Below are 144179 nucleotides of genomic sequence, written 5' to 3' on the forward strand. Positions count from 1 at the left end.
ACTATAAAGAAGCTGAGTGCCAAAGAATTGATGCTTTTGAACTGTGGTGTTGGAGAAGACTCTTGAGACTCCCCTGGACTGCAAGGAGGTCCGACCAGTCCATTCTAGAGGAGATCAGTCCTGGGTGTTCATTGGAAGGACTGATGTTAAAGCTGAACTCCAATATTTTGGCCACCTCATTCAAAGAGCTGACTCATTTGAAAAGATGCTGACACTGAGAAAGATTGAAGGCAGGTGGAGAAGGGGACGACAGAGGATGAGATGGTTGGATGGCGTCACCGACTCAATGGACATGAGTTTGGGTAGACTCTGGGAGTTGGTGATGGACAGGGAGGCCTGGCGTGCAGCAGTCTACAGGGTCGCAAAGAGCTGGACACGACTGAGCGACTAAACTGAACTGAATGACCAATGATATTGAGTACTTTTCCATGAACTTTTTGCCAATTATTAGCCCAATTCAAGGTCATAAAGATTTTTATCTAAAAGTTTTGGTGTTAGGTTTTATATTTAGGTCTGTTTTCTATTTTGAGTTAATTTTTATAAATGGTATGAGGTAGGGATTGAAGGACATTGTTTTGCACATGGATGTCCAATTTTTCTAGTAACATTTGTCAAAAACACTATCCTTTCTCCACCAAGTGAGCTTTGCAACTTTGTGGAAAAATCAGTTATCTGTACATGTATGTGTCTATTTCTGAATGTTCTTTCCTGTTTCATTGATCTGTTTGTTTCTCTTTAAGCCAATACAGACTCTTGATTATTTTGGCCATATACTAAGTCTTGAGATCTCCAACTTTGTTCTCCGTTTTCAAAGTTGTTTTGAACCTTCTGGTTTTTGCTGGGGTTTTTCCCCCCATATGAACTTTAGAATCACTTGTCAGTTTCTACCAAAAGAATGACTTGGATTTTGATTGGGGTTTCCTTGAATCTTTACATCAATTTAGGGAAAATTGACATCCTAACAATACTGAGACTTTTGACCTATGGCTGAATACATCTTTACTGAATAAAAGAAGAATTTTTGAAGTTCAGTTTTAGAATAAAGAATTTTCAGAACTCTAAGTAAATTAGAAATATCATTTTTATTAAAATTTTATGGCTGGAACTTTTGATTTGGCTTTCAAAAAAATTCTAATTGTATTTTTAAAATTATGGGGAAATACAGTTGACTTTGGGAAATGTATTGTGGTTGCTTCCTTCTTTGACATATAACATCTTGTAATTTCAAATCTAGTATGAGATCTGTGTACGAGATCTATGTATGAGATCTGTGTTTTCTAAAGACCTTTCCTTTTGGAAAAGAAAAATGAAAGATGATTCAGTGACAAGCTATTAAAATCTAGAGGGAGACTGATGCACATTCAATAAAGGAAAGTCTAAATCTAGCTTCCAGCATCCAGGAAAATTTTATCAAGTCCCTTAAAAACAAATGATACCTATCACATTTATTTGCTTTTGTAATTCTTTAACCATTCAAAACATTTTCAGTTTATGATTTTCTTTTATTCAGACAACTGTGAAGTAAGAACAAGTCACCGTCATTGGCAGTAGAGGAAGGTAAGGAACCCAATAGAGAACAGATCACCAAAAGTCACAGTGACGGCTAGTGAAAACTGCCTTCAGGTCAACTAATTCTCTTCTGAGATGTTTCCTCACTAGACATTTCTATACAAAAAACAGGGCTCACTCCAGCTGTTCAAATAGACAAGGCACTTCTTTAAGGATGTCAGTTGTCCCCTCAATCTCCAGAAGGACCAGTGAGGAAGACTTACAGACCACCCAGCCTGGATCTACACCTAAGTCAGACCCAGCAACTAATGTCCTAGGTCAGATCTCACTGTCAGCTACTAATGTGTTAGCTCTCACCTCACTGTTTTTTGGCTTAAAGAGCAAATGTTGGACAGTAGAAGATAGGACTTCGGTTGCTATTATCCTAGAAGACCCACACCAGCACAGTCTCCCTCAAGAAATAAAAAGTTTCCCTGTAGCTTCTGCTTCATTGTTCTGCTCTTTTCTGAACAGACAGCTCATTCCAGAGAATATGATTAGCAGAGTCTGGTCATTGCTTTAGGCCTGCATTCATAATAGTGGAAATTCCCCAGACATAAAAATGATGTTTAAAAGGCACTGAGTAGCCTCAACATGGCAAGGTACATCTCACAAAGCATTCTTAAAATCAATGTGAGTCATAGAATTACAGTGGTTTGGGGTTGAAAGAGATCTTTTCAATTGCCAGTGTTTTCTAAATTTTAAGCCATGACTCATTAAAACACCATAAAAATCAATGGAGTGTGCTCCAAAGTTTTTTTTTTTTTAAACTTTGGAGCAACTAAATAGACATTTCTCCAAAGAAGACATACAGATGGCTAACAAACACATGAAAAGATGCTCAACATCACTCATTATCAGAGAAATGCAAATCAAAACCACTATGAGGTACCATTTCATGCCAGTCAGAATGGCTGCGATCCAAAAGTCTACAAGCAATAAATGCTGGAGAGGGTGTGGAGAAAAGGGAACCCTCTTACACTGTTGGTGGGAATGCAAACTAGTACAGCCACTATGGAGAACAGTGTGGAGATTCCTTAAAAAACTGGAAGTAGAACTGCCTTATGATCCAGCAATCCCACTGCTGGACATACACACTGAGGAAACCAGAATTGAAAGAGACACGTGTACCCCAATGTTCATCACAGCACTGTCTATAATAGCCAGGACATGGAAGCAACCTAGATGCCCATCAGCAGATGAATGGATAAGAAAGCTGTGGTACATATACACAATGGAGTATTACTCAGCCATTAAAAAGAATACATTTGAATCAGTTCTAATGAGGTGGATGCAATTGGAACCTATTATACAGAGTGAAGTAAGCCAGAAAGAAAAACACCAATACAGTATACTAACACATATATATGGAATTTAGAAAGATGGTAACAATAACCCTGTGTACGAGACAGCAAAAGAGTCACTGATGTATAGATCAGTCTTATGGACTCTGTGGGAGAGGGAGAGGGAGAAGGTGGGGAGATTTGGGAGAATGGCATTGAAACATGTATAATATCATGTATGAAACGAGTCGCCAGTCCAGGTTCGATGCACGGTACTGGATGCTTGGGGCTGGTGCACTGGGACAACCCAGAGGGAGGGTATGGGGAGGGAGGAGGGAGGAGGGAGGAGGGTTCAGGATGGGGAGCACGGGTATACCTGTGGTGGATTCATTTTGATGTTTGGCAAAACTAATACAATATTGTAAAGTTTAAAAATAAAATAAAATTAAAAAAAGAAAAAAAAATAGAATTGTAAATATCACCATGGATTGCACTTAGGGAAGGTAAGTATTGTCTGGTGATAAAACATTTGTCCTAATTATATATGTGTGTCTCTATATATGTATATGTACAATATAGATATACATATGTGTAATATATATTTATATTTGTATATACAGTATATATTTATATATGCACATTTTACATCAGGACTTGGGATGTGTGTGTGTGTGTGTGTATATATATATGGGATATATGTACATACATATACATATATCCCAAGCCCCGATGTAAGATGCATTTTTTACTATGAGTCATGGTGAACACAAAAACTTGAAAAACACTAGTCTAATCCAACCTCTTCATTTACATTAAAAGGAGAAAAAATAAGGCTCAGAAAATCAAGCACCTTGCTCTGGTAGTTAACGTAAAGGCGGAATCAAGATTCAGAAAATCTCTCAGTCCTACTCTTATTATAAGGACAACATCCATCACCTGGAAGAATACTTCCCATTTCCTAGGTGAATCTCCTCCTACATTAGCCTTGCTGTGGTAATTAAATGAACTTTATAATTAGTATCTCACAAAAATATTGTAAACTTCATAGTTGCATTTGTGAGGCAATAGTTAATGGTTACCACTTGCTGTAATTCGGAGAAGGCAATGGCACCCCACTCCAGTACTCTTGCCTGGAAAATCCCATGGATGGAGGAGCCCGGTAGGCTGCAGTTCATGGGGTCGCTAAGAGTCGGACATGACTGAGCGACTTCACTTTCATTTTCACTTTCATGCGTTGGAGAAGGAAATGGCAACTCACTCCAGTGTTCTTGCCTGGAGAATCCCAGAGACGAGGGAGCCTGTTGGGCTGCCGTCTATGGGGTCGCAGAGAGTCGGACACGACTGAAGTGACTTAGCATGCATGCACTTGCTGTAATTAATTCTAGTCAACACATTCTACATATTAACTATGGAAAGACAGTTAATCTGTGTTATTTTAAAGATTTTTATGTTGGCAGATATGTTAATTATAGGGAAGACATTGTACCAGTAACTATAAACAAATATTTAAAGAAAATAATTTTATTTTCAATAAATAGAAAGAAATCTAAAGTAATGATCTGTCATGCTGAAGTGAAATACACCACTGAAATTTTTTTTCTTGCCAGTTCAGTTCTCAGCTATGTTTGTTTCTATCAAAAACATTAAATACATTTTCCAAAAAAAAAGTTTCTATAATTTGAAATGAAATATGAAAAGCAAAAGCTTTTCAACGGTTTCTCTAAATGTGCCAAATTAATGATACATCTACATTTTGAAAGCTTGAATTACTAGAAGAAAAGTACTTAAACTTCATGGATATTTTTATATTAATAGGTAAAAGCTATAAAAATAATATGTAAATATTTTTAATAATATAGCTTTTTATTTTTCTTGTCTTTATTTTAACTGAATTGCTAAAAATTCTATTTCTAAATAGCCATGAGCTGAATATTTGCCCAGCTTGGAATATCTCTTTCTTCAATAATAACAAGTCTTTTGCACTATTGTACACCATTGTGTATTTTGTAACTATAAATTTAATACTAATACTTCTATTATACATTAAAACCTAAATGCTTTTAAGATTTTAATGATAAAGAGGGTCAAAGAGGAATAAAAAATACCAATGATTAATGCTTTCGATAAAGAACCCTAATTTCTATTGTGCAACCTTCTCCCTCCTACAGGAAAACTCAATAAATGCAGCAATGAAAAGTACACTTTTGCAAAGTATGCCCAGAATCTTTCTATTTGCTAGCTCAGTGCCACCACCCAGATTTTGATGTGGTTTTTTCAAGTTTACTTTTCATCATCATTAATACGTTTTGAATTCATTCTGAAAATAGAATGCACTTTATTTTTACATGTTGATTCTTCTCATTGTCTATGGGAATTTAGTTTCCTTACAAAGAAGACATACTGTTCATGGGGTTCTCAAGGCAAGAGAACCCCCTTTATTTTGGGGGGCTCCAAAATCACTGCAGATGGTGACTGCAGCCATGAAATTAAAAGACGCTTACTCCTTGGAAGGAAAGTTATGACCAACCTAGATAGCATATTCAAAAGCAGAGACATTACTTTGCCAACAAAGGTCCGTCTAGTCAAGGCTATGGTTTTTCCAGTAGTCATGTATGGATGTGACAGTTGGATTGTAAAGAAAGCTGAGTGCCGAAGAATTCATGCTTTTGAACTGTGACGTTGGAGAAGACTCTTTAGAGTCCCTTGGACTGCAAGGAGATCCAACCAGTCCATCCTAAAGGAGATCAGTCCTGGGTGTTCATTGGAAGGGCTGACGTTTAAGCTGAACCTCCAATACTTTAGCCACCTAATGTGAAGAACTGACTCATTGGAAAAGACCCTGATGCTGGGAAAGATTGAAGGCAGGAGGAGAAGGGGATGACAGAGGATGAGATGGTTGAATGGCATCACCAATTCAATGTACATGAGTTTGAGTAAACTCCAGGAGTTAGTGATGGACAGGGAGGCCTGGCATGCCACAGTCCATGGGGTCACAAAGAGTCCAACATGACTGAGCAACTGAACTGAACTGAACAAAGAAAACAAGTTATTTTTCTTGCCAAGGATATTTTCCTATACTCAGTTCAATTCAGTCACTCAGTCGTGTCTGACTCTCTACAGTCCATGAGGTCGAAAAGAGTCAGACACAACTGAGTGCACATACACACACAAAAATTCATGTGCTAGTAGTAGCATGGAGGGAAAAATTCTTTTAACTACAATTCAGTACAAATGAAATTTAATACTCTCTTTATGACTGTGTGTGTGTTAGTCACTCACTCATGTCCGACTCTTGACAACCCCATGAATTGTAGCCCGCCAAGCTCCTCTGTCCATGGAATTTTCCAGGCAAGAATATTGGAGTGGGTTGCCATTCCCTTCTCCAGGGGAGAAGGGATTGAACCAACCCAGGGATTGAACCTGGGTCTCCTGCATTGCAGGAAGATTCTTTGTGGTCTGATCCACCAGGGAAGCCAATTCAGTACAAATGAAATTTGATGCTGTCTTTACTATGATTATAACTTTCCAATATTTGCACCTCTTTCTGCCTTCAATAAATATTAAAATATGGAAAGAGCGAAACGATGCTGTCTTCTCAAGTTCCTCTTTTTCCCAAATGAAATCTCCTCCCACTCCAAATAAGATCCCATGCTGCTGCTGCTAAGTCGCTTCAGTCGTGTCTGACTCTTAGCGATCCCATGGACTGCAGCCTACCAGGCTCCTCTGTCCATGGGATTTTCCAGGCAAGAGTACTGGAGTGGGTTGCCACTGCCTTCTCCATAAGATCCTATATTCTCATTTTATTTGGAGAAGGGCATGACAACCCACTTCACTATTCTTGCCTGGAGAATCCCATGGACAGAGAAGCCTGGTGGGCTATGGTCCCCAGGTTCTCAAATCAAAGACTCTGACACAACTGAATCAAGTTAGTACGCACGCATCCTCATTTTATTAGGCATGTCTGTGTAATTTCTCCTCATAACTACAATTAGTTCTTATGAAGTTTATCTGTGTTTGATCTGCTTCTTCACTGAGGGTAGGGACATATCTTTCATCTTAAATTTCACCAATCTTCTCCCTTCACTTCCACACTCTCCCTCCTCCTATGTTCTGGAGACTGTATAATGCTACCTTTTTCAAGATCTCATTATTCAGAAGGTGGCATACAAAATGGTTACACAATGCAGGCCTCATTTATATTTATAAAATTACTGATCAGATTGTTATTGCAACAATTTCCAAACATCATGTAACCAACTGCAGTGCGGTGGGTGGGGTGGGAACACTATAGCCTAACACAATTCATTAAGGGACCTCAGCTGGTTGAATCTCTGAAACTCCAGCAGCCTCAGTACCACTTGAAAGCTAATGTGCTCTCTCGCTCTCTCTCTCTCTCTCTCTCTCTCTCTCTCTCTCTCAAGCAGTGTTCCTCCTTTCTAGGACAGAACTCAATAACCATATTCCCCATAAGCTTCTCATGAGAAGAGAGAAGAGGAAGGAGGTAGAACAGGTTGCCAAATCCACTTTGGCACTCTGCCTAGATTAACCCAACCATTTAAAAGGCAGCAAGTTACCCATGCCAACATTAAAAGTGCTCAGAGTTCTGATGCGAATTCTGATGCGAATTAGACCAAGGCAGGCTTTCTCTGACACCCAGGCCACCACAGACGTTCTCAAGGGCATCTGTTATGGATTCTCTAGCTTTGCTTTCCCCTCTTTCATCTTATATTGCTTTTTATTGCCCCTCTCCTTTCCCCAGTTCCCATGTTTTTCTGCCCAACCCTAGCACTAGAGGCATCATTCACTGCTGGCTCTTGAATTAAACAGTGCTTGGGCTTCCCAGGTGGCACAGTGGTAAAGAATACGCCTGCCAATACCAAAGACTTAGGTTCGATCCCTGGGTCGGGAAGATCCCCTGAGGTAGGAAATGCAACCCACTTCAGCATTCTTGCCTGGAAAATTCCATGGACAGAGGAGCCTGACGGGCTACAGCCCATAGCGTTGCAAGGAGCCGGGCACAACTCAGGACGCACACACTTGGTAGCCAGACCTCTTTCTGTGCCTACCAAAGCATCCATGCCTGGGTTCCTTAAAATGTAAAATTCTCGTGCTCCCAAGTCATCTCCTAAGCGCTTCTCAGGGCCACGCAGATAAAGGGAACCTACAACTGACAAGGTGAGGCTGAGGCTCAGATACAGGACCCTGACTGCATCACACCAGAATGTAACTTTCAGGAGGGGAAATGGCTAGAAGACATGAGAAAGCTGGGCGGTAGAAAGATGCCCAACCTAAGCAAACTCAGTCGCGCAAGCGCATGGCTCGCAGCGCGTCTCCCGTGGCCTCATCACAGCGCCTGCGCACAGGATCCCTGGAGCGGCGGGGAAGGGAGAGAAGCTGTCGGGCCTAGAGCTCCCACTGCCTCAGCAACCTCAGCCTGCAAACCCCGCCTCCTTCAGCTGCTCGCCTTCCCAAACAAGCGGGTGTGGCCTAGCGCTCTCCGTCTATTGGCCTTTGGCCTTTTCCGTTTCCGCCCAGCCCTCCAGAGTCCACCAATCAGCTTGTGCATTTGAGTAAGTGGCCACCTCCTAGGCAGCCGCTCTGATTCCTCTGCCTCCTCCCGCTGCTGCCTCCGCTGCTGCCTCCTCCTTCCCCACCTCCTCCGTCAGGCGGGCGTCTGCGGGGGCCCGAGGGGCGGCGGCGGCGGCGGCGGCAGCAGCGATATGGAGCCGGGGCCCGGCGGCCGAAGCGCTGCTCGCGGGCACGGGGTCGGACCCGCGAGCACTCCGCCGCCTAGGGAGCAGGAGCGGAAGCTGGAGCAGGAGAAGCTCTCCGGGGTGGTAAAAAGCGTCCACCGGCGGCTCCGCAAGAAGTACCGGGAAGGTAAACAGCGAACGGAGCGGGGGGAAGGGGAGGCCTCGTCGCCCCCGGCCCCTTGTCAACCTCTCCCCTCCCCCAAGGGGCCACCATTACAACCTGAAGGAGCTGCACGTCAGCCCCTGCCAGGGCCGCTCTCTCAGGCCAGGACGCCCCCTTCTCGGTCGAGTCCTCGGTTCGGCTTCAGGCGCCCTCCTCCCGCCCCCTTTTCTTCGAGGGCCCTTCAGGAGAGTTCCAGGCCTGTGAAGGAGCCGAGTCCCCACCTCCCCCATTCCCTGTCCCCAGCCTGGGTGCTGAGATTGTTGTCACCACACACAAGCACCCAGACCCTCAACACAGGAGGTGGAGGTCGATCGTTACGAGAGACTAGAAGCTAAAACACGAAGTCAGGTAGAAATCCATTCGAGAAAGATGGACTGGAAGAAGCGCGAGTTGACCACCCTGCGCTTTGATCAGCCTGTTTGATTTGTTGCCGCGTTTGACCCCCTTCTTACTACCTCATTCCTGCGGGTTTAGCCCGGGCCGGAGCTTCCTCGCATTGGCTTCCAGGGCTGCGAAGTCAGCAGGCCTTTTAGCTGACTGGATTTCACCTAAGGGGGAGGGGCTCCATCCTTGCCACCCCCCGCCCCCCCCCATCCCGTTCTTTAAATGCTGGATCTTAGTGTTTATTTAGGCGGGAGAGAAAGAGATCTGGGGCAGATTCTTAAAATATTCTTTAGATATGAATAGTATGTAACGACTAAGCCTCCAAAGGGTACCCCGCGAAACAGGCCATCGCTGGGAACCCCTCTTACGGAAGATCTTGAGCAAAGGAGAAGCCATAGTAGCTTTTGCTTGGGCCTGAGAAGTGTTTATAGTTGGGATCTACAGTTATATTTGGTGTTTTAAAATACAAGCTTTTTTACAGAACTATTTTATAAGAAACTGACAGTGAAAATTCCCAGTTTTTTCATATGCTCAGGAGACATTTCTTCTAAAGATCAAAACGAGGGATAATTTTCTTGGTTTCTTCTGGCTTTAGCTTAATTGCACATTGAGAAGTCAGCAGTCTTCTAGTGGTTGTCTTATACTTGGTTAAGCTTGGATTAGAAGCAAACTTATGACAGTGGGAAGGAACAGATAGCTAAGATAATGTTACTTTTGAGTTACAAACACTTTTCAATTACTCTGGAAGAGTAAAACTAAGTATCTTTTGTTCTTTTGAATGTAGGTGATGTGTTTCATTTTTCAAACTTTAAAGTTTTTTTCCCCTTGACAACTCAAGGCTCGATTTTTTAATAGCTGCTTAAATAGTAATCCTAAAAAATAGCCTATAGTTATTGTTTAATAGTTAGCAATAGAGACTTATCAGGCATATTGAGACATTGAAATTTGTTTTTTTAAAGAATGCTTTAACCCCAACCCACAATTTATTCAATAATAAGTAGTTACTATAGCAACGATTGCATCATTCTTGATATTCAGAGAATGCACTTACATAATGGCATTCAATAGGTTCTTGTGTTGTTTGGAAAAATGAGGAAATAAATGGACACACTTTATTGTGTATTTTGTGCAAACTTAAGTACCTCTTTTTAAAGAAAAAAATGGATAGCATATAATTCCATTTCCATTTTTACCTTTTTAAAATAATTTGATTATTCGTTATTAATTCATTCAAAAACTAGGTGTCATCATGTCTTCAAGTGCTGTTTGTTCTCTCTTAGTTCCTGCATGTTGAAGCATGTGTTTAAGCCTGAATATTAACCAAGAGAACACTTTTTTATAACGAGAATTAGTATTTGGAAGTTACCAGAGCTAGGATAGATACATGTAGTTCATAAGTGAATGATACAGTTTGCTTTAGGGCAGGTAAAGTCCTGGCAGTCTGTAAGCATATGACTGAGACTGTTCTTTAGGTGTTTTTTTTTTTTTAATTTTATTTTATTTTTAAACTTTACATAATTGTATTAGTTTTGCCAAATATCAAAATGAATCCGCCACAGGTATACATGTGTTCCCCATCCTGAACCCTCCTCCCTCCTCCCTCCCCATACCATCCCTCTGGGTCGTCCCAGTGCACTAGCCCCAAGCATCCAGTATCCTGCATCGAACCTGGACCTGGACTGGTTCAATCTCGTTGAATTCCACCAATGATCTAGACTTTTCTGGGTTTTAATGATATACAAAGCCCCATCAGTGAACTAGCAAAGTAAAAGGTCCTAAAAAGCATGCCCTTTCTATCTTTATTTCTGACATGTAGGTCAAGACTTGTGATTTGATAAAAATCTGTGAAAATGCCACCTGAAAAAGTCTGATTTTTCACATAATAATACCAAAGAAGTAGTGCTTTATTAATTTAGTGCTTTACTTTGAGGTCTTACTATCATTATAGTGTCATTTGCAGGTCTTCTCTGGTTATAAAATAATAATACAAATGGTGCTGTGTCAGGTTACAAAGGCCTATTTAATCAGTAACATGCCTGTACTGTAATACCAATAATTATGGAAACTGTACTCCTTTTATAACAATATTCCTATCAGAAAATACAGTGAAAATTCCAGCATGGAATCTTTGAATGTTAAACTAGAAGGAACTTTAGTGATTCCCAAACATGAATAAACAGTAAACTCATATGGGTACCTTTTAGAAAATTACTCCATTCCACCTCAGATGTACAATTTCAGAACCCCTGTCAATGGTGCTTGGAAATTTGTCAGCCAGATTTTCAAGTGATAATCTAAATGACTTCCTTTGTTTTTACACATGAGTGAGCTGAGTCCTAAAAAATAGTAAAATAACTTGCTTGAAATTTGGATAGTTCATCATTAGCACCAAACATATTTTATGAGATTTTAACAGATTTTATGAGATTAATGCCCCCCCCCCCCCCCCGCCCAGTTCAAAGCCTAATGGTGTCTCCAAATGTTCTTGAAGTGGGAGGGAAAATGAGAAGCATGAAGTAGCCCTAAAATTTGTGTTGGGTAAAAGGATGTAAATTGATGAGAATGGGGCAGTCCCTGGAGTAATAGGTATGATTTGCTGAGTTAGAGCTATGTGAAGCGTGGGTTTCTTCTGGAGTGACGACATCAGAGAAGAAAATAAATTGGGGTAGAATGAAGGAAGAGGCAAAACATTCACTAGATAGTAAAAGACAGGAGTGAGACCTGGATAATGAGTGTAGTGTTGGATAATACAGTTTTCTCTTTCCTTATCTTTGATAGTGGAATTGAAAATCAAGCAGGAATAATACTGAAAATAAGGTTGGTAGAAAAAAGTTTCTCTCCACCTTTCCTAGTGCATTTCTGCAAACTGATGCTTGTTGTGGCAATGAGCAGGCTTGTGGTCGGGGGTCCTGGATAAGATTGTGAAGACTAGCACTCAAGTTTAACGCACTCTTTTCTTTTAACACTTTTCCTCTCTCTGCTCCATTTTACTGCCTGTCCTCTGTCAGCACTTAGAGATCCTTTGCCTATTTGTATAAGAGTAAAGTGAGAATTGGAGATAAAGGTCAGTGTTGCAGGCAGTGCTGATATCTGAAGTAGTTACCAAAAGGAAATGGTGAGGAAATGTTTAGCAATGGAGATGAGAAGGAGTGTTTCTAGTGTCAGTCATTTATAGATAAAGGATTGAGTTTATATAAATGGAAACCTTTATTTTTTTAACCTATTTTGTGAATGTCTTTAGCAGTTTTCATCAATTTAATTGTCTCTGAATTTACTTTTTCTGCATGCCAAAGCGGGTTAAAACAGTTTGTCACATAGATCCGGGCAGGTTATCAGTCAGAAAAATATTAAAATGCATGTTAACCTGTTAACAATGATCTTCTCAAGACAGGATAATGGGTGATCTTTATTATACTTTTCTACATTTAAAAAAATCAGTGTTACTAGTAGCAGTGATAATATTTTAAAAGTAGTTAGAATAAATTGGATAGGTTACTGATACTGAAACAGAAAAGAAGAACACAGAATAGGTTGATTTTGTAGACTAAGTCAGGAAAATGTGTTACAAAGGTTAACAGCTGTGAGCAGCATTTTAAGAGTCAGCTACTAAATAGCCTAGTATAGATGTTCAATTCTTATTGATTATTCAAATTATTCTCCTTAAGACAAAGGATACTGCAACAGCAGTTTAGGATAAGCTGCTCATTTGTGATTGATTTTTCCTTAGCATACAGCTAAAACAAGAGAATTGTAGGGGGAAGGGAAAAACCTTTGATTTAGAAATAATTTTAAACTAAAATCAAAAGGTCTAAAAGTGAAAGAATAAATGTATTATTAGCATTTTTTCATGAAACAAAGTTTTGAAATTACTTTTAAAATTAGAATAACAGACTGTGTTTTTAGTTGCACTTTCCTAATTTTTTTCTCCTTTGGGGGCTTTCAATACTGCTTTAAGTTACTGACCAACTCCCAACTCTTTGACCCCAAGACACTTTAACAGATTCCCTTTGTTTTACTTTTTTTTTTTTTTAATCAAGTGATGTTTAACTCTTTTTTTCTTTACATGTTCTTTTCTGATTCTGATACAGAATCTGAAAGCACTGTTTTTTATCGATGGAATCTTTGCTCAATCACCAAATGAGTAAGTTGAAAACTGTCCACAGAAAGGAGAGTCTCCTAGTTGTGTTAGGAGAGTTTGAACTGCATTTCTAGCAGGGAAAGAAAAATGAAAAAAATATAATAATCAGTCACTTCATGGGAAATAGATGGGGAGACAGTGAAAACAGTGTCAGACTTTATTTTTGGGGCTACAAAATCACTGCAGATGGTGATTGCAGCCATGAAATTAAAAGACGCTTACTCCTTGGAAGGAAAGTTATGACCAACCTAGATAGCATATTCAAAAGCAGAGACATTACTTTGCCAACAAAGGTCCGTCTAGTCAAGGCTATGGTTTTTCCCGTGGTCATGTATGGATGTGAGAGTTGGACTGGGAAGAAAGCTGAGCGCAGAAGAATTGATGCTTTTGAACTGTGGTGTTGGAGAAGACTCTTGAGAGTCCCTTGGACTGTAAGGAGATCCAACCAGTCCATCCTAAAGGAGATCAGCCCTGGGATTTCTTTGGAAGGAATGATGCTAAAGCTGAAACTCCAGTACTTTGGCCACCTCATGTGAAGAGTTGACTCATTGGAAAAGACTCTGATGCTGGGAGGGATTGGGGGCAGGAGGAGAAGGGGATGACAGAGGATGAGATGGCTGGATGGCATCACTGACTCGATGGATGTTAGTCTCAGTGAACTCCGGGAGTGGTGATGGACAGTGAGGCCTGGAGTGCTGCGCTTCATGAGGTCGAAAAGATTCGGACACGACTGAGCGACTGAACTGAATTGAACTGAACAAGGAAGATAAAGGGAACTTAGATAAACTCAGTGAGGGACACATAGTAACTATTGATTTTGTTATTTTTAGTCACCTTGTAGTAAGGTATCTTTTTAGGAAATTTTTACATTTTAAAATGTAAAAATCAACAGTATTGGTATAGATCCTTTGATTTTGGGGGAAAAAAATGTAACAACAAATCACTGCAGATGGTGATTGCAGCCATGAAATTAAAAGACGCTTACTCCTTGGAAGGAAAGTTATGACCAACCTAGATAGCATATTCAAAAGCATATGGGTATCAACCTTGATTCCACATTAGTATTGCCTGTGGAACTTTATGGAGCACAGGCATCTGTATTATTTTAAAACTCTGTAGATTATACAGTGGGCAAAGGAGTTGAACACCTAGCTAAAGTACAATAGATTGAAGTAGGAAGGAATCTAGAGGAAAGTAAATCAGCTAGGAGACTTACACCAATCTATTTTTTAAAGGTTAATAATAGTATAAGTAAAAGTAGTGTTCATGAGAATAGAGAAGGATAAGTCAAATACTTTTTGAAAGTCAGAGTGAACAGTTTTAGTGAAAGTAAAGAGTCGATGATGCCAAGATTTCTTGCCTGGAAAGATATAAGTAGCCATTTCCAGCCAGTTTGTTGAGATGGGGGCATGGAGGAAAGAGTAGTTAGGCACGTTGGCTTGTCATATGGTAATGGTAATGATTTAATTCAGATGTATCTCTTGGTAGTAAAGGATTGGAAGCCCTCTTTTAAAGTTTTGAGGGCAGATGAACAGCCCAATGGAGTGATGATAATGTATAACGGAGGATAGACTCTTGGAAGATACCAGTAGTATCTTACTGGTTTTACATAAGTAAGTAAGTATGCTCCTTTATGCTCCCAAGATACCATTACCTTTCCTTTATTGTAGGTATCACTTGTGTGCGTGCTCAGTTGTGTCCAACTCTTTTGCGACCCCATGGACTGTAGCCTACCAGGCTCCTCTGTCCATGGGATTTCCTGGGCAAGAATACTGGAGCAGGTTGCCATTTCCTCCTCCAGGGGAATCTTCCCGACCCAGGGATCAAACCCACGTCTCCTGCATCTCCTTGCATTGGCAGGTGGATTGTTTACCACTGAACCACTTGGGAAGCCGGTAGTTATCACTTACCAGGTCAGTTATCTGTCTTTCCCACTAAATTTAGTTCCTTGAGTAGGAGTCTGCCTTTTTATCTTTATGTCCCTAGTATCTAGCACCTTGCCTTGTAGATAAGGCACACACACAAAAGAAGGACGCTGATATAGAATATGTCCATGTGGTTTGAATCTAATCTTTTTATATTCATAATTTTTAAATTTTAATTTTCAGTACAAATTTTTTGTAATGAATTTATGGTCATATCTTAAGTGAGTATATTAGATTAATTTAGCCTTTTGAAATGGTCCATATTATCATTATTAACATCAGTCCACTTTTTAAATTAAAATTGTCAGTAGGGAGTATAGGTAAAAAAATTTTTTTCTCAAAAAATGTGAACTAATAAGGACATTGTGTGTGGTGTAAGTGTCTCGGTGTGTGTTGGTATGATAATAATTTTGTATATGTCTTTGTATTTATTTATATACTCTAACTTCACACACAAAATTTTTCAACCCCAATACTCATTTCCTAAATTTTTGAGGTGAAGTTTGTGCTGGTTTTAAAATCTAAACATCTGAGAACCACTGATGCCAACTGTACTAATTTATTGTGCTTTATGTGTAGAATCACTGATGCTCATTGCACAGGTTATTTTAGAACCCCATGCCTTTACAGGGACATCTGAGTATTACTTATTCTCATTTATACAGAAATTTCTCTATTTATATGGAAGTTCCTATTCCCAGTTACATAAAAATTAAGTCCCAGAAGATTCTCCATAAGTCCTTTGTTTACACTAAATGGGATCTGTGTGGTGATATGCATTTAGGTAAAGTTGTTTCACAAGGGAATAACAGATACTGATTCTAACTTTTCTTGATTCTTTCCATCTCTTGTATAGGGTGTATTCAGTGTTTACAGTTTGAATTAACTTTTCATCATAAATATGTTTGTAATAAGAAACAGAAAATGCACCATGGTTCAAATTATATTTATAAATGTGAATTTTTATCCATGCAGTTTTTTGTTTTTGAATTAAATTTGGCTCTTCAGTTTGCCCCAAGCCTCAGTTGCTCTATATATTATTTCACCAGGCTTTTGAGTTTACAGTCTTTCCATAAACCCTTGGTTTTAAGCCATGACTGCACAGTGGATTCATCTGGGGAGCAGTAAAATAAATGACCAGTTCCCACTTCAGACCAATTAAATGAAACGTCTAGGTGAAACCATTGTGTAGCCAGAGTTGAAATCGCTGCCAGGAATCTAACAAATAATGCAGTTGCAGAGGCTAAATCACTACCACCCAGAGACTAAGTAATTGCATTTGACTGACAAAAGACCATTTGTTTGTGGCTAGTAGAGTCAGTGTACTTTGCTTTAGTGCAAAGCTTTGTTCATATCCATGAAATTTCATAAATTAGAAACTCATTATGAGAAGCAAGGTGGTACAGTGGTGAGGAGCATGGACTTTGGCACTTGACTGCCAGGTTTGATGTGTACCTTTGAGAGGGTTACTTAATCTTTCTGTACTTCAGTTTCCTTGTCTGTAAAGTAAAATACCTGTCAAAATGGGTTGGTATTAGAATTAAATGAGCTAATATTTGTAAGGTACTTAAACAGTATCTAGCATATAGAAAGCATTATTTGTGTTAAATACATACTTTTAAAGATAAAAGGTATAATTGTAACTACCACCTGGATGCATTTAAGGGTACTGAAGATTGAATGGTTCCTGGAATTTCTATCTAGACTGTTCTATAGTGTCTTTCTTCTTCAGTAATAGGATTACTGAAGCTTTCGTTCTTTATCTTTTTTTTAATTTTTGCCCCCTTTGCTTCCTATATTTCTGTTAATAACATTGTATATGAAAGATCCAACCTTTTGAGCACATTAGAATATTGGATTTTTTCCCTCATCAGAGAAATGACTAGTAGCAGCACGTTAAGTGTAATATGCAAGTTTTTCAGGTGGTTCCTTTGTTTGATTCTCAGGAACGCGTCAACATCAAACATCTTAGATGTTTTTGTGCCATCTTTAGGTTTGATCCAACATCCGCTGGATCATAGAAAAAGCAAGAGAGTTCCAGAAAAACATCTATTTCTGCTTTATTGACTATGCCAAAGCCTTTGACTGTGTGGATCACAATAAACTGTGGAAAATTCTTCAAGAGATGGGAATACCAGACCACCTGATGTGCCTCTTGAGAAATTTGTATGCAGGTCAGGAAGCAACAGTTAGAACTGGACATGGAACAACAGACTGGTTCCAAATAGGAAAAGGAGTTCGTCAAGGCTGTATATTGTCACCCTGTTTATTTAACTTCTATGCAGAGTACATCATGAGAAACGCTGGACTGGAAGAAACACAAACTGGAATCAAGATTTCTGGGAGAAATATCAATAACCTCAGATATGCGGATGACACCACCCTTATGGCAGAAAGTGAAGAGGAACTCAAAAGCCTCTTGATGAAAGTGAAAGTGGAGAGTGAAAAAGTTGGCTTAAAGCTCAACATTCAGAAAACGAAGATCCTGGCATCTGGTCCCACCACTTCATGGGAAATAGATGGGGAAACAGTGGAAACAGTGCCAGACTTTATTTTTCTGGGCTCCAAAATCACTACAGATGGTGACTACAGCCATGAAATTAAAAGACGCTTACACCTTGGAAGGAAAGTTATGACCAACCTAGATAGCATATTCAAAAGCAGACATTACTTTGCCAACAAAGGTTCATCTAGTCAAGGCTATGGTTTTTCCTGTGGTCATGTATGGATGTGAGAGTTGGACTGTGAAGAAGGCTGAGCGCCGAAGAATTGATGCTTTTGAACTGTGGTGTTGGAGAAGACTCTTGAGAATCCCTTGGACTGCAAGGAGATCCAACCAGTCCATTCTGAAGGAGATCAGCCCTGGGATTACTTTGGAAGGAATGATGCTAAAGCTGAAACTCCAGTACTTTGGCCACCTCATGGGAAGAGTTGACTCATTGGAAAAGACTCTGATGCTTGGAGGGATTGGGGACAAGAGGAGAAGGAGACGACAGAGGATGAGATGGCTGGATGGCATCACTGACTCGATGGACGTGAGTCAGAGTGAACTCCGGGAGTTGGTGATGGACAGGGAGGCCTGGCGTGCTGCGATTCATGGGGTTGCAAAGAGTCGGACATGACTGAGCGACTGAACTAACTGAACTGAGGACATATTTAATAACTGAAAGGTTGCACCTTTTGACCTTTTTCACCTATTTTGCCTACTCCCCAACCCCCTGCCCTTAGGAACTACCAGTCAGTTCTCTGCATCTATGAGCTTGATTTTTTTTTTCCCTTCTTATATTCCATGGAACTCTGTCTTTTAATCCATTAATGAATGTACTGTTTTTTCCTAGTTACTTTCTTTTCATTGGAAGTAACTTACATTGAATATTCTTTAGTTGTGGCATAGGCTTATGAAGGTGAATTTAGTCAATAATTACAGTTTAATCCTGAGAGTAGGACCAAGTTTCAGAATAATTTGATTCATTGATTTTCATGCTGAATTTGGTTTCACAACTTTAAGTTGGCATCACTTGTGTTTTGAACTATCAGTTTTTTAACTAGTGTTTTTAAAAGTCTAAATGTAAAGAAAGAATATAACAAATAGTCCTGTTAATGCAAACTTTATTTTAGAATTTTATGACAATCACGGGACTTTAAAGATTTGGCAGAGCTTTAACTTGATCTTAAAATGATGTATTTGAACAAATGAATACTGATGTCTTCTCTACATTTATTATTTTAGTCTGACTAGAAAATGTTTATTAACAATTAATGTCAGGTTAGGCTGCAGAACATCTAAATATAATTTTTGAATTGCCCAGATTTCTCTGTGCAATTCTTCCCTTTTCTTCCCTTCCCTTCCCTCCCACCTTCTCTCTCTCTCTCTCTTTTTAACTAAGATTTTTATAGATGCCTGTAAGAAATAAGTAAGAAAATAGGTTATTAATCACAATGATTTTGAGTTGTCACAAGTGCCAGTATATAAAAATCATTATTAGGCTAATTATTAATTAATCAAAAGCACTGATTGATTGAACTTAAATACTTAAGCATTTCTTGTTGAGTAGATCTTTGATGCAGAACTCAGGAAGTTCTTCATTCTTCATTTACCTTTTGATAAAGAAATATTAACATTTTAAATAAGATCATCTTTTAAGTCCAGTTGACATATTAACTAAAAGGTAGCAATAATAACAAAAAATCCTCAGAACTGAGTTTCAGCATACTTTTCTGCATATGTAGCTCACTGGTCAACCTTAACTTTTTTTGACTTTTAGAACACAAATCATAAATTGTTTTGAAAATATAGTGCTTAAAAGGTAAATAGCATCATTTTGAATGGTGTAAAAACAAACAATGGGCTGTTGTGAAAAACATGGGATTGTCCCATTCTGTTTTTAATAAATTAATTTATTTTAAAAATAAGTTTCAAACAACTAATCTCAAAAATATACAAGCAACTCCTGCAGCTCAATTCCAGATAAATAAATGACCCAATCAATAAATGGGCCAAAGAACTAAATAGACATTTCTCCAAAGAAGACATACAGATGGCTAACAAACACATGAAAAGATGCTCAACATCACTCATTATCAGAGAAATGCAAATCAAAACCACAATGAGGTACCATTTCATGCCAGTCAGAATGGCTGCTATCCAAAAGTCTACAAGCAATAAATGCTGGAGAGGATGTGGAGAAAAGGGAACCTTCTTACACTGTTGGTGGGAATGCAAACCAGGACAGCCACTATGGAGAACAGTGTGGAGAGTCCTTAAAAAACTGGAAATAGAACTGTCATATGACCCAGCAATCCCACTGCTGGGCATACACACTGAGGAAACCAGAATTGAAAGAGACACGTATACCCCAATGTTTATCACAGCACTGTTTATAATAGCCAGGACATGGAAGCAACCTAGATGTCCATCAGCAGATGAATGGATAAGAAAGCTGTGGTACATATACACAATGGAGTATTACTCAGCCATTAAAAAGAATACATTTGAATCAGTTCTAATGAGGTGGATGAAACTGGAGCCTATTATACAGAGTGAAGTAAGCCAGAGAGAAAAACACCAATACAGTATACTAACGCATATATATGGAATTTAGAAAGATGGTAACGACAACCCTGTATGCAAGACAGCAAAAGAGACATAGATGTATAGAATAGCCTTTTGGACTCTGTGGGGGGAGGGGGGATGATTTGGGAGAATGGCATTAAAACAGGTACAACATCATATAAGAAACGAATCGCCAGTCCAGGTTCGATGCAGGATACAGGAAGTTTGGGGCTGGTGCACTGGGATGACCCGGAGGGATGGTATGGGGAGGGAGGTGGGAGGGGGGTTCAGGATGGGGAACACGTGTACACCCGTGGCAGATGCATGTTTTTGTATGGTAAAACCGATACAATATTGTAAAGTAAAATAATAATAATAAATAAATAAAAATAAGTTTTCATGGGTATTCTGGAAAGTGGAATTTTCTAGTAACTGAAGGCTAACTATGTTTTTTGTTCAACTTTGTAGCCTCCAGACATGCAACATAGTGTTATACCTGGTAGTTTGGGTTTGGTAACTTGAATAAATACATGATTTAAAACTTCTGGGTCCGGAATGGCTTATGTGAACCATAGGGAATATGTCAGGTTTATATCTCTATGAGAACAGATACCACATTTTATTACATGTCTTCTCCCTTTTGTTTGATGCCAGTGCTTGCTCATTAACTTTATTATTCTCTGTAGTATTTAACATAGAGTACTTTTTCAGCAAATCTGTTAAAGAAAATGAAAAGTATGTATAATTGCATTTAGTCTTGGTTATATATTAAATGTACTAACTATTAATCATGTTATTCTCAGTATCAGCATACTTGGAGAATCTGGAGACTCTTAAATGTTAGTGAAAACATTAAATTGAAGTTTGCAAACAGTTTGAGTTTATAGGCTTAACAGACAAATTTGAATCCTTCCTCAAAATTTTAGTAGAGCAAATGTTAATTGTAAGCCTTAAAACTTCATAAAAAATTATCAGCATTTAAAGAGAATGTTGAATATAGTTTCACAGTATACAATGACATAGTAAGGACTCAGAGAATTTATAGTAGATGCCTTTGGTGGCTCATGCGTGTAACATAACATTGGTCTCGGGTGTGATGGTCAGATACTGTGAGCTCAGAGGGACTAGCCGCGACAGAATCCCTATTTAAATGCTGCTTTCTTTTCTGCTTTTCGGCTTTTTCCAAAACTGCTGGAGCCCACTGAGGGCATGCCCTTTTTCAGTGCCTTAGTGTAGAGTAGAAGTACAGATTGTTAGCAACTCTTAATTAATGGGGGATAGTAACTGTAAAATAAATGCTCTAGCCTCCCATCCTTTGGGTGCACAATTCCTGAGGCACACTCTATGCTTCTGTGTTGTCCACAGCAGCAGCCTCAACAGTGCATCCTTGTATTAGCATTTTCTCCTCTCTCAACTTGTTTTCCGCAACTCCCTCACTCCTGTCTCCTAGGGCTCCCTTAGTTGTACCTTTTGTAAAATCTAAACTAAGTCTTGAAAAAAGGAAATCTTTTTAAGTTAAACATCAGTTCAGTTCAGTCCAGTCGCTCAGTCGTGTCCGACTCTTTGCGACCCCATGAATCGCAGCACGCCAGGCCTCCCTGTCCATCACCAACTCCTGGAGTTCACTCAGACTTACGTGCATCGAGTCAGTGATGGCATCCAGCCATCTCATCCTCTGTCGTCCCCTTCTCCTCCTGCCCCCAATCCCTCCCAGCATCAGAGTCTTTTCCAGTGAGTCAACTCTTCCCATGAGGTGGCCAAAGTACTGGAGTTTCAGCTTTAGCATCATTCCTTCTAAAGAAATCCCAGGGCTGATCTCCTTCAGAATGGACGGGTTGGATCTCCTTGCAGTGCAAGGGACTCTCAAGAGTCTTCTCCAACACCACAGTTCAAAAGCATCAATTCTTCGGCACTCAGCCTTCTTCACAGTCCAACTCTCACATCCATACATGACCACAGGAAAAACCATAGCCTTGACTAGACAGACCTTTGTTGGCAAAGTAATGTCTCAGCTTTTAAATATGCTATCTAGGTTAAACAGGTTTTCCCAAACATATATGATCATAGAACCTTTGTTTGAATGGACTTCTGTTACCAGAAAATATAGTAAGTTTACGTATTTACTTGTAATATGTACATTACATAGGACAGTGAAGCTTACATGTTCAAACAAAGGGTCTTTTAGAATTGATAATTGTTGTTTAGTTGATAAGTCAAGTCTGACTCTTTGGAACCCATGGCAGCATGCCAGGCTTCCCTATTCTTCACCATCTCCCGAGTTTGCTCAAACTTATGTCCATTGAGTCAGTGATGCTATCTAACCATCTCATCCTCTGCTGCTCCCTTCTCCTTTTGCCTTCAATCTTTCCCAGCATCAGAGGCTTTTCCAATGAATTGGCTCATCGTATCAGGTGGCCAAAGTATTGGAGCTTCAGCTTCAGCATCAGTCTTTTCAATGAGTATTCAGGGTTGATTTCCTTTAGGACTGACTGGTTGGATCTCCTTGCAGTCCAAGGGACTCTCAAGAGTCTTCTCCAACACCACAGTTCAAAACCATCAATTCTTCAGTGCTCAGCCTTCTTTATGGTCCAGCTCTCACATCCATACATAACTACTGGAAAAACCATAGCTTTGACTATATGGACCTTTGTCGGCAAAGCGACGTCTTTACTTTTAAATATGCTATCTGGCGTTGTCATAGCTTTCCGTCCAAGAAACAAGCATCTTCTAATTTCATGGCTACAGTCACTACCTGCAGTGATTTTGGAGCCCAAGAAGAGAATTTCTGTCACTGCTTCCACTTTTTCCCCTTCTATTTGCTGTGAAGTGATGGGACCAGATGCCATGATCTTACTTTTTGAATGTTGAGTTTTAAGTTCTTTTTCACTCTCTTCTTTCACCCTCATCAAGAGGCTCTTTAGTTCCTCTTCATTTTCTGCCATTAGAGTGGTATCATCTGCATATCTGAGGTGGTTGACATTTCTCCCAGGAGTCTTGATTCCAGCTTATAACTTGTCCAGCCCAGCATTTCACATGATGTACTCTGCCTGTGAGTTAAATAAACGGTGAGAATATACAGCCTTGCTGTACTCTTTTCCCAGTTTTGAAGCAGTCAGTTGTTCCGTGTCCAGTTCTAAGTGTTGCTTCTTGATCCACATACAGATTTCTCAGGAGACAGGTAAAATGGTCTGGTATTCCCATCTCTTGAAGAATTTTCCACAGTTTGTTGTAATCCACACAATCAAAGGCTTTCATGCAGTCCATGAAGCAAAAGTAGATGTTTTTCTGGAATTCCCTTGCTTTATGATCCAGTGAATGTTGGCAATTTGACCTCTGGTACCTCTGCCTTTTCTAAATCCGGCTTTTACATCTGAAAGTTCTCAGTTCAAGTACTGTGAGAGCCTAACTTGAAGGATTTTGAACATAACCTTACTAGCATGGGAAGTGAACATAATTGTCCAGTGGGTTGTACATTCTTTAGCACTACCCTTCTTTGGGATTGGGGTGAAAACTGACCTTTTCCAGTCCTGTGGCCACTGCTGGGTTTTCCAAATTTGCTGACATTGAGTGCAATACTCTTAACAGCATCATCTTTTAGGATTTGAAATAGCTCAGCTGGAATTTCATCACCTCCACTAGCTTTGTTCATAGTAATGTTTTGTAAGGTCTGCTTGACTCTACACTCCAGGATGTCTGGCTCTAGGTGAGTTGACCACACCATCTTGATTATTCAGGTCACTAAGACCTTTTTTGTACAGTTCTGTGTATTCTTGCCACCTCTTCTTAATCTCTCCTGGATCTGTTAAGTCCTTACTGTTTCTGTCCTTTATCGTGCCCATCCTTGCATGAACTGTTCCTTTGATACCTCCAGTTTTCTTGAAAAGATCTCTAGTCTTTCCCATTCTGTTGTTTTCCTCTGTTTCTTTGCATTTTTCATTGAAGAAGGCTTTATTATCTCTTCTTGCTGTTCTGTGGAACTCTGCATTCAGTTGGATATATCTTTCTCTTCTCCCTTGCTTTTTGCTTCTCTTTCTCTTCAGCTATTTGTAAGGCTGCCTCAGACAACCACTTTGCCCTTTAGCATTTCTTTTTCTTTGGTATGGTTTTGGTCACTGTCTCCTATACAGTGTTATGAACCTCTGCCCATAGTTCTTCAGGCACTCTGTCTATCAGATCTAATCCCTTGAATCTATTTGTCACCTCCACTGTATAATCATAAGGGATTTGATTTAGGCCATATCTGAATGGCCTAATGGTTTTCCCCACTTTCTTTAGTTTAAGCCTGAATTCTACTATAAGGAGCTAATTATCTGAGCCACAGTCAGCTCCAGGTCTTTTTTTGCTGACTATACAGAGCTTCTCCAGCTTCGGCTGCAAAGAATGTAATCAGTCTGGTTTCAGTATTGTCCATTTGGTGATGTCCACATGTAGAGTCGTCTCTTGTATTATTGAAAAAGAATTGACGATATCCATTTCAAGTAATGATGAAGCATCTTGAAAATGATTCTGTACCTTAATGAACCATTTGGCATTAAATCTGATGAGTAAAGTCAGGAATAGTTTTATGAACATAATAGATATATTGAAGAATCATTAATCAGTGTATTTGTTTCAAAGACTTTACTTCCTGTAGTCCTACTTAGAGACTTAATAAATAAGTACATCTGAAAGATGTTACTAAAACTGGAGAGTTTTTCTTGGAGAATCTAGAAAAATTTGTTTGCCTGCTTGTTTCTAATGGCCATTTTTTGCCAGTTTGCTATATAACAAATTGAGGGCCCTGTTACTACACAAGTATTGTTCCTAATAGCCATTTATTGCCAGTCTGCTATATAACAAATGAGAGCCCTATTACTACACAAGTATTAGTGATTAATGAAAATATTACTGTATAAGAACATAATCACACACAGAAAAGAGACAGCTTTTCATCCTTTGTGGGTTTAAAAGGAGTATTCAGACCAAGTTTGAGACTGATACACATTCATCTTAACTGAGCAGTGTGTGTGTGAGGGTATGTTTGTACCCTTAATTGCTTTTTCTTGTATTGGTCAAACTAGAAGGATAATAGTTTGGTTTTCAACTCTGTACATGCTGAGCTGGGTGCTTAAAGTAACCAATAAAGGTTTGCAAATTTTTAATAGATAAGTACTGTTAAATTTGAGTTGTTATAATTCCTTTTCTATTTAAAAAAAAACCCAAGTCTTACTGAAACTGATTGTCTCACCTGGGAAAAGAACGTAATATAATTATCACCCCCCAAATTTGGTTGTCATATTTATGTTTCTAAGTTTATTGTGTCACTAAACAATTGCCTGTACTTGAGCACGTGGCGAGAGAACCTAAATTATGTCTAAGAGCATTGATTGAAGCCACATTGATAATTTTTGTTTACTTTTTTACCATTGTAATTGTTTTAATGTTATTTATTTGTCTGTGGCATTTTCATACCTTTGTTAGAACTCACATTGATTTTTCAAATTTCATGTTAAATGTGATCACTAATTTAATTAAAAAGAAAAAAGGTAGTAGATGGAAGTAATGCTATGGCCAGATAATGTAGTCACCTTACAATTTTTATTCATCTTATATAGACTCAAAACTTTGGAGAGGTTTCCAGGGTAATTTCTCTAGCAACATTTTGCCCTAGGATTATAATTTTTTAAAGTGTAGTATTCCTAGAGCAAATCTAAGTATATCAATGCAAACGTTTAACTTGCATGCTAATATATGTTGCCGTCTCACCTATCAACCTTTTTTAATACAGGACACTGATAAATATGTAGAGATCTAGCGTCACAAATCTGTTTAAAATGGTAAATTTTATTTGCTTATCAAACCATCATGGTTAAAATGGTGAATCTATTTGCATAAAAGAGCTTCAAAATTTATAAAGTTTAAACTTCATGAAATTTTGCTTCATAACTTTGTTTACACATCTTTAATAATTTTACATTATGCTGAAACTTAAGAGCTTGACATATTTTAAGTAAACTTTTTTTTTTCCTTGTTTTTAGTGGGAGATTTTGATAAGATCTGGAGAGAACATTGTGAGGATGAGGAAACTCTTTGTGAATATGCTGTTGCAATGAAAAATTTGGCAGATAATCATTGGGCAAAAACTTGTGAGGGCGAAGGTCGTATTGAATGGTGTTGTAGGTGAGTGTTTCTATGAACTAACATTTTTGGTTTCTGATGTCTCATTTAAATTCTTAAGTCTAAGTAATGCTGTATATGATTCATTGTACCAAAATAGAAATTTTTAGAACAGATGATGTCTTTTAAATAGTTTCTCCCCTTTGCCTTACTTTATCTAGGTTTATTTCATTCATCTTTTTTAATCAAATTGTTTTTCTTTGATAAAACTTAAAATTTTTTGTTTCAACTTTTTAGAAGTATACCTTTAAGTACATTTAATATATTTAAGCATTGGTAGATTTAAAATATGAGATTTAATTAGCACTTGGGTCATTCATAAGTTATAGCATAGAAATTTCTTTAGATAATTATATTTGAATTCAAGTAAAAATTAATATTTTCCATTCTTTAAAGCTGAAAACATCTGTAAAAGTTTCCAATTTCTGAATTTTTATATGTGATTCAGGGTATTCCAACTTTTATATTGACTTTGGATAATGTTTATTTTCTCATAGCAAAGCTTCTAATGTTACAAACATCAGAAAATGGAACACTGCTGATCATTTCTCTCAAGGGGTAAAATTATGAGAACAGATTTGTATGTTGACTGAATTATGAATTCTCAAAAGCAAAACATTATCTGTCTGCTTGGACAATAAGTTTATGGTAACTTTAGGTTTATATTTCAATCCAATTATTTTTTATTCAAAGTTTTTGTTTTAATATCATTTAAAAATTACATAATAATTCCTATTTCATCCATTCAACAGATAGCCCAGATAAAAATATGTGTTTTACTTAGTTCTTTTATTTATTCATTTAATAAATAATTTAAATGTTTGTCCATGTGTATCAGTCACATCAGAGGCACTGTAAGTACATCAACTAAACAGATAACATGCTTGCTGTCATGGAACTTAAATGCTAGTGGGAGTTAGAAGCAAGAAACAATTCATAAACTAAATATATACAGGTCAGAGAGTGGTAAGTGCTATGAGAAAAGTAAAGCAAAAAAAAAAAAAAAGTAAATAAAATAAAGTAAATAGAAAAGAAGGCCTCACTGAAGTGATGTGTAAAAGACATGAAGGAAGTGAGAGAGCAAGCCTGAACAAGTCCAGAGGCCTTGAGACAGGAGCTCGTTGGCATGTTTCAGAAATAGCAAGGAGACCAGGGTGGCTACAGCAAAATGAAAAGGGGAGAGTGGTAGAACATAGGATAACAAATAGCTAGATTTTGTAGGATCTTGTGGACCATTATAAAGTCAGTGACCTTTATGCTGCATGAGATCAAAAGTCATTAAATGTTTTAAGAAGAAGTAACTGAACTGAACAGATTCTTATTAACATTTAGAAATGTGTCAAGAATTTTTTAAGAACTAATTGTAGTGTTAAGACAGACTATAGAAAAGGCAAGGATGATGGTAAGGAAACCAGTTAGGAAGCTACTACAATAATCAAGGCACAGAGTCACAGTGAAACAGTTTTCTTGGAGAGGGAGAGTGAGGACAGATGGTGTAGTAGGATCAATGTTCACACAAGTGTAATGACTTCAGAGAGGAGCAGGGGCGATGCTGATATATACATTGTGGTGATCATGATGATGTGTAAGAAAGGAGCTGGAAATATGAGGTAGGTGAGGAACAGTGAAAAGATTGGTATTATCAATAGATTGTGGAGCCAAAGAATTATGGAGTTGGGGAACTAAAGGAAGGAGCCAGAATCATAAGAAATGAGATGCTTGGAATTAGAAAGTTTGGGTTTTTTTTTTTTTTTTTTTTTTGCCTCTTCTAGAGCAGAAATTGGTTATAAATCTGACTGTTCTACGGACTATACATTTTCTCCTTCAAGCTAAGAAGCGCAATTTGAGACATGTCATTTCCCTTGTGACACAAAGTAATAATGTAATCCAATCAGGAAATCAGTACTATTGCTACTGAAGACCATCAACTCTTTGCTCTTAGCAGCACTGTTTTTAAATTAGTATTCCAGTACTTTAGGCCAGCTTTTAGACTTTATTTCAAATACCACTTTGATATGTGGTATTCTCACAGGAGCATTTACTTGTACCTTCCACTTGAATAATGAATCTGCCTCACACTTCACTCTTCCTTCTTTTTCCTCAGATTTCTGTTTTTATCAATAGTTACTGTATCTCCATGTGTTCTGAAAGAGGTCATTTTTAGGTCAAACTGCTAAAAGCAAACATTAATAAGAATTTAGATCAAACTGCCAAAAAAAGAACAGTGGCAAAATATACTAAAAAGATTTTACTATGGGAAGTAAACACAAGAGAGGTTATAGTGGCTTTACCTTAAACTTAAAACTTGGGAGTGAAAAAAGACTTCAAACAATATAGAATTTTGAAATGAGTTATCCATAATAATAACTAGGGTTATGTGTATTTTCTTTCCCTACTGACGATTCTAAGAGGGGAGTGTCAGTCTGAAAGCTAAGATGAACTTTAAGAGGGATTTGATAAAAGTTTGCTTCCAGTATTTATACTTAAAACTTAAGAGGAATTTGATACGTGAAATAAGACTTACTAACATTACCCTGCTGAGATTTTTGTTGACTGTTTAGCTTGAAGAAATTTATACATAAGATTTCCTTCTAAAAATGAGTAAAATTTTATTTGTAATATGAAGTATTTAAGTTGGAAACAAAGTATGATATAAAGCTATAATTGTATGTTTAATAAAAGAATTTCCCTTTTCTAACTCTCCACACAGAGGAAACTATAAACACACCATTTCCTGAACCATTTGAAAGTAAATTGCAGATAACATGCTATTTCATCTCCATTTTCTACATAACCATAATACTATAAATACATTAAGACAATCATCAGTGATTTCCTAATTTCCTAAAATATCTAGTTCATAAATACAGATTTTTTGTATTATCCCCAAAACATTCTTTATAATATTTTCCCTAAATCAAGGCTCATGTATTGTTGGTTAGATTTTTTTTAGGTTCTTGTTTTTGTTTTCCCTAGCATTGAATTTTTAAAGAAATGTCAGTTGATTTGTAAAATATACCACATTCTGTATTTTTTTATTGTTGGTTCAAAGTGATTACTGGCATTTTTCAAATATTCTACATATCCTTACCAATTTTTCTTTTTGGCTTTTTATTCTATTTTATTATTACCAAGAGAGATATTTTCAAGACTTCTTTTGATTCTTCTATAATAATTTGGCTATTCTTTAAAGATCTCATTTTTCTGTTAAAGTTCTCCATGTTTTCATCTCATCAGTTAATATTTTCCTCCATATAATTTAATTTATAATAGTTATTTTAAGTCCTTGTCTGCTTATTCCAACATAAAGTTAATTTGTGGGTCTGTTTCTTTTGGCCATTTTTTCTTTCGGTCAGGAATCATTTTTTCTTGCTTCGTTGTATGTCTTGTATATAAAAATATATACACTAGCCTAGTATTTAGAAGAGACTAGGGTAAATATTTAAATATTATTTACCCAGAGAAGGCATGCTTTTTTCTGATAGGCAGCTGAGATGAGAGATTGAACACTTTGAACTCATCAGGAGTTAAGCTGAGTTGAAACTGGATTACCTCATTAGATAGTTTCCGTTCACTTCTGGCTTTAAATGCCATGAGAGTGAGTCCTGTCATGTGTATATTCCAGGTGCCATCGTCTAGCAGGACTCTGGGACGCACACCCATGGAAGTGGAGTGAAGTGAAAGTTGCTCAGTCATGTCTGACTCTTTGCAACCCCATAGACTATATAGTCCATGGAATTCTCCAGGCCAGAATACTGGAGTGGGTAGCCTTTGCCTTCTCCAAGTGATCTTCCCAACCCAGGGATCGAACCCAGGTCTCCCTCATTACAGGCGGATTCTTTTTTTTTTTTTTTTTAATTTTATTTTATTTTTTAACTTTACAATATGGTATTGGTTTTGCCATATATTGAATCCGCCACAGTTATACATGTGTTCCCCATCCTGAACCCTCCTCCCTCCTCCCTCCCCATACCATCCCTCTGGGTCATCCCATTGCACCAGCCCCAAGCATCCAGTATCGTGCATCAAACCTGGACTGGCGACTCGTTTCATATTATTCTTTACCAGCTGAGCCACAAGGGAAGCCCAAGAATACTGGAGTGGGTAGCCTCTCTCTTCTCCAGGGGATCTTCCTGACCCAGGAATCGAACCAGGGTCTCCTATATTGCAGATGGATTCTTTACCAACTGAGCTATCAGGGAAGACGCCCATGGAAGAGTGCAGAGAATTTTGCCTTTTTAGTCCCACTCCAAATCTCCAGTGAGTCCCCTCTCTCCCCCACCTTTTTCTTACTTGCAAAAAGACCTAAGGGGGAAAGCAGGAGAATGGGGAGAACAATCTCTGCATTTGAGTTTCTTAAAGTTTCCAGTCTGTCACATCATTCTAAGCTGCCATTGAAAGCTTGGCTGCTTTTCCTTTAAGCAAACAAAATTCCTCTACTTTGGAAGGCTTGATCCTTTACCACTCACCCACCCTTTCTGCAGATGCTCTAAGTGCCTCTGATCCCTTCACCTAGTAGGGCTTGTCACCTTTTGACATTTAGTTCCATTAGATCTCTTTGCATCCTCAGTTCTCTTGGTTTCTTTTTAATACATTATTTTTTAGATTGTATAGGTTCCCCCCACCCCCGCTTAGTTATAGTACAACAAGGGGCCTCTTGCGACTGTCTGTATCCTAATCCAAAACTAGCTTTGTGTCTTTGTTATGATTTTATTTGATTATTTTCTCATGGTTCCATTAAAATATTTCCTCAATCTCCTTTATTTCTTTTAAAGTGAAAGTTGAGTCTAAAATGTTGATTCAGGTCTCAGATTATTGCCAAAATATTTATTAGGTGGACTGCATACTTCATATTGCATCATGATAGCAAGTTCTTATTCAGGTTATTCCACAGTTAGAGATGCTAAATTTTGCCATTGGGTTAAGGTGGTAACTACTAGATCCTTCCATTGTAAACTTATGTTTTCCTGTTGTAATTAGCAAGTAATGTGTAGATTGGCATTTTTGGCCTGTGGATCAATCCTGTCTCTCAACAGTCTTTCAAGTAACCGGTTTATTTTGTTTATTAAATAAATTACTCCATTTGGGTTGCAAAATGATTTTTTTTTAATCATATCATTCCTTGCATTTATTAGCGGTCATTCTTCTGTAAATAAAAAAACCTTCCTTTATGAAGAGGGAATGATTATAGAAAGGCTAGGTAAAAATAAACATATACTTGTAATTCTTTCTGTTTAATTACCAGTTTTCAATAATAGTTGATTGCAATTGTAACAAGTGAGTTTTTTGTGACTTTGTTTGGTTTGGTTTTTGGTAGATTTTGTTTGTTTTTGGAATATTATTGTAGCCTCTTGGATTGTTATTTATTTGCTTTTTCCATCAGTCTTTGATTTGTCTGTGAATGTGTATGTTTAAATTATTCCATATTTAGCTAGTGGGAGCCTCTTCAAAGCTGGCTTCTGTGTATTGACATTACCTTTGAGCAGTATCTTGGTAGCTATGACAAGATAAATCTTTACTTTCCCAGTCAAGACCTAGAATCAAGGAGCCTTAATTTCTTGTAGGGGAAAATAGTAATTAGAAATTAAGATCTGGGCACGCGATGTACTACTGGGGTGTCCTTTCTTCTAGAATTTTTCAGTGAACATAGTTAAAATATATATAGTCTTAAATTCATAACTGATATTTTCTATTCAAATGTAACATTATAGGTTTTTTGCCTAACTTCTTTGTTTTATGTTTTATCTTATTTCTTCTGTTACACTGAAGGACTTAGTCCTGAATAATATTAATATGTTTGCTTTGTTCTATAGTTCACATAAAATGGTATCAAAATTACAGTACCAGTTTTACTTCTAACAATAAGCTGAGTGAAGTTTAAGATTTCTTTGCAGTTAGTTCTTTTGTCTTTAGAACATAGCTCACTAAAAGAATACTGTGTTTGAAAGTTACTTTAAACAGTTCTTTTGTTTATGGTTATGTTACCAATTTACTATGCAGTTAGTTTCCCTTTGTTTTATGGGGTTTTTTCTTATTTTCTTTTAACTTGGGGAAATATAAGACATGTACATGGTCCAAAAGTCAAAACTTAACCAAAAAAGGTATACTCAGAAGAAGCTCCCTTCCATTTTCTTTGTTTCTTTTTTCTCCTTTTTGCAGAAATTAGCAAATTCATACAATGTGTATACATGGATCCACCCTATCTTATTTCTGCAAATGGTACATGTCATGCACTCTCTTTTGTACCTTTCATTTTTACTTAATAGCATGTCATGGAGATCACTCTATTTGATATTGTATTCAGGATTCTCCAGAGAATCTGCTCGTGTTTGTGAAGGCTGACAAGTCCCAAGATCTGCAGGATGAGTTGACATGCCAGAGACCTAGGAGAACCAAACCAATGATATAATTCCAATTCTAAGGCCACCAGGCTCGAGATCCAGGAAGAGCTGCTGTTTCAGTTTGAGTCTGAAGGCAAGAAAAATTCAGTGTTCCAGCCCAAAGGCAGTTTGGCAAGAAGAATCTCATACTCTGAGGAGGGTCAATGCTTTTTCTTTATACAGACCTTTTAGTGATTGGATACAGCTAACCTCATTAAGAAGAACAAATCTGCTTTACTCAGTCTACCCATTTAATCTTAGTCTTATCTAGAAACATCCTTGCAGAAACACCCAGAATGTTTGACAGATATTTAGGCACCTGGTAGTCCAGTCAAGTTGACACATAAATTGACTATCACCAGTATATAGATATCTTACTCATCTTATGTTACAAGCTTTTTCTGTTACAAATAGTAACAGCTATAATGAATAACCTTGTGTATATTCATTTTGCATTTTTGACATTGTATCTTTGTAGATGTGGAATTGCAGAGTAAAAGAGTAAATACATATGTGATTTTGTTGGATATTGCCACATCACCCTCCACAGAAGTTATATCATTTAATTCCACCAGCAAAGATGAGAATACCTCAGTGATGTGTTTAAAGTTCCCTGTTTTAGTTGTGTCTGTTTCTCCATGCATTTCATGGAGTTTCTGCTTTGTAAAGATGGCTGCTATGATACATAGCACATTGCTTCATTGGGAATTGTGACCTTCAGCATTATAAACTATCTTTTAAAATTCATTTAATGCTTTTTATTTGCCTCCAGCCTTTTCACCAACATCTTGGAAGTCATAGATGAAGCTCATGCTTTCAAAATATCTTATAATTATGATATTATATGAGTTATTACATTCCAAAAGCTTTTTTTTTTTTTGTAGTTTTGTTACAAGATGCATAGTTTGGCTAGATATAAAACCTTTGATTCACTTTGTTTCCTTCTGTTTTGAACAAAATGTTGGGCTATTTAGTCTCCTTTTGTATCTTTTTTCTCTCTTTCTCCCCACCTCCACTATTCCCTGTCCTTTCCCCTTCACTGTATTGAACCATTTGCAAGTCAGTTGCAGAAATCACAATACTTTCGTTCCTGAATACTTCAGTGGATATTATTGCACTTACTTGTTACCCATGTGGTCTTCTTTAATCTAGGAAAAATACTCTAGGGTTTGGGTTGTTCAGGATTTTTTCTTTTTTGGTGTTTTATGACATCTTGTAAAGTCATTATAGACTGGCCCTCAGTTTGGATTTGTATGGTTGTTTCTTTGTAATTAGGTTCAAATTAAGCTTATTAGTAGTAAGAATATCACATAGGTGACATTGTATCCTTCTCAGGGTACTGTCAGGCAAATGATATCTTTTCTGTGTTCATTTTTTTTTCCCTTTCAAATAGTCTTGATTTTGTTTTCTAGCAGTTTAGGTTCACAGCAAAATTGAACAGAAAGTTCAGGTAGTTCCCATATATACCCTGCCCCCACATATGGGCAGGCACACCGCTATCAACAGTCCACATGTAGTGCTACTTTTGTTACAGTTGATGAACCCACACTGACACATCATTATAATCCAAAGTTCATAGTTTATATTAGGGTTCACTTTTGGTGTTATATATTTATGGGTTTTGACAAAAATGTGATCAGTATCTACCATTACAGTATCATACAGAATAATTTCATTGCCCTAAAAATCCTCTGTGCTTCAGCTCTTAATTCATTCTACTCCCATTCTCCTCCTCCCCAAACAACTTAGTTGTTTTTTTGTTTTTTTTTTTACCATCTCCATAGTTCTGCCTTCTCTACAATGTATATATTTGGAATTACAGTATTTAACCTTTTCATATTGACATCTTTCATTTAATAATATGCATTTACGGTTCCACTGTGTCTTTGTTGGCTTGATAGCTTATTTTTTTTTTAGTGGTGAATAGTATTTCCATTGTCTAGGTGAACCACAGCTTATTTATCCATTCAGCTACTGAAGGATACTGAAGAGACAGAGGAACTAGAGGACAATTGCCAACATTCGGTGATCATGGAGAAAGCAAGGGAGTTCCAGAAAAACATCTACTTCTACTTCATTGACTACACTAAAAGCCCTTGTATGGATCACAGCAAACTATGGAAAATTCTTAAAGCGGTGGGAATACCAGGCCACCTTACCTGTCTCCTGAGAAACCTGTTTGCAGGTCAAGGAGCAACAGTGAGAACCGGACATGAAACAACGGACTGGTTCAAAATTGGAAAAGGAGCACCACAAGGCTGTAGTTGCCATTCTGCTTATTTAACTCCTGTGCAGAGTACGTCATGTGATGTACTGATGTGTGGGCTGAAAGAATCAACAAGCTGAAATCAAGATTGCTAGGAGAAGTATCAGCAACCTCAGATATACAGATGGTACCACGTTAATGGCAGAAAGTGAAGAGGAACTAAAGAATCTCTTAATGAGAGTAAAGAAGGAGAGTGAAAAAGCTGGCTTGAAACTCCGTATTCAAAAAACTAAGATCACTACAGACAGGGACTGCAGCCATGAAATTAAAAGATGCTTATTCCTTGGAAGAAAAGCTATGACAAACCTAGACAGTGTATTAAAAAGCAGAGACATCACTTTGCTGACACAGGTTGGGATAGAAAAAGCTGTGGTTTTTCTGGTAGTCATACATGGATACGAGAGTTGGTCCATAAAGAAGGCTGAGCACTAAAGAATTGTTGCTTTCAAATTGTGGTGTTGGAGAAGATTCTTGAATCCCTTGTATTTCAGGGCAATCAAACCAGGGAATCTTAAAGAAAATCAATCCTTAATATTCATTGGAAGGACTGTTGCCAAAGCTCCAATACTTTGACCACCTGATGCAAGGAGCCAACTCATTGAAAAAGACCCTGATACTGGGAAAAATTGAAGGCAAAGGGAGAAGGGGCTGATAGAAGATGAGATGGTTAGCATCACTGACTTAATGGACGTGAATTTGAACAAACTCTGCGAGATAGTGGAGGACAGAGGAGCCTGGCATGCCATAGTCCATGGGGTTGCGGTCATACAAGACTTAGGAACTGAACCTCAACAACTGAAGGGTATCTTGTTTGCTTGCCTATGTTGGCAGTTATGAATAAATGGTATAAACACCCATGTGCAGGGTGATGTGTGGAAATAAGTGTTCCTTTTTTGGTAAATACCACAAAACTTGATTGTTGGATTATATAGGAAGAATATATTTAGTTTTGTAAGAAGCTACCAACTATCTTCCAAAGTAACTGTACCATTTTGCATTCCCACTAGCAATGAATGAGAGTTTTGTTCCACATCTTCACCAGTGTTCAGTGTTGTTAGTGTTCTGGATTTTGGTCATTATAATAATGTAGTATCTCATTGCTATTTTAATTTGCATTTATTTCTCCAATGATATATGACATTGAGCATCTTAAGCTTATTTGAAATTTATATACCTTCTTTACTGTGGTGTCCATTTAGGTGTTTTGCCCATTTTTTAATCAGGTTGTTTATGTTCTTAATGTTGAGTTTCAAGAATTCTTTATATATTTTGGATAATAGTCCTTTATTAGATATATCTTTTGTAGATATTTTCTTCTAATCTATGACTTGTCTTCTCATTCTCTTGACATTGTCTTCTGCAGAGCAGAAGTTTTTTTTATTTTAGTTAAGTCTAGCTTCTCAGTTTTTCCTTTTATAGATTGTGACTTGCATTTGACTTTTTAGATACAACATCCAAAGTCATTTAGATTTTCTTCTGGAAACTTTTAAAACTCTGAAGAGTTTTATGGTTTTGTGTTTTACATTAAAGTATGTAATCCATATAGAGTTGATTTTGTGAAGGTTGTATTGTCTGTGTCTAGGTTCATTTTTGGTATTCAGTATCCAGTTAAAGCCTCTCGATGAAGGTGAAAGAGGAGAGTGAAAAAGTTGGCTTAAAACTCAGCATTCAGAAAACGAAGATCATGGCATCTGGTCCCATCACTTCATGGGAAATAGATGGGGAAAGAGTGGAAACAGTGTCAGACTTTATTTTTGGGGGCTCCAAAATCACTACAGATGGTGACTGCAGCCATGAAATTAAAAGACATTTACTCCTTGGAAGAAAAGTTATGACCAACCTAGATAGCATACTGAAAAGTAGAGACATTACTTTGCCAACAAAGGTCCGTCTAGTCAAGGCTATGGTTTTTCCAGTGGTCATGTATGGATGTGAGAGTTGGACTGTGAAGAAAGCTGAGTGCCGAAGAATTGATGTTTTTGAACTGTGGTGTTGGAGAAGACTCTTGAGAGTCCCTTGGACTGCAAGGAGATCCAACCAGTCCATTCTGAAGGAGATCAGCCCTGGGATTTCTTTAGAAGGAATGATGCTAAAGCTGAAACTCCAGTACTTTGGCCACCTCATGGGAAGAGTTGACTCACTGGAAAAGACTCTGATGCTGGGAGGGATTGGGGGCAGGAGAAGAAGGGGATGACAGAGGATGAGATTGCTGGTTGGCATCACTGACTCGATGGACGTGAGTCTGAGTGAACTCCAGGAGTTGGTGATGGACAGGGAGGTCTGGTGTGCTTCGATTCATGGGGTTGCAAAGAGTCGGACATGACTGAGTGACTGAACTGAACTGATCGAGTTTCAGCATTATTTGTTTAAAAGACTATCTTTACTTCACTGTATTGCCTTTGCTCCTCTGTCAGAGATCAGTTAAATGCATTTACATATACCTATATCTGGGCTCTCTATTCTGTCCACATTGATCTATTGTCTATTGTTTTGCCAACAGTATACTGTCCCTGATCACTACTAATAGTCTGGTAATAGCTTTATATTATGTCTTGAAATCAGAATGTGTCAGTCCTCCAGCTTTACTCTCCCTCATCACCGTGTTGGCTGTCCTGGATCTTCTGCCCATCTGTGTAAACTCTAGAAACCATTTCTTTTGTCAATACGGTATTTTGCTCTGCTTCTGATTGGGATTGTGTTGAATGTATAAATTTGAGAAGAACTAACATAGTGATAGTATTGAGTCTTCCTATTCATATTCATGGAATGTCTGGCTATTTATTTAGTTCTTCTTTATCCTCAGCTTTTTAGTTAATCTCCAATTTGAAATGTTTTTCATATCTGCAATTGTTTGATTATATATAATTAATATTGAAGTATTATGTTACAATTTTCTTCTCTTTTATAGCTGTTTTTATTTTTTATGTTTTTAAGAATTTTCATCTACTGAAAAGTTTCGATTTGTCTTTCCTTCTAATAGAAACTTGTATGGTTGCTGGGTTTATTGGACATTTTTTTATGTGTTTTGACTATTATGTTGGAGTGTCTCTAGACATATAGGTAGGGGTTTGGGTGACTTACTTGGTTTCTTAATTCCATAGAACCTTGTTTGATTGCTTTTGGCTGATACATGAATTTTTTAATGGGTATAACTTATGTCGGTATGCTCTTTATTCTTCATTGCTTCATTCCTTCCGTTTATCAGCACACCTCCAGAGATACCCCCTTTTTTCATGGTGCTTCCTTTCTCCCTCAGAAATAATACCTTCTCAAGGCTTTCACCTTTGGCGACAGCCCTTCTCATATACCTTTCAAACTTTTTCTTTTTGGCCTTCCTGTGGCTAATGCTTTATTTCACTGCATTCTGCATTCTTAAGGTTTCTCCACTCAGAGTTGGACTGTCTTGGTAGTAAACCTTAGCTGGTTTTATCTGTTTTTTTTTTGGTTTTTTTTTTGCCACCTTAGAGACCCCACCATACCTTCCTCTTTTACAAGGTCCTCATCTGACTCTGTACTTGGATAATTTCAAAGCCAACTCAGTTGGCCTCAGATTTTTGTCTCCAAATTACATGTATAATTAGGTACTATTCCTATTTCCTAGTTATGCCATAGGTATGAGCTGTGTGTGCTCTTATCCTAATGATTTGTGTATTTTTTGGAACTTGTGTCTGGAGATGTGTACTCACATAGGATTGCTGTGAGTATCTGGAATCCTAGCCCTTTAAGTATTTTGCAGTCTAGCTTCTAGGTAATTATGAGATTGAGCCATATAAATTTGGTTCAGTTTTGCACTATTGAATACCAGCAATTCTGTATGGTTCCACCTAATAGAAAGGTAAGCGATCTTTTTACCCTTGTGTATATGATAAAGGTATTATTTTTAGTATTAATTCCAAGGTTTTAAGGCTGTATTTAATTAACCCTACAGAGGTTTAATTAACATACAATAAAATACATCCATTTTAGTGTACAGTTCAGTGAGTACTGATAGTTGTTTACACTTATGTACCACCACCATGTCAAGACATAAAACTTTCCATCACTCTAAAAAGCTCTAATGTATACCGTTGTAGTCAGCCTTACCCCCCACTCCAAGAAACCAGTAAACCACTTCTGTCATTAGGTTAGATTTCTAAAGGCCACATTCCTACATTGGCCTGTCAGTCTTTCATGATCTCAGGTTTGCTTCTCTCCAAGTGTCACCTGGCTATCATTCCTCTCTTTGGCCTCAGGGCCTTTTCATTTATGAGTCCATCAATGTGTTTTCTGCCTGGCACTTTAAATTTCACATGCCTTGAAGTTATGTCTGTCTCTGCAGGATCCATGATGCTTTTCTCTTCCTTGACTTTGCTCATGCTGTTCTCTACCAGGAAAGGACTTTCCTCCTTAACTAATGTTCTCCCTAGCCTGATTTATTCCTACTCATCTTTCTAAAATCAGATTTTATACTACTGATTTTAGACTGGATGATATTTATAAATTGTATTTTCTTTATTATATAAATGTCTCCTTCACTAGTTTGAGCACCTTGAAAGCAGCAATGTCCTCTTCAATTTGCTTTCCCATCACCTGTGTACCTGGCACATGATAGGTAGTTAATAAATGTTTGATTAATGATAAATGAGTTTCAACTCTTGTATATAATTTGAGTTAAAATTAAATCTCCATAGGATCAGTTAAAGACATCTTTAATAGATATTTAGGCAAACTGAAATTGAGCTAATAGTATTTTTTAAGTGTGAGGAGAAATGGGCATTGTTTGCTTACACACCATAGTTGTACTTGCAAAAATTAGTTTTAAAGTACTTTTTCATAAGGCAGTTCTATTTCCAGTTTTTTAAGGAATCTCCACACTGTTCTCCATAGTGGCTGTACTAGTTTGCATTCACACCAACAGTGTAAGAGGGTTCCCTTTTCTCCACACCCTCTCCAGCATTTATTATTTGTAGACTTTTGGATCGCAGCCATTCTGACTGGTGTGAAATGGTACCTCATAGTGGTTTTGATTTGCATTTCTCTGATAATGAGTGATGTTGAGCATCTTTTCATGTGTTTGTTAGCCATCTGTATGTCTTCTTTGGAGAAATGTCTATTTAGTTCTTTGGCCCATTTTTTGATTGGGTCGTTTATTTTTCTGGAGTTGAGCTGTAGGAGTTGCTTGTATATTTTTGAGATTAGTTGTTTGTCGGTTGCTTCGTTTGCTATTATTTTCTCCCATTCTGAAGGCTGTCTTTTCACCTTGCCTTATGATCCAGCAATCCCACTGCTGGGCATACACACTGAGGAAACCAGAATTGAAAGAGACACGTGTACCCCAATGTTCATCGAAGAACTGTTTATAATAGCCAGGACATGGAAGCAACCTAGTTGTCCATCAGCAGATGAATGGATAAGAAAGCTGTGGTACATATACACAATGGAGTATTACTCAGCCATTAAAAAGAATACATTTGAATCAGTTCTAATGAGGTGGATGAAACTGGAGCCTATTATACAGAGTGAAGTAAGCCAGAAGGAAAAACATAAATACAGTATACTAACGCATATATATGGAATTTAGAAAGATGGTAACAATAACCCAGTGTACGAGACAGCAAAAGAGACACTGATGTATAGAACAGTCTTATGGACTCTGTGGGAGAGGGAGAGGGTGGGAAGATTTGGGAGAATGACATTGAAACGTAAAATATCATGTAAGAAATGAGTTGCCAGTCCAGGTTCGATGCACGATACTGGATGCTTGGGGCTAGTGCACTGGGATGACCCAGAGGGATGGTATTGGGAGGGAGGAGGGAGGAGGGTTTAGGATGGGGAACACATGTATACCTGTGGTGGATTCATTTTGATATTTGGCAAAACTAATACAATTATGTAAAGTTTAAAAATAAAATAAAATTTAAAAAAAAATAATAAAGTACTTTTTCAGTTCTTCTCTAGCCATGTGTTTATGGAACTGTATCAGTCAGTGTCTGTGGAGAAAAATAGTCCATCTTTGTTCAAAGAATGAGCTATATGGAATAATAATGATTTGAAGTGAAGTGAAATGAAGTCTCTCAGTCATGTCCAACTCTTTGCAACCCCATGGACTGTAGCCTACCAGGCTTCTCCGTCCATAGGATTTTCCAGGCAAGAATACTGGAGTGGGTTGCCATTTCCTTCTCCAGGAGATCTTCCCAACCCAGGGATTGATCCTGGGTCTCCAGCATTGTGGGCAGACGCTTTACCATCTGAGCCACCTTTAAGATCTGTAAAGAAAGATGTGTTTAGCTTCCATTCACATTCACTTTAAACTTTGATAAGTATATCAGTTAATTGTTTACTTGTGTGTCTCCTGTTATATAATAAGCTCAAGGGCCAGAGGTAGATCACAGCAGTCTTTTTTCTTGTAAGTTTCTTGTCTTTAATAGCTAGTGAATATCTTGAGTTGATTCTGTGCTTCATATTTATTGCCCTGTTACATACCCAGGCATGGTACCCTACTATATTCATCCTAAAATTGTATTGTGTATTAGTCACTCAGTTGTGTCCAACTCTTTACAACCCCTTGGATAGTAGCCTGCCCTGCTCCTCTGTCCATGGGATTCTCCAAGCAAGAATACTGGAGTGGGTTGCCATTTCCTTCTCTAAAATTGTAATAGGTACGAAGAAAATCGTTTAATATTTAATGTTAATACCAGTCATTAGTGTCTGATTCTAGATAACAACCTGATGTGGGCTTATATTTTCCAACATATCTTGAAAAATCTGCATTTTAATATTCTTTTATATTATAAAAATTGGGACAAACAGTAATGGTCTCTTGATGGGTAGGAATAATTTCCAGGTATTATAAAAATCACTATTATATTCAAACCTTTGTTCTTTCTGAATGTATACCTTTATAATATGATACTATTTTTACCTGAACTAGATTTTTATGCTCTTCTTTCTATGTTGGCAACCTGATTTTGTGCCTTTGTTTTTATAAACTAGGAGGGATCTGAAAAACAGCTGTGCTACCAGCAGAGCTGGCTCAGAATTAAACAGTGACTACTGTTCTTCTTGAATGTGTCACTGAATAGCAGAGTTATCTAAGCTTTTCTGGAGGAACTTATGTTTTAGCTAAGGATAAAGTTCAGCAAAACATATAGGTATTGTGCTTCTGAAAAAAAACTTCTAATTTATTAAACATAATCTATGATCTTGCTTTGTTGTATGGTAAAAAATTTGAAAGTGCTACAGGTACTCAAACTTACCCTCTATGTGACATTTTAAAAATATGAAACTATAATTTGAAAATTTCCCATTTTTATTAATAAAGGGTAATATTTGTCCATTTTTATTTTATATCCATACTGTTGTTTAAAATATAACTTTATTTTGCATTGTAGTGTGTGCAGAGAATATTTCCAAAATGGTGGGAAGAGAAAAGCACTTGAAAAAGATGAGAAAAGAGCTATACTCGGCACTAAGACCACTCCAGCCTTAAATACGCATGAATCTTCTAAACTTGAAGGTCATTTAACCAACCTCAGCTTTACAAACCCTGAATTTATAACTGAGTAAGTATATCTGTGTTAATAATGTAAAATAATGGTTTACAACAGGTAGTGGGCAGTTTGCTTCTCTGGTAGTGTTAGTTTGAGAAATGTAAATTTGTAATACTATTACATAGGAAAGTAGCATAAACTTTTAAGGGACATCTGGGAAACTAATAGTTCCATAGCATAGATTGGTCTTACTAAAAATGAGAAAGAATCATTCATTAAATGTTATAATAATTATATTTATGGTAATACAAAATATGAAAACAGCAAAATCCAATTAAATTAAATTTAAAGTGGCTGTCCACTAACAAAGAAAGCACAAATAAAGAATTGATAGAAGATGATGATGATGATGATGATGATGATCAGGCTTCTGTGGTGGTTCAGCTGGTAAAGAATCTGCCTGCAATGCAGGAGACCCAGCTTCGATTCCTGGGTTGGGAAGATGCCCTGGAGAAGGGAATGTCTACCCACTCCAGTATTCTTGCCTGGAGAAGTCCATGGACAGAAGAGCTTGGCAGTCCATGGAGTTACAAAGAGTTGGACATGATTGAGTGACTAACACGTAGATTACTAATAGAATTAATTGCCATTATTTTATTGTCAATATAAAAACCTGCCTGCTGGTAATACATATGCATATAGGCACAAATTTTATTTAATAAATACATGAGTATTTTCCCAGTTTTATTGAGATATAATCGACATATAGGGGCTTCCGTGGTGGCTCAATGGTAAAGAATCCACCTGCAATGCAGGAGAAATGTGGGTTCAACCCCTGGGTCTGGGACATCCCATGGAAAAGGAAAAAGCAACCAACTCCAGTATTTTTGCCTGGGAAATCTCACAGACAAAGGAGCCTGGCAGGCTATAGTCCATGATGTTGCAAGAGTCAGACATGACTTAGCGACTAAACCACCACCACCAGTCGACATACAACATTGTTTAAGACATACAACAAAATGATTTAATATGTATATAATGTAAAAAGATTACCACAGTGAGTTTAGTTAACCATACCTCACCTAATTACCCTTTTTTCTTTATGAGAACTTTTATTAATATCAGTTACCAAATATTCAATATAGTATTGTTAACTATAGTCACCACACTGGACATTATATCTCTAGAACTTAATTGAAAATACCTTTCACCCAATCTCCTATCTTCAAATCCTTAGCTCTGACAATCACAAATCCGATTTCTGTTCCTATCAGTTTGATTTTCTTTGATTCTACATAGAAGATCATATAGTATTTGTCTTTTCATGTCTGACTTCAGTTAGTGTAATGACCAAGGTCCATCTGTATTCTCGAAAATGGCAAGATCTCCCCCTTTCTTATGACTAAATAGTATTTCACTGTGTGTTCAGTGCAATTAATTACTAATAGTATTAAAATTATTTTTATATTGTAGTATCAGAATAAGTTTGTGGAATCAAGTAATATTTTATTACTCCCTTAAAATAATTCTAGAAACATTCCTGACAGACAGTGAAGGCTAACCATGGAAATTAAACTAAACTCTTAAAACAGTTACACACCTGTGATTATCAACATAACATTTCCTTTGGTTATTTTGATTTTGTACCATGTTGAAATATCTAGTTGGGTATTTTTTTTTTTTGCTTAGTCACTCTGTCTTGTCTGATTCTTTGTGATCCCATGGACTGTAGCCCACCAGGCTCCTCTGTCCGTGGGGATTCTCCAGACAAGAATACTGGAGTGGGTTGCCATGCCCTCCTCCAGGGGATCTTCTCAACTCAGGGATTGGACCCAGGTCTCCCACACTGCAGGTGGATTCTTTACTATCTGAGCCACCAGGAAAGCCCAGTTAGGTATAAACAATTTCACTAAAAAAATTAAAATATGTTTGATTAATTCTGTAGGAAAAGATCTTTACCTTTATTCAAAGGTTACTACAAAGCTTATAAAGCATAATGAGTTGCTAAACAGCTTATACCTCAAGTATTCATTCTTAAGTATTTTAAAAATATTGACCAGTGTAAGAAATTATAGGGACTTCATTCATGGTCCAGTGGTTAAGTCTTTGCGCTTCCAACACAAGGGACATGGGTTAAATCCCTGGTTGGGGAACTAAGATCCCACATTCCACATGATATGGCAAAAAAAAAAGAAATGATATAGTTACACAACTACCAAAAAACCAGGTACATATGGAAAATATGAATCTTCGCATTTTTATATGGTTCTTTATTACAGGCTCTGTTTCATTGTTGAGATAACCCTGTTTGTTACATTGTCATATTTTCCTTTAATTCTTTAAACATGGTTTCTTTGAATTTTTTGAGCATTTCTATAATAGCTGATTTGAGGTCTTGGCTAAATACAACATTTGGGCTCACTCAGAATCTTTCTATTTACTGCCGTTATTCTAGAATTTGGATTACACTTTGCTGTTTTTCCTGCATGTCTCATCACTTTTTGTTGAAAACTGTCCAGTGTATTTTTGATCATTTGTTTTGGAACTCTTGTTTGGATTTTTCCCTCAAGGAAGATGGGTAGTGATGGTTTTTTTAGTAGTCTGCCTGTACTTAGTTTGTGGGATCTGTTTCCCTGGTAGTTTGTACATTATTATTTTTAATTTTTTAGGCTGGTTTGCTAGGGTTGCAACTGTGTCTAGACAGATTAGGGGTCAATGATAAATCAAAAGTTGTGCTCAAATACCTCTCTAAACCTGTGAGGCCTCCAGCCTTTGCCAGTGGATGTGTGTTGATTTGGGAGTACATTTAAAATTAAGGCAGTGTTCAAGTCTGCCTCACCTTCTGCTTTCCGTCAGGCCCTCATGGGTCTCCCGTACATGTTCATTTAGCCTCCCAATCAGCCAAGGCTATGTGAAGAGTTTCTGTAGCCCTTCTGTGTCTCTCTCATTTCCGGAATCTTTGCGGAATTTCTAAATTTCTGACCAGCCTTCCAGTCTACAGTTCAGGCCAACCAAAACTGCAACCTGAAGCTAGCATAGCTGCTTACATTCCCTGTTTGTTCCTTACCGAGTTTGCTACTTAATTCTGTGTGTGTTTTTCACTGTTTACTCAAAATCCCTTTAACCCTTTCCAGAAGTGAAGTTGCTTTTTTTCACAGCCAGCCCTATCCTCAAAGAATTTCCATACCAACTGAGAAAAGGGTGAAGGTAATGAGGGTGGCTTCAGGCAAAGGCACCACAAATCCCCACTGTTGTTAACCAAGATTCAGCTAGTTTTCATGAATTAACACTTAGCAACATGCTTGTGTATGTTCGAGCCCTCAAATGGTTGTTTTTCATGATTGTGTTCTTTGTTATAGTTGTTTCTTGAAGAGTGTATTTGCCAGCCTCTCCCTTGCTATAGTCAAATTTCAGTATCTGGTTTAATTTTAAAGGAAAAAGAGTATTTTAAGTACTTAAAAGAAATATTGTTTATATGTTATTGTTTAACTATTAATGTCATTGTTTAACTATCAATGGTTTAAATATTGAAGTTAAGCATTGAAACATCTTAGCCTAAGATGGCTAGGTTTAGATTTTCTTCATTCTAGAAACTATTTCATACAGCATCTGGCCCCAGTATGTTCAAGTATACTTATTCTTCCTATTCCTCTTACTCTTACTGCAGCTTGTATTCTAGTACTATGGAACTATGTAAATTTCCCTAGTGGTATATGCTTGGTCTCACTGGCAGTTGCAAGTGCAGTATATCCTTTTTCTGATCAACTATTGCTATATTACATTAGGATATATTTGAAATATCTTCCCTTTCAGAATTTAACTTGAACATCTCAAAAGAATTGATACTCTGGTACCAATAGCAAACCTTTTTATAGCTCTATTACAGTACTTCTCAAGTTGTATTAAAGTAATTATTGTATATTTTTCTGACTACAAATTAAATAAGATAACAGTGTGAAAATGTGGAAAAATTATTACTTAATTCTGGTTACATTTAGGTATATTTCTTTCCAGTCCTTTTAATAGGCCTCATTTCTTACACAATAGAGACCATATAATATAAAAATTTTTATGTAAACTGCTCTTGCTATGCTGTTGAAACAATCATTCTGCATTATACTTTATCATAAATAATCTACCACTGTATGCATCTAAATATAAAGTGATCCTCAGTACAAAATAATGCTCAGTTTTCCCAAAGAGAATCTCTGCTCTCTTGTACATAACACTTGCAGAGAGGTAAATGAAATAGTCAAAGGTCAGATGTTTACTCTATTTATAGATATTATATAGGTGATATGTGTTTATTGCTATCTGAATCTGTTTAACTTGTGATTTTGCATAGCAAGCGTAGATGTGCTCAGTCATGTCTAATTCTTTGTGACTCCATGGATTATAGCCAGGCTCCTCTGTCCATGGAATTTTCCAGGCAAGAATACTGGAATGGGTTGGGATTTCCTCCTCGAAATTTCCCCACCTAGGGATTGAACCCGAATCCCTTGAATCTCCTGCATTAGTAGGTGGATTCTTTATCACTGTGCTACTTGCAAATGTAGATAGCAAAGATTATCTTTTTCCTGGTCTTATCCCAAAATAAAGTCATTTTGATTTCTGGGTTCAGATAAGTTCTCACATAGCAAAAATACCTTTGGTCTTTTTTCACTTACATTTTATGAAGACCAAAAATTTTTTATTGCTGCTGCTACTAAGTTGCGTCAGTCATGTCCTACTCTGTGTCACCCTGTAGACGGCAGCCCAACAGGCTCCTCTGTCCCTGGGATTATCCAGGCAAGAATACTGGAGTGGGTTGCCATTTCCTTCTCCAATGCATGAAAGTGAAAAGTGAAAATGAGGAGTCACTTTTAAAATAGCATCTATAGCTCAGAATTGAGATGTTACTTTTTGAGTTTTATCCCAAGCCCCAATTACTGCCATTCTTTCTAATAGTAAAATAGCTGTGTCCCAACCCTCCTTCATCTTGTACATATATACTTGTAAATGATATGAAATAAGTACTTTGATGCCTTTTAAAAAGTTTGATTTTTTTTTCAAAACATTTACCAAATAAACCATATTCTGGACTGTAAAACACACCTTAACAAATTTAGAAAGATTTGAGCTATAGAAGATATTCTCTCAAACCACAATAGAATTAAACTATAAATCAGTAACAGTGAGAGCTCAGTTCAGTTCAGTCACTCAGTTGTGTCTGACTCTTTGCGACCCCATGAATCACAGCACTCCAGGCCTCCCTGTCTGTCACCAACTCCCGGAGTTCACTCAGACTCAAGTCCATCGAGTCAGTGATGCCATCCAGCCATCTCATCCTCTGTCGTCCCCTTCTCCTCCTGCCCCCAACCCCTCCCAGCATCAGAGTCTTTTCCAATGAGTCAACTCTTCCCATGAGGTGGCCAAAGTACTGGAGTTTCAGCTTTAGCATCATTCCCTCCAAAGAAATCCCAGGGCTGATCTCCTTTAGAATGGACTGGCTGGATCTCCTTGCAGTCCAAGGGATTCTCAAGAGTCTTCTCCAACACCACAGTTCAAAAGCATCAATTCTTCTGCGCTCAGCTTTCTTCCCAGTCCAACTCTCACATCCATACATGACTACAGGAAAAACCATAGCCTTGACTAGACGGACCTTTGTTGGCAAAGTAATGTCTCTACTTTTCAGTATGCTATCTAGGTTGGTCATAACTTTTCTTCCAAGGAGTAAGTGTCTTTTAATTTCATGGCTGCAGTCACCATCTGCAGTGATTTTGGAGCCCAGAAAAATAAAGTCTGACACTGTTTCCACTGTTTCCCCATCTATTTGCCATAAAGTGATGGGACCAGATGCCATGATCTTCGTTTTCTGAATGTCGAGTTTTAAGCCAACTTTTTCACTCTCCTCTTTCACCTTCATCAAGAGGCTTTTGAGTTCCTCTTCACTTTCTGCCATAAGGGTGGTGTCATCTGCATACCTGAAGTTATTGATATTTCTCCTGGCAATCTTGATTCCAGCTTGTGCTTCTTCCAGTCCAGCATTCCTCATGATGTACTCTGCATATAAGTTAAATAAGCAGGGTGACAATATACAGCCTTGACATACTCCTTTTCCTATTTGGAACCAATCTGTTGTTCCATGTCTAGTTCTAACTGTTGCTTCCTGACCTGCATACAAACTTCTCAAGAGGCAGGTCAGATGGTCTGGTATTCCAGACAATGAGAGCTAAAGGGCTCAAAATGTTTGTAGACTCTCTAATTAGCATATGTGTCAAAAAGTCACAGAAATTTTTAAATATTGATACTTTGGACTAAATGAAAATGCATCTTATCACAATTGAAGAGCTATAGTGAAAGCAGGCTTAGAGGGAAATTTTTAACATTGAATGCATATATTAGAAAAGAAGAAGGATGTAAAATCAGTAATATAAGCTTCTACCGTAGGAAACTAGGAAAACAAAACCAAATTAGATCTAAAGTAAAAGGAAAAGAAATATTGAAAATTAGAATAGAAATTAATGAAATCTGAAAACAGGGAAACCACAGAGAGAATCAGTGGAACCAAAAGCTGGTTCTTTGAAGGGCAGTAAAACTGGTAAACCTCTGGTCAAACTACCAAGAAAAAAAAGATAAATTACTAATATTAAAAATGAAAGAAAGCGATGACTATTGATACCATGGACAGTAAAAGGATAATATAGGAATATTATAAATAACTATGCCCACAAATTTGATAACTTAGATGAAATGGATATGACTGTGTATATAAAAATGATGACCAAAATTCTTTTTGGAGGGCTTCTTAAACTAAATGTGCTTCCTTGGTAAGATATAAAGCATTCCCCCCAGATTCTGTTAAACTCAGTTTATAAGATTTTTATTATAGTTTGTATATTATGCCCTCAATAGAAAGTAAATTAAAGATTTACTATCTAAAACAGTTTATTATCTTAGTAATTAGAATTGAATCTAATTTGATCTAATAAAAATATAAAGCTAGTTAGACTTATGTAGAATTACAGAAAAGTAATTTAGAAAATAGGGTCTTTGGTGTTTTAACTAACAATTTACCATTCTCTAATGAGTTATTGCTGCAGCTGCTGCTAAGTTGCTTCAGTCATGTCCAACTCTGTGCAACCCCATAGACAGCAGCCCACCAGGCTCCCCTGTCCCTGGGATTCTCCAGGCAAGAACACCGGAGTGGATTGCCATGTCCTTCTCCAGTGCATGAAAGTGAAAAGTGAAAGGGAAGTTGCTCAGTCATGTCCGACCCTCAGCGATCCCATGGACTGCAGCCTTCCAGGCTCCTCCATCCATGGGATTTTCCACTGGAGTGGGGTGCCATTGCCTTCTCTGAATGAGTTACCTAAAGCCTAGTAAAACTCATCCTAAAATATCAGTGAATGTTATTCACTTTATGGGGGTGACAGAGACATGTCCTATTACCTGTTTTATGGTTCTTAATGATAATTTAGTGGTTATTAACAACCTCTTCCATTTCTCCTTTTCATCTTTTAAAAAAAAAAGTCTTCATCTTAATACATGTACTATGTAAGGACATGTCCTTGTATCAGTCCATTTCTTGTCCATTTTTAATATTAGATTGGTGTAAAAGTAATTGTGGTTTTGCATTGTTGAACTTTGCTGTGTGATATTGGAATACATTCTTAAATAAATGTGGTTATGTTATATGTCATTTTAATTCACATTTCTCACTTTATGTTTTTTGCTAATGATTTATTACTTGCTGTTTATTTTATATTTATTTTAGACTAGGGAAATGATGTTAGACAAAAAGCAAATTCCAGTGATTTTCTTATTAGAGTTCAAAATGGGTTGTAAAGCAGTGGAGACAACTCACAACATCAACAGCACATTTGGCCCAGGAACTGCTAACGAACAAACGTACAGTGCAGTGGTAGTTCAAGAAGTTTTGCAAAGGAGATGACAGCCTTGAAGATGAGATGCGAAGTGGTCATCTACTGGAAATTGACAACAAACAATTGAGAGAATCATCGAAGCAACTACATGAGAAGTTCCGAAGAACTCAGCGTCAACCTTTCTACAGTCATTCCTCATTTGAAGCAAATTGGAAATGTGAAAAAGCTTGATAAGTGACTGCAATCCAAAAAAGTTGTCATTTTGAAGTGTCATCTTCTCTTATTTTGTGCAGCAACAATGATTGGATTGTGACATGCAATGAAAAGTGGATTTTATACAACAACCCGGCAACAACCAGCTCAGTCGTCAGACCGAGAAGCTGCTCCAAATCCCTTCCCAAAGCTAAACTTGCACCAAAAAAAAAAATCAGGGTCACTGTGTAGTGGTCTCCTGCCCATGTGACTCACTACAGTTTTCTGAATCCCAGTGAAGCAATTACATCTGAGAAGTGTGTTCAGCAAATGAATGAGATGCATCAAAAACTGCAAAGCTTGCAGCCAACTTTGGTCAACAAAAAGGGCCCCATTCTTCTCCATGACCATGCCCAACCACCTGACAACAACCAGCGCTTCAAAAGTTGAACAAATCGGGCTATGAAGTTTTGCCTCATCCTCCATATTCACCTGACTTCTCGTCAGCTGACTATCACTTCTTCAACCATCTCAACAACTTTTTGCAGGGAACATGCTTCCAGAACCAGCAGAATGCTTTCCAAGAGTTCACTGAATCCCAGAGTACAGATTTTTATGTTGTAGGAATAAACTTATTTCTCATTGGCAAAAATTAGTTGACTGTAATTGTTCCTATTTTGATTAGTAAAGATGTGTTTGAGTCTAGTTATAATGATCTAAAATCCACAGTCCAAAAGCACAATTACTTTTTCATCCAAAAACACAGTTACTTTTTCACAACCTAATAGCAGCGCATACCCTTTTTTCCCTTTTAAATGTGGTTCCTGTGTTCTCTACTCTTCATTTTCATATCATCCCCTGGCAGCTTAATTTACTTCCATGATTTTGGTTACCCATGTATATGCTGATGATACCAAATCTGTATTTCCAGTTCAGAGCTCTGATCTGATCTTCACATATCTAGGTGCCTGCTAAACTTCTCTGGTTGTATTTTTGCCTGTGAGATACCTTTATATCGTGAGCAAGCTAATATTCTCCCCTTTTCTACTGAATCACCCAAATTTGTTCCTCTTCCAGTATTCCCTGGTTCATTAAATGTGTTTGTATGCCTAAGCTAGAAACTTGAAGATTTTTTACTTGACTCCTTCTCTATCTCAAGGCTTCCCTCATAGCTCAGCTGGTAAAGATTCTGCCTGCAATGCAGAAGACCCTGGTTCGATTCCTGGGTAGGGAAAATCCCCTGGAGGAGGGCAGGGCAAGCCACTCTGGCATTCTTGCCTGGAGAATCTGCATGGACAGAGGAGCCTGGTGGGCTGCAGTCCATGGGGTCACAAAGAGTTGTACATGACTGAGTGACTAAGCACAGCACAGTGCAAGTTTAACAGTTCTCTGTATCAATGAGTTACTTCAATGGAGTTGTTTACCTATTGTTGACAAAGCCTGTGAGATACCTTTGTATCATGAGCAAGCTAATATTTTCCCCTTTACTACTGAATTTGTTCCTCTTCCAGTGTTCCCTTTTTCATTAAATGCGTCTGTATGCCAAAGCTTGAAACTTAAAGATTTATTCTTGACTCCTTCCCTATCTCACTTCGCACATCTAGTTTATCACCAAGTCCTATTATTGTTTCCAAGTTATCAATGTCATTTCAGTCTGTCTACCCCTCTGTGTCCTCTTCTCCCACCAGGGCAATTACAATAGACTCCTATTTCCAGTTTTACTGAAGTTCATTATCCACAGTTCAACCTGAGAATTTTATCTGAAACATAAACCTGATGCTCACTTGGCAAACTCTCCTAACCATTCAGGGATTTTCTTTTGCTCTGAGATAGAATGCAGGTTCCTTGGCATAACATAAAAAATCCTTCATTATCCTTCATTATTGAGCTTTGCATCCCTCATTTCCTTGGTACCTTTTCTTTTTAACTATATGACTCAATAATACTGATCTTCCTTTTATTCATATAAAATTCTAGCTTCTGCCTGGTGTTTTTCCTTCTGCCTAGAATATCCCTCTCACAAGCCAGCATTTAACCCCTTCAACCTGCATAATTTCCTTTTAATCCTTATATAGTCTTAAACATTCAACACTCTGAGGAAGAACTTCCTTTACTCCTAGGTTCGGTATCATCAACAAAGCTACATACTTCTCTAACTAACAGCAGATCTCAAAGTATGATCCATGGATCTCTAGGAGTCTCTGAAGCCCTTTTGGGGAGGTCTGTGAGTTCAAAGTATTTCATGTTAATATTAAAATAGTATTTGCCTTTTTTACTATGTTGCTGTTTGTACTGATAGTTCAGAAGAAGTGGTAGATAAAATTACTGGCATCTAAGCACGATCAAGGCAGTGAAACCAAGTTATATTAATAGTCATTGTATTCTTCATTATGAACCCACTTTTTTTTTTAAAAAAAGGCCAGTTTCAATTTAAGATTGTTGGTGATGAGACAATAAAAATTATAAATCATATTCAACGTAACTCTTGAGTAATTATCTATTATGTCATATGATGAAATGGGAAGTACACAAAAGGCAAACTGAAACATCATGGCATGATTAGCTATTATCTGTTTAGCCAGATTTGCAACAACAACAACAAAAAATGTTAAACAATGTCACTTTTCTCATTAACATTTTTATTTTGGAAAGTAGAATTTTTTTTCAAAAATACTATGTATGTTAACCTATGATGATTTTTATTTTGCTGTTTTTTAAATAAAAAATTTTTTTCTCAGCTTGTTTTATACAGTAAACATCAATTTATATAACCTGTATGAACAAAAGTTCTTTGAGATCTTTTTTTTAAGAGTGGAAAGGGATTCTGAGACCAAAAAGTTTGAAATCCCCTGCTCCAACGCATTGTATTTTTCTTATTCTGTTTATGGTTTATCTTTCCTCTTAGACCACTTTGTAAACCCTGTGAAGGTAAGGTCCACATCTGCCTTGCACCTCAGCTCCTAGCATAGTGCCAACACATACAAGGTCCTCAATAGATACTTGTTAAGTTAAATAAGTTCAACAGGATATATTTATTATTATTATCTTGCATATTATTGAAAATGTGAGTCTCAGGCTAAGAAAAAATTTTAAAAATCAAAATATATATATAGAAATATAATCTGCATCTGGGATTATTTTGATTGTTGGAAGTATGTGATAGCATCTGGATATACAGAATATCACCTGAATCAGTCTGGAGAAAAACTGTATAGTAGAAGGAGAGAAGGAAAGAGAGAAACCTCAGTTATGGAACTTTAGGTAGTGCTTATGTATAATAGGAATGAAAAGGAAACTATAATGAACATAATAGTTCAGTATGGATTATCCAATTAAAGATAATCATTAATTGGACACAGATTGAGAAGATGTTCTTAAGAGAACCATGGTAGCAAGTGAAAAGATTAAGATAGGATAATGTCTTTTGGGAAATTCAGGAGTTTCCCCAAATGACTACAACACATGTATTATTTTGTATTTGTTAATTCTATAATTTTTTTTATTATCTTGAATCACCTAAGTAGAATATAACTGAATTTATTTTTAATGCTAATACAACAGCATTAACTAAATTAGAGAATGGAGAGATGCTGGCAATTGGCTAAAGTTAAGGAACAGAAGGCATATGTATATATATAGAATTGAGTGGGTTGAAGAGTAAATTGTGTTGTTTTTGCTGCAGTTTTAAATCATCACCCCCTTCTTATCTCCAGGAAAATCACTTTCTTAATAAAAATCCCCTCTATAGTACTTCTTCAGAAGACATGCTTTACTTGAAAGCTTTGTTCTTATCCCTCTTCCTTTTGTAGATAAGTCTTTCTGGTCCAAAATTTTAAAAATCACTCATTACACTCAGAGAATGGATTTTTCGTTAGTTAATGCCATTTTTTCTAGTTAACTAGAGTAACTTGCTCTTTTGGTATTGAATCTTAGAAAACATTTACCAACTTTTTTTTCATTTAATAATTTTATATGGAGTGTTGGAGGGTGATGGTACTTATGTTTTCTTTGACATTTTTAAATCACTTGCATTTTGATAAGTGTAACTCATTCTTTGTCATAGCATTTTTATATGAAAGTGTCAAAATATTGCTGTGGTAAGTCATGGTTAAGGATAGTACTCTGCAGATTTTAACTTTTAAACATATAATAGTGATTTTCAGAGATTTCGGATAAAGTAAAGTACATTTCATGATACGGTATATTGAACATAGTTGGATTCTTCATTGTCGTATTTAGAAGCATCATAGCCAGTTATCAAGAGGGAAAGTCAGTTGAGACAAATTTTAACTGGTGGAATGTTTAACCTTCAATTTGCACTGTAATTTTAATTTTGTTACACACAGTCCCAAAGTCTGTATTTGAAAGGCAAAACTAGTGACCACTAGGGTGAAGTATAAAGTAGCCCCAGCAACCGGAACATTTAAGCAGGTATATTTTCAGTCATTCAAAAAAGTAATATTTACTAAATGCTACTGTATTTCTAACTCTATGCTAGATACATGGAAAAGTAAGGTTTTAAAAAACATAGCATAATACCAAGGGAGGTAAATGTATGTAAAAGTAGTAGGTGGCTTAGTTTACTTCTTCAGCTTCATATTTCTGTATTTATTACTCTTGGTTGTTTACTTGGTAGTTAAAAAGTATAGGGTGTTCCCAGAGCAAAGCCATTGTTTTTCATGTCTTATTTTTAAATATTAACAGTATTAAGTCACCAAAGTAGTTGGCTTATTTGCATTTTAATTTAAATTCAGTTCTTTTTTGCTGAGTATAAGAAAAACAGATATTGTGCTTTTCAGAATCAGTATACCCTGTTTTATGATTTATCCGAGGAGGAGTGTTAATTTTTTTTTCAAAGTTTTGGTACATCAAAATACACAAGAGCAAGGGAAAAGAGGTGGGACAGATTTAATTTCACTTAGATTGTCAGTGTGCTCAATGGCATTGGACCTGTAGACACTTATAAACTCTTTGAGGGCAGGTAATTCCTTTTCAAAAGAGTCGAGTGAATTCATATGAGAAAGTTGGAAAGTTGTAAGAGATCTTTCATTCCCATTCCCTTAAAAAATAATATTATTATACCTCATGTTTTAATCAGCATTGGTGATAATATATTTCCAGTATGTTTTACATGTTCTTTAATAATTTAAAATTGAGTACACAGTTTAAATTTAGCTTTTCTGTTTTTTGCATACCCAGTAAGTATGAAACTGGGAGGTTGAAAATTCACGGCTTTAAGCAGGTTTAATGAATTTTATCTTTGTCCCCATTGTACTAAGATGGATAACTAAGCTCCTTATCACAGTATTATTTTAATTTTTCAGTTATTTTCATGAAGACAATAGTGCAATAAGTGGTATAACTGATAATGGCATGTGCAGGGGAAAACATGAATCCCAGTTTTTAAATACCTTCATATGTGTTATTTAACAGTTTCCCTACTTTGTTTATACTCTCATTCTTTTGAGAAAGTATAGCTGTAATATTGTTTGAAAGCATATTTAAGAGGGGGAAACAAAAGTATGGGTAAATTGGAAGACTGCTGTTAATTAAGTGAAACAAAGGAAATATAAAATTTTTCTGAGATCTAGTACTTAGGCCTAGATAGGATTTATGGTGAAGAAGAGGGTTAGTGTCTTTGACTTTCTAAACCTTCTACCATGAAGCTTATGGGGAAGCTGCTGTTTAAAAGAGATAAAATAGCTGAAACCCTGTAATCAGTAAACAACTGCCTTGAGTTTCAGCCCACTCCTGCCTGACCACTTCTGTTTCACCAGGCAATAGATATTGTAGTCACAGGCTGCTGGTCACTGGAGGGCATGGCTTTTCCCTGATTCTCACCCATTTCCTTGCTTCACTTGGCCCATGGAAACTGCCTACCCATGGATCTGCCATAGACAGAGCTGGAATCTTTAGATTAGTCCCAGTGTTACACAGAGTTCTGAATATTTTCTTGCACCAAATTTAATAACACATTGTTACTATGCTTATTCTTACTATACTGATAATAGCCAAATTAGTCATATTGAGAACAGTATATGGAGGAGTGAACAGATAACCTCAGTTCCCAAATCATATATTATTTATGATGTTTTTTGAAGTGGTAGTCAAGAGTTGGACACGACTGAGCAACTGAACTGAACTGAATTCTCATGTAGTACTATATATTTATTATATTGTGTGTATTTCCCATTCTCAGTTCAGCTGTACTTATAGAAAGGCATGTAAAAATAATTCATGATATTTTATTAATAGAGCAGTTACCTAAATTATATTCCTTCTGTGTAAATTTAAGGTTAGTAACTTTGCCTTATAACTATATCATCAAATCAGACCAGATCAGTCGCTCAGTCGTGTCTGACTCTTTGCGACCCCGTGAATCGCAGCACGCCAGGCCTCCCTGTCCATCACCCACTCCCGGGGTTCACTCAGACTCACATCCATCGAGTCAGTGACGCCATCCAGCCATCTCATCCTCTGTCGTCCCCTTCTCCTCCTGCCCCCAATCCCTCCCAGCATCAGAATCTTTTCCAATGAGTCAACTCTTCCCATGAGGTGGCCAAAGTACTGGAGTTTCAGCTTTAGCATCATTCCCTCCAAAGAAATCCCAGGGCTGATCTCCTTCAGAATGGACTGGTTGGATCTCCTTGCAGTCCAAGGGACTCTCAAGAGTCTTCTCCAACACCACAGTTCAAAAGCATCAATTCTTCGGCACTCAGCCTTCTTCACAGTCCAACTCTCACATCCATACATGACCACAGGAAAAACCATAGCCTTGACTAGACGAACCTTTGTTACCAAGTAATGTCTCTGCTTTTGAATATGCTATCTAGGTTGGTCATAACTTTCCTTCCAAGGAGTAAGCGTCTTTTAATTTCATGGCTGCAGTCACCATCTGTAGTGATTTTGGAGCCCAGAAAAATAAAGTCTGGCACTGTTTCCACTGTTTCCCCATCTATTTCCCATGAAGTGATGGGGCCAGATGCCATGATCTTCATTTTCTGAATGTTGAGCTTAAAGCCACCTTTTCCACTCTCCACTTTCACTTTCATCAAGAGGCTTTTGAGTTCCTCTTCACTTTCTGCCATAAGGGTGCTGTCATCTGCATATCTGAGGTTATTGATATTTCTCCCGGCAATCTTAATTCCAGCTTGTGCTTCTTCCAGCCCAGCGTTTCTCATGATGTACTCTGCATAGAAGTTAAATAAACAGGGTGACAATATACAGCCTTGATGTACCCCTTTTCCTATTTGGAACCAGTCTGTTGTTCCATGTCCAGTTCTAACTGTTGCTTCCTGACCTACATATAGGTTTCTCAAGAGGCAGGTCAGGTGGTCTGGTACTCCCATCTCTTTCAGAATTTTCCTCAGTTGATTGTGATCCACACAGTCAAAGGCTTTGGCATAGTCAATAAAGCAGAAATAGATGTTTTTCTGGAACTCTTGCTTTTTCGATGATCCAGCAGATGTTGGCAATTTGATCTCTGGTTCCTCTGCCTCTTCTAAAACCAGCTTGAACATCTGGAAGTTCACAGTTCACGTAGTGCTGAAGCCTGGCTTGGAGAATTTTGAAATACCTGGCATACAGTAATTAGTATATATTTGAATAAGTGAAAGAAAAATATGGAAACAATTGAGTAATATGATATAGAAAGTATGAGAGTAATTGCTTTACTTCTGGAGAATATTTTAAAATTAAGAGTGTGGTCTTAACATGACCATAGATGTAATATGAACCTCCGATGGAAGCCTTCTTTGAAATATATAAGTTGTTGAAGAACCTTAGCCAGCTGGATTCTTTTCTACCTCAGTTTGCCAATGCAGTGGTTTTTAGCCTTCAAAGAAACATTGTTACCTATGTTAACTTTAATCTAAACCAGTAGCAGTAGAGGTCATAGCATAGAGCTTTTAAACTATAAATGTGAGTGTAGAGTAGTAAGGTATTTCAGAATGACATTGTCTTCCTCACACAATCTCTAAGCCTTTAGGCAATGTTTATTTGCATTAAGGACTGCTAAGAGGGGAAACCTGTTCTTCCCAGAATCTGGGTATTTTTATGCATTAGCTCTAGATTGAATACATATTCCCAAAGGTAGAAATAGTTTTGAAAACCCAAGAAAGTCTGTATATTTTACAGAATTCACAGTAAATTAATCTACTCTATCATAAAATCAGAAGAGAACTTGTGTCTGTGTCTAAAAACCAGGTTTTCTTTAGGCTTTAATAATAGTTGAGAACTTTAAGAAAGGATTAGAGAATTGCAAAAGAATTAAGTTAATCACTTTAGTAACTTGCCCGAGGGTCATTATAACAATCTTCCTAACCATTATAATTTTCTAAACCGTGTACTAGTGAGTACTTCAGGAGGACAGATGTTCAAATTCTGTTATTCTCTACTTTAACTCAGGGGCTTAACACAGTAACCTTGCACATAAATTGAAAAGAAAGTGCTAGTCACTCAGTCATGTCCGACTGTTTGCAATCCCAGGGACTGTCATCTGCCAGGCTGCTTTGTCCACAGGATTTCCCAGGCAAGAATACTGGAGTGAGTTGCCATTTCTTTTTCCAGGGCATCTTCCCAACTCACATAAAGTGAAAGTGAAAAGTGAAGTTGCTCAGCCATGTCTGACTCTTTGCAACCCCATGGACTACAGCCTACCAGGCTCCTCTGTCCATGGGATTTTCCAGGCAAGAGTACTGCAATGAGTTGCAAACACAGTAAATCAATGAATGAATGAATTCTCTTAAAAGAGACTATAAAATGAATTTTAACCAAAGCCCCAGATAATGCCAATCTCCTGATTAAGTTAACTGTGACTTTAGAACAAAGAAAACTTAATTGAGCTTAGAAATGGGAAATTAGTAGTACTTTGTTTCCTTTATTTTCTTTTTATCCCTACAATATCTTTTCAGTTCTGTGTACTATTGAGTACTTTGATGTTGGCCCACAGTATCTAGAGTAGGATAAATACAACATTATGGGTGATCCCGATGAGAAAAAGGATTAAAATGTTAGAAGCAGACTAAGAAAAGGCTTTAAAAGGGGGGGCTCAGGTGGTGGAGGGGTTGTGTGTGATACTTTTATCTTGAGAAAACAGTGAGAATCTGATATTTCTATCTACTCTTTGGCTTCTTACCCTGGTTAATAAAAGACAATGTATCTAGTTTTAACCCACTTGAGTTTAACCACTCTGAACAAAGATGAGATCAGTTCAAGTAATTGCCATGGAAGGAGGCCTTCATACACAAAAATGAAAAAGAGGAAATAAAGGGGAGAATTTTTCAAAGCATAGTAGATAAGAAACATTAAGAAAACAGAAGAGTCTGTTACATAATAACAAAATGTGACACAGAGAAAAGACAACTATCTTAGAGAAAAACAAATAATTCTAGAAACAGGCAATTTTTTTTGTAGGAATAGAGTCCTATATATCTATAAAAATGATGAACAGTCATGATGAATATCTCTCATGTCAAGAAAAGGTATTAAGTTATTTTTAAGAAGACAGGTAAGAGTATAGTAACTCTTAAAAAATTCCCATTACATATAAAATGTATTCTTACTCAAGCACTAGACCCTTGCCTTTAAAGAATCATGCCCTGTCATAAAATTTTGAGTTGTTAAAAAATGCTGAAATGTAGGTTAATCACTTAGGACAAGGTCATGAGTGAATATAAATCTGCATTTCAGTTAACTTTATTTATAATTTTGAATTTTTCTAATCTTGCCCAATCTGATTTAGTAATTTTTTTTGCTTCAATCTAGCTGAAAATGTTTTTACTAGAAATAGAAGCGTCAGATCTGTTGTGTTGTGTTGTTTCTAACTCCCTTGTATTCGCATTTTTAGAGTATCTTAAACCTTTAAGTTTCTTTGCCAGGAATCTTGATAGGCTTCTCTTTCATGAGGTTTAGTTTGATTAAGACCAATAATTCAGTCTATCTATTGACTTACGAGGGAGCAAGGAAACTCAGTATGTTGTGGTATGCTACTAGGGAACAGTTAGTAGGGATATGCCACTGGTGTTCCTCTGTGTTTTGAAACTCCTTCTCATCTCTTGGGTAGCCCTACATGAAAATAGGAATCTTGACCACCAGATGCATGGGATTCTGTTGGGAAGTGTGTATTAGTGTTCTCCAGAGGAATAGAACTAATATAGTGTGTGGGAATGTATACAGAGAGACAGACAGATGTATTTTAAGGAATTGGCTCACATGATTGTAGGGGTTGGCAGGTCTAAAATCTGCAAGATGTTGCATCTTGAGTCTAAAAGTAGTCTGAAGGAGGCAAAAATCCCTCTCCCTCCAGCGATCTCAGTCTTTTTCTGGTAATGTTACTGATCAATTGACCAAGGCAGGAGGATTATCTGGGTGGGTTTAATCTAATTACATGAGCCCTTAAAAACAAATAACTTTTTCCAAATGCAACAGAAGATAAGGGGGACAGAGGGTCTCAGGAGGATTTGAAGCATAAGAAGAATAAACGTGCTACTGTTGGCATTGAAAATGGGGTTGGCCATGAGCCATGGTATACAGGTAGCCTCTAGAAGTTGAGCAGTCAGCAAAAAAACAGTCCTGCATCCACATGGAACTGGTTTCTGCCAACAACCTGAATAAGCCTAGAAGTGGATTCTCCCCTCACAAAACTCTTAAATAAGAGCCTAGTTCTGCTGAAACCTTGATTTCAGCTTTATCACACCCAGAGCAGAGTACCAGCCAAGCATGCCTGAACTTCTACAAAATTAGGTTGTATTTTTAAATTAACTTTGTGGTAGTTTATTACATAATAATAGAAAACTAATACATGTGATTAGCTTGTTTTTAGAATGCGGACCTACATTTATAGTAAATATTCCATAGCATGTTTATTTTATGCATGGACAACTATTAAGTTGTATCCACACTGGTACTTCCTTCTGTGGGAGACATAGCATAATTGTTAAAAGCTCAGACTACGAGTCAGATTTTACTTCCATCTGAAATCACTTAACTAGCAAATGACCTTCAATATGTATTTAACTTCTCTAAGCCTCATTCCCCTCATCTGTAAAATGAGAGTAATAGTACCTACTCATAAGAATTTTACGTTGCTGATATAGTGGCCATTGTTATATGATGACAGTGATCACCATGATGGCAACCCAAAAAATGTTGTCAATAAGGGCAGCAATCTGGGCATTCATGTGAAGCCATGGCTGAGATCTTTTCACTTATTTCTTCATAAGCCTGCTGTGATCTCTGTATATGGATTTTCTGGGTTATCCTTTCAGTTTTTTCCATATGTTTTGCTTAAAAACTAGATATCCATGCCTTTCTCATGAATTCTTTATCTCCAGTCTCAAAATTTTGTTTTTCCCAAGAAATTCTGTAAAATGAGTAAAGTGAAAGTGAAGTCGCTCAGTCATGTCTGGACTCTTTGCGACCCCGTGGACTGTGGCCTACCAGGCTCTTCCATCCATGGGATTTTCCAGGCAAGAATACTGGAGTGGGTTGCCATTTCCTTCTCCAGGAGATCTTCCCAACCCAGGGCTTGAACCCGGGTCTCCCGCATTGTAGGCAGACGCTTTACCAATCTGAGCCACCAGGGAAGTCAAAAATGAGTAAGATATAATTTTAAAACGGGTTTGTCAACAAAACAGATTTGGACATTAAAGTTGAGTTTTTTTAATTAGAGAGCTATTATATGGTTACATGCCTGTAGCTCTTCAAAAAAAAAGAGACTATATTTTCATTTGCCCTATCGACAAAGAAGCATCTTCTAAGACTATTTTTTGAAATGCATTTTGGGAAAAACTATCCCTTCAGATATAAATCATTAACTCCCTGAGCTAACACTTTTCTTTATTAAAGCCTGACTTCATCTACATAGTTCAGATTGTTTAACCTATAAACAACCTTTACTCACACACTTAATCTCCTTCTAGTATATTTTTTTTGTTACTATCTAAATGTGAAGGAGAAGCTATTGTCTGGTTTTACATATTGCCATCAAAATCAGTAATGGTTGAGAATCATTTCAAGGATTTATGATATGTATAGAAATGAAACAGACTATATGAAATGCTAAGAACAAGTTGCTAAATGCTGGACTTCCCTGGTAGCTTAGATTGTAAAGAATCTGCCTGCAATGTGGGAGACCCAGGTTCAATCCTGGCTTTGGGTATTCTCTAAATGTTAATAAATGATAATAAACCACACCATCAATCAGAATCAGAAGTTTTCTGTTTTAACAATTTTTTCTGCTTTTCCTTGAAGAAATGATTAAGACAGGAAGATGGGTGGAACTAAATGATTTTTAATGTGATCCAGGGTATCTAATAATAAAGTTTACACACTTATTTGTTATCTATCACCCCTAAAAGTTGGATTGTAAAAAAATTTCTCATATATATGACTGTCATGAATTCAGAGTGACAGTGGTATTTTATATACTAACTCTCAATAGTGCATTTTCTTCTTTTCTTTCTCCTGAAGAAGATACTATATGGAAATCCAATTTCCCATTCCTCTATATCAAACCAGTAGGGTAATAAGTAAGGCCTGGATTATTGATTTCAACATTTTAGCCATAGAATATTTTCTTCAGAGGAAACATTTTGTGGTACAGGCAAAAGGTATAGAAGTTGTCACCACCCAATATCTCCCACGTCTGCCTTTGTTGGCCCTTGAATGGACTCTGGAAAATACCGATGGCTTTGAAGACAGCACTTTGAAAACCTGCTTAAAACTGTATACTTGGGTAAATATTGCCAGGTTTTCTTATGTAACAAGCAAAACATTTTACTTAGAGTTTATAGCTCCCTCTTAAAATGTCTTGAGGTGTTCAAGATTCTGTTGTTGACACTGGCAGCATGCCAGACAGAAAATTTTGTCGGAAATAAAATCCAGTATTTTCCTTATTAAGCTCCTTAACCAACAAGATGGGAATTGAGGGGGAGGGAATAAAGAAATATGATCTTTTACTATAATTGTTTTGAAAAAGAGAACAAAGGCAATATTAAGTAAAACCCAACATAGAAAATTTAAATAGAAAGTTATCATTTGAACACCTAGGCAGACAGGAGTAAAGAAATACAGATGGGAATTGAGGGGGAGGGAATAAAGAAATATGATCTTTTACTATAACTGGTTTAGAAAAGAGAACAAAGGCAGTATTGAGTAAAAATCAACATAGGAAAGAAATTTAAATAGAAAGTTATTGTATGAATAGCCTATACATTTTTACATGCAAGATTTTTACTTAACATTTTTGAGAAACTGTAAGTGAACTTGAAGACTGAATTCTTAAATTTTAAAATGTTTCCAAATAGTACAGTTTTAAGGTTCTCTGCATAAATCTATCTAAAGCAAAGTGAAAATTCACTGAGGAATGTAAATGAACATTTGAAAGATGCGATAAAATGTAGAGAAACCATAACAAGCTTTCTAACCAAACTTTGTCTTTTATTAAGTATGTTTTATCACTTTACAGAATGTAAATGTAGAGGATTCCGATATATTGAAATTAGGAACCAGTCTAACTGTATTTCAATTAGCTGTCCTGTAGAAAACCAGTTGTTTCCTGACTGATCAGACTGTTATTCTGTTCTATAGATTTTCCTGGTCAGAAAATCTAATATCTTCTAAATATTTACCTTACCAACATTAATAAATTCAGCCATTTCTTTTTTTTTTAATTTTATTTTATTTTTAAACTTTACAATATTGTATTAGTTTTGCCAAATATCGAAATGAATCTGCCACAGGTATACCTGTGTTCCCCATCCTGAACCCTCCTCCCTCCTCCCTCCCCATTGTTTCTCATAAGGCACAATGACTTTGTTTTTCCTCAGTCTCTTTGGAATCACATTTGGCATGTCTAAAAAAGGCTTGCTTTCTTACAGCCTAGTGCACATTTAGAAAAATGTGTTCAAATGCCTCAGAGTAGTCTCCAGAGAACACTAACACGTTCCAGCAGTATTGCCGTAGACCACAAAATTGATTACAACTGTTTAATGAAGTTACAGAGCCTATATCACATTTCTTTTCAACATTCTTAATGGTGGCAAATTGTATATTGTGGTTGAATTTGATGTTTATTTTCAGAGGGATGTTTCAGTAGAAAGTGATATAGCTGTAATAAGTCCTAGGTTTCAATGGAAAGAGAGAAAGCATGAAAAGTATAATCTGAGAAAGGCTATCTGAAAGTCATAGGTGTCTTGGGAGGGAATTTAAAGAGCACATCCTAACAAAGAATGCTAAACTCAGAGAGGCGTTCACAGATGCTATTTATTAATCTAACCCATATCCTGACTGTGTATATAAATACTGAGTACTCTAAACTGAAATTAAAAATCAGATTAGATCAGATCAGATCAGTCGCTCAGTCGTGTCTGACTCTTTGTGACCCCATGAAGTGAAGCACGCCAGGCCTCCCTGTCCATCACCAACTCCTGGAGTTCACCCAGACTCACGTCCATCGAGTCAGTGATGGCATCCAGCCATCTCATCCTCTGTCGTCCCCTTCTCCTCCTGCCCCCAATCCCTCCCAGCATCAGAGTCTTTTCCAATGAGTCAACTCTTCCCATGAGGTGGCCAAAGTACTGGAGTTTCAGCTTTAGCATTCCTTCCAAAGAAATCCCAGGGCTGATCTCCTTCAGAATGGACTGGTTGGATCTCCTTGCAGTCCAAGGGACTCTCAAGAGTCTTCTCCAACACCACAGTTCAAAAGCATCAATTCTTCGGCACTCAGCCTTCTTCATAGTCCAACTCTCACATCCATACATGACCACAGGAAAAACCATAGCCTTGACTAGACGAACCTTTGTTGGCAAAGTAATGTCTCTGCTTTTGAATATGCTATCTAGGTTGGTCATAACTTTCCTTCCAAGGAGTAAGAGTCTTTTAATTTCATGGCTGCAGTCACCATCTGTAGTGATTTTGGAGCCCAGAAAAATAAAGTCTGGCACTGTTTCCACTGTTTCCCCATCTATTTCCCATGAAGTGGTGGGACCGGATGCCATGATCTTCGTTTTCTGAATGTTGAGCTTTAAGCCACCTTTTCCACTCTCCACTTTCACTTTCATCAAGAGGCTTTTGAGTTCCTCTTCACTTTCTGCCATAAGGGTGGTGTCATCTGCATATCTGAGGTTATTGATATTTCTTCCGGCAATCTTGATTCCAGCTTGTGCTTCTTCCAGCCCAGTGTTTCTCATGATGTACTCTGCATATAAGTTAAATAAGCAGGGTGACAATATACAGACTTGACGTACTCCTTTTCCTATTTGGAACCAGTCTGTTGTTCCATGTCCAGTTCTAACTGTTGCTTCCTGACCTGCATACAGATTTCTCAAGAGGCAGATCAGGTGGTCTGGTATTCCCATCTCTTTCAGAATTTTCCACAGTTCTTTGTGATCCACACAGTCAAAGGCTTTGGCATAATCAATAAAGCAGAAATAGATGTTTTTCTGGAACTCTCTTGCTTTTTACATGATCCAGCAGATGTTGGCAATTTGATCTGTGGTTCCTCTGGCTTTTCTAAAACCAGCTTGAACATCAGGAAGTTCACGGTTCACATATTGCTGAAGCCTGGCTTGGAGAATTTTGAGCATTACTTTACTAGCATGTGAGATGAGTGCAATTGTGTGGTAGTTTGAGCATTTTTTGGCATTACCTTTCTTTGGGATTGGAATGAAAACTGACCTTTTCCAGTCCTGTGGCCACTGCTGAGTTTTCCAAATTTGCTGGCATAATGAGTGAACATAGCTGCAAATATATATGTGTGTGGGGGTGGGTGTACACGCTGTTTATCTTCATTACTCAAAAATTCCATATCTTCAAATTCACCTAATCAATAAAATTTAATTCCAAAATCAGTACACCCTTGGTATTTTCAGTCTCATTTGTGGACATGCTCAGTGTGGCAAAAAATTTAAGTCATCTGACATACACCTCCTAGCTGAAGTTGAGCAAGGCAAGCTCTTCCTTATTGTTCAATTCTCAAGTATAAAAATGTCCCATTTTCAGTCTATTTAGAGTACATTTTTTGCACTTTTTATTGATTTTACTTTTTAAGTGACCCCTAAGCATAAACAAAGTGTGTCTAAAAACAAGAAGGCTGTATTACACCTTACAGAGAAAGTACTATATTAGATATGCCTCCCTTCCTGCTACTGCTGCTAAGTCGCTTCAGTTGTGTCCGACTCTGTGCGACCCCATAGACGGCAGCCCACCAGGCTCCCCCGTCCCTGGGATTCTCCCGGCAAGAACACTGGAATGGGTTGCCATTTCCTTCTCCAATGCATGAAAGTGAAAAGTTAAAGTGAAATCGCTCAGTTGTGTCCGACTCTTAGTGACCCCATGGACTGCAGCCTACCAGGGTCCTCCATCCATGGGATTTTCCAGGCAAGAGTACTGGAGTGGGGTGCCATTGCCTTCTCCATGCCTCCCTTAGGCATGAGTTATAATGGTGTTGGTTGTGAGTTCAGTGTTGATGCATTGTAATATATATTAAATAAGTTACTTTTAAACAGAAATACACATAAATCCAAGTTATATGTTGATCTGATAATTAAAGTATTGTAATCAGAGGCATAATTTTCTGTTTCCCTTAGGAGCATGGTTCAGTGATTGTGATGACTTTATAGACCAGAACCACCACAGATAGAACCAGTTATATATACATATATAAAACAAATAATGTATAAAAAGGATAGTTTATCAAAACCAAATCAGATTATTCCCAATAATGCAGGCTTGGTTTAACACTACAGAATTGAGTGTACTCTATCACGTAAACAAATTAAAGTCATATCTCAGTAGCTGAGTAGAGTGCATTTCATAAAATCCAACATAGAATTCTGTGAAATTTTTTTTTACAAAAGGAACTAGCAAAGTATAAGAAGAGCTTCTTCAGCTTTATCAAGGTTTCTATATAAAACCTGCCACAGTCATTGTGTTTAATAGTGAATTATATATTAATTGTGAACTTACACTTAATGTCTCTCCTGAGACTGAAAACAAAATAGTAACTGCTTGTATTAGTCCTGTTTAGTACTGTATTAAGAGGCCTGAAGTTTGAGCAAACACTGGGAGATAGTGCAGGACAGGGAAGCCTGGTGTGCTCTAGTCCATGGGGTCACAAAGAGTCAGACACGACTTAGCAGCTGAACAGCAGAAGTCCTGGGAAAAGCAGTGAGGCAAAAAATAGACGGGTGGGTGGGTGGGTGGATGGATAGACAAGAAAAGAAATAAGAAATGTTGTTTTTCACAGATTTCATATAACTATGTACTTAGACTAGAATACTCAAAATAATATACAGATTAGCAATTGAAATAACAGAAACTTAGTCAAGCTGCTGGATACAAATCATTATACAAAATGAGTTGCATTTCTGTAACCAACAATGAAAAACTAAATTTTTTAAAAAAATAAAGAGGGTTTATCCATAGGGAAAAAAGTGATGCTAACAAGAAATTTCTTGAGCTAACAAGAAATATAAATCCAATAAAATACACATGGAACCTTTAAGAGAAATTGTTAAAGCTATTTGGAGACAATGAAGGAAACCTAAGTAGATGGAGAATAATAGCATGTCCATGCATTGGAAGACTTGATATTGTAAAGATGTTAATTCTTCCCAAATGATCTTTAGACTCAGTGCCATTCTCATCAAAATCACAATGGGATGTGTTGTGTAAAAGGTACTACCACACAGCAATGAATCTGAATTAAATTATAGAAACACAGATGACCTTCACAAATTTATATTAAGTGAAAGAAGAAAGTCACAAAAGCAAATGTGTAGTGTGAAACTTTATTACTCAGAAAACATTCATGGTGGGAAGACTATAAAAGGAAACCAAGGGAATGTTTATCACTAAAATCAGGACAGTGGCTGCCTTTACAGAATGGGTAGGGGATGTTGTCAGGGAGGACTGTGTTTCTAGGATGCAGAGTGTTATTTCTTGACCTGGGTAGTATTTATTTGGATGTTCTGTTCACTGTGTGATTAGTGTTTAAACTGTAAATATATGTTTGATGTAACAAAAAAAAAATTGCAGAGCTAAACCAAAGAAATTTGAAATGGATTGAGTGTATTACTGAGAGCAACAACCTTAGATATGCAGTTGATACCATGCTAATGTCAGGAAGTGAAGAGCAACTAAAGAGCCTCTAGATGACAGTGAAAGAGGAGAGTGAAAAAGCTGGCTTAAAACTCAACATTCAAAAAACTTAAGAACATGACATCTACTCCCATCACTTCATGGCAAATAGAAGGGGAAAAAATTGAAGCAGTGACGGTTTTTTTTTTTCCCTTGGGCTCCAAAATCACTGCAAAAGATGACTGTAGCCATGAAATTAAAACACGCTTGCTGTATGGAAGGAAAGCTTTGACAAACCTAGACAGCATATTAAAAAGCAAAGACATCACTTTGCCAACAAAGATCTGTACAGTCAAAGCTATGGTTTTTCCAGTAGTCAGGTACAGATTTGAGAGTTGGACCATAAAGAAGGCTGAGCACTGAAGAATTGATGTTTTCAAATTGTGGTGTTGGAGAAGACTCTTGAGAGTCCCTTGGACAGCAAGGAGATCAAACTAGTCAGTGCTAAAGGAAATCATCCCTGAATATTCATTGGAAGGACTGAAGCTAAAGCTGAAGCTCCAATTCTTGGGCCACCTAATGCGAAGAGACAACTCATTGGAAAAGACCCTGATGCTGGGAAAGATTGAAAGCGAAAGGAGAAAAGGGCAGCAAAGGATGAGATGGTTATATAGCATCACCAACTCAATGGACATGAATTTGAGCAAACTCTAGGAGATAGTGAAGGACAGGGAAGCCTGGCATGCTGCAGTCCATGGGGTTGCAAAGAGTCAGACATGACTTAACGACTGAACAACAATGTTATTAAGTTATTCCATTATATTGCTGCTGCTAAGTCACTTCAGTCGTGTCCGACTCTATGCGACCCCAGAGATGGTAGCCCACCAGGCTCCCCTGTCCCTGGGATTCTCCAGGCAAGAACACTGGAGTGGGTTGCCATTTCCTTCTCCAGTGCATGAAAGTAAAAAATGAAAGTGAAGTCGCTCAGTCATGTCAGACTCCTAGCGACCCCATGGGCTGTAGCCCACCAGGCTCCTCCAGCCATGGGATTTTCCAGGCAAGAGTACTGGAGTGGGATGCCATTGCCTTCTCCGATTCCATTATATTAAATTATATTAAAAAGTGTCTCTTTGCAGCTACATGAACTGTAGCCCACCAGGCTACTCTATGGAATTTTTCAAACAAGAATTCTGGATTGGATTGCCATTTCCTTCTCCTGGGGATCTAGGGATTGAACCCACATCTCCTGTGTCGGCAGGCAGGTCCTTTACCACTAGCACAATCCACTATCTGGGAAGAGCCGCTGGGTGGGCAAGAGACAAACTGGAGAACAATTATACCAAAGAAGTTCTCACATTGCTTCAAAAGTTCTAGGCTCCACAGCAGACTTCCCAACCTGGGGATTTGGCAAAAAAGACTGAGGATCCCCAAGGAATTTGACTTTGAAGGCCAGTAGGATTTGATTACAGAACTTCTACAGGACTGGGGAAACAGAGACTCTTGGAGGGCACAAACAAAACCTTGTGTGCACCAGGACCCAGGAGAAAGGAGCAGTAACCCCACAAGAGACCGATCCAGACTTGCCTGTGCGTGTCCAGGAGTCTCTGGCAGAGACATGGGTTGACCATGGCCTATTGCAGTGTCAGGGGCACTGACCACAACTGGGAGCCACCAGGGAAACCCTTCTTGTGGCTCAGCTGGTAAAGAAACTGCCTGCAATGCATGAGACCTGGATTCAATCCCTGGTTGGGAAAATCCCCTGGAGAAGGGAAAGTCTACCCACTCCAGTATTCTGGCCTGGAGAATTCCATGGACTGTATAGTCCATGGGGTCACAAAGAGTAGGATACAACTGAGTGACTTTCATTTTCATATTTAATGTTGAATCAACTTAAATGATTCAGAATACTCTATTCAGGTAGAAAGTTTATAAGAAGCACCTTTTAAAAGACTATTACAAATTTTGTTCTACCCAGTTTACTAGATCTATCAGAATAGTGTGAGGCAAATTCTGCTTTTACTACGTTTAGGAAGGTCATTAGTGGACAAACCACATAGGATTTTATAATATAACAGGATGTTAATAGCTAACAATATCTACCACTTTTTTGAGCATTTACCAAGTACCACATACTAGGTCAAACATAAATGCATTATCTCATTTAATCCTGGAAACAACTCTTAAGTGCGGCTATCATTGTTGTCTCCATATCACACAGGTAAAGGACTGTGTGATATGGAGACATGAATCACATTTTAAGTCTCTCTGATTCCAGAACTCCTGTTCTTAACCATAGCCCCATGTAAGGATTAGAATGGCAATCTAGTGATGTATTTAACATTACATATTGTTACAGGTTCTCATTTAGTATAACTGGTTATGATTTGAGTATTCATATTTGTTAATTTAGTAAATGTCAACTATATGCAAAGCATTTCCATGGTTTCAATCTACTCAGTCTTTTGCCCCATTTGAAAGCTTGCAACGTATACCACAGAAGTTTGCTTGTCGCCTTCTTCCTTGGAGCTAGGGTATTGTGATATTTAAAGTTTCACTAAATTTAATTCAGCTTTACAGATGATTGGTATACGTGTCACTTGGACTACACAATAATCGACTTCTTGATTTTGCTGCAGTACAGAAAATTACCTCTTGAGCCCAAGGAGCAACTCTTTTTGCTGAGAGTGCTAATTCTTTTATTTCTTTATACCCTCATAACCCCCTCTTTAGATGAATTTTTAAATAAAATTTTATTGACAAAAATACTTTAATTTGTTCATATTGTTTTTACAGTACTATAACCTGCCGTGTCCTGTACAGGACTGATTCTATGTATAGTTCATTTATGATCAGATGGTGATTCTGGTCATTTCTATAAAATGTTAGGACATCAGGCTATTGGTTAAAAACATACCCCTATTTATTGCATTCCTTTATGAAAAAAAATCTGTGTATTATTTTGACTTACAGTGCCTTTTCTAGGAGCTTAACTTAGTATAGTTTAACACTTCTCTAATGGATCCTATGGCAGAATACTAGCCAAGGTATAAGGAACAGAAGCTGGGCAGATTTTTTTGTGCCCTATAGACTTTAAAGAACCCAGGATTCCATTTATTTACTCAGTTATTTCACTATATTTCTTTCCTTTATGTTTCCAGTATCTACTCATAATTTATTCAGAAAAAATTTCTAAATATCGGTGAAAATGCATGTCTGAAGTTGATTTTTATTATTGCTTTACCATCTGAAAACTAGACCAACAAAATTCCACTGTTTTCCTTCATCCTTATTTGCTGCTTGTAGAAGGCTGTATACTGTCACCCTGCTTGTTTAACTTATATGCAGAGCACATCATGAGAAACGCTGGGCTGGAAGAAACACAAGCTGAAATCAGGATTGCCGGGAGAAATATCAATAACCTCAGATATGCAGATGACACCACCCTTATGGCAGAAAGTGAAGAGGAACTCAAAAGCCTCTTGATGAAAGTGAAAGTGGAGAGTGAAAAAGTTGGCTTAAAGCTCAACATTCAGAAAACGAAGATCATGGCATCTGGTCCCATCACTTCATAGGAAATAGATGGGGAAACAGTGAAAACAGTGTCAGACTTTATTTTTCTGGGCTCCAAAATCACTGCAGATGGTGACTGCAGCCATGAAATTAAAAGATACTTACTCCTTGGAAGGAGAGTTATGACCAACCTAGATAGCATATTCAAAAGCAGAGACATTACCTTTGCCAACAAAGGTCCATCTAGTCAAGGCTATGGTTTTTCCTGTGGTCATGTATGGATGTGAGAATTGGACTGTGAAGAAGGCTGAGCGCCGAAGAATTGATGCTTTTGAACTGTGGTGTTGGAGAAGACTCTTGAGAGTCCCTTGGACTGCAAGGGGATCCAACCAGTCCATTCTGAAGGAGATCAGCCCTGGGTGTTCTTTGGAAGGAATGATGCTAAAGCTGAAACTCCAGTACTTTGGCCACCTCATGGGAAGAGTTGACTCATTGGAAAAGACTCTGATGCTAGGAGGGATTGGGGGCAGGAGGAGAAGGGGACGACAGAGGATGAGATGGCTGGATGGCATCACTGACTCGATGGATGTGAGTTTGAATGAACTCCGGGAGTTGGTGATGGACAGGGAGGCCTGGCGTGCTGCAGCTTATGGGGTCTCAAAGAGTCAGACACTACTGAGCGACTGAACTGAACTGAAATCCATATTGGGCTTCCCTTGTGGCTCAGCTGGTAAAGAAGCACCTGCAATGTGGGAGACCTGGGTTTGATCCCTGGGTTGGGAAGATTCCCTGGAGAAGGGAAAGGCTATCCACTCCAGTATTCTGGCCTAGAGAATTCCATGGACTGCCCATGGGGTCACAAAGAGTTGGACACGACTGAGCGACTTTAACTTCACTTCAGTTCTTCAGATCCATATTAGCTGCATTTTACTAACTTTAATGATCATGTATAGTTTGGTTACCTTCTTTTTTCCTACTACTTTTGTAAATAAGACATGCTCCTGCACAAAATAAAATTTTTTCATTACTTAAAAAATACTATTCTATAACAGCTTTTCTCTTTGGTCCTTAAGTCATTGACATCACTATATTGGCAACTGAGAATTAATTCGTGAATGGATTCTTTCATCTATAGTTTTCAAAATGCCATCTAGGAATCTGAGAGCCTTCCAGGGTCTCTTTGGGGAGGAAATTATTTTCATAATACTAAAATGTCATTTGCCTTTTCTACTTTCAGTCTCTCTTGAATCTAGTGTTGAGTTTTTAGAAATTTCATGGCATGTGATATTACAACAGCTTGAATGAAAAGCAGATAAAGAGAATCCATTCATCTTCTATTAAGCCAGACATTAAAGAGACTTGAAAAAATGTAAAACAATAACTCACTTTTACTACCTTTCTAATTTAAATTTTCATTATGAATTAATGTTTTTAAACCACTGAGTTTTAGTTTCAAACATGGTATTATTGGTAGATATAACTTGCATAAACGAAAGAGTTCTTCAAGGCTGTCAGTAATTTTTAAACATGTAAAGGGATCCTGAGACCAAAAAGCCAATAGTCTATATATCTTTTTTATTCTCAAACGTTTGAATTTTTCTTATATTTTATTTCATATTATAAAAAGCATACTGAAAATAATCTATTTTTAGGTTGCTACAAACCTCAGGAAAGATCAGATTACTTGACGTTGGCAGCTGCTTTAACCCATTTCTGAAGTTTGAAGAATTTCTAACTGTTGGCATAGACATTGTACCTGCTGTAGAGGTATGCATAGTTCTGTTTGTTTTGTTCTGAGACTTGAACATTTTACATGTATATATACAAAGGAAGCACTATCTTTACATTCCTGAAATAGAAAATATATTTCCTGTGTACAAGTTGATAAGAGGCTCTTTCTAGTCAAAAATAAATGTATAGTCTATGAAAATTTGAGCATTTCTTTAATATTAATTTGACCAATACCATATTTGTCATTTTGTTTCTTGTTTATCATCTGTCATTGGAGTCAAGAAATTGTAGTAGGTTGCAAAGTTCCCAGATAGTTGTAATGTTTCAGCTTTTTATTTACTTTGATTTTTTAAATGCATCTCTTTCTGAAATGTACTGTGATGTAGAGCTAATATGGAATAGTAAAGAGCAGGGTCTTGGAGACTGCCAAATTTGTACTTAGTAGATAAAACTACTTTAACTTTACAAAGAATGTTTCCTCTGCTTTTAAAATTATATTTATTTCCCTCAGTGACATAAATTCATCACTTTTGCAGTTTTAACTTTTGATATGGCACCAGGCACAAAAAATTTACTAATTTTTATTGCTATGAAGAGATTATGTGTAAACAGTATAAACTCTTAGGGTCAGAGATTTTTTTTATCCCCACTGTTATGCTCCCAGGATCTAGAAGAGTGCCTGGCTTATTAAGTACTCAATAAGTACTTTAATAAGAGAAAGAAATCTTACTTTCAACCTCACTTTGACTGTCTGAGCCTCAGTTTTCTCATCCGTTCAGTGAGGTTTGTAATGGACCATACCTATAAGATTGTCATGTTTACTTGAGAAAAAGTACTTAAAGCACCTAAGAAAGGGCCTGTTTATATAGTAAGTGCTAAAGAAACGTTTGCTGTTATAATTGAAAAATTCCTGCCTGAAGTGTCAACTTTTAAATAAATTTATTCTTTAATTTTAATGAGCTTGACAATCTTTATGACTAACACTGACAAGAAAATGCTAAAAACCTTTACTATTATCTCTGCTTTATAAAGGTAGACAAATACTTTGCAGAGAATTCCTGTGCCATCAGAAGCTATAGTCTTATTTTATTTTCTTTTAAATATTTACTTATATATTTGGCTATGCCAGGTCTTAGTTGTGGCACACAGGATCTAGTTCCCTGGGCCCCCTGTATTGGGAGCACAGAATCTTGGCCACTGGACCACAGAGGAAGTCTCAGAGCTATAGTTTAAAGTGCAGGTGGATTTGCACATGGATTCTCTCCCCTTCCTTCCTTAAGATACACATTAGAGATATCCGTCAGCGACTGCTAAGACATGATGACCATTTAATCTAAACTTCAAGCTTAAATATTATTCTTAAAATATTAAATTGTTTATAGATAGGGCTATAAATTTTCAACTGTAAAGCCATTAAGGAAGGCAGAAGAACATAAGTTTAGTAGTAGAGTCAGACTGTTATAGTTCCCAGAACCCTATAACTAATTTTAAAACAAAAGGAAGAGACATACTTCCAAGCAAGATGCAGTGACAGGGACCAGTCTGATCCTCTTTCCTCCTACCTGCAGCAACTAAAATGTTGATAAAATATTCAGAAAAATATACAAGAGACATATATCAGGTAATGAAGGACAGTGATCCCCAAGAGATGGAAAAACAAATGAGGCATACAGTTTTACCAGCACGTAGCCTTCAGAGAGTTTCCAGTATGTGGCACAAATGGGATCCCAAGCAGAGCACAGCTGATAACCCTGAATTATGGAGGCAGAGGTGAAAGGCCTGGGATAGCAAGACAGCTAGGGTTCATGGACAAAGTACCAAAGATATGAGAGCTGCACAAAGAGAAAATTCCAGAGGTCTGCAAAGATTTCTTCTTGTGTACTCAACTGAGTACTTACCAGTACATTTCTGTGAGAAAACTATATGAACCTGGTGGGAGTACCACTTCAAAGGTCTAAGGGTTATATTGTCTGGTGCACTCACACAGGCTGGAAAGTAGTACCTGTTCCCCCTAGCCACACTGAAAACCTCAAGAATCAGAGTGCCTTGGGTAGAGTACACAAAACTGCCTTACCTGAGTGGTGGTGGTGGTTTAGTCGTTAGGTTGTGTCCGACTCTTGCGACCCCATGGACTGTAGCCTGTCCATTGGATTCTCAAGGCAAGAATACTGGAGTGGGTTGCCATTTCCTTCTCCAGGGGGTCTTCCTGACCCAGGAATCGAACCCAGGTCTCCTGCATTGCAGACAGATTCTTTACCAACTGAGCTACAAGGGAAGCCCAGTAGTGGAAAATAATTAATAATTGCCTCTGTAGTGAAGAATAATTAACCTTCGACTGAAGGCTGCTCTAGTCCCATGAAACAAATCTGGAAACAAGAGCCAAAAAAATCGAACTGTTTCCAGATAATTTAACTATTAATACATCCCAGAACAAAGTTAGAATATTTATAGCAGTACAGAGTAATCCAGTACACAGCAAAGTAAAATTCACCATACCTGACATCCAATAAAAAAGTAATCAGCCAAGTAAAGAAGCAAGAAAATAGGACCCACAATGAGATCAGTCTTCCAACAGAAAGCAACTGTGAACTGCCACAGATGTTAAAATTAGGAAATAAGGACATTAAGATGGGAATGTTATAACTATATTCTATATGTATAAAAAGTAGAGCCATGAAAGATAATTAAAAATAGCCAAATATAACTTCCAAAGATGGATACTATGGTGTATGATATGAAACGTGTACTAATGGGATTAATAGTACATTAGATATTACAGAAGTTAAACTGAGGACATAACAATTGAAACTACCCAAAATTAAACAGACTTTTTTTTTTTTTTAATGGAAGAGCATCAGCAAACAGTGAGTCAATTTCAAGTGGCCAAATATAAGCACAATTGGAGTCCCTTCAAAAAGGGGGAGAAGAGAATAAAAGAAATAAAATAATGGTCAGAATTCTTCCAAATTTGATAGAAGCTAATAGTAGAGCTGGCCTTGCGCATCCCAGGGGAATAGTTCTAGGATACCCCCCCACCACCACAGATGTCAAAATCTGGGTGCTCAAGCCCTTAGACTCAGATCTTCCCTGGGTTCTATGTCCACAGATACAGAGAACTGACTGTATATTTCTTAAAAATCAACCCATGTCTAATTGGACCTGTGCAGTGAAAACTCATGGTGTGTGTTCAAGAGTCAACTGTAGGAGTTTATAATCTGTATAAAAATGTGTGATAACACTAGCACAAGAGGGGAAAAAGGGAAATATACTATATGTATAGTAATAGGTTTTTCTTCTACATATTAAGTGGTAAGATATTATGTGAAGGTAAAGATGTAAGATATTATGATAGGTAAAAGATGTAGACTATAAATTCTAAAGCAACTAGTAAAATAAAGAGTTACAGCTAATAAATTAGCAAAGGAGATAAAATAGGATCATAAAGAAATTTCTTTAATCCAAAAGATGGCATATAGAGAAGAAAGGAAACAATGAACAGATGGGAAACATAGAAAATAAATAGCAAGATTATACCTTTAAACTTAAGTTTCCCAATAATCACATTAAATAGACATGGCTTAAATACCCAATTAAAAGGTAGAAATTGTCAGACTAGATAAAAAAAAACAGGACTCAAATACATGTTGCCTGTAGGAAATGCACTTCAATTACACACAAGTAGGATGGCCAAAAGACTTAGAATGGCACTATTAAAATCAGACAAAGTAGACATTAGAGTAAAATATATCACTAGTAATAAAGATGCTTATTTCATCATCATAAAAAGATCAGTTCATCAAGAGTACAAAACAGTCTTCAACATTTATGCATCTAATAAAAGCTTCAAAATACATAAGCCAAAAGCTGATAAAGTAGCAATTACAGATATTTATAAAATTATAGTTGAAGATTTAATCAACTTTCTCTCAATAACTGATGGAATAATTAGAACATCAGTGAAAGAAGAACTCACCAAGAAAATTAGATATTTGGAATGAAGATAAATGAAAACATAAGCTATCAAAAACATAGGTATGCATAGGATGCCTCTAAAATCACTAAAGTGTACTTAGAGAGACTCCCCTGGCAGTCCAGCAGTTAAGACTCCATGATTCCAAGGGAGCATGGGTTCAATCCCTGGTCAGACAACTGACCCCACATGCCATGTGGTGCAGCCAAAACAATAATTGAAAAATAAAGTAATACTGTACTTAAAGGAAATTATACAATACTAAACACCTTTATTATAAAATAAGAAAGGTCTCAAAACAATGACATCAATTTTCAACTAGCAAAAACCAAAAAAGCCCATACTAAATCCAAAATACAAGAAAGAAAATAGTAAGATTATACCAGAAATCAATGAAATAAAAAACTTTCAGAAATATAGTAGGGAAAAAATTGAAAGCAAATGCTACTTGAGAAGAACAATAAAACTGATTAAGTCACTAAGCATACCAATTAGGAAATAAAGAGAAACATGTGACATCTTACATATTTTACTAGTATTAAAAGAAAGGATAATAAATATTGCAAAAACATTTATGCCAATAAATTCCACAAGTTAAATGGACAAATTCATTGGAAGATACATACTACCAGAGCTCACTCATAAAGAAATAGATAACCTTAATAGCTCAAAATGTATTAAATAAATTTTAATTGGCAGTTAAAAACTTCCACATAAAGAAGATTCCAGGCTCAAATGACTTCACTTCTCAACGTATTCCAAGAGGCCATTACCCCAGTACCAAAACCAGAGACATTACAGAACAACAAAAACCTATAGTTCATATCCATCATGAACATAAACACAAAAGTTCTCCACAAAATTTTAGCATATTGAAGCCAACAATATTTCAAAAAAGATAATACATTATGGCAAAGTTTGATGTATTCCAGGAGGGTAAGATTGGTTTAATGTTCAAAAAAATGCTCAATCTCTAACATCTATACAAAATCTACTCAAAATGGATTCAGTTCAGTTCAGTTTAGTCGCTCAGTTGTGTCTGACTCTTTGCCCCATTAATCGCAGCATGCCAGGCCTCCTTGTCCATCACCAACTCCCGGAGTTCACTCAAACTTACATCCATTGAGTCAGTGATGCCATCCAGCCATCTCATCCTCTGTCGTCCCCTTTTCCTCCTGCCCCAATCCCTCCCAGCATCAGAGTCTTTTCCAATGAGTCAACTCTTCGCATGAGGTGGCCAAAGTACTGGAGTTTCAGCTTTAGCATCATTCCTTCCAAAGAACACCCAGGGCTGATCTCCTTTAGAATGAATTGACTGGTTGGATCTCCTTGCAGTCAAAGGGACTCTCAAGAGTCTTCTCCAACACCACAGTTCAAAAGCATCAATTCTTCGGCGCTCAGCTTTCTTCACAGTCCAACTCTCACATCCAGACCTAAATATAAGACCAGATATTATAAAACTCCTAGAGAAAAACATAGGCAGAACACTCTCTGACATATATCACAACAATATTTTTTAATCCATCTCCTAGAATAATGGAAATAGAAACAAAAGTAAACAAAAGGGAGCTAATTAAGCTTAAAAGCTTCTGCACAGCAAAGGAAACCATAAGTGAAACAAAAGAGAACCTACTGACTTGGAGAAAATGGAAACAATTCTACTGATAAGGGATTAATTTCCAAAATACACAAATAGTTCATGCAACTTTATATATATTTTTAAAAACCCAATCAGAAAATGAGCGGAAGACCTAAATAGACATTGTTCCAAAGAAGACATACTGATGGCCAACAAGCACATGAGAAGATGCTCAGTACCACAAATTATTAGAGAAATGCAAATCAAAACTACAATGAGGTATCACCTCCCACCAGTCAGAATGGCCATTATTAAAAAGTCTACAAGGAATAAATGCTGGAGAGGGTGTGAAAAAAAGGGAACCCACCTACTCTGTTGGAGGTTCCTTAAGAAACTAAGACTAGAGTTACTATATGATCCTGCAGTCCCACTCATGGGCATGTATTTGGAAAAAACTCCAATTAGAGAACATACATGCACCCCAATGTTCATAACAGTATTATTTACAATTGCAAAGATATGGAAGCAACCTAAGTGTCCATCAACAAGATGAATGCATAAAGAAGATGTGATATATATGCACAATGGGAATATTTCTTAGCCATAACAAAGAATGAAATAATGCCATTTGTAGCAACATGGATGGACCTAGAGATATCAGATTAAGTGAAGCAGTGAGACAGAGAAAGACAAATATTATATGTTATCACTTCTATATAGAATCTAAAAGATAAATGAATGTATATAGTAAAACACAGACAAACTCACAGATACAGAAAACAAACTTGTGGTTACCAGTGGGGAAGAGGGAAAGGAACAAGGGCAAGATAGGAGTATATGATGAAGAAATATAAACTACTATATATAAAATTGATAAGCAGCAAGACTATATTGTACAACACTCTGGAATATAACTATTATTTTGTAATAACTTTTAATGGGATATAGTCTATAAAAATACTGAATCACTATGCTAAACACCTGAAACTATTAATAATAAAATATTGTAAATCAACAATACTACAATAAAAAAAAGACATCATTAAGAGAATTAAAAGACATAACCTGAGAGAAATATTTTCAAGCAATATATCTGATTAAGACCTTGGATCTATATTAAAGAACTCTCAAATTTCAATAAGAAAATAGGTTTTTAACAACCCAGTTATTTTTCAGCATACAAAAAGTTGAACAGATACTTCACCAAAAGAAAATACCCAGGTAAACATCACTACTTATTCAGTTCAGTTCAGTTCAGTCGCTCACTCGTGTCCGACTCTTTGTGACCCCATGAATCACAGGACGCCAGGCTTCCCTGTCCATCACCAACTCCCGGAGTTCACTCAGACTCACATCCATCGAGTCAGTGATGCCATCCAGCCATCTCATCCTCTGTCGTCCCTTTCTCCTCCTGCCCCCAATCCCTCCCAGCATCAGAGTCTTTTCCAATGAGTCAACTCTTCCCATGAGGTGGCCAAAGTATTGGAGTTTCAGCTTTAGCATCATTCCTTCTAAAGAAATCCCAGGGCTGATCTCCTTCAGAATGGACTGGTTGGATCTCCTTGCAGTCCAAGGAACTCTCAAGAGTCTTCTCCAACACCACAGTTCAAAAGCATCAATTCTTCGGCGCTCAGCCTTCTTCACAGTCCAACTCTCACATCCATACATGACCACTGGAAAAACCATAGCCTTGACTAGACGGACCTTTGTTGGCAAAGTAATGTCTCTGCTTTTCAATATGCTATCTAGGTTGGTCATAACTTTCCTTCCAAGGAGTAAGCGTCTTTTAATTTCATGGCTGCAGTCACCATCGGCAGTGGTTTTGGAGCCCCAAAAAATAAAGGTTGACACTGTTTCCACTGTTTCCCCATCTATTTCCCATGAAGTGATGGGTACGGATGCCATGATCTTCATTTTCTGAATGTTGAGCTTTAAGCCAACTTTTCCGCTCTCCACTTTCACTTTCATCAAGAGGCTTTTGAGTTCCTCTTCACTTTCTGCCATAAGGGTGGTGTCATCTGCATATCTGAGGTTATTGATATTTCTCCTGGCAATCTTGATTCCAGCTTGTGTTTCTTCCAGTCCAGAGTTTCTCATGATGTACTCTGCATATAAGTTAAATAAGCAGGGTGACAATATACAGCCTTGACGTACTCCTTTTCCTATTTGGAACCAGTCTGTTGTTCCATGTCCAGTTCTAACTGTTGCTTCCTGACCTGCATACAGATTTCTCAAGAGGCAGGTCAGGTGGTCTGGTATTCCCATCTCTTTCAGAATTTTCCACAGTTGATTGTGATCCACACAGTCAAAGGCTTTGGCATAGTCAATAAAGCAGAAATAGATGTTTTTCTGGAACTCTCTTGCTTTTTACATGATCCAGCGGATGTTGGCAATTTGATCTCTAGTTCCTCTGCCTTTTCTAAAACCAGCTTGAACATCTGGAAGTTCACGGTTCACGTATTGCTGAAGCCTGGCTTGGAGAATTTTGAGCATTATTTTACTAGCCTGTGAGATGAGTGCAATTGTGTGGTAGTTTGAGCATTCTTTGGCATTGCCTTTCTTTGGGATTGGGATGAAAACTGACCTTTTCCAGTCCTGTGGCCACTGCTGAGTTTTCCAAATTTGCTGGCATATTGAGTGCAGCACGTTCACAGCATCATCTTTCGGGATTTGAAAGAGCTCAACTGGAATTCCATCACCTCCACTAGCTTTGTTCATAGTGATGCTTTCTAAGGCCCACTTGACTTCACATTTCAGGATGTCTGGCTCTAGGTCAGTGATCACACCATTGTGATTATCTGAGTTGTGAAGATCTTTTTTGTACAGTTCTTCTGTGTTTTCTTGCCACCTCTTCTTAATCACTTCTGCTTCTGTTAGGTCCATACCATTTCTGTCCTTTATTGAGCCCATCTTTGCATGAAATGTTCCTTTGGTATCTCTAATTTTCTTGAAGAGATCTCTAGTCTTTCCCATTCTGTTGTTTTCCTCTATTTCTTTGCATTGATTGCTGAGAAAGGCTTTCTTATCTCTTCTTGCTATTCTTTGGAACTCTGCATTCAGATCCTTATGTCTTTCCTTTTCTCCTTTGCTTTTCGCTTCTCTTTTTTCTTTTGTAAGGCCTCCCCAGACAGCCATTTTGCTTTTTTGCATTTCTTTTCCATGGGGACGGTCTTGATCCCTGTCTTCCTGTACAATGTCACGAACCTCATTCCATAGTTCATCAGGCACTCTTATCTATCAGATCTAGTTCCTTAAATCTATTTCTCACTTCCATTGTATAATCATAAGGGATTTGATTTAGGTCATACCTGAATGGTCTAGTGGTTTTCCCTACTTTCTTCAATTTAAGTCTGAATTTGGTAATAAGGAGTTCATGATCTGAGCCACAGTCAGCTCTTCACTACTTATTGGGAAGAGCCAAATTCAAACCTCAGTATACTACTACACACCTATGACTATGATAAAATTTAAAAGTGTATGAGGAGTGTTGAGGAGTAGGTGGAGAAACTGGAACTCCCATAAACTCCTGGTAGAAATGTAAAATTCAGTGTAAGCACTTTTGAAAATAGTTCTGGAGTTTCTTTAAAAGTTAAACATGCACATGCTATATGATCCAGCCACTACTTTCTTCGATATTTGCCAGGACAATTGAAACATGTCCATTCAAAGACAAAACATGTCTGTTCAAAGACAGGAATGCTCATAGCAGGTCTAGTTGTTACTTCCAAAAATTAGAAACAACCAAGTTATCTGTGAAAGGTATATTGAAAAACAAACCATGGTATATCTTTTATATAGTATCATACCTCAGCTATTTAAAAGCAGTAAACTGTCAATACATGCAAAAAAAAAAGAATGAATCCCAAAATAATTGTGCTGTATGAAGGAAGCCAGGCAAAATAAGAGTACATTATTCTATACTATTCCACTTATGTTAAATTCTAGAAAATACACACTTGATCTATAGTGATAGAAATCACATCAGTGATTGCCTAGCGATGGGAAAGAACAGGGAGTATAAAGGGAAGGGCTATGTAAGGGGCACAAGAAAACTTTAGTGAGTGTTGGATCTGTTCTTAATTTGATTACAGTAGTGGTTTCGTAAGTGTATAAACATTAAAACTTATTAAAAACGTACACTTTAAATGTGTCGGATATTACTTTAGGTTGTACGTCAATTATACTTCAATAAAGCTATCCCTGTCTCCCCTCCAAAGGAACAAAAGAAGAAAAACAATAGTTTTCCATATAATAGAACTTTATGCATTGCTTTTCTTGATACATAGTCCAGATACTAATGTGACCAGCTTGTCTATACACTAACGAGGGACTAAGGTATTAGCTCATGTATTTGATAATTAACTAACTATTGTTTTATATAAGGATAGCTACTTTTATCTAATTTTAAAACTGCATTCTTATTCTTGATTATTTTCATACAATTTTAATATTCAGCAAATGATGCAGTGCTGTTTCTTGTAGTGTACTTCACGGTCACTTGACTCAGTTAATTAAATTTAATTTGTAGTTTATTTCAATAGATATATTATTAAAACTACTTTTGAGATGGTTAAAGTTAAGGATTGAAAAGATGCTTTACATGACTTTAAAAAGATTTGGTATTTTGCTTTTGTACAAATTTATAAATCCACTTTCATTGTCCTCTGACTTCTTTGGTTCATCTTCATTTCATAGTATTTCTTGTTTAAAATTATTTTTATACTAGCCTGTTTTAGGTAACTATAAATATAAATATGTATAAGTAGGTATGTATAAGTATGTATAGTATGTATGTATAAGTATGTATAAGTAGGTAACTATAAATATAAGTATGACTAAGTGTAGAAATAAATCGTCCCTGTAAGTTCTTACCCAAGTTAAATTTCAAACAAAGCCTTAATATTTTAAAAAATATGTATTTAAAAAGTATTTTTTAATTGTTTCTCAGAAATACATTTTTTTAAATGATGACTAGAAATTCTCTAGGCTTTATTACTCTGAGATTTTTCTGAGTAAAAGTTTTGGTTGAGTAACTCTGTGTAAGTGGAATAATTTAGAAGTGAAAGGTACATACTTAAAGCTTGAATTAAATAGAAATGCTGTGAAATAGTTTGGTTTAAAATTTGTGTAGTTCGATGCAAGTAATCTTAAAATTCTCAGTCTGCCTTGTTTTCCCTTTTGCAGAGTGTATATAAATGTGACTTCTTGAACTTGCAGCTTCAGCAACCACTCCAGCTTGCACAAGATGCTATCGATGCCTTTTTGAAGCAGCTGAAAAACCCTATTGATTCTCTTCCTGGAGAACTTTTCCACGTGGTTGTTTTCTCTCTTCTTCTTTCTTATTTTCCATCACCTTACCAGCGATGGATTTGCTGCAAGAAAGCCCATGAACTGTTAGTGTTAAATGGTTTATTGCTTATCATCACACCTGATTCCTCCCATCAGAACCGTCATGCTATGATGATGAAAAGCTGGAAGATTGCTATAGAGTCCCTGGGCTTTAAACGTTTCAAGTATTCAAAATTTTCACATATGCATCTGATGGCATTTAGAAAAACCTCCCTAAAAACCACAAGTGACTTGGTTAGTAGGAACTACCCAGGGATGTTATATATTCCTCAAGATTTCAACAGTATAGAAGATGAGGAATATTCTAACCCTTCCTGCTACGTTCGATCAGATATAGAAGATGAACAACTAGCATATGGTTTCACAGAGCTCCCTGATGCTCCATATGACTCAGATTCTGGAGAAAGTCAAGCCAGCTCTATTCCTTTCTATGAGCTAGAAGACCCTATATTACTTTTAAGTTAATATAAAAGCAAAAGACCCTTTCAATCCAGATTCCTAAACTTAATTGCTTACACTAATCAGAAATACTAACATGAACTCAGTACTTAAAACCTGGTTTGCATAGAAGAAATGCAAAGGTTTACAGAGTTTGCTATTTTTTTCTACTTCTGGATTTTAAAATTTATTCTTATAGAGAAAGCTTAATGTTTCATGCAGAGTGACTCCTGTCCTAGCAGAAACCACTGTTACTTAGCATTTAGCACTAAAATATTATAGAAAGGTACCTTTTTCTCTTTAGTGCTATTGTGAAAAATGAAGCATAATTTGCTATGTATTTTTATTTTCATCTTCTCAGTGTTGACTTAAACCATTGCAATGAGAAACTAAAATCTGTATGTAGAAAGCTGTAGATTGCACTTTGATGACTCACAAGTTAAATGTGACAGAGATAGATTGGTTTAGTAGTTTTGTGATGCACTTATCTTATTCTTTTTTTTCTAACTAAATTGTTACCTGTTATAGAAAGCCATTTTGGCTTTGTCTGATGATTCAACATTCCCTAGACCTTTTGGAATTGATGATGATTCTTTTTCTTTCTTGCTCATTTGACAACATCAGACATTGGGGATCTATTTCCCCCAACGTACGTATTCTAATTTGATTAGCACAGTACAGTAAACACCATTGCCAAAATAAAGTTTCCATGTCCTTCTTGTTGATTTGGGCATTGGTGGTGAGTATATTTAACTGTGAGAATTCACTTTTACTTTTTTTAAATTTAGGTTTCATTACAAAATTTTCTATTTAAGCAAGGAACAATAGAATACTCGATACTGACCTAACACACCTTTGTGAAAGGGTTTGCACTTGTAAGAGAGCTTATGTTCTACCTAGACCAACCTTAATAGGGTCTTCACCTTTCCATTAAGGAGGTGCTGCACTACAAGTCTGGAAACTATATAGAAAATTTTTAAATTAACCCTCTGCTGGTAATCTCATAAAATGGTTTTGACCTTTCGGTATTCCAGTTTCTATCTAAAGCCCTAGCAGAAATTTGTCTTTGAATATATAAACATTAGTTGGCTGTGGGAATTTTCCCTTTCCACATTGATAAATGCCTTTCTGTGTTTCTGAATCAGAAGCAAATGATTAAGGAGAAATATATGTCCAACAAGACAAGATCAGTTTAAATGTTTAAATGGCTAAGAACATTTAGTCCACATTGTCTTGTCAGCCAGCAATTGTCATGTAAACTATCATTTTTAAGAGTGCCACTGTGTGGATTTTTTTTTCAAGTGGTTATTACATTAAAATTACCTCATACTGAGGTTTTTGCACTGAAATATCACAGTTTCAGATTCCATGGTTAATGTTGTGTGTGTGTGTGTTTTTAAAGGAAACTTGCATTTTCAATAGTTGATCCTAAATTCATAAACTGCACTTCTTTACTCTGGTAAAAGTGTTTTTGTGCTTATTGTGAATTGCTGTAGTTAACTTTGAATGTCAAACTTTATTTAGAAATACAAAATTTACCCTGTAAGATATAAATGGCTGAGTGTGTGTACCCAATATTACAAATTAAATTTCAAATTCTAAATTAATGAAAGTAACAAGATTGTAATTAACCTAAAAGTCAGTTGAGTAAATGCAATAAATATTGGTTGCTCAAATGTGCCAGAAGTAACCTGAAGTTTTGCATTTACTTTCAATAACTAAGATTACTTAATTATAAAGAAAAATTAAGACTTTCTTTCCAGTTAAGCACTACAGGTCAAATCTTGTAGCTCACCCAAAAGAAGGAGGGGAAAAAAAAAAAAAATTACTGTGTTCAGGGTAACATAGAAATGTGTGTTGGTAGTACCCCCTTTAGCATACAGTCATTTTCTGTGATTGGGCTAAATGCCATCCTAAGGGCAAAGGAAACAACATACGAAACAAAAGTCCTTTGAAAGTAAATGAAAACCGTACTTTTGAGAGGCTGGTATAAGTATTTGACCTTGGATTTAGCCTTTGTGTTACAGCTAAAATGTTGGTGCTATAAAATCTTCTGATTGTTTACAGATGTTGATTCTGCTTATGCTCCAAAGTGTGCATGGTGTATTTTAAATAGTACTTTAAAGAAATATCTCTTTATAAAAACCTATACTCTGATTTAGTATAAGTTTGTTTGGATATATAAATCTCATTTGTTATTGTAAATTCATCTTCAAAATTAGGTTGGCGCAGGATTTAAACTAATATGTATTAATATCCACCAAAGCCAATTTAACATATAAATGTTAAAATGTAAGCATTCCTGTGGCTCGGAGCCAGATTCTCTACATAATGACAAGAGAAGTCCATAGAGCCTTCTAATACCGTATGGGTACTCTTGAAAATGATTTCATTTGGATATAAAATTAAGGGGCCTCCTGTCACATTCACAACAGTATTCTCCAAAACAATTTGATGTTTCAAAAACAAATGATCATTTGCTTGGTTTCTTCAGGATTATGACTAGATCAAGTGGTTTATACGGTAGTTGCCAAGTGGTGGGAGGTGGCTTACCTGAAAATGTATGTTTGTGTTTGTTGTATTTTTTCACATTTTGTGAACAAAGCACATTTATTAAAAATTTTAAATTTTCTAATATTCATTGTCTATTATTTACAAATTGAAAGTTTTGTGGTCTTGACCTAATCTCACTAAGTGATTTTAGAATTAGGGAGCAATTTGAAACTTAAATGACTTCGAATTTTCTAGCTGGTTTCATCTAGTCCAGTCCCTTAATTTCGTAAATTCATTCACTGAGATTCAGAGAGCTCAAGTGACCTCCCTATTGTCATACTGTTTACCAACGAGCGAGGACAACCACCAACATAAATTCTTGTTCATTATTTGTCAACTATATCATATCCTACTTTCCTTGAAAATTACATCCAAGATAAATTACCTAAGTATGAGTTATTTTAGGGCAGCAGATGGGTTTCTCACGATGTGAAGGAATTCTTTATTCTCGGAAGAAACATTTGAATTCTACCATGTACAATATGCTGGGGAAATAGCAGGGTGTGGTATGTTCACAGCCCCCTGCTTTCATGGAACGTGATCTAATGAAGATGACAAGCATTCTACATGGAGTTAATATCAGTATCTAGGAATGATTGCCTACTGCTCCTATACCTTTGCCTCTGCTTAACTCCATTAATTTGTTTCATAAGAATTGAAAAGGTTAAAAAAAAAAGTTGTAAGACAAAAACTGTTTAGCAAATCACAAACATATTGTAGATAAAAGGGATATATTGTTCATCCCTCTAGAAGAGTGCAAACTAAAATTCTGATTGTAAAAGGCAAGAAAAAAATAGAACTGAGCTTTTGCTCCATTTTCCCACACTTTTCTGAGCACAGGGCTGCAATGGTGTTCCTCTTCAAGAGTTTACATACTAGGTAAGAGAAATGTAGACAAGATTTGGGTCCTTCTTAGTGTTGGAAATTATTAGCAAATGACTCAGATGGTAAAGACTCTGCCTGCAGTGCAGCAGATCTGGTTTGATCCCTGGGTTGGGAAGACCCCCTGGAGAGGGGAATGGCAACACATTCTAGTATTCTTGCCTGGAGAATGCTATGGACAAAGGAGCCTGGTGGCTACAGTCCAAGGGTCGCAAAGAGTTGGACACGACTGAGCAAATAACTTTACTTAAAGGTGAAAAACATTCCTCTAAATTACTGGTCCAAAAAAGCATAGTACAAACGTTTATTACAAAGAATGTTGGTATCATGATAATTTTATTCTTCCTCAAAACCAGAATGTCCATAACAGTTTAAAATAAAAATTCAAATCCATGATCCACTAAACACAAAGCTCCCAAGATTGTTAGTGGTGGCCCATGTGGTTGCAAAGAGTCAGATGAGACTGAGCACTCACACACATAACACAAATTACATAATACCCAACAAACTACCATGCTACAATAGCTAATATTTTAGTTAAGGACCTCTAGATGTTACCAAAGGAGAAAAGTAATTAGGTTTTCTAAACCCTATTTTGTCTTCAGTTCAGTCACTCAAGTCATGTCCGACTCTTCGCAGCCCTATGGACTGCAGCACGCCAGGCCTCCCTGTCTATCACCAACTCCTGGAGTTTACTCAAACTCATGTCCATTAAGTCGGTGATGCCAGTGAGCAATCTCATCCTCTGTTGTCCCCTTCTCCTCCCTCCTTCAATCTTATCAGGGTCTTTTCAAATGAGTCAGTTATTTGCATCAGGTGGCCACAGTATTGGAGTTTCAGCTTCAGCATCAGTCCTTCCAATGAATATTCAGGACTGATTTCCTTTAGGATGGACTGTTTCCCCATCTATATGCCATGAGGTGATAGGACCAGATGCCATGATCTTAGTTTTCTGAATGTTGAGTTTTAAGCCAACTTTTTTCACTCTCCTCTTTCATCAAGAGGCTCTTTAGTTCTTCACTTTCTGCCATAAGGGTGGTGTCATCTGCATATCTGAGGTTACTGATATTTCTCCCAGCAATCTTGATTCCAGTTTGTGCTTCATCCAGCCCAGCGTTTCTCATGATGTAATCTGCATATAAGTTAAATAAGCAGGGTGACAATATACAGCCTTGAAGTACTCCTTTACCAATTGGGAACCAGTCTGTTGTTCCATGTCCAGTTCTAACTGTTGCTTCCTGACCTGATACAAATTTCTCAAGAGGCAGGTCAGGTGGTCTGGTATTCCCATATCTTGATGGACTTTCCAGTTTGTTGTGATCTACACAGTAAAAGGCTTTGACACAGTCAATAAAGCAGATGTTTTTCTGGAACTCTCTTGCTTTTTACATGATCCAGCGGATGTTGGCAATCTGATCTCTGGTTCCTCTGCCTTTTCTAAATCCAATTTGAATACCTTGTTCAAGTTCACGATTCACATACTGTTAAAGCCTGGCTTAGACAATTTTGAGCATTACTAGTGTGTGAGATGAGTGCAATTGTGCAACAGTTTGAGCATTCTTTGGTATTGCCTTTCTTTGGGACTGGGATGATAACTGACCTTTTCCAGTCCTGTGGCCACTGCTGAGTTTTCCAAATTTGCTGGCATATTGAGTGCAGCACTTTCACAGCATCATCTTTTAGGATTTACAATAGCTCAACTGGAATTCCATCACCTCCACTAGCTTTGTTCGTAGTGATGTTTCCTAAGGCCCACTTGACTTCGCATTCTAGGATGTCTGGCTCTAGATGAGGGATCACAACATTCTGATTATCTGGGTCATGAAGATCTTTCTTGCATAGTTCTGTGTATTCTTGCCATCTGTTCTTAATATCTTCTGCTTCTGTTAGGTCCATACTATTTCTGTCCTTTATTGTGCCCATCTTTTCATGAAGTGTTCCCTTTGTATCTCTAATTTTCTTGAAGAGATCTGTAGTCTTTCCCATTCTATTGTTTTCCTCTATTTCTTTGCATTGATCATGGAAGAAGGCTTTCTTATCTCTCCTTGCTGTTCTTTGGAACTCTGCATTCAAATGGGTATATCTTGCCTTTTCTCCTTTGCCTTTCACTCCTCTTCTTTTCACAGCTATTTGTAAGGCCTCCTCAGACAACCATTTTGCCTTTCTGCATTTCTTTTTCTTGGGGATGGTCTTGATCCCTGCCTTCTGTACAACGTCACAAACCTCTGTCCATAGTTCTTCAGGCACTCTGTCTACCAGATCTAATTCCTTGAATTATTTTGTCTTAGAGAAATTCAAACCATTAACACTTGGATTCAATTTATTTTAAAGTCAGATTTAAATGTGTGTTTCATCCCAGATTTGTTTCAGAATGAGCTTGGTAGTTTAGTATGTATTTTTCAAATAAGAATTTTGTTACAGGTGGCACTACTGAGTAGTAATTTTGAGTCTATATAAGCAGTGTTCAACTGTGAATTTTATTTTTAAACATAACACCTTTGGTCAATTAATAGAAAGCTATTCCACTTTTTGCAATAATATAAAACATTTATTATTAATGTCACTGATTGTCTTTAATAATTGAATATATTGGTAACTGTTTTCCATAGTGTGTGTGTGTGTATGTGTGTTTGTGTGTGTGTGTGAGAGAGAGAGAGAGAGTCACTCAGCAGTGTCTGACTATATGTAACCCTAGGGTCTGTAGCCCACCAGGCTCCTCTGTCCATGGAATTCTCCAGACAAGAATACTGGAGTGGGTTGCCATTCCATTCTCCAGGAAATTTTCCCAACCCAGGGACTGAACCTGGGTCTCCTGCATTGCAGGCAGACTTTTTACTATCTGAACTACCAGGGAAGCATTATACTTTAACAATTTCTAAGACTGGGCCTATCAGCAGTACCAAAAATGAAACCTGTTTTTGATATTAAAATAAAATATGAAGAATTAGGCTATAAGCTTATATGCAGAGTACATCATGCGAGCCGGGCTGGATGAAGCACAAGCTAGAATCAGGATTGCAGGGAGAAATATCGATTACCTCAGATATGCAGATGACACCACCCTTATAGCAGAAAGTGAAGTGGAATTTAAGAGCCTCTGGATAAAGGTGAAAGAGAAGAGTGAAAAAGCTGGCTTAAAACCCAACATTCAAAAAAACTTAAGATCATGGCAAATAGATGGAGAAACAATGGAAACAGTGATATTTTATTTTCTTGGGCTCCAAAATCACTGCAGATTGTGACTGAAGCCATGAAATTAAAAGATGCTTGCTCCTTGGAAGAAAAGCAATGACAAACCTAGACAGCATATTAAGAAGCAGAGATGTTACTCTGCCTACAAAGGTCCATAGTCAAAGGTATGGTTTTTCCAGTAGTTATGTACGAACGTGAGAGATGGACAATAAAAAAGGCTGAGAACCGAAGAACTGATGCCTTCAAACTGCAGTGCTGGAGAAGACTCTTAAAATTCCCTTGGACTGCATGCAGAACAAACCAGTCAATCCTAAAGGAAATCTACCCTGAATATTCATTGGAAAGACTGATGCTCCAGTACTCTGGCCACCTGATGCAAAGAGCCAACTTATTGGAAAGACCCTGATGCTGGGAAAGATTGAAGGCAGGAAGAGAAGGAGATGACAAAAGATGAGATGGTTGGATAGCATCACTGACTCAAGGGACTTAAGTTTGAGCAAACGCTGGGAAATGGCGAAAGACAGGGAAGCCTGGTGTGCTACAGTCCACGGGATCGCAGAGTCGGACACGACTGAGCCACTGAACAATAATAGGTGACTTGCAGAACCATCTCTTGAATTTGTCGTTAATAATTAGAAGACTGTAAAACATAAATTTGTTTTTATTGTTGGATTCGAATGCCCATGTAAACCATAATAGTAGTAGGAAACATTACTCAAAAGACAAAACAATGCCTGAATGTGTTTCTTGGCTCTGGGCCTATTTACAACTCTTCACAAAGAGCCAGGATAATACACATACATCTTTGAATTGCATGTATATCTAACCTGTTGAAGGGGCAGTCACAACCAAGTAAATCAGTATAGTCTACTTACGACATTTTTTCCATATACCTTTGAGCTGGTGTGGGGAGAATCAGATATTGAGGCAAATGACTTGTCACAGAGATATATTCCACTTGAGGTTATTATAGATCTCCATAAGTTATTTACATTTATACCCTAGACCTACAAATCTTTCTTACAGTTAACTAATGCCACTTTAGCTATTCCCATTCTCTTCTTCCAAGGAAAAAGAATACAAACATGGCCATGGCCATTATTAATTTAGTTCTCCCTCAAACTCCTGTCCCCTGTTTGGATGTGAGTTTGCCCACACATGCTAAAACATGTAGGAAAGATGAAGTAATTCAGAAATAATAATAGTTTTTAAATCACCCCAGGCCTTTTCACTAGGAATCTAGGAGATAACATGTTTCCCAAAGCAGGCCTAGAAGTAAAAATTCATGATTGCTGGAAAGAAGAGAAGTAAGCAGGCTAAATCCCTGGAGCCTGCCTATAAGTATAAGCCTGCTTAGGAAACAGACTTGAGCCAGAGGGTCTAATGGCTTGACTGTAAAAAGGAACTTACATGTTTTTTTAGTTTCATTGAAATATGAGTATAGATCAAAGTACCAGAGTGCAGGTTACTTGGAAAGTAGGAAGTCAGGAATTTGAAAGTTAAGAAGATAAAACCTTGATCGCAAAAGATCAGGAGCTTGTGTAAGCAGAAATATCAAGGTAGGAGGGACCCCAGTGACCTGGAGAATGATGCCAACTGGAATGAGCTACAGAATAGGAGCTAGACTGTCAAACCATCTCCTTAGCCTTGCTTGATTCATCAATTGAAGCTTCATTACTACACTATTACACTAGACTAGGTACTGTAAGGAATAAATATCTGTGCTCTTTAGGACTGAAAATATAACTGAAGAAAAGAAATTCATTAGCACTAATATAAAGCAAGAAAAACTTTAAAGAAAAATTTTACAATTGAAGAATAGCATATCCTGGCCCTGTTGCATCTAGTGGTACATAGCAATGAAATCTGTTCATGAAATTGTGGCACACGGTTCATAACCAGTTTAGATGCAATTTATCTAAATATGGGTATCTCTCATCATGGAAGTACCAAATGTAAGTGATGCCCGTCCCTGCATTATTTCCAAAATGTCAAAGAAGCAGCTTCCTTTGTGGCTCAATGGTAAAGAATTTATCTGCCAATGCAAGAGACAAAGTTTTGATCCCCGATCCGGGAAGATCCCACATGTCGCAGAGCAACTAAGACTGTGCGCCACAACTACTGAAGCCCACAATCCCTACAGCCTGTGCTCTGCAACGAGAAGCCACCGAGGAGAAGCTCACACGCGGGAACTAGAGAGTAGCCCCCGCTTGTCGAAACTAGAGAGAAAGACCATGCAGCAATGATGACCCAGCACAGCCAAAAATAAAATAGCTTTTCTTAAATGTCAAAGGAAAATTAGCAAAAAAACAAACAAAAAAAATATTTCAAAGACAATACATTCTGCAGCTGAAAATGTAGTTCATTGGCAGCGGTAGCACAGAATGATTCCTTTCTGGCAAGAAAATCAGCAGTATTAGTTAAGAGTCCTAAAAACATTCATATTCTTTAACCCATCTAGGAATCTATCAAAATAATAATCAGAAATGTAATAATATCACAAATGCAATGAGCTTAAGTGCTCACCATTATAGTATTTTCAATAGTAAAAAGCAAATGCATCCTCAACTTTTAAATTAAGGAAAATTTTCACTGAATCATGGTTCAGCACATGATCAAAAATCTATCATCATTGATACAGTAGACAGGGCTTCCCTGGTGGCTCAGTGGTAAAAAATTTGCCTGCAATGCAGGAGAGGCAGGAGATGCAAAGTTAGTTAAGTTAGCTAAGCTCTGGAAAAGACTGCTTCTTGTCATCTATTATTTTTCCTCCCTTATTTCTCAGAAAGACAACTCTGGTTTTTGGATGGGGTTGTGGCCACTCAAAAACATGGCACATCTCCCAGACTCTATAAATGCTAAATACTGGTCAGTGTGACGTAAGCGGAAGTGTCTTATACAGCTTCTAAGAAGTGTCATTAAAGTAGGGGTGAGGGGGAATACTCTTGCCTCTTGTACTTCCTTCTTCCTGTTGATGAGAATTCAGAAGTGACAGATGGAAATTAAGCAGCCATCTGCCCTGAACAGAAGGGCAACAAGGGGGAAGGGATCAGGAACTTTAACACTGAGGAGCACCACATCTGCTCTGGAACACCTACTTCTAGAAATAAACTTCCATGAAGTCATTTATGAGCTTTCTGATACATACATCTGAACATAATCTGAAAATCTGGGGCCTATGCTTTGGGTTTCTGATTCAGTTGACCTGGGGGGGTAGGTCCTGATAATCTGCATTTCTAACACTTGGAGAATCACTACACTAACAGAACTAATAACTCAGTGGTTCTCAACCCTTGCTTCATGTTAGAATCACTGGGGAGGTGAAAGGGAGGGTTTTTTAAAACACACACATTCTACCTGGGACTCAGTGCAGAGGAGACTCTAATTGATCTGGACTGTATGGGTGTGTAGGCTAAAGATCTTCCAGATGATTATAGTAAGTGTACTAGGACTAAACACTGTAATCCTTTCCCTGCTTACTCTGAACAGCAACAATGAGACCGTGTTTCCTGTAGAGAAGAATGGTAGAAAGTTGTACTTGATGGCCTAGGACTTGAAGCCCAAAGACTGAGGTTTAAGTCCCTGCCCTGGGACAGTGTAGTTTCTCTGGACCTTGGATACTTTATCTATAAAATGGTGATGAAAATCTTTACATCATTGTGTTTTTGTAAAGATTTGATTATATGTTTGAGGTGAAATAATTGTAATCTCAAAGTATTACATAGAAATAAAAAGGAATCAGGCTGAGAAGATTGCTTATGGAGAACCTAAGTTGATTTAGCCCTAGAACAGGATTGAAGAATTGAAAGTAGGAGAAAAATGAGAGAAAACTTACATATAATAGGATAATTATTATCCTATTATTATCCTAAATAATAGGAGCCATCTGTGACCCCCTTTCTACACAGGACTGAAATGGTAAGATCATCCATTCCCCCTGCCATGGGTGCTGCCCCCTCCTCTTTTTTTTTTTAAATTATGCTTCTATTTTCAACAAGTGTTCTTAATCTGAAGTAACTCCTCTGGTGAAATTCCTGGCCTGGAGCACACAGATCTTGCCTGCAGAGAAGCAAGTGTTGGAAGAATGGATGTCCCAGTTAGGATCATTACACTGTCATCAGCAACTGCAGCTTGAATTCTGTCACTGAAATAGTTCCCAGGTGGCTGTTTCATATCCAGGTGTTTGGCTATCCATGTGGCTGATGGCCAAGAACTGACCCGAATACTTCTAGTTCTCAGATAAATGGCACCAGGCAAGGGGTTGGGGCTTAGAACATACCCCTCAAGGCCTCCAGTGCCATATTAGGAAGTTTGGACTTAATTTTTCTAGTTTGTATAACTCACTGATTTTAATACAAGAAGTGACACAGAGTGTCTGCAGAGTATATCTGTCAGGGGCCTCGTGTGGTGGGTTAGGCTGTGGTAAGGCTGACAAGGAAGTGACCAGCATAGAAGTTACTAAAGTAATTCAGGGTCAATGCCTCACCTCAGATAGTGGCAATGCAAGTTGCTCAGATCAGATCAGATCAGTCACTTAGTCGTGTCCGACTCTTTGCAACCCCATGAATCGCAGCACGCCAGGCCTGCCTGTCCATCACCAACTCCCAGAGTTCACTCAGACTCACGTCCATCGAGTCAGTGATGCCATCCAGCCATCTCATCCTCTGTCGTCCCCTTCTCCTCCTGCCCCCAATCCCTCCCAGCATCAGAGTCTTTTCCAATGAGTCAACTCTTCCCATGAGGTGGCCAAAGTATTGGAGTTTCAGCTTTAGCATCATTCCTTCCAAAGAAATCCCAGGGCTGATCTCCTTCAGAATGGACTGGTTGGATCTCCTTGCAGTCCAAGGGACTCTCAAGAGTCTTCTCCAACACCACAGTTCAAAAGCATCAATTCTTCAGCGCTCAGCCTTCTTCACAGTCCAACTCTCACATCCATACATGACCACAGGAAAAACCATAGCCTTGACTAGACGGACCTTTGTTGGCAAAGTAATGTCTCTGCTTTTGAATATGTTATCTAGGTTGGTCATAACTTTCCTTCTAAGGAGTAAGTGTCTTTTAATTTCATGGCTGCAGTCACCATCTGTAGTGATTTTGGAGCCCAGAAAAATAAAGTCTGACACTGTTTCCCCATCTATTTCCCATGAAGTGATGGGACCAGATGCCATGATCTTCATTTTCTGAATGTTGAGCTTTTAAGCCACCTTTTCCACTCTCCACTTTCACTTTCATCAAGAGGCTTTTGAGTTCCTCTTCACTTTCTGCCATAAGGGTGCTGTCATCTGCATATCTGAGGTTATTGATATTTCTCCCGGCAATCTTGATTCCAGCTTGTGTTTCTTCCAGTCCAGAGTTTCTCATGATGTACTCTGCATATAAGTTAAATAAGCAGGGTGACAATATACAGCCTTGACGAATTCCTTTTCCTATTTGGAACCAGTCTGTTGTTCCATGTCCAGTTCTAATTGTTGCTTCCTGACCTGCATACAAATTTCTCAAGAGGCAGGTCAGGTGGTCTGGTATTCCCATCTCTTTCAGAATTTTCCACAGTTTTTTGTGATCCACATAGCCAAAGGCTTTGGCATAGTCAATACAGCAGAAATAGGTGTTTTTCTGGAACTCTCTTGCTTTTTCCATGATCCAGCAGATGTTGGCAATTTGATCTCTGGTTCCTCTGCCTTTTCTAAAACCAGCTTGAACATCAGGAAGTTCACGGTTCACATATTGCTGAAGCCTGGCTTGGAGAATTTTCAGCATTACTTTACTAGCGTGTGAGATGAGTGCAATTGTGCGGTAGTTTGAGCATTCTTTGGCATTGCCTTTCTTTGGGACTGGAATGAAAACTGACCTTTTCCAGTCCTGTGGCCACTGCTGAGTTTTCCAAATTTGCTGGCATATTGAGTGCAGCACTTTCACAGCATCATCTTTCGGGATTCGAAAGAGCTCAACTGGAATTGCATCACCTCCACTAGCTTTGTTCCTAGTGATGCTTTCTAAGGCCTACTTGACTTCACATTCCAGGATGTCTGGCTCTAGGTCAGTGATCACACCATCGTGATTATCTGGGTCGTGAAGATCTTTTTGTACAGTTCTTCTGTGTATTCTTGCCATCTGTTCTTAATATCTTCTGCTTCTCTTAGGTTCATCCATTTCTGTCCTTTATTGAGCCCATCTTTGCATGAAATGTTCCTTTGGTATCTCTGATTTTCTTGAAGAGATCCCTAGTCTTTCCCATTTGTTGTTTTCCTCTATTTCTTTGCATTGATCGCTGAAGAAGGCTTTCTTATCTCTTCTTGCTATTCTTTGGAACTCTGCATTCAGATGCTTATGTCTTTCCTTTTCTCCTTTGCTTTTCACTTCTCTTCTTTTCACAGCTATTTGTAAGGCCTCCCCAGGCAGCCATTTTGCTTTTTTGCATTTCTTTTCCATGGGAATGGTCTTGATCCCTGTCTCCTGTACAATGTCACGAACCTCATTCCATAGTTCATCAGGCACTCTATCTATCAGATCTAGGCCCTTAAATCTATTTCTCACTTCCACTGTATAATCATAAGGGATTTGATTTAGGTCATACCTGAATGGTCTAGTGGTTTTCCCTACTTTCTTCAATTTAAGTCTGAATTTGGCAATAAGGAGTTCATGATCTGAGCCATAGTCAGCTTACGGTCTTGTTTTTGCTGACTGTATAGAGCTTCTCCATCTTTGGCTGCAAAGAATATAATCAATCTGATTTCGGTGTTGACCATCTGGTAATGTCCATGTATAGAGTCTTCTCTTGTGTTGTTGGAAGAGGGTGTTTGTTATGACCAGTGCATTTTCTTGGCAAAACTCTATTAGTCTTTGCCCTGCTTCATTCCGTATTCCAAGGCCAAATTTGCCTGTTACTCCAGGTGTTTCTTGACTTTCCACTTTTGCATTCCAGTCCCCTATAATGAAAAGGACATCTTTTTTGGGTGTTAGTTCTAAAAGGTCTTGTAGGTCTTCATAGAACTGTTCAACTTCAGCTTCTTCAGTGTTCTGGTTGGGGCATAGACTTGGATTACTGTGATATTGAATGGGTTGCCTTGGAAACGAACAGAGATCATTCTGTCGTTTTTGAGATTGCATCCAAGTACTGCATTCGGACTCTTTTGTTGACCATGATGGCCACTCCATTTCTTCTGAGGGATTCCTGCCCACAGTAGTAGATATAATGGTCATCTGAGTTAAATTCACCCATTCCAGTCCATTTCAGTTCGCTGATTCCTAGAATGTCGACATTCACTCTTGCCATCTCTTGTTTGACCACTTCCAATTTGCCTTGATTCATGGACCTGATATTCCAGGTTCCTATGCAATATTGCTCTTTACAGCATCGGACCTTGCTTCTATCACCAGTCACATTCACAGCTGGGTATTGTTTTTGCTTTGGCTCCATCCCTTCATTCTTTCTGGAGTTATTTCTCCACTGATCTCCAGTAGCATATTGGGCACCTACTGACCTGGGTAGTTTCTCTTTCAGTATCCTATCATTTTGCCTTTTCATACTGTTCATGGGGTTCTCAAGTCAAGAATACTGAAGTGGTTTGCCATTCCCTTCTCCAGTGGACCACATTCTGTCAGATCTCTCCACCATGACCCGCCCATCTTGGGTTGCCCCATGGGCATGGCTTAGTTTCATTGAGTTAGACAAGGCTGTGGTCCTAGTGTGATTAGATTGACTAGTTTTTTGTGAGTATGGTTTCAGTGTGTTTGCCCTCGGATGCCCTCTTGCAACACGTACCATCTTACTTGGGTTTCTCTTACCTTGGGCGTGGGGTATCTCTTCACGGCTGCTCCAGCAAAGCACAGCCATTGCTCCTTACCTTGGATGAGGGGTATCTCCTCACCACCGCCCTTCCTGACCTTCAACATGGGATAGGAAATGATAAATGCAAGAAATATGGTGAATGAATATAAGCAGCACTTGGCCTTCACAATGATCAGGTCCTTTTAGTAAATGCTGGCAGATTTCAAAAACTGAAGATGAGTGAGACGTACTCATCTCCTCCCTCGGCCCTACATAGGGTCCTACAATGAAAGCAAGTCTCAGACAGAATGCTGCTGCTGCTACTGCTGCTAAGTCACTTCAGTCGCCTCTGACTCTGTGCGACCCCATAGACAGCAGCCCGCCAGGCTCCCCCGTCTCTGGGATTCTCCAGGCAAGAACACTGGAGTGGGTTGCCATTTCCTTCTCCAATGCAAGAAAGTGAAAAGTGAGAGTGAAGTTGCTCAGTCCTGTCCGATTCTTCGCTACCCCATGGACTGCAGCCTACCAGGCTCCTCCGTCCATGGGATTTTCCAGGTAAGAGTTCTGGAGTGGTGTGCCATTGCCTTCTCTGCTCAGACAGAATAGTACTACACAAATATTTAGCAACAAGCAGCCACACAAAATAACAGCACACAGACAATATTTTGTGACAAAGTACAAAACAGAAGTCTAGACTCCAAAGGAGCCACTCTGATGGATGTCCCTCTGCTAGACTCAATAGACATACCACATTTATGCAAAGACAGAAGTGCCTGTATAATAGTCTAGCCAGCCACATATCCTGACTACCAGTTATTTCCACAATGAAAAATTCTAATCTTTTATTCTAATTAACATACCTCTAGTGAAGATCTCTGGTTCCAAATAGGAAAAGGAGTTCATCAAGGCTGTGTATTGTCACTCTGTTTATTTAACTTATATGCAGAGTACATCATGAGAAACGCTGGACTGGAAGAAACACAAGCTGGAATCAAGACTGCCGGGAGAAATATCAATCACCTCAGATATGCAGATGACACCACCCTTATGGCAGAAAGTGAAGAGGAACTCAAAAGCCTCTTGATGAAAGTGAAAGTGGAGAGTGAAAAAGTTGGCTTAAAGCTCAACATTCAGAAAACGAAGATCATGGCATCCGGTCCCATCACTTCATGGGAAATAGATGGGGAAACAGTGTCAGACTTTATTTTTCTGGGCTCCAAAATCACTGCAGATGGTGACTGCAGCCATGAAATTAAAAGACGCTTACTCCTGGGAAGGAAAGTTATGTCCAACCTAGATAGCATATTCAAAAGCAGAGACATTACTTTGCCAACAAAAGTCCGTCTAGTCAAGGCTATGGTTTTTCCTGTGGTCATGTATGGATGTGAGAGTTGGACTGTGAAGAAGGCTGAGCGCTGAAGAATTGATGCTTTTGAACTGTGGTGTTGGAGAAGACTCTTGAGAGTCCCTTGGACTGCAAGGAGATCCAACCAGTCCATTCTGAAGGAGATCAGCCCTGGGATTTCTTTGGAAGGAATGATGCTAAAGCTGAAATTCCAGTACTTTGGCCACCTCATGCGAAGAGGTAACTCATTGGAAAAGACTCTGATGCTGGGAGGGATTGGGGGCAGGAGGAGAAGGGGACGACAGAGGATGAGATGGCTGGATGGCATCACTGACTCGATGGATGTGAGTCTCAGTGAACTCGGAGTTGGTGGTGGACAGGGAGGCCTGGCGTGCTGCGATTCATGGGGTCGCAAAGAGTCGGACACGACTGAGTGACTGATCTGATCTGATCTGAGTGAAGATCTACTTACTGATATTGTAGGCACTCGGGGAAGGCAGTGGCAACCCAATCCAGTACTCTTGCCTGGAAAATCCCATGGACGGACGAGCCTGGTAGGCTGCAGTCCATGGGGTCGATAAGAGTCGGACACAACTGAGCGACTTCACTTTCACTTTTCACTTGCATGCACTGGAGAAGGAAATGGCAACCCACTCCAGCGTTCTTTCCTGGAGAATCCCAGGGACGGCGGAGCCTGGTGGGCTGCCAGGGGGTCGCACAGAGTCAGACACGACTGACGCGACTTAGCAGCAGCAGCAGCAGCAGCAGCAGCAGCAGCAGCAGCAGCATCGTAGGCACTTGTGCATCCAAGTTTGAAGTTCTGATTAATCTTTCAAATGCTAATTACCCACCCTGGAGTGTGCTGATTAAAGTTAAATAGCTACCCACTCCCTGGAGAAGCCCTTGAACAGAGGAGCCTGGCAGGTTACAGTCCGTGGTGTCGCAAGAGTCGGACACGAATTTAGCGACTAAACCGCCACCACCAAGAGCTATAAAACAGTAGAAAATAATGGTAGAAACAGAAGACTGGCAAACAGGAAGTGCTTCTTGGAGAGGGAGGCTGGAATTCATACTTTTTGAGTACCTTATAATTCCAAGGGGGGAAAAAAAAGTTTCCCTGAATATTCACAATATTTTTTAGATGGAGAAACCGAGGTCGCACATACGAATAGGAGAAACCAGAGTGCAAATCATCAGCTCCACAACTGTTGTGAAACGCTCCCTCTGAGTACTATCCCCTTACGTTTATTTAGCGAGTTCAGTTACAAAAGAGAATCAGCCGTGCACTCAGGACCCTCGGGCTGTGGGGCGGGTGAACGTGTAAGAGACTGGGGGAGAAAGGGAATGGAGCAGGCCAGGACTGGGGAGCTCAGCGTTGCTGGCGGAATAAAGACCTAGGCGGTGGACTAAAGGGAGGCTTTAATTAGAAAATGAAGCCACAAGGGCTTTGAAGGCGAGACTAAGGAGCCTGGGCTTTTAGCTGGTCAGTGGACACAAATTCATATATTATGCGATATATACTAAAGAGCAGCAACGCCTCCTACAGTAGTTACTGTCCTTGGGTAGCCAGTTTGCCGGTCCTGCCCCAGTTTCGGTCTAACCCGAGGCGGCGGCCTAGATGCTTGATGGACACGGCCGATCCTTCGTGCTCTTCCAGGTACCAGTTCCCCGCCCATTCTATGTCTGAGAAGGCAACGGCTTGTGCCCCAGGTGAAGCCGTTTGCGTTCGCGCAGTGCGGAGAGCACCTGGGTCCGCGGCGGTGCGGCGGCTTTGGGCGGGGCTAGGGGCCGGCTGTCGGGTCTCGCGGAGGAAGCGCGTAGCGCGGCTTGACCCCGGCGGCGTTCCGTACCGTCGCGAATCCGGCGGCGGGAATATGGCGGCCGCACCCGGGCCAGTAATGGAGAAAGTTTCAGACGAGACTGGCCTGTGTTAGTGCGTGTGGCGTGGGGCCCTCGACTCCCCCGGAGTGCCGTGTCCCCTCTCCGAATCGCAGGCTCAGCCGCAAGGGCCCTTCCTTTCCCCTGCTGGCCCAACGGCCGACTCCGAGGGCTGAGAGAGCATTGGTAGTAGCGGCCGAGTCCGGGACAAGGGGTCACCGGCGGGGCGGCGAGACCCGAGCACAGCGTGCAGAGCTCGGCGTGTTGCGGGCCCCGAGCTCCGCTCAGCCGGCCTCACGGGAAGGAGGTAGGAATACCTGCCTGGGGAGAAGTTGATGGTGTGGGGTGGAGGATGGAAGGCAGGGCGCCTCTCCGTATCCCCCAGCGGTTCCCCCACTCAGCTGGGTGCCCACTTGTGGTTCCCAACAGCCGGGCTGCTGCTTAGGCCTCCTCCTAGGAGAAGGCAGAATGGAACAAGAATTGCTATTGCTGCCGTATTGCCGAAGGGTTTAATATTCGAGGTACCTTTCTCCTCATGTGGGATGGGTCCGAAGAAGAGTTCTCATGAATTCATAGAACCGAAGCACTGGAATTCCCCGACCCTGGCTGCTCTGTAGATTCTTTCAGCTTTTGACACTTCCCCTAGACTGGACGTAAGTAGTGTCTGAGTCAGAAGATGATGCATGTGATAGTGTTGCTTAGGCTCGGTGAACCATTCCCTAGCAGAACGTAAAAGAGAACTTGCCGGTTTGGAGGAATTTGGATGAGTTGAGTGAAGGCTGGAGTAAGGCTGAGAGAGAAACAAGCCAAACATTCATGGTATCTCCCTTAGCTCTATGACTTCGTAGTTGTGGGTTATTAGACAACTTGTTTATTCTCTTTGTATAATAATATGCGTCCTATAACTGATTGACATTGTTATTAAATGCAGTTACTTCTGTATCAGTCTTCATTTCTTCAGGTATTTGTTGAATATCTGTTTGGAGTCAAACTTTCTGTTAAACCCTGGGTGTACAGTTTTGAAGACAAACTTTGAGAGACCTTGTGATCTAGTGGGGAATGCAGATACTAAACAGTTGATGATCAATATTTTTCCTATTATACAGAAAGTACGTGGATCATATAAGTGAATCAAGGTGATTGCCCAAAGAAATGATTTAAGCTGAGACCTGAAGAGTAGGAATGAGCCAGGTGTGAGGACCTGTGGTGGGGTCTGGAGGAGAGAAAGGAGTACACCTGGAGTGGGAATAGCATCAGTGTAGTTCAGAATTGAAAGATCCCTGTGGCTAGAATACAAAGAATGGTCAGAGATGTGGCGGGAGAGTTATTCACATCCAACGAGGAAAGCCTCCTAGGGCATTTTAAGAAGTTCAGACTTTATTGCTTAGAGTGATGGGAAGCCTTTGGAGGCTTTTACATAACAGAATGATGTGACAAGTTTTGGCTTTAAAAAGGATACTTCTTGGAGAAGGGCAAGAGTGGATACAAGGAGACATTCAACCATAAGATGATGGTGGCCAAAATTGGGGTTGTGATCTTGAGGATGGAAAGAAGTAGAAACATTTAAGAAGTGTCTAAGAAGAAGAGTGGGCAGGACTTGGTGACCATTAAATATATGTGGTGAAAGGAGGGTTAGAATAGTATATAGGATGCTATAAAACAGACCTGACAATTATTAACTTTTCCTGTATTCAGTGGACTCTTCTGTGTTCCTTTTTTATCTGCCTCTCAAGTAATTCCCACTGAATCATGTGTGCTGGCAGACCCAATGAAAAGGATTGCACTGCTTTGTTGTTTTACTCACTTGGTTGACGATGTTTGTCTTTTGAAGAAAGTCAAAATGGGGAAAGACTTTCGTGAATTAGCCATTAAAAAAAATAATATTCGGCCATGTTGATTTTGGCCCATAACAGGGTAACTGCATATATTCCATGCTATGAATGTACTATACTTTATTAATTACATGTTTTCCTTTACTTTTTTTTCTAAGCTTTCACCTCAGTGCAGGACAGAGCTAGTGCTTTCATTTCTGTCAGGTAGGTTAATACATATTAATACACATTTACGTGTATAGTGAGAGAAGGGCCTAGGCTTGGGTTTGAACATCCAAAGGATAGATTCAGAATGAAGAACCTGCAAGGTGACAGGAGAGATCAGTGAATTAGGAAGAAATTCTGAAGACTGGTCTTTGGAAGCTAAAGGAAGGGCAGGTTTCAGAAGGTGAAAGTGAAAGTGAAGTCGCTCAGTCCTGTCCTACTCTTTTCGACCCCATGGACTGTAGCCTACCAGGCTTTTCAGTCCATGGGATTTTCCAGGCAGCAGTACTGGAGTGGGTTGCCATTTCCTTCTCCAGGGGATCTTCCCGACCAAGGGATCGAACCCAGATCTCCCACATTGTAGGAAGACACTTTACCCTCTGAGCCACCAGGGAAGCCCTGGGAGTCAAAAATGTCAAAGGTTTGATGAATGTGCAAGATAATGAGTGTAAAGTACTTATGGGATTTAGGAATTTAGGTTATTTTAAGAACTTGGCAGAGCAGTTTGTTGTTGTGTGGTGGAAACCGTGGCTTAGTTCGTGTGAGAAGTAAAGCAATCAAATATTGGGTGTCAAGGGGACAGATGACTGAACTTGTAGGAGGAGATGGGGATTACTGAGTTTTAGTTTCGTTTCTGTATGTGTATGTATATATATATATATATATATATATATATATATTTTTTTTTTTTGGTATCATTTTTTAAAAGAGCTTTGCAAATGTTTAAGCACCAGTGGATAAGAGAAGAGTAGTAGGAGTTGGAAGAGAGGAGAGAGTGTGAAGTTCTGGAAGAGACCGTGAGGAAGAGTCACATGCATGGCTAAAAGATGTAGCCTTCGATCGGGCAGAGGGCCTTCTTTTCTTAAATCAGGAGATGGTAGATATAGGTGAGTTTGTGGTGTTGGAAACTCAGGTAAGCTCCCTTTTGATGACTTCATTGGAGACAAAGTCATCTGGTAAGAATTTGGTCAGAAGTGGATGTCAGAGATTTGAGAATCAGGAAGAGAGGCTTGCCTAGCCCCAGAGAATGAGAGTGTTGACTAAAGAAACACATGTCTGTCTCATGAGTTGAGTTGCAACCATTTAGTCTAGTGTGTGATTTTTTTTTTTATCTCCAACACTGTTCAGTCATTTGAACCCAGACTGTACCATCAACCCTTAGAGGACGTGTATTCCAGCATATTTGTTGAATGATTATATAGCACGTATAAGTGATGTTTTTTAAAATGCAGTGCATTCTAGATAGTGTCAGTTTCTCATACTTAAATAAAAAGATAAAACCTAAATATACCAAAGGAAGATATTTTCTTTAGTGGTATGTGGCATCTTAAGGAATGATTGAAAATATAATTGAGGAAAATCATAATTCTTAGTTAATTAAATAAACTTAGCTGTAAAAAATATACTTGTTGAACTTGTAAGTTGGTAATAGTACTTTGAACCTCCCAGAGACCCTAAAGTTGTCATCCAGTGTCATTCTTCTGCAGCCATATGGGTAATTCAGGGTTAATTCAGGTTATCTCATATTTCTCTTGGCTCTTTTAGTGTCCTGCGAAAGCAGAAATAAGCTGATTGCAAAGTAGTTGCTTTTTGAGTTTTTAATCTTGTTGAGTTCTCAGTGGATATTCAGTGTGACCATAAACCTTTGCATGTATCATATCTTCTGAAATAGCATACTAGAAAATTACCTAGTAGATAGTTAAATCATTTTGTTTGATGGTGTCATGTTTGAAGTGCAACCTGAAGGGATCCTTAAGATTGAAATAATTATCTGAGACCTTTAACAAATAATTGTTGTGGTAAGTTTCCAAAAATAAAATCATAGTTTTTAAAATTTACAATAAATATTGGTCAACATTTCAGTTTTACAGTTTTGACTAGAAAGGTCCAGAGTTGGTTTACTACAGAGATTGTATGTTTGATCATCAAAGTAACTTAATAGAGGTAAAAGTACAGGGAGAATGATGGATCAACTTTAGTGACTGAGTAACTTTAATACAGTTAAACTTCTAATAAATTTATTAGTGAAACAGTGTTGAGACTAAGGTTTTATAGCATTTTAGAAGTAACTGGTAAAAAGATGTAGAGGATTTTAGGCAGGTGGTAATGGTTGCTATTATTGGATACTGGTGCTTTTCAAGTTAGAGGTAATAATGACGTCCCTCATTTTATTTGAGTTGACTAGCTTTCCACTATTCCAGACCCATCTGCTACATTTAAGCCGAATTGAATATCTCATCATTGCACATTGTTTAAAAACTGGATATTGGAATAAAAATGGGTTTGGTGAATTCCTTACCATCTCTGGAAAAATTTTTGTTGATGGCAACCTAGTCATACAATCCTAGAATAGGATAAGTAGAACAAATCTCCATTTTTGTTTGGATAAACTGAAGAGTTTTTTTAAGCCAGAGACAGTTACCATTTAGATACACGCAAGTCAGATTTTAAACTGGGTATCCAAACAGTTTATTTCTCACTTAGTCTTTATTTTTTAATAAGAAAGATATATGTGAAGGGTAAATTACATAAAATTAACAGTGAAATATTTTTTCTTCTGTTTTAGATCACTGTAAACAGAGTCCACCAGAGAAAGTGCTGAAATAGGAGTTACAGATACATTGGATTTACTGGATGAAATACAAGCAGTTAATTTTCATAACGTGGGGAGAAAGCCCAGATTGACAGATTAATGTGTAAATCACTGCGTTACTGCTTTAGTCATTGTCTCTATTTAGCAATGACAAGACTGGAAGAAGTAAACAGAGAAGTGAACATGCATTCTTCAGTCCGTTACCTTGGCTATTTAGCCAGAATCAATTTGTTGGTTGCTATATGCTTAGGTCTTTATGTAAGATGGGAAAAAACAGCAAATTCCTTAATTTTGGTCATTTTTATTCTTGGTCTTTTTGTTCTCGGAATTGCCAGCATACTCTATTATTATTTTTCAATGGAAACAGCAAGTTTAAGTCTCTCCAATCTTTGGTTTGGATTCTTGCTTGGCTTCCTGTGTTTTCTTGATAATTCATCCTTTAAAAATGATGTCAAAGAAGAATCAACCAAATATTTGCTTCTAACTTCCATAGTGTTAAGGATATTATGCTCTTTGGTGGAGAGAATGTCTGGTTATGTCCGCCATCGGCCCACCTTACTAACCACAGTTGAATTTCTGGAACTTGTTGGATTTGCCATCGCCAGCACAACTATGTTGGTGGAAAAGTCTCTGAGTGTCATTTTACTTGTTGTAGCTTTGGCCATGCTGATTATCGACCTGAGAATGAAGTCTTTTCTAGCTCTTCCAAACTTAGTTATTTTTGCAGTCTTGCTGTTTTTCTCCTCATTGGAGACTCCCAAAAATCCAGTTGCCTTTGCATGTTTTTTTATTTGCCTGATAACTGATCCTTTCCTTGACATTTATTTTAGTGGACTTTCAGTGACTGAAAGATGGAAACCCTTTTTGTACCGCGGAAGAATTTGCAGAAGACTTTCAGTTGTTTTCACTGGGATGATTGAGCTGACATTTTTCATTCTTTCAGCATTTAAACTTAGAGACACTCATCTCTGGTATTTTGTAATACCAGGCTTTTCCATTTTTGGAATTTTCTGGATGATTTGCCATATTATTTTTCTTTTAACTCTTTGGGGATTCCATACCAAATTAAATGACTGCCATAAAGTATGTTTTACCCACAGAGTAGATAACAATAGCCTTGACAGAATCATGGCATCCAAAGGAATGCGTCATTTTTGCTTAATTTCAGAGCAGTTAGTTTTTTTCAGTCTTCTTGCAACAGCAATTTTGGGAGCAGTTTCCTGGCAGGTAAGTTTTCAGTTTGTTTATTATGTCACTGCCTATGATATGTGATTAAATGTTTGCTTCAGGAGTTGAATTATTAGAACTGAAAGGTCAATCTCATAATTTCAGAAGTAGATGTCGAGGGCGGGGCACTTATTTCGTTTTGTTTCTGGAATTGAGTACTGAATGAATATTGACAGGATAATTTCATTTGCTTTCTAGCAAGAGGTACGAAAATATTAGGAATACTCAGCATGTGACATGCCTCCTATCTTCTGACTGTTGATTAATGAAACACTTCATGGGTTAAAGATTCTTAGAATATTAACATTTGAAGGGTGTTTAGAGATTGTTCTTTAATTTTTTCACTTTACACATGAGGAAACCAAAAGTCAGAAAACATATCCAGAGCCACTGGTACTAGCCAGAACGAGGTTGCCTAGCTTCTGTCTAGTCCTTCGGTCTCCTCATTTTCCTAAAGGTTTTATATAGAAGTTGATTAGATATGTAATAACATTGTTTTTTTAAAGGATTTATTTATTTAATCTGGCTGCGCCAGGTCTTAGTTGTGGCATGTTGGAACTTCCGTCTTCGTTGAGACATGCAGAATCTTTAGTTGTGGCATTTGAACTCTTAGTTGCGGCATGTGGGATCTAGTTTTCTGACCAGGGATCGAACCCAGGCCACCTGCTTTGGGAGGGAACACAGAGCCTTAGCCCCTGAACCTCCAGGGAAGTCCTCATATCAAATTCTTAATTTCAGATTAGAGCCTCCTAAGAAAGGAAAAATTAGTTTTACAATACATTTGCCTACAATATGTTTTAAAAATATATTTTGTAGACAAAGACATTCAAACTAAATGTTTGGAGTTTATATCTGTAGTTTATATCAGCCTTCCGTTCCCTGAACATTTATTGACTGTACTATATAACGGGTCATTGGAGGAGGAAATGGCAACCCACTCCAGTATTCTTGCCTGGAAAATCCCATAGCATACTGAGGCTGAAGATCTCAAGATGAATGAAAAATTCCTCTGTCATTAAAGAAGGCACAGTCTCTAATGGGAGGCAGAAGAGGCAGGCATGTAAACCAGTAATTATTATTACACTTTGAAAAGTACTATAATTTGAGTATATCAGGTTGGGATGTAGGGCAAAAATGAAGGTAAATTTTGCTTGGTGCAGTTCTCTGCTTTGCACTAGTTAGTTGCAACAGAGTGATTTCTAGATACGAGCGTTTGAAGAAACGATGTGGAGACTTGCCTGGGCAGGTGCATTATATTAGTCATTGTGGGCTAGGGCACAGAACCCGTGTGGGAGTCAATCAGAGGATTTTAAAAACAAACAAACAAACAATTTGCCAGTGCTCAGGACTATCAGAATGATGCTGATGGGTGAGAACTCACCAAGAGTTCTCCTTCCGCTTCCCCTTCTCTGTCCTTCCTGCTTGCTCCTTTCCCACCCCTACTTTTTTTTCATTTCCAAATCAGCCTCATTCGTTTTTGACACCTTTCCAGATCATCAAATCATGTTAACCAAATATTTTGTAAGTCACTAAATTTTTCTTTTCTTATACAAGTTGTCTTAAGCATGGTTTGTGTACTGCAGGAGGCATATAGAAGCTTTCCATTGAGTATGTCAGCAAAGATAATTTTAAGACAGTCAGTTTCCAGATTCTTACCTTCCATTCTCCTTTCTTAAAGTTGATCTACTTGAGAATGCCCCTAAATGTAGATGTGGAGTGGTGATGTATTGTGGTTTTAATTTGCATTTAATCAAATTTAAATGCATTTAAACCATCTCTAATGACTGATGATGTGAGTATCTTTTAATGTGTGTGTTAGTCATTCATTTACCTTTGCTGATGTATCTGTTTATATCTTTTTTTGATCTAAATTGGGTTTTGTGTCTTATGACTGAATTTTAAGGGTTTGTTTTATATTCTTACTAGAAGCCTTTTATCAGGTATATGATTTGGAAGTGGGTCAGGAAGATCCCTGGAGAAGGCGATGGCACCCCACTTCAGTACTCTTGCCAGGAAAATCTCATGGACAGAGGAGCCTGGTAGGCTACAGTCCATGGGTCACAAAGAGTCGGACATGACTGAGTGACTTCACTTTCACTTTTCTCCTGCTGTGTGGCTTATCTCTTTTAAAAAAATTTTTTATTAATTTATTTCTTTTCTATTTGGCTGCAATGGGTCTTTGTTACTTTGCATTTATTGCTTTGCATGGACTTTCTCAGTTGTGGTGAGTGGGGGCCACCCTTTGTTGCAGTGCTTGGGCCTTTCATTGCGGTGGCCTCTCTTACTGCAGAGCACAGGCCCTAGGCACACAGGCTCAGTAGTTGGGGCTCGTGGGCTCCAGAGCACAGGCTCAGCAACTGTGGTGCGTGGGCTTAGCTGCTCCATGCCATGTGGGACCTTCCTGATCAGTGATTGAGCCTGTGTCCTCTGAGTGATTCTCAGGTGGATTCTTATCCAGTGTGCCACCAGGGAAGTCTTTTTTTCTTTTTTTAAATGATATCTTTTGAAGAATGCAGACTTTTAACTTTACGAATCCAATTTGTCAACTTTTTCTTTTATGTACTGCAGTTTTTAGGATCATAGCTAAGGAAGTGTTGCTCAGGCCTGGGTCACAAAGATTTTTCTCCTATTGTTTTCTTTAGTTTTATCATTTTAGCTTTTAGGTTTAGGTTGTGTGATCCATTTTGAGTTAAGTTTTGTTATTGTATGAGGTGAGGAATTTTTTTTTCTTAACATGGCTTTCTAATTGTTCCAGCACCATTTGCTGAAAAGACTATGCTTTCTCTTGTTGAATTGCCGTGGCATCTTTGTCCAAAAACAGTTTCTCAGCTCTCTTTTTTGTTCCATTGTTCTATGTATCTTATCCTTAAAGCAGTACTATGCTGTTTCACAAGACATTTTCTAATTTTCCTTGAAATTTCTTCTTTGATCTATGTTAAAGTTAAAAGTTTGTTGTGTGATATTGTAATCTTTGGGGGATTTCCCACATTTTTTCTATTCAGTTCAGTTCAGTCACTCAGTCGTGTCCGACTCTTTGCAACCCCACGAACCGCAGCACTCCAGGCCTCCCTGTCCATCACCAACTCCCGAAGTCCACCCAAACCCACGTCCATTGAGTCAGAGATGCCATCCAACCATCTCATCCTCTGTGGTCCCCTTCTCCTCCTGCCCCCAATTTTTCCCAGCATCAGGGTCTGTTTAGATGAGTCAGTTCTTCACATCAGGTGGCCAAAGTATTGGAGTTTCAGCTTCAACATCAGTCCTTCCAATGAACACCCAGGACTGATTTTTTTCTATTATTGATTTTTCACATAAGTCCAGGTGACTGGAGAACACAGTTTCTATGATTTTAGTGTTTTGCTAAAACTTGTTTTGTAGTCTGTCATGTGTTATATTCTGAAGAATGTGTGTGTGTGCTTAGTCGCTAGGTTGGGTCTGACTCTTGCAACCCCATGGACTGTAGCCCGCCCTGCTCCTGTGTCCATGGGAATTTCCCAGGCAAGAATACTTGAGTGGGGTTGCCATATCCTTCTCCAGGGGATCTTCCCAGCCCAGAGATCAAACCCGCATGTCCTTTGTCTCCTGCATTGCAGGCAGATTCTTTACCCGCTAAGCCATCAGGGAAGCTCCCTTCTGGAGAGTACATCATGTTTAATTAAAAAGAATAAGTGGCTGCTGTTGTTGATTGAAGCATTCTATAAATATCAGCTAGGTTAAGTTGGTTGGTGGTGGTGTTCATGTATTTCTGACTTTGCTGATTTTCTCTTTAATTCTGAGAGAGTGATACTGAAAACACTGAAAATTCTGAGAGAGTGATACTGAAAATCTCTGTTAAATTACTAGATTGTGTATTTCTCAATTTTGTCATTTTCTTGCCTTAAGTATTTTGGGGCTCTGTTTTTTCTAGGTGTATATACATCTTTAATTATACTTTCTTATGTATTGACCTTTTTATCTTCATGGTAAGCAGCATAGTTGAATAGTTAAAAAAGAGAGCTAATAGCTTGCAAAATGTAACATTATCTAACTTTTTACAGAATTTTCCAACTCTTGTTTTAGGCCAGTGCTTCTCAAACTTTGATACACATAGGAATCATATGGAGATCTTGTTTAAGTTCTAAAGACTAGAATTAAGTAATTTGGGAGGAGAGCCTAAAACTCTGTAGTCCTTCTAAAAATCTTAAAAATGATGCAGATAGAAGTAAACCCATTGAGTAGCAAGGTATTAATTTAGCTATTCAAGACTAATGTGTATCTATCAAAATTGGTATTTATTCCTTTTGGCTGCGCTGGGTCTTACTTGCTAAGCATGGCCTTTCTCTAGTTGCTGCAAGCGGGGGCTGCTCTCTAGTGCCATGCACTGGCTTCTCATTGTGGTGGCTTCTCTTGTTGCAGAGAATGGGTTCTAGGGCATGTGGGTTTCAGTAGTTATGGTGCGCTGGCTTAGTTGCCCTCTGGCATGTGGAATCCTCCCAGACGAGGGATCGAAGTGTGTCCCCTGCATTGATGGGCGGACTGTCCACTACTGGACCACCAGGGAAGGCCTCCGTCAGAGTTTGGTATGCATTAGTTGCTATTTGAAAACTTCTGGCCGTGATGCAGGCATTGTGTTTTTGATGCAGTTAATTTTTTAAAAATTGAAGTATAGTTGATTTACAGTGTTGTTAGTTTCAGGTGTACAGCAAAGATATTCAGTTTATACACACACACACACAATCTTTTTCAGATTCGTTTCCCGTAAAGGTTATTACAGAATGCTGACTAGAGTTCTCTATGCTATATAGTAGATCCTTGTTGTTTAACTATTTTTTCTATAGTGGTTTATGTATGTTACTCCCATATATAATTTATCCCTCCCTCCCTACCTTTCCCCTTTGGTAACCATAAGTTTGTTTCCTAGGTCTGTGAGTCTGTTTCTGTATTGTAAATAAGTTCATTCCATAATTTTTTAATATTCCACATATAAGTGATACCATATTTGTCTTTCTCGGATTTACTTCCCTTAATGTGATAATCTCTGTGTCCATCCATGTTGCTGCAAGTGGCATTATTCAGTTTCTTTTTATGGCTGAGTAGTATTCCATTGTGTATATATGTGCCATATTTTCTTTATCCATTCATCTGTCGATGGACATTTAGGTTGGTTCCATGTCGTGGTTACTGTAAATAGTGCTGCAGTGAACGTTGGGGTACATATATCTTATCAAGTTATGATTTTCTCTGGATTTATCTCCAGGAGTGGAGTTTCTGAATCATATGGTAGTTCTCTTTTCGGTTTTTTTAGACCATCATCAGTAAGTCTACAATAATAAATACTGGAGAGGGTGTGGGAAAAGTGAACCCTCTTACACTATTGGGTAAATTGTACAGCCACTATGGAGAACATTATGATACAATTAATGTTTTAAATTTAATTTTAATTTAATCTTTTGTGCTCTACCCAGTGGTCTATGAGATTATCTTAAGTTCTTTGAATTCAGTTCAGTTCAGTTGCTCAGTAATGTCCGACTCTTTGTGACCCCGTGGACTGCAACACACCAGGCCTCCCTGTACATCACCAACTCCTGGAGTTTACACAAACTCAGGTCCATTGAGTCGGTGATGCCATCCAGCCATCTCATCCTCTGTCATCCCCTTCTCTTCCTGCCTTCAATCTTTCCCAGCATCGGGGTCCTTTCCAATGAGTCAGCTCTTCGCATCAGGTGGCCAATGTATTGGAGTCTCAGCTTCAACATCAGTCCTTCCAATGAACACCCAGGACTGATCTCCTTTAGGATGTACTGGCTGGATCTCCTTGCTGTCCAAGGGACTCTTAAGAGTCATGTCCAACACCACACTTCAAAAACATCAGTTCTTCGGCTCTCAGATTTCTTTATAGTCCAGCTCTCACATCCATACATGACTACTGGAAAAACCATAGACTTGACTAGACAGACCTTTGTTGGCAAAGTCATGTCTCTGCATATTAAAAAAATATGCTGTCTAGGTTGGTCATAACTTTGCTTCCAAGAAGTAAGCATCTTTTAATTTCATGGCTGCAATCACCATCTGCAGTAATTCTGGAGTCCCCCCAAAAAAAGTCAGCCACTGTTTCCCCTTCTATTTGCCATGAAGTGATGGGGCCAGATGCCATGATCTTAGTTTTCTGAATGTTGAGCTTTAAGCCAACTTTTTCACTCTCCTCTCTCACTTTCATCAAGAGTCTCTTTAGTTCTTCTTTACTTTCTGCCATAAGAGTGGTGTCATCTGCCTATCTGAGGTTATTGATATTTCTTCTAGCAATCTTGATTCCAGCTTGTGCTTCATCCAGCCCAGCATTCTTCATGATATACTCTGCATATAAGTTAAATAAGCAGAGTGACAATATACAGCCTTGACGTACTCCTTTTCCTATTTGGAACCAGTCTGTTGTTCCATGTCCAGTTCTGACTGTTGCTTCCTGACCTGCGTATAGATTTCTCAAGAGGCAGGTCAGGTGGTCTGGTATTCCCATCTCTTGAAGGACTTTTAACAGTTGATTGTGATCCACACGGTCAAAGGCTTTGGCATAGTCAATAAAGCAGAAATAGATGTTTTTCTGGAACTCTCTTGCTTTTCCCATGATCCAGCGGACGTTGGCAATTTGATCTCTGGTTCCTCTGCCTTTTCTAAAACCAGCTTGAACATCTAGAAGTTCACAGTTCACATACTGCTGAAGCTTGGTGTGGAGTATTTTGAGCATTACTGTGCTAGTGTGTGAGATGAGTGCAATTGTGCGATAGTTTGAGCATTCTTTGGCATTGCCTTTCTTTGGGATTGGAATGAAAACTGACCTTTTCCAGTCCTGTGGCCACTGCTGAGTTTTCCAAATTTGCTGGCATATTGAGTGCAGCACGTTCACAGCATCATCTTTCAGGATTTGAAATAGCTCAACTGGAATTCCATCACCTCCACTAGCTTTGGTCATAGTGATGCTTCTTAAGGCCTACTTGACTTCACATTCCAGGATGTTTGGCTCTAGGTGAGTGATCACATCATCCTGGTTATCTGGATCATAAAGATCTTTTTTGTAGAGTTCTGTGTATTCTTGACACCTCATCTTAATATCTTCTGCTTCTCTTAGGCCCATACCATTTCGTCCTTTATGGTGTCTGTCTTTGCATGAAATGTTCCCATGGTATCTCTAATTTTCTTCAAGAGATCTCTAGACTTTCCCATTCTATTGTTTCCTGTATTTCTTTGCACTGATCACTGAGGAAGGCTTTCTTATCTCTCCTTGCTATTCTTTGGAACTCTTCATTCAAATGAGTATATCTTTCCTTTTCTCCTTTGCTTTTCACTTCTCTTCTTTTCTCAGCTATTTGTAAGGCCTCCCCAGACAGCCATTTTGCTTTTTTGTATTTCTTTTTCTTGGGGATGGTCTTGATCCCTGTCTCCTGTACAGTGTCACAAACCTCCATCCATAGTTCATCAGGCACTCTGTCTATCAGGTCTAGTCCCTTAAATCTATTTCTCACTTCCACTGTATATTCATACGGGATTTGATTTAGGTCATACCTGAATGGTCTAGTGGTTTTCCCCACTTTGTTCAATTTAAGTCTGAATTTGGCAATAAGGAGTTCATGATCTGAGCCACAGTCAGCTCCTGGTCTTGTTTTTGTTGACTGTATAGAGCTTCTTCATCTTTGGCTGCAAAGAATATAATCAATCTGATTTTGGTGTTGACCATCTGGTGATGTCCATGTATAGAGTCTTCTCTTGTGTTGTTGAAAGAGGGTGTTTGTTATGACCAGTGCATTTTCTTGGCAAAACTCTATTAGTCTTTGCCCTGCTTCATTCCGTATTCCAAGGCCAAATTTGCCTGTTACTCCAGGTATTTCTTGACTTCCTACTTTTGCATTCCAGTCCCCTATAATGAAAAGGGCATCTTTTTGGGTGTTAGTTCTAAAAGGTCTTGTAGGTCTTCATAGAACCATTCAACTTCAGCTTCTTCAGCATTACTGGTCGGGGCATAGACTTGGATTACCATGATATTGAATGGTTTGCCTTGGAAACAAACAGAGATCATTCTGTCATTTTTGAGATTGCATCCAAGTACTGCATTTTGGACTCTTTTGTAGACTATGATGGCTACTCCATTTCTTCTAAAGGATTCTTGCCCACAGTAGTAGGTACAGTGATCGTCTTGAGTTAAATTCACCCATTCCAGTCCGTTTTAGTTTGCTGATTCCTAAAATGTCAATGTTCACTGTTGTCTACTCCTGTTGACCACTTTCAATTTGCCTTGATTCATGGACCTAACATTCCAAGTTCCTATGCAATATTGCTCTTTACATCATGGGACCTTGCTTCCATCACCAGTCACGTCCACAACTAGGTGTTGTTTTTGCTTTGGCTCTGTCTCTTCATTCTTTCTGGAGTTATTTCTCCACTGATCTCCAGTAGCATATTGGGCCCCTACTGACCTGGGGAGTTCATCTTTCAGTGTCCTATCTTTTTGCCTTTTCATACTGTTCATGGGGTTCTCAAGGCAAGAATACTAAAGTGGTTTGCCATTCCCTTCTCCAGTGGACCACGTTCTGTCAGACCTCTCCACCATGACTGGCCATCTTGGGTGGCCCCACACGGCACGGCTTAGTTTCATTGAGTTAGACAAGGCTGTGGTCCGTGTGATTGGATTGGCTAGTTTTCTGTGATCCTGGTTTCAGTCTGTCTGCCCTCTGATGCCCTCTCTCAGCGCCTATTGTCTTACTGGGGTTTCTCTTACCTTGGACGTGGGGTATCTCTTCACGGCTGCTCCAGCAAAGGGCAGCCGCTGCTCCTTACTTTGGCGGTGGGGTATCTCCTCACAGCTTCCTCTCCTGACCTTGGACGTGGGGTATCTCCTCTCAGCTGCTCGCTGCTCTTCTTTCAATTAGATTTTTCTCAAACTGTTTTTGCTTAACATTCCTAAATGATATAGATACAAATTAACTTAAAAGTTACTCCGTCATGTCCGACTCTGTGACCCCATAAACTGTAGTATGCCAGGCTCCTCTGTCCATGGAATTCTCCAGGCTAGAATCCTGGAGTGGGTATGTCTTTCGCTTCTCCAGGGTATCTTCCCAACGCAGGGATCTAACCCAGGTCTCCCGCATTACAGGCAAATTCTTTACCATCTGAGCCACCAGGGAAGCTTTTTAATAATATAATCTAAACCCATTTTTTTCATATTTCTGTGAGAGTAATACTAAAGTGTCTAATTTTCCCCTCTGTCCCATTAAAATATCCTTCAGTGGATAGATTTCCACTGAAAAACAGTTCCACTGATTGAGTGGCGGCAGTCCAGGTAAAAATGAGAAACTAAAGTCTTTAGATCAGTCAGCCAGCCACAGGTAGGATGAATGAAAGCAGAGATAACACTAAAATCTGGAAGACTACCTAGGATCAAGAGATAAGGACCTGGACAAAGGTGACAGAGAAAAATTGCTGTGGTAAGGATATGACTGATAGAAGTATCAAGGGAAAAACAGATCTTGTTTAAAAGTGAAACTTAAAGAGAATTTGAAATAAGCTGATGAAATGTAGAGATGAGTGTTCTGACGGTGGGTAGTCAATGTTTAAAAAATGTTGACAGAATGAAGGGAGCAGATTGGAATGTAGAGTAATCAGTTTTATTGAGTTGATGCCCTAGTGGGCATTTGTTATTAACAAAACATTTTAGAGTAGGTGGTTTTTTTTTAAGTGTATTTTTAGACAGTCAAATCTATCTCATTTTACTACCAGAATAGTAAAACCAAACAGACATAAACATGAGACTAATCTCGTGGAGCACAATTGTGACTTAATTCCCCAAATGGACTTAGCCATTTTTTTCTCATTTTAAGGTTTTTTGCATGTTAGTAGTTTGGGGTTATTTTATTTTTATCCAACTTAATAGCAAAAATTTTTTAATAAGGAAAATTTGCATAGAGTAATATTCACCCTTTTTCGTGTACAATTCTGTGATTTTGACAAGTGCACATAGTTTTATGACCAGTACAATCAAATATGGAGCAGTTCCATCACCCCAAAATTCCCTCCTGCCCCTCTCTAGTTAGTCCCTCTCCACCCATCAGTGCTTGGCAATGGAACTGTTTTATGTCTAGAGTGCCATATACACGAAATTATATAGTGCATATCTGTTTGAGTCTGGATTCTTTCACTTAACATAATTCATATGAGATTTAGCTATATTGTTTTATATCAGTTCATCCCTTATTATGGCTGAGCAGTATTCCATTATGTGGAAGTCTCACACTCAATTGAGGGACACTGAAATTAGTTTTTGGTATTTTCAAGTAGAGCTGCTGTAAACATTCAGACAGGGTTTTGTGTTAACATGGGTTTTTATTTTACCTGTGTGGGTTGTATGATAAACATATGAGTCATGTTTAACTTTATAAGAAAATGTCAAACTGTTTTCCAAAGTTGCTGTACCATTTTGTGTTCTCACTTGCAGTATATGGGATTTCTCTCTTTGCTTTTATTTTTGAACCATTGTGATAGGTATGTAATGGTAACTCATTGTGGTTTTCTTTTCTATTTCCCTAGTAGTTAATGATGTTGAGTATCTTTTCATGCTATTGCTTGTCATGAAAATTTCAGATCTCTTGGCTACTTTTAAAATTGGGTTATTTGTTTTCTTAATGTGTTGAGATGTAAGTCCCTTATTAGATATTTGACTTGCAAATATTTGCTCCCAGTGTTTGACCTTTTTTCTTGTTTTTTGAAGAGCAGAAGTTCTTAATTTTGCTACAGTCTTAATTTATCATTTTTTTCTTTTATGGATTATCTTTTGATGTCATATGTGAGAAATCTTTGACCTCGTTTGAGTAGAATCTCTGATCCCACGTGGTAGCTTTATTTTTTGTTAGCTTTACTGAATTTAATGAAACATTTTCAGAATGAAGACAGTAATATCATTCCAAGTCATTTACATTTAAAAGCTGGAATTTTACCATTAACCTCTGTTGTGTTTTTCATAATCTCATTGCACTTTTAAAATGCAACATTACAGCTGTTGTTTCCTGCAGTTCATCTTATGTTCATTGAATGTGCTATTTGCATTCCACTTTTGTACTTTTTTCCTTAAATAAGTCATTAAGAAGTATTCATACTTAACAAAAGCAAAATGGCTGTCTGGGGAGGCCTTACAAATAGCTGTGAAAAGAAGAGAAGCGAAAAGCAAAGGAGAAAAGGAAAGACATAAGCATCTGAATGCAGAGTTCCAAAGAATAGCAAGAAGAGATAAGAAAGCCTTCTTCAGCCATCAATGCAAAGAAATAGAGGAAAACAACAAATGGGAAAGACTAGGGATCTCTTCAAGAAAATCAGAGATACCAAAGGAACATTTCATGCAAAGATGAGCTCGATAAAGGACAGAAATGGTATGGACCTAACAGAAGCAGAAGTTATTAAGAAGAGGTGGCAAGAATACACAGAAGAACTGTACAAAAAAGATCTTCACGACCCAGATAATCACGATGGTGTGATCACTGACCTAGAGCCAGACATCCTGGAATGTGAAGTCAAGTAGGCCTTAGAAAGCATCACTACGAACAAAGCTAGTGGAGGTGATGGAATTCCAGTTGAGCTATTCCAAATCCTGAAAGATGATGCTGTGAACGTGCTGCACTCAATATGCCAGCAAATTTGGAAAACTCAGCAGTGGCCACAGGACTGGAAAAGGTCAGTTTTCATTCCAGTCCCAAAGAAAGGCAATGCCAAAAAATGCTCAAACTACCACACAATTGCACTCATCTCACACGCTAGTAAAGTAATGCTCAAAATTCTCCAAGCCAGGCTTCAGCAATATGTGAACTGTGAAATTCCAGATGTTCAAGCTGGTTTTAGAAAAGGCAGAGGAACCAGAGATCAAATTGCCAACATCCTCTGGATCATGGAAAAAGCAAGAGAGTTCCAGAAAAACATCTATTTCTTCTGTATTGACTATGCCAAAGCCTTTGACTATGTGGATCACAAGAAACTGTGGAAAATTCTGAAAGAGATGGGAATACCAGAACACCTGATCTGCCTCTTGAGAAATTTGTATGCAGGTCAGGAAGCAACAGTTAGAACTGGACATGGAACAACAGACTGGTTCCAAATAGGAAAAGGAGTTCATCAAGGCTGTATATTGTCACCCTGCTTATTTAACTTATATGCAGAGTACATCATGAGAAACGCTGGACTGGAAGAAGCACAAGCTGGAATCAAGATTTCTGGGAGAAATATCAATCACCTCAGATATGCAGATGACAGCACCCTTATGGCAGAAAGTGAAGAGGAACTCAAAAGCCTCTTGATGAAAGTGAAAGTGGAGAGTGAAAAAGTTGGCTTAAAGCTCAACATTCAGAAAACGAAGATCATGGCATCTGGTCCCACCACTTCATGGGAAATAGATGGGGAAACAGTGGAAACAGTGTCAGACTTTATTCTTCTGGGCTCCCAAATCACTACAGATGGTGACTGCAGCCATGAAATTAAAAGACGCTTACTCTTTGGAAGGAAAGTCATAACCAACCTAGATAGCATGTTCAAAAGCAGAGACATTACTTTGCCAACAGAGGTTAGTCTAGTCAAGGCTGTGGTTTTTCCTGTGGTCATGTATGGATGTGAGAATTGGACTGTGAAGAAGGCTGAGCGCCAAAGAATTGATGCTTTTGAACTGTGGTGTTGGAGAAGACTCTTGAGAGTCCCTTGGACTGCAAGGAGATCCAACTAGTCCATTCTGAAGGAGATCAGCCCTGGGATTTCTTTGGAAGGAATGATGCTGAAGCCGAAACTCCAGTACTTTGGCCACCTCATGGGAAGAGTTGACTCATTGGAAAAGACTCTGATGCTGGGAGGGATTGGGGGCAGGAGGAGAAGGGGACGACAGAGGATGAGATGGCTGGATGGCATCACTGACTCGATGGACGTGAGTCTGAGTGAACTCCAGGAGTTGGTGATGGACAGGGAGGCCTGGCACGCTGCGATTCATGGGGTCGCAGAGTTGGACACAACTGAGCGACTGATCTGATCTGATCTGATCTGATATTTAACACAATACCATAGCCTTTTGATGATTTCTACTGTTTTGTTGAGCGATTTTCTCTGAAATCTTTCACATGAGATTTTATATGCCTTTCCTTGCCACCCACTGTCATTTGCAGAGTCCATGGGTTTTGATCACAGTTAATTTCTCTGCAGGGGAAGCTCTAGCAATCACTGGGTTTGACTCCACGGATGCAGCACAGTTTCAATTCTAGTTTACATTTCACAATTTTTTGTTTGTCTCATTTCTTTTATTTTGATGTTTTATCTTTTCTGCAGAACACTATGAAAGAGGAATAGATGCTTTTATATCCTAAAACAATAGCAATAATCTGAGTCATGAAGTATTGAAGCTTCAGCTTCAGCATTAGTCCTTCCATTGAATTTTCAGGGTTGGTTTCTTTTAGGATTGACTGGTTTGATACCCTTGGCAGTACAAGGGACTCTCAAGAGTCTTGTGCAGCACCACAAGCATCAATTCTTCACTGAAAAAGCATCAGTTCTTCAGCACTCAGCCTTTTTTCATGTATCCTGCTGCTAAGTCGCTTCAGTCGTGTCTGATTCTGTGCGACCCCATAGACGGCAGCCCACCAGGCTCCCCTGTCCCTGGGATTCTCCAGGCAAGAACACTGGAGTGGGTTGCCATTTCCTTCTCCAATGCATGAAAGTGAAAAGTGAAAGTGAAGTCGCTCAGTTGTGTCCGACTCTTCGTGACCCCATGGACTGCAGCCCACCAGGCTCCTCCATCCATGGGATTTTCCAGGCAAGCGTACTGGAGTGGGATGCCATTGCCTTCTCATGTATAGATGTGTCCAACTCTCAATCTGTACATGACTGCTGGAAAAACTATAGCTTTGAATGTATGGATTTTGATGGCAAAGTGATATTTCTGCTTTTTATTATTGCCTATGTTTGTCATAGCATACCATCCAAGGAGCAAGCATCAAAAATTTCATGGCTGCAGTCACCATCCACAGTGATTTTGGAGCCCAAGAAAATATAGTCTGTTACTGCTTCCACTTTTTCCCTGTCTGTTAATATTTGCCATGCAGTGATGGGATTGAATGTCACAATCTTAGTTTTTTGTATGTTGAGTTTTAAGCCAACTTTTTCACTCTCCTCTTTAACTTTTATCAATAAACTCTTTAGTTTCTCTTCACTTTCTGCCATTAAAGTGGTATCATCTACATATGTGAGGTTGTTGATTTCTCTCCCAGCAGTCTTGATTCCCAGAGAAGGCAATGGCAACCCACTCTAGTACTCTTACCTGGAAAATCCCATGGATGGAGGAGCCTGATAGGCTGCAGTCCATGGGGTCACGAAGAGTCGGACACAACTGAGCAACTTCACTTTCACTTTTCACTTTCATGCATTGGAGAAGGAAATGGCAACCCACTCCAGTGTTCTTGCCTGGAGAATCCCAGGGACTGCAGAGCCTGGTGGGCTGCCATCTATGGGGTCGCACAGAGCTGGACATGACTGAAGCGACTTAGCATCAGCAGCAGTCTTGATTCCAGCTTGTGATTCACCCAGCCCTGCATTGTGCATGATGTATTCTGCATAGAAGTTAAATAAGCAGGGTGACAATTCACACCCTTGTACTCCTTTCCCAATTTTGAACCAGTCTGTTGTTCTATGTCTGGTTCTAACTGTTCTTCCTGACCTGCATACAGGTTTCTCAGGAGGCAAGTAAAGTGCTCTGGTATTCCCATCTCTTTAAGAATATTCCAGTTTGTTTTGATCCACACAGTCAAAAGCTTTAGCGTAGTCTGTGAAGCAGAAGTAGATGTTTTTCTGGAATTCTCTTGCTTTTTCTGTGTTCCAGTGGATGTTGGCAGTTTGATCTCAGATTCCTCTGCCTTTACTAAATCCAGCTTGTACATCTGAAAGTTCTTGGTTCATGTCCTGCTAAAGCCTAGCTTACAGAATATTGAGCATAACCTTACTGGCGTGGAGATGCGCACAATTGTGCAGTAGTTTGAACATTCATTGGCATTGCCCTTATTTGGGATTGGAATGAAAACTGACCTTTTCCAGTCCTGTGGCCACTGCTGAGTTTTCTAAATTTGCTGGCATATCGAGTGCACCACTTTAACAGGATTTGAAATAGCTCAGCTGCAATTCCATCACCTCCACTAACTTTTTAAAAAATATTTATTTTTAATTGATGATTGTTTTACAATATTGGTTTGATTTCTGTCATACATCAACATGAGTAAACCATAGGTGTACATATATCCCCTCCCTTTTGAATATCCCTCCCACCTCCCGCCCATTCCGACCCATCTGGGTTATTAGAGAGCTCCAGTTTGAGTTCTCTGAGTCATACAGCAAATTCCCATTAGCTCTGTATTTACATAAGTTAGTGTATATGCATCCATGCTACTCTCTCCATCTATTTCACCCTTTCCCTCTTCTCCCCCATGCTTGTTCATAAGTATGTTCTCTATGTCTGTGTCTCCATTGCTATTGCTATTGCTAAGTCACTTCAGTCGTGTCCGACTCTGTGCGACCCCATAGACGGCAGCCCACCAGGCTTCCCCATCCCTGGGATTCTCCAGGCAAGAACACTGGAGTGGGTTGCCGTTTCCTTCTCCAATGCATGAAAGTGAAAAGTGAAAGTGAAGTTGCTCAGTCATGTTCGACCCTCAGCGACCCCATGGACTGCAGCCTTCCAGGCTCCTCCATCCATGGGATTTTCCAGGCAAGAGTACTGGAGTGAGGTGCCATTGCCTTCTCCGATTGCTGCTCTGCAAACATTGGTCAGTACCATTATTCTAGATTCCATATATATGTCTTAATACACGATATTTTCTTTCTGACTTCACTCTGTATAATAGGCTCTAGGTTAATCCACTTCATTAGAACTGACTCAAATGTGTTCATTTTTATGGCTGAGTAGTATTCCATTTGTGTGTGTGTGTGTGTGTGTGTGTGTGTATGTGTATACCATAGCTTCTTTATCCATTCATCTGTTGATGAACATCTAGGTTGCCTCCATGCCATGGCTATTGTAAATAGTGCTACAGTGAACACTGGGGTACATGTGTCTTTTTCAGTTTTGGTTTCTTCAGGGTATATGCCTAGAAATGGTATTGCTGGGTCATATGGTGGTTTTATTCCTAGTTTTTTTTTTTTTTTTTAAGGAATCTCCATACTGTCTTCCATAGTGGATGTATCATTTTATATTCCCACCAGCGGTGTAGGAGGATCCCTTTTCTCCAAACCCTCTCCAGACTGTTGTTTGTGGATTTTTTGATTACAGCCATTCTGTCTGGTGTGAGGTGATACCTTATTATAGTTTTGATTTGCATTTCTCTAATAAGCAGTGATGTTGAGCATCTCTTCATGTGCTTATTAGCCATCTGTATGTCTTCCTTGGAGAAATGTCTGTCTAGGTCTTTTGCATACTTTTGGGTTGGGTTGTTTGTTTTTCTAGTATTGAGTTGTATGAGCTGCTTGTGTATTTTGGAAATTAATCCTTTGTCAGTTGTTTCATTTGCTATTATTTTCTCCCATTCTGAGGGTTGTCTTTTCACCTCATTTATAGTTTCCTTTCCTATGCAAAAGCATTTAAGTTTAATTAGGCCCCATGTATTTATTTTTGTTTTTATTTCCATTCTAGGAGGTGAATCATAAAGTATCTTACTATGATTTATGTCATACAGTATTCTGCCTGTGTTTTCTTCTAAGAGTTTTGTAGTTTCTGGTCTTACATTTTAGGTCTTTAGTCTATTTAGAGCTTATCTTTGTGTATTGTATTAGGCAGTATTCTGATTTCATTCTTTTGCATATAGTTGTCCTGTTCTTCCAGCACCACTTATTGAAGAGATTTTTTCCCAGTGTGTATTCTTCCCTCCTTTCTCAAAGATCAGGTGCCCATATGTGCATGGGTTTATCTCTGGGCTTTTATCTCATTCCATTGGTCTATACTTCTGTTTTTGTTCCAGTACCATACTGTCTTGATGACTCTAGCTTTGTAGTATAGTTTGAAATCAGGTAAGTTGATTCCTTCAGCTCTGTTCTTTCTCCAGATTGCTTTGGCTACTTGGAGTCTTTTGCATTTCCATACAAATTGTGAAATTTTTTGTTCTAGTTCTGTGAAAAATGCCATTGGTAATTTGGTAGGGATTGCAGTCATTTTCACAATATTGGTTCTTCCAACCCAGGAGCGTGGTATATCTCTCCATCTGTTTATGTCATCTTTGACTTCTTTCATCAGTGTCCTGTAGTTTTCTATATACAGCTGTTTTGTCTCCTTAGGTAGGGTTTATGCTCAGGTATTTTATTCTTTTAGTTGCAGTGGTAAATGGGATTGATTCCTTAATTTCTCTTTCTGATTCTTCATTGTTAGTATATAGGAATGCAAGTGATTTCTGTGAGTTGATTTTGTATCCTGCCACTTTACTAGATTCACAGATTAGTTCAAGTAATTTTCTGATAGTGTCTTTAGGGTTTTCTGTGTACAGTGTTCCACTAGCTTTTGTTAGTAGTAATGCTTCTTAAGGCCCTCTTTACACTCCAGGATGTGTGTCTCTAGGTGAGTGACCAAACCATCATGGTTATATGGGTCATTAAGACCTTTTTTGTATAGTTCTTTTGTGAAATTGTGCACTTCTTAATCTCTTCTGCTTCTGTTAGGTCCATACCATTTCTGTCCTTTATTGTGCCGGTCTTTGCATGAAATGTTCCCTCTTGGTATCTCTTAATTTTCTTGAAGCAATCTCTAGTCTTTCCCACTCTATTGTTTTCCTTTATTTCTTTGCATTGTTCACTTAAGAAGGCTTTCTTATCTCTCCTTGCTATTCTTTGGAACTGTGTATTCAGTTTGGTATATCTTTCCTTTTCTCCTTTTTCTTTCTCTTCTCTTTCTCTTTCTTCTCAGCTATTTGTAAGGCCTCAGACAACCATTTTACCTTGTTACCAGTCTTTTTCTTGGGAGTGGTTTTGGTCACCACCTCCTGTGCAACTTTACTAACCTCTGTCCATACATAGTTCTTCAGGCACTCTATCAGATCTAATCCCTTGAATCTGTTACTTCCACTGTATAATCATAAGGGATTTGATTTAGGTCATACCTGAATGGCCTAATGGTTTTCCCTACTTTCTTCAATTTAAGTCTGAATTTTGGAATAAGCAGCTCATGATCTGAGCCACAGTCAGCTCTGGGTCTTGATTTTGTTGGCTGTATAGAACTTTTCAATATTCAATTGCAAAGAATGTAATCAGTCTGATTCCTATATTGACCATCTGGTGATGTCCATATGTAGAGTCATCTCTTGCGTTGTTGGAAGTTTGCTATGACCAGTGGGTTCTCTTGGCAATACTCTTAACCTTTCCCCTGCTTCATTTTGTACTCAAACAAACTTTCCTGTTACTCCAGGTTCTCTTGACATTCCACTTTTGCATTACAATCCCCAGTGATGAAAAGAATATCTTTCTTTGGTGTTAGTTCTAGAAGGTCTTGAAGTCTTCATAGAACTGTTCAACTTGGGCTTCTTTGGCATTAGTGGTTGGGGATAGATTTGGATTTCTGTAATGTTGAATGGTTTGCCTTGAAAACAAACTGAGATTATTCTATCATTTTTGAGATCGCACTCAAATACTGCATTTTCGACTCTTCTGTTGACTATGAGGGCAATTCCATTTCTTCTCATCTGAATTAAATTCCCCCATTCCCATCCACTTTAGTTCACTGATTCCTAAGACAGGAATCTGGAATGTTTAGGTCCGTGAATCAGGGTAAGTTGGACATGGTCAAGCAGAAGATGGCAAGAGAGAACATCTGAGATAGATATCATTATTATTCCCATTTTGTAGAAAAGAAACATGCTTAGAGATTAGGATATCCAGGCAATCTGCCTTCACAGCTTTCAGTGTCAACCACTTTACTTAGTTCCATGTATCTTTAGAATTAAAAATGAGCAGATAATTTAATGTAACTTCTGTTTTACCCATTGGGAGAAGTAAGATTCAGCACACTGTCCAAGTTTGATTCCCATACCAGTGTTTTGCCTTTCTCAAGATTGTGGTCTACAAAAATTTCTGTTTTTGACATCTCTTGCGGCTACTCAAAAAAATTTTTTTTTGCTAATGTATCTACTAGGGCCTTAACTCAGTCTGCTAAATAGTAAATTTAGTTGAAAAGGTTATTGTCATTTAAATTTCTGTTTTGCTCATAAAGATCTCATTGCAATTAAAAAAATTTTTAATTACAGGTACCATTTTACTGTGCTAGATGTATTTCACCTATTTCTGATCTGTGGAATAAGCTCATAAAATATCCCTCTTTTATATATTCAGACTGAAAACCTTAATTAACTTGTTCATGTACACACAGATGGTGAGTAAGTTAGGAATGAACCAAAGTCTTAACTCCAAACCTTGAGTCCTTTCCAGTATACCCTATTGCCTCTACGTAAAGAAATCCCTGCTTTAAAACTGTTAAGTAGCTTTCTAATGTTGCTGAGGTTTCTAAACTAAGCAGAGTTTGGAGGTTGCCTGCTGTGCTGCCATGCTCAGTTGCTTCAGTCATGTGACCCCTTTATGACCCCATGGACTGCAGCCTGCCAGGCTCCTCTGTCCATGGGATTTTCCTGGCAGGAATACTGAAAGTTGCCTATTATTTCTTAAATATGGCTATCTTAAATTGAAGAACATTATCTCTGTTTACATACTGTTTTGTAGCATACATTTATATATTTTGTTTCTTAATTAGACTTGTATATATAACATTTCCCAAACCTGGCTTACTTAATGTGACTTGTAAACAAATATTTATACCAAACAACAGTCATATGTCTTATGTAAATGCCATGTTTTTAAAAATGAAATTCCAACATTGAATAAATAGATTTTATTCCTATTAGCTGAGAAATTTTTAGGATATAAAGATATTGTATCTTTTGACCATGACTTGAAAGCCCAGATGAATAGAGAATAATTAGTAACTACTTGTACTGAAAGGATATTACTTAAAGTTGTTTACTGGTTTGCTGTTTTTCTCAGCTTGTATCTGCTTTGAAATTTGGACCATGTCTTCATATTTGATAGTGAGCTTAGGGTGGTTTGTGGAAGCAAAGGAAGATGAATAGCCATACTTACTAGTTTTGGTCAAGTAATTTGTTACAGGGAGTTGTTTAAAATATAAGGTGTACTCCAAAGTCACAAATGACTCTCAGGTTGAGGCTATAGTATAAAGCGTTGCAAGCCAGTGAAATTGAAACTTTCTGAATGTGGCAAGTGGATAAAACATCCTAAATTTATTTTGGCCCTTCAGACGTATTTGAAATCTGTTGCTAACTTTTATCTGTAAATGTTATCTTTTTAAAAAATTAATTTTGTTTAATTGAAGTATAGTTGATTTATAGTGTCATGATTTTTAGCAGAGTGACTCAGTTATACATGTACAGACATTCTTTTTAAAATATTCTTTTCCATTATCGTTTATCACAGGATATTGAATACAGTTCCTGTGCTATACAGTAGGATGTTGTTGTTTATACTTTTCCTATGTATAAGAGTTTACATCTGCTAATCCCAAACTTCCTGTCCTTCTCTCCTCTCCCACCCACCTCTCCCTTGGCAACTACAAATCTGTTCTGTATGTCTGTGAGTCTCTTTCTGTTTTGTAGATAGGTTCGTTTGTGCCATATTTTAGATTCCACATGTAAGTGATATCATATGGTATTTGTCTTTCTCTTTCTGACTTGTGTCACTCATTGTGATATCTCTACTTGCACCAATGTTACTGCAAATGGCATTATTTCATTCTTTTTTATAGCTGAGTACTACCTCATTATGTGTAAGTATGTACTACATCTTTGTCAGTTCATCCGTCAGTGACATTTAGATTGTTTCCATGTTTTGGCTATTATGAATAGTGCTGCTATGAACATAAGGGGTGCATGTATCTTTTTGAATTATATTTTTGTCTGGGTATATGCCCAGGTGTGAGATGGCTGGATCATATGGTAATATTACTTTTGTGAGGAACCTCTACACTATTTTCCATAGTAGGTGCACTAGTTTACATTCTCACTCACAGAGTAGGAGGGTTCCCTTTTTCCACATCCTCTCACATTTGTTATTGGTAGACTTTCTAATGCTAGTCACTCTGACTGGTATGAGGTGGTACCAGGACCTCATTCTAGTTTTAATTTTTTATTTCTCCAATAATTAGTGATGTTGAGCATCTTTTAATGTGCCTACTGGTCATCTGTATGTCTTCTTTGGAGAAATGTCTGTTGAGTTCTGCCCATTTTTTGATTGGTTTGCGATTTTTATTGTTGAGTTGTGTATTTTAGAGATTAAGCCCTTGTCTGGCGCATCATTTGCAAATATTTTCTCCCGTTCTATAGGTTGTCTTTTTTTTTTTTTTTATGGTTTCCTTTGCTGTGCAAAAGCTTGGGGGTTAGGTCCCATGTGTTTATTTTTGTTTTTATTTCTATTGCCTTGGGAGGCTGACCTAAGAAAATATTGGCACATTTTATGTCAGGGAATGTTTTGCCTATGCTTTTTTTCTAAGGAATTTTATGGTGTTTAAGTCTTTAAGCCATTTTGAGATTACTTCTGTGCATGGTATGATGATGTGTTCTAATTGCATTGATTTACATGCAGCTGTCCAACTTTCCCAGTGCCATTTGCTGAAGAGACTTTTTCCTGTTTTATATTCTTGCATCCTTTGTCAAAGAATAATTGACCATAGGTGTACGAGTTATTTCTGGACTCTCTGATCTGTTCCATTGATCCGCATGACTGGTTTTGTACCAATACTACACTGTTTTAATTACTGTGCTTTTGTAGTATTGTCTGAAATCTGGGAGAGTTATACCTCCTGCTTCCCCACCTCTGCCCCACCAAAGATTGCTCTAGTATTTCTGGGTCTTCCGTGTTTCCATGTAAATTTTCAGATTCTTTGTTCTCGTTGTATGAAAAAAATGTCGTGGGTAATTTGATGAGGATTGCCTTAAATCTATAGATTGCTTTGGGTAGTATTGTCATTTTAACAATATTAATTCTTCCAATCCAAGAGCATGTTTATTTTGGAAATTAATTCCCTGTTGGTCACGTTGTTGTTCAATCACTAAGTCATGTCTGACTCTTTGCAACCCCATGGACCGCAGCATGCCAGGCTCCCCTGTCTTGCACTGTCTCCAAGAGTTTGCTCAAATTCATGTCCATTGAGTCAGTGATGCTGTCTAACCACCTCATCTTCTATTGTCCCCTTCTTTCTCTGCCCTCAGTCTTTCCCAGCATCAGGGTCTTTTCCAGTGAGTCAGCTTGTCACATCAGGTGACCAAAATATTGGAGCTTCAGCTTCAGCATCAGTCCTTCCAGTGAATATTCAGGGTTGATTTCCTTTAGGATTGACTAGTTGATCTCTTTGTAGTCCAAGGGACTCTCTCAAGAGTTTTCTCTAGCACCACAGTTGAAAGCATCCGTTCTTCAGCACTCAGCCTTCTTTATGGTCCAACTTTCACATCTGTACATGACTACTGGAAAAACTACGTTGGTCACGTAGTTTGCAGATATTTTCTCCTAGGTTGTCATTTTGTTTTGTTTATGGTTTCCCTCGCTGTGCAAAACTTTTAAGTCTAATTGGATACCATTTGTTTATCTATGTTTTTCTTTTCATTACTCTTAAGAAGTGTATCTAAAAAATATTGCTGTGATTTATATCAAAGAGAGTTCTGCCTACATTTTCCTATAGGAGTTTTATAGTGTCCAGACTAACATTTAAATCTTTAATCCATTTGGGGCACCCTTGTTCCAGATTTTAGCAAGAAGCCTTGATTTTTTTCTATTTAAAAAAATCTTTTACATTATTTCCTCCTCCTTGCTGACTTTAGGTTTTGTTTCTTCTTGTTTTTCTAATTCTTTTTGGTCATAGGTTAGGTTGTTCATTTGAGGTTTTTCTTGTTTTTTGATGAAGGTTTATATTCCTATGAACTTCCCTCTAAGAACTGCTCTTGCTGTGTCCCATAGTTTTTTTTTTTTTTTTTAATTGTTGTGTTTTCATTGTTTTGTCTCAAGGTATTTTTTAATTTCCATTTTGATTTCCTTGTTGACTTATTGTTTTTTTAGTAACTTTTTATTTAGTCTCCATGTAATTGCTTTTTCCTCATTTTTTCCCCTATGATTGATTTCTAGTTTTGTATCATTGTGGTCAGAGAAAATGCTTGAAGTAGTTTCTGTGCTCTTAAATTTATCAAGGTTAGTTTTGTGCCCTAGTATGTGGTCAGTCCTAGAGAAAGTTCCATGTGCACTTAAAAAGAACATATATTCTATTTCCTTTGGATGAATGTCAGTCTAACGGTTCTATTTTATCATTTAGGATCTCTGTTGCCTTATTAATTCTTTGACTAGAAGATGTGAGTGGGGTGTTAAGTCTTGTGCTATCATTGTGTTCCCCTCAATTTCTCCCTTTATGTCCAGTATTGTTGTTGTTGTTTAGTCGCTAAGCTGTGTCCAGCTCTTCTGAGACCCCTGCCAGGGCGTATCCTGCCAAGCGTCTCTGTCCATGGGATGTCCCAGGCAATAATACTATAGTGGGTTCCTATTTCCTTCTCCAGGGGATCTTCTCCACCCAACCTGTGTCTCCTGCTTGGCAGGCAGATTCTTTACCACTGAGCCACCTGGGAAGCCTTAAAAAATGTATTTGTTTTATGTCTTTGGGTGCTCCTGTATTAGTGCATAACAATTGGTGAGTGTAATATCTGCTCTTGTATTGATCCTTTTATCATTATATAGTGTCCTCCTTTATCTTCCTTTATCGTCTTTGCTTTAAAATCTATTTTGTCTGATATGAGTTTTGTAATTCCCATTTTCTTGTCATTTCTGTTTGCATGAAATATTTTTTTCCATCCCCTCACTTTCAATCTTTGTGTGTCCTTTACACTAAAGAGGGTCTCTTGTAGGCAGCAATATTGTTGGCTTTTGTTTTATTTTTTTTACCCAGTCTGCCACTTTGTGTCTTTTCATTGCAGCATTCAGTCCATTGACATTTAAGGTAATTATTGATACATATGCTTCCCTGGTGGCTCAGCTGGTAAAGAATCTGCCTGCCTTGCAGGAGACCTGGGTTTGATCCCTGGGTTGGGACGATCCCTTGGAGAAGGGAACAGCTGCCCACTCCAGTATTCTGGCCTGGAGAATTCCATGGACTGGATAGTCCATGGGGTCGCAAAGAGGTGGACACAACTGAGCGACTTACACTTTCATAGTGACTTTCTTTCATTGATACATATGTATTTATTGCCATCTCAAACCTTGTTTCCCAGATGATTCTTTTTGTTTCTTTTCCTTTTTGTTTTTCTTCTTGTGGTTTGATGATTTGCTTTCATCTTATGATTGTGTTCCTCTTCTTTTAGGTTTTTGTGAAACTGTTGTTATGTTTTTGATTTGTGGTTGCCCTCATTTTCAAGTATGTTAACGCTTTCCTGTATTTTCTTGCTTTATAATGCTAGTGAGTATATAGCATTATGTTGAGGTAAATCCCTCTATACCCATTTTCTGGAGAGTTTTTATCATAAATCAGTGTTGAATATTGTCAAATGCTTTTTCTGCATCTGTTGTGAAGATCATATGGTTTTTATTTGTCAGTTTGTTGATGTGGTGTATCACTGAATCCTTGCATTCCTGGGATAAATCCCACTTGATCATGATGTATAGCCCTGTTAATGTACTGTTGCATTTGGTTTGCTAGAATTTGCCTCTGTGTTCATCAGTGATGCCGACTGTAATTTTCTTTTTTTGTGGTATCTTTGTCTGGTTTTTCTGTCACGGTGATCGTCACCTTGTAGAATGAGCTTGGGAATGTTCCTTCCTCTGCAGTTTTTTGAGAAGTCTTTCAGAAGAATAGGTGTTAACTCTTCTCTAATTGTTTGATAGTTTTCATTTGTGAAGCCATCTGGTCCTGTACTTTTGTTAGTTTGAAGTTTTTTAATCATTGTTTCAGTTTCAGTACTAATGATTTTTCTGTTGTTGTTGTTGTAGTTCAATCATTTAGTCATGTCTGACTCTTTGCAACCCCATGGGCTGCAGCATGCCAGGCTCTCCTGTCCTGCTCTGTCTCCCAAAGTTTGCTCAAATTCATGTACAATGAGTCAATGATGTCATCCAACCATCTAATCCATTGTTGCCCCTTTTCCTCTTGCCCCCAGTCTTTACCAGCATCAGGGTCTTGTCCAGTGAGTTGGCTCTTTGCATCACGTGACCAGAGTATTGGAGGTCCAGCTTCAGTATCAGTCTTTCCAATGAATAGTTAGGGTTGATTTCCTTTAGGATCGACTGGTTTGATCTCCTTGCAATCCAAGGGACTCTCAGCAGTATTCTCCAACACCACAGCTTGAGCATCAATTCTTCAGCGCTCAGCCTTCTTTATGGTCCAGCTCTCACATCCATATATGACTACTGGAAAAAAAGTACCTTTGACTATACAGACCTTTTGTTGGCAAAGTGACATCTCTGCTTTTTAACATTGTCTAGTTTTGTCATAGCTTTTCTTCCAAGGAGCAAGCCTCCTTTAATTTCATGGCTGCAGTCACCATCTGCAGTGGTTTTGGGGCCCAAGAAAATAAAGTCTTGTCATTGTTTCCATTGTTTCCCTATCTATTTGTCATGAAGTGGCAGGTGCCTTGCTCTTCATTTTTTTAATGTTGAGTTTTAAGCCAGCTTTTTCACTCCCTTATTTCACCCTCATCAAGAGACTCTTTAGTTCTTCTTTGCTTTCTGGCATTAGGATGGTGTCATCTGCACATGTGAGGTTATTGATATTTCTCCCAGCAATCTTGATTCCAGCTTGTGCTTCATCTAGCCCTGCATTTTGCCTGATATAATATCAGATCAGATCAGATCAGTTGCTCAGTCGTGTCCAACTCTTTGTGACCCCATGAATCGCAGCATGCTAGGCCTCTCTGTCCATCACCAACTCCCGGAGTTCACTGAGACTCACGTCCATCGAGTCAGTGATGCCATCCAGCCATCTCATCCTCTGTCATCCCCTTCTCCTCTTGCCCCTAATCCCTCCCAGCATCAGAGTCTTTTCCAATGAGTCAACTCTTCGCATGAGGTGGCCAAAGGACTGGAGTTTCAGCTTTAGCATCATTCCTTCCAAAGAAATCCCAGGGCTGATCTCCTTCAGAATAGACCGGCTGGATCTCCTTGCAGTCCAAGGGACTCTCAAGAGTCTTCTCCAACACCACAGTTCAAAAGCATCAATTCTTCCGCGCTCAGCCTTCTCACATCCTCAATCCAAGTCTCACATCCATACATGACCACAGGAAAAACCATAGCCTTGACTAGACGATCCTTTGTTGGCAAAGTAATGTCTCTGCTTTTGAATATGCTATCTAGGTTGGTCATAACTTTCCTTCCAAGGAGTAAGCGTCTTTTAATTTCATGGCTGCAGTCACCATCTGCAGTGATATTGGAGTCCAGAAAAATAAAGTCTGACACTGTTTCCACTGTTTCCCCATCTATTTCCCATGAAGTGATGGGACTGGATGCCATGATCTTCGTTTTCTGAATGTTGAGCTTTAAGCCAACTTTTTCACTCTCCTCTTTCACTTTCATCAAGAGGCTTTTGAGTTCCTCTTCACTTTCTGCCATAAGGGTGGTGTCATCTGCATATCTGAGGTGATTGATATTTCTCCCTGCAATCTTGATTCCAGCTTGTGTTTCTTCCAGTCCAGCGTTTCTCATAGAAGTTAAATAAGCAGGGTGACAATACACAGCCTTGATGTACTCCTTTTCCTATTTGGAACTAGTCTGTTGCTCCATGTCCAGTTCTAACTGTTGCTTCCTGACCTGCATACAAATTTCTCAAGAGGCAGATCACATATAAGTTAAATAAGCAGGGGGACAGTACACAGCCTTGACTTACTCCTTTCCCAATTTTGAACCAGTCCGTTGTTCCATGTTCATTTCTAACTGTTGCTTCTTGACCTGTATACTGGTTTCTCAGGAGGCAGGTGAAATGGTCTGGTATTCCCATCTCTTTAAGAGTTTTCCACAAACAGTCAAAGGCTTTAGCATACTCAATGAAGCAGAAGTAGATGTTTTTCTGGAATTCCCTTTCTTTGTCTATGATCCAACGGATGTTTGCAATTTGATCTCTGGTTCCTGTGCCTTTTGCAAACCCAGCTTGTATATCTGGAAGCTCTCCATTCACATACTGGTGAAGCTGAACCTGAAGGATTTTGAGCATTACCTTTCTAGCATGTGAAATGAGTACAGTTGTGCAGTAGTTTAAACATCCTTTTGCACTGCCCTTCTTTGGGATTGGAATGAAAACTGAAAAGTGGCCTCTTCGACTCCTGTGGCCACTGCTGAGTTCTCCAAATTTGCTGGCATATTGAGTGCAGCACTTTTAACAGCATCGTCTTTTAGGATTTTAGCTCAGCTGGAATTCCTTCACCTCCACTAGCTTTGTTTGTAGTAATGGTTCCTGAGGCCCGCTTGACTTCACAGTCCAGGATGTCTGGCTCTAGGTGAGGGATGGCACTGTCTTACTTACCTAGGTTCTTAAGATCTTTTTTGTATAGTTCTCCTGTGTATTCTTGCCACCTCTTCTTAATCTCTTCTGCTTCTGTTAGGTCCTTATTGTTCTCTCCTTTATTGTACCCATCTTTGCATGAAATGTTCTCTTGGTATCTCGGATTTTCTTGAAGTGATCTCTAGTCCTTTGCATTCTATTGTTTTCCTCTATTTCTTTGTGTTGTTTACTTAGGAAGGCTTCCTTATCTCTCCTTGCTATTCTTTGGAACTCTAAATTCAGATGGATATGTCTTTCCTTTTCTCCTTTGCCTTTAGCTTCTCTTCTTTTCTCAGCTATTTGTAAGGCCGCCTCAGTTCAGTCGCTCAGTTGTGTCCAACTCTGTGACCCCGTGGACTGCAGCACACCAGGCTTCCCTGTCCATCACCCAACTCCCAGAGCTTGCTCAAACTCATGTCCATCCAGTGGGTGATGCCATCCAACCATCTCATCCTCTGTCATCCCCTTCTCTTCCTGCCTTCAATCTTTCCTAGCATCAGGGTCTTTTCCAGTGAGTCAGCTCTTTGCATCAGGTGGCCAAAGTACTGGAGCTTAAGCATCAATCCTTCCAGTGAATATTCAGGACTAATTTCCTTTAGGACTGACTGGTTTGATCTCCTTGCAGTCTAAGGGACTCTCAAGAGTTTTCTCCAACACCACAGTTCAAAAACATAAGTTCTTTGGCATTCAGCTTTTTTATGGCCCAACTCTCACACCCACACATGACTACTGGAAAAATATAGCTTTGACTAGATGGACCTTTGTTGGCAAATGTCTCTGCTTTTTAATATGCTGTCTAGGTTTGTCATAGCTTTTCATCCAAGGAGCAAGCTTCTTAATTTCATGGCCTCAGTCACCATCTACAGTGGCTTCCTTGCATTTCTTTTTCTTGGGAATGCTTTTGGCCACTGCCTCCTGTACAACAGTTCTTCAGGCACTCTTATCTTTCAGATCTAATCCCTTGAATCTATTTGTCACTTCCACTGTATAATTGTAAGGGATTTGATTCAGGTCATACCTGAATAGCCTAGTGGTTTTCCCTATTTTCTTCAATTTAGTCTGAATTTTTTAGTAAGGATTTCATGATGTGAGCTGCAGTCAGTTGCTGGTCTTGTTTTTGGTGACTAGAGCTTCTCCATCTTCAGCTGCAAAGAATGTAATCAGTCTGATTTCTGTATTGACCTTCTGTTGATGTCCATGTGTAGAGTCGTCTTTGATTCAGTCCTTGGCAATTGTACCTTTCTATGAATTTGTCTACTTCCAGATTGTCCATTTTATTGGCATATGTTGTTTGCATTGTTTTTAGTAATCTCTTATGATCTTTGTATTTCTTTAGTGTCAGTTGTTACTTTCCCATTTCTAATTTTACTGATTTGAGCCTTTTCCCCTTTTTTTGTCATGAGCCTGGCTAAACGTTTATCATTTTTTTTCTTCTGTTTCAGAGAACCAGGTTTTAGTCATTGTTTCATTTATTTCTGCTCTGATATTTAGGTTTTCTTCAACTAACTTCGGGTTTTGTCTGTTCTTGCTTTAGTTGCCTTAGATGTAAAATTAGCTTGTTTATTTGAGGATTTTCTTGATTCCTGTGGTCAGATTGTATCACTGTAAACTTCATTCTGAGAATTGCTTTTGCTATATTCCCTAGGTTCTGGGTGGTCATGCTTTCATTGTCATTTGTCCCTGGGCATTTTTTGATATTGTCTTCTTTCTTCAGTGATCTGTTGGTTGTTTAGTAGCATATTGTTTAGCCTCCACATGTTTGTGTTTTTTTACCTCTTCATCTTGTCTAATCTCATAGCATTGTGTTTGGAAAAGATGCTTGGTATGATTTCAGTGTTCTTAAATTTACCTATGCTTGCTTTGTGACAGGCTCAGCATGTGATCAATTCTGGAGAGAAAGTTCCATGTGCATTTGAGAAGAATGTGTGCTCTGTTATTTTTGGATGAAATGATCTGTAAATATCAATTAAATCATTTGGTGTGATGTGTCATTTAAAGCCTGTATTCCCTTTGTGGATGATCTGCCCACTGATGAAAGTGGGATGTTTAAGTCCTCCACTATTACTGTGTTACTGTCAATTTCTCTTTTAATGACCATTAGCATTTGCTTTATATGTTGAGCTGCTCGTTCGTTGGGTACACTTATATTTGCAATTGTTGTATCTTCTTGAATTGGTCCTTGGATCATTATGTAATGTCCTTCTTTGTCTCTTGTAACAGTCTTTATTTTAAAGTCTATAACGATGTTACTACTCCAACTTTGATTTCCATTTACGTGGAATACCTTTGTCCATCTCATCAATTTCAGTCTGTATGTGTTCCTTGTAGCATGTCTCTTGTATGTAGCATGTCTCTTGTATGTAGCATGTATCTTGTGTTCCATGACTCTTGTAGCATATATTTGGGTCTTGTTTTGTATCCATTAGTGGGATTGTGTCAAGGGGTGTGTTTAGAGGTGACTGTGAGCTTAGTACAGCTCTTGGCAGCCTGTCTGTCAATGCATGGGGCTGTGTTACTATCCTGCTGGTTGTTTGGCTGGAGGCATTCCAGCACTGGAGCCTGTAGACTGTTGGGTTCAGACCAGCTTTTGATGCTAAACTGGCAGCCTCTGGGAGAGCCTATGCTGATCAGTATTCTATGGGGCCTCTGCCACCAGTGTTCTTGCCCCCTGCCTCTTTGAACCACAGCTGGCCCCCACATCCCTAGTAGATCCTCCAAGACTTGCACGTAGGTCCAGCCCATGCTCCTGTGGAGTTACTGCTTTGTACTCGGTCCCAGTATACATGGATTCTTATTGAACCTTCTAAGAATGGAATCTCTGTTTCCCCACTCCTGTGGAGCTCCTGCATTGAAGCCCCACTGGCCTTCAAGGCCAAATGCTCTGGGTGTTCCTCATCCCAGTGTCAGACCCTTAGACTGGGGAGCCTGACATGGGGCTCAGGATTTTCAGTCTTGTGGGAGAACTTCTGCAATATAATTATTCCAGTTTGTGGATTGTCTACTCGCTGGGTATGGGATTTAATTATGTCACAAAAGCACCCCTCATATCTTATTTGTGGGTTTTTCTTTGACTGTGATTGTTGTTGTTGTTCAGTCATTCAGTTATATCTGACTCTTTGCTACCCCATGGACTACAGCACGCCAGGCTTCCCTGTCCTTCACTGTTTCCCTGAGTTTGCTCAAATTCATGTCCGTTGAGTCGATAATACCATCCAACCACCTCATCTTCTGTCATTCCCTTCTCCTCCTGCCTTCGGTCTTTCCCAACATCCCCACATCAGGGTGTTTTGCAGTGAGTCAGCTCTTTACATCAGGTGGCCAAAGTATTGGAGCTTCAGCATCAGTCCTTCCAGTGAATATTCAGGGTTGATTTCTTTTAGAATTAACTGATTTGATCTCCTTGCAGTCCAAGGAATTCTCAAGAGTCTTCTCCAGCACCACAGTTCACAAGAATCAATTCTTTGGTGCTCAGCCTTCCTTATGGTCCAAGTCTCACATCTTTACATGACTACTGGAAAAACCATAGCTTTGACTATACAGACCTTTGTTCGCAAAGTGATGTCTCTGCTTTTTAATATGCCGTCTAGGAGAAGGCAATGGCACCCCACTCCAGTACTCTTGCCTGAAAATCCCATAGACGGAGGAGCCTGCTAGGCTGCAGTCCATGGGGTCGCTAAGAGTTGGATACGACTGAGCAACTTCACTTTCACTTTTCACTTTCATGCATTGGAGAAGGAAATGCCAACCCACTCCAGTGTTCTTGCCTGGAGAATCCCAGGGACAGGGAGGCCTGGTGGGCTGCCATCTGTGGGGTCGCACAGAGTCAGACATGACTGAAGTGACTTAGCAGCAGCAGCAGGAAAAGGTCAATTTTCATTCCAATCCCAAAGAAAGGCAGTGCCAGAGAATGTTCAGACTACTAAACAATTGCACTCATTTCACATGCTAGCAAAATAATGCTCAAAATTCTCCAAACTAGGCTTCAACAGTACTGAAGTATATGTACTGAAAACTGCCAGATGTTCAAGCTGGATTTAGAAAAGGCAGATGATCCAGAGATCAAATTGCCAAAGTCTACTGGGTCGTAGAAAAAGCAAGAGAATTCCAGAAATACATCTACTTCTGCATTGACTAAGCTAAAGCCTTTGACTGTGTGGATCACAACATGGACTACAGCATGCCAGGCTTTCTTGTCCTTCACAATCTCTCAGAGTTGTCTCTGCTTTTTAATATGCTGTCTAGGTTTGTCAGAGCTTTTCTTCCAAGGAGCAAGAATCTGGCTGCAGTCACCATCTGCAGTGGTTTTGGAGACCTAGAAAATAAAGTTTGTCACTGTTTCCCCATCTATTTGCCATGAAGTGATGGGACCAGATGCCATGATCTGAGTTTTTCGAATGTTGAGTTTTAAGTTAGTTTTTTTGCTCTCCTCTTTCACCTTCATCAAGAGGCTCTTTAGTTCCTCTTTGCTTTCTGCCATTAGAATGGTGTCATCTGCATATCTGAGGTTATTGATATTTTTCCCAGCAGTCTTGATTCCAGCTTGTGATTCATCCAGCCCAGTATTTTGCATGATGAACTCTACATAGAAGTTAGATAAGCAGGGTGACAATATACAGCCTTCTTGTACTCCTTTCCCAATTTTGAACCAGTCTGTTGCTCCGTGTCCATTTCTGTTGCTTCTTGACCTACATGCAGGTTTCTCAGGAGATAGGTACAGTGAGTGGTCTGGTATTCCCATCTCTTTAAGAATTTCCCACAGTTTGTTGTGATCCAAACAAAGGCTTTAGCATAGTCAATGAAGCAGAAGTAGATATTTTTCTGGAATTCTCTTGCTTTTTCTTTGATCCAACAGATGTTGGCATTTTGACCCTGATTCCTCTGCCTTTTCTAAACCCAGCTTGTACATCTGGACATTCTCCGTTAACATACTGTTGAAGCCTAGCTTGGAGGATTTTGAACATTACCTTGCTAGCATGTGAAATGAGTATGGTTATGCAGTAGTTTGAATATTCTTTGGGATTTTCCTTCTTTGGGATTGGAATGAAAACCTTTTGTACTCCTGTGGCCACTGCTGAGTTTTCCAAATTTGCTGGCATATTGAGTGCAGCACTTTCACAGCATCATCTTTTAGGATTTGAAATAGCTCAGCTGGAATTCCGTCACCTCCACTAGCTTTGTTCATAGTAATGCTTCCTAAGACCCACTTGAGTTCACACTCCAGAATGTTTGGCTCTAGATGTGTGATCACACCTTTGTGTTTATCTGAGTCATTAAGATCTTTTTTTGTATAGTTGTCCTGTGTATTCTCGGAGAAGGCAATGGCACCCCACTCCAGCACTCTTGCCTGGAAAATCCCATGGACGGAGGAGCCTGGTAGGCCGCAGTCCATGGGGTCGCTAAGAGTCGGACACAACTGAAGCGACTTAGCAGTAGCAGCCTGTATATTCTTGCCACTTATTGTTAATATCTTCTGCTTCTGTTAGGTCCCATACTCTTTCTGTCCTTTATTGTGCCCATCTTTGCATTAAATATTCTCTTGGTATCTCTAATTTTCTTGAATCGATTTCTAGTCCTTCCCATTCTATTGTTTTCCTGTTTCTTTGCATTCTTCACTTAAGATGGTTTTCTTAGCTTTCCTTGCTATTCTTTGTAACTCTACATTCATATGGGTTTATCTTTCCTTTTCTCCTTTGCCTTTGTTTCTCTTCTTTTCTTAGCTATTTGTAAGGCCTTGTCAGACAATGGTTTTGCCTTGTTGCATTTTTTCTTGGGGGTGATTTCAGTCACTGCCTCATTTATGCTGTTGCAAACCTCTGTCCATAGGTCTTCTGGCACTCATATATCAGGTCTAATCCCTTGCATCTATTTGTCACTTCTACTATATAATGATAAGGGATCTGATTTAGCTTATAACTGAATGGCCTAGTGGTTTTCCCTATTTTCTTCAGTTTAAGCCTGAATTTTGCAATATGGATCTGAGCCATGATCTGAGCCACAGTAAGCTCCTGATCTTGTTTTTGCTAACTGTATAGAGCTCCTCCACCTAGGCTGCAAAGAATATAATCAGTCTAATTTCAGTATTGACCATCTGGTGATGTCCATGTGTAGAGTCTTCTGTTGTGTTGTTGGAAGAGGGTGTTTGCTATGACCCATGCATTCTCTTGGCAGAGCTCTGTTAGCCTGTACCCTGCTTCATTTTGTACTCCAAGACTAAACTTGCCTGTTATTCCACGTATCTCTTGACTTCCGGCTTTTGCATTCCAGTCTTCTATGATGAAAAGGACATCTTTTGTGTGTGTGTATGTGTGTTCTAGCAAGTCTTGTAGGTCATCATAGAACCGTTCAACTTCAGCTTCTTCAGCATTAGTGGTTGGGGCATAAACTTGGATTACTGTAATATTGATTGGTTTGCCTTGGAAACGAACTGAGATTTTCCTGTCATTTTTGAGAGTGCACGCAGTACTGCATTATGAACTCATTTGTTGACTGTGCAGGCTACTCCATTTCTTCTAATGGATTTTTGCCCACAGTAGTAGATATAATAGTCATCTGAATGAAATTCACCCATTTCCATCCATTTTAGTACAATGATTGCTAAATTGTCGATGTTCACTCTTGCCATCTCCTGTTGGCAAGTTGACTACTTCCAATTCACCTTGATTCATGGACCTAACATTCCAGGTTCCTATGCACTATTGTTCTTTACTTTCACCACCAGACATATCCACCACTGGGCTTCGTTTCTGGTTTGGCTCAGCCTCTTCATTCCTTCTGGAGCTATTCTTCTACTCTTCTCTGGTAGCATATTGGACACCTACTGACCTGGGGGGTTTATCTTTCAGTGCCATATCTTTTTGCCTTTTCATACTGTTCTTGGGGTTCTCAAGATAAGAATGCTGAAGTGATTTGCCATTCCCTCCTCCAGTGGACCACGTTTTGTCAGACCTCTCCATCAGTCTTGGGTGGTCCTACACTGTATGGCTCATAGTTTGATTAAGTTAACAAAGCTGTGATCCATGTGATCATTTTGTTTAGTTTTCTGGGATTTTGGTTTTCATTCTGTCTACCCTCTGATAGATGTGGGTAAAAGGCCTGTGCAAACTTCCTGATGGGAGGGACTTGCTGTGGAGAAAACTGGATCTTCCTCTGGTGGGCAAGGCCCTGCTCAGTAAGTCTTTAATCCAGTTTTCTGCTCATAGGTGGGGCTGTGCTCCCTGCCTGTAAGTGAAAGTGAAGATCTTCCTCTGGTGGGCAAGGCCCTGCTCAGTAAGTCTTTAATCCAGTTTTCTGCTCATAGGTGGGGCTGTGCTCCCTGCCTGTAAGTGAAAGTGAAGTCGCTCAGTTGTGTCCGATTCTTTGCGACCCGTGGACTGTAGCCCACCAAGCTCCTCCGTCCATGGGATTCTTCAGGCAAGAATACTGGAGTGGATTGCCATTTCCTTCTCCAGGGGATCTTCCCGACCCAGGGATCGAACCCAGGTCTCCCACATTGCAGGCAGACGCTTTAACCTCTGCACCACCAGAGAAGCCCTTAAATACAAGAATACAGTCTCTCAGAAAACCTCCTATAGAGACAGAGAACTTCAGATCCAAGTACTAACATCAAAGATTTCAAAGGAGGAAAGGAAGCCAGGTTGAAAGAAGGGGGAGGAGGCGGGAGAGTGGGGGTGAAAGGGGTGGCCTTATAGACGTCTCCTGCCACCTACAGATATCCAGGCACTTTTCCCTGCCTGTAGTTTGGCCTTAATCTGTGGTAGGGGTAATGGTGGTAATGGCGACCTCCTTTAGAAGGCATAGGCCACACGGTGCGCCTCCCAGGACTGCTGCCATCAGTGTCCCTGACCCCGCGGCAGGCCTCAGTCAACCCACGTCTCCAGCAGAGACTCCTGGACACGCACAGG

General features: G+C 38.5%; 2 protein-coding genes and 1 long non-coding RNA gene across 6 annotated transcripts in view; 2 read left to right on the forward strand and 1 right to left on the reverse strand.

Annotated features, from left to right (window-relative positions):
• The first annotated feature begins 8410 nt into the window (after positions 1-8410).
• BMT2 (base methyltransferase of 25S rRNA 2 homolog) lies at positions 8411-87870 on the forward strand. The gene is made up of 5 exons (XM_061414086.1): positions 8411-8711; positions 26265-26406; positions 42420-42590; positions 73819-73933; positions 84631-87870. The coding sequence occupies exons 1-5, from the start codon at positions 8552-8554 to the stop codon at positions 85258-85260; spliced, it is 1218 nt and encodes a 405-aa protein (XP_061270070.1). The 5' UTR covers positions 8411-8551; the 3' UTR covers positions 85261-87870.
• Positions 87871-102230: 14360 nt separating this feature from the next.
• TMEM168 (transmembrane protein 168) overlaps positions 102231-144179 on the forward strand; it is a 62416-nt gene continuing 20467 nt past the window's right edge. The window contains exons 1-3 of one of the 4 annotated variants that reach the window (XM_061414088.1): positions 102718-103158; positions 104842-104887; positions 107454-108707. In XM_061414088.1, coding sequence (XP_061270072.1) covers positions 107580-108707 — 1128 coding nt within the window. In that variant the 5' untranslated portion in view covers positions 102718-103158; positions 104842-104887; positions 107454-107579. Of the gene's footprint in view, positions 102631-102717; positions 103159-104841; positions 104888-107453; positions 108708-144179 lie in introns of those variants that run through there. The other 3 variants (XM_061414089.1, XM_061414087.1, XM_061414090.1) reach the window with 3 other exon arrangements.
• LOC133246108 (uncharacterized) lies at positions 102376-104450 on the reverse strand. The gene is made up of 2 exons (XR_009735911.1): positions 103377-104450; positions 102376-103172 (listed from the first exon to the last, which is right to left on the reverse strand). It is a non-coding gene; the product is annotated as an uncharacterized LOC133246108 (long non-coding RNA).

The sequence above is a fragment of the Bos javanicus genome, chromosome 4 (assembly GCF_032452875.1).
Source record: "Bos javanicus breed banteng chromosome 4, ARS-OSU_banteng_1.0, whole genome shotgun sequence".
Lineage (NCBI taxonomy): Eukaryota > Metazoa > Chordata > Mammalia > Artiodactyla > Bovidae > Bos > Bos javanicus.

Coding starts and splice junctions, on each gene's coding strand:
- BMT2 (XM_061414086.1), top strand. CDS start 8,552: ATGGAGCCGGGGCCCGGCGGCCGAAGCGCTGCTCGCGGGCACGGGGTC. Junction 8,712..26,264: donor CCGCAAGAAGTACCGGGAAG/GTAAACAGCGAA, acceptor CCTTGTTTTTAG/TGGGAGATTTTGATAAGATC. Junction 73,934..84,630: donor ACATTGTACCTGCTGTAGAG/GTATGCATAGTT, acceptor TCCCTTTTGCAG/AGTGTATATAAATGTGACTT.